The sequence below is a fragment of the Lactuca virosa genome, chromosome 1 (assembly GCF_052849685.1).
Source record: "Lactuca virosa cultivar CGN04683 chromosome 1, Lactuca_virosa_CGN04683_v6, whole genome shotgun sequence".
Classification (NCBI taxonomy): domain Eukaryota; kingdom Viridiplantae; phylum Streptophyta; class Magnoliopsida; order Asterales; family Asteraceae; genus Lactuca; species Lactuca virosa.
Window position 1 is genome coordinate 95111297 of NC_136426.1, and position 144179 is coordinate 95255475.

The 144179-nt window shown below is 39.2% G+C and overlaps 1 protein-coding gene across 1 annotated transcript; it reads right to left on the minus strand.

The window, feature by feature from the left end:
- Positions 1-71070: 71070 nt before the first annotated feature.
- On the minus strand, positions 71071-74669 carry LOC145151750 (putative glycosyltransferase At5g03795). Its single transcript, XM_079075365.1, has 4 exons — positions 73929-74669; positions 72495-72742; positions 71947-72298; positions 71071-71867 (listed from the first exon to the last, which is right to left on the minus strand). The coding sequence occupies exons 1-4, from the start codon at positions 74277-74279 to the stop codon at positions 71193-71195; spliced, it is 1626 nt and encodes a 541-aa protein (XP_078931491.1). The 5' UTR covers positions 74280-74669; the 3' UTR covers positions 71071-71192.
- Positions 74670-144179: the final 69510 nt, after the last annotated feature.

Genomic DNA, 144179 nt, shown 5'->3' on the forward strand with positions numbered 1-144179 from the left:
CCTCGAAGTCTGCCGTGGTGAACAACTCCGGATAGTGCTCCCGTATCTCTGCCTCCGGCTCCCACGTCCACTCGGACCCTCTTCGGTGCTCCCACTGTACCTTTACCAAAGGTATCTACTTGTTCCGTAGAACCTTCACCGTCCTCTCCAGAATGGCCACGGGCCTCTCTACATAATTCAGGCTCTCATCGACCTGAATGTCATCTAATGATACCACCGCCTCCTGATCCATAATGCACTTTCGCAGTTGCAAAACATAGAAAGTGTTTTGGATCGGTCTGAGCTCCTCTGGTAGCTCTAGCATGCAAGCCACCTTGCCAACCCTGGCAATAATCCTGAATGGCCCAATATACCGGGGACCCAATTTCCCCCTCTTCCTGAAGTGGATCACACCCTTCCAGGGCGAGACCTTCAGGAGTACCATGTCCCCAACCTTGAACTCTAACTCAAATCGGCGTTTGTCGGCGTAACTCTTCTGCCGATTCTGAGAAGTCTGCAGTCGCTGCCTAATCTGCTGAATCTTCTTGGTAGTATGCAAGACAACCTCCATCCGCCCCATCACCCTATGCCCAACCTCACCCCAATAAACCGGTGTACGACATCTCCGCCCATAAAACAGCTCGAAAGGCGGGGAGCCAATGCTGGAATGATAGCTGTTGTTGTAGGCGAACTCTGCAAGGGGTAGGTGGGAATCCCAGCTCCCACCGAAGTCAATAACACACGCTCTCAACATGTCCTCGAGGGTCTGTATGGTCCGCTCGCTCTAACCATCGGTCTACGGATGATACGCTGTGCTAAAATGCAACCGCGTGCCCAGTTCCTCGTGGAACTTCTCCCAGAAACGGGAGGTAAATCTAACATCTTGGTCGGAAACAATGGAGACTGGAACCCAGTGGCGAGCGACGATCTTGTGGACATACACATCGGCCAACTTCTCGGCCGATGAACTCTCCCGTATAGCCAAGAAATGGGCACTCTTAGTCAATCGATCCACGATGACCCATATAGCGTCAAACCCCTTTGCCGTCCTCGACAGCTTGGTAATGAAGTCCATTGTGATCTATTCCCATTTCTACATGGGAATCTCCAGGGGCTGCAGCATACCGTGCGGCCTCTGATGCTCGACCTTGACCATCCTACAGGTCAAACACCTCTCGACATACCAAGCGATTTATCTCTTCATGCACGGCCACCAATAACTCAAACTCAAATCCCGGTACATCTTGGTGGCCCCCGGGTGAATAGAAAAGTGAGACTTGTGGGCCTCCTCCATCACTGTCTGTCTGACCCCACCAGACATCGAAACCTATACCCGACCGCATCGGGTCAACAGTCGCCGTCTATCCTGGACAAACCGGGTGTTCTCACCCCTGATCCTCTCCAACTTCCAGTTCTCTGGTTGCTCTGCCTGAGCATCCCTGATCAAACTCACACGCGGAGAATCCACCGCTATCCTCATACATACCGCTGGGGTGGAAGACCCAGCTGACTTGCGGCTCAAAGCGTCCACTACCACATTCGCTTTACCGGGGTGGTAAAGGATCTATTAATCGTAGTCCTTGACTACATCCAGCCACCTGCGCTGCCTCATGTTCAGGTTTGGCTGATCCATCATGTATCTCAGGCTCTTGTGATCCGTATATATGGTACAACGGACCCCATAGAGGTAATGTCTCCAAATCTTGAGAGCGAATACCACCGCTCCCAGCTCCAAGTCATGTGTAGGGTATCTTGTCTCATGCAACTTCAGCTGTCGTGATGCGTAGGTTATCACCCGCCCTCTCTGCATGAGGACCGCCCCCAACCCTGTGATAGATGCATCATAAAACACCACAAAATCCTCAACTCCCTCCGGGAGAGTCAAAACTGGAGCCTCGCACAACCGCTGTTGGAGGGTCTCGAACGCCCTCTACTACTCAGGGCCCCACCGGAAATCCATGTCCTTCCTCGTCAGATGAGTGAGGGATACTGCAATCTTGGAGAAATCCCGTATGAATCTCCGGTAGTACCCTGCTAATCCCAGAAAACTCCTGATGTCTGAAGGAGACCTCGACACCTCCCACTGCATGACTGCCTCGATTCTGGCCGGGTCGACCAAAATCCCCTCTTGGTTAACGAGATGTCCGAGGAACTGGACCTCTCATAACCAAAACTCACACTTTGAGAACTTGGTGCATAGCCGTTCTCTTCTCAGAACTCCCAATAACTCCCTGAGGTGCTCCTCGTGCTGCTCTCGGGTCTTGGAATACACCAAGATATCATCAATAAACACTATGACCGAGCAATCAAGCATCGGTATGCATACCCAATTCAACAGGTCCATAAATACTGTTGGCGCGTTGGTGAGCCCAAACGACATCACCACGAACTCGTAATGTCCATAACGAGTCCGAAACGCGGTCTTCTCAACGTCCTCCTCTCTGACCCGGACCTGATGATATCCCGACCTCAAGTCTACCTTGGAAAACCAATATGCACCATGTAACTGATCAAAGAGATCATCTATCCTCGGGAGTGGATAACGGTTCTTCACCATCAATTTGTTCGACTCCGTATAATCTATGCACATCCGGTGCGACCCGTCCTTATTCCTGACGAAAAGGATCGGTGCTCCTCAAGGAGAACTGATCGGTCAAATGAACTGTTTGCCCAGTAGTTCCTGCATCTGTGATGACAGCTCCTGCATCTCGGGTGGCGCCAGTCGATACGGCGCCTTGGCGATAGATACCACACCCGGTACCAGGTCAATCCGGAACTCAAACTGCCTCTCCGAAGGTATCCCTGGTAACTCCTCCGAGAACATGTCAGCAAACTCTCTAACCACTAGAACCTATAAAACTGGAGTCTGATCCCTGACCCGCGTATCCACCACATATGCTAGATAACCCGCACACCCGTGCTGAATATACTGCCGAGCTCTGGCAGCTGAACAAAACCCTGATCCCACTCTGGTTCCTTCACCATATACGATCATTTCTCCCCCACTTAGGGTTCGAACTACCACCCTCTGGCCCTCACAATCAATCATGGCACCGAATCGACTAAGCCAGTCCATCCCAACAATCACGCACACCTCCCCCATGGGAATTGGAATCAAATCTATCGGAAAGGATACCCCGAAGATCTCCAAATCACATCCTCGGTATACCAAAGAAGCAGAAATCCTGTGTTCGTTGGCGATAGAGACTCACAACGGACACTCTAGCTCGCCTACTGGCACACTGAACTCCCTACTAAATATCTGAGATACGAAAGACCGACTCGCCCCCGAGTCAAATAAAACCAATGCAGGCAAGGAGTTCACTAAAAACGTACCTAATCACAGGTAAAACAGATAAGCATAAAACAGACATAATAAATGAGATAAAGGATAGAAACATACCAGCAACCACATCTGGTGCCTCCCTGGCCTCCTCGGCTGTAAGCTGGAAAGCACGACCCTGAGCCTTTGTAGGCTCCGCCCTAACTGGCCTCCCATCCGTGATCCTCAATGTAGCCGGCACAGGATCCGGCGTCGGCATGGCTGCGAGCTATGGACAGTTGGTCTTCACGTGACCAACCTGATGACAGTGGTAGCAGATCCTCATATCCTATACCGGGGCCGTCTGGCGGCAATCCCTCGCGAAGTGACCCTCCTGGCCGCATTTACGGCATCCACTAACTGACCTATAAACCCCTGAATGACCCTTCCCGCACTTGCCACAAGTGTGGCCCTGCTGTCCCCCTGCTCTAGGATCAACGGTCTTAGACCGCTTCGGCGTCGACTGTGACTGCACTGGGGCCCGCCGCTGCTCCCTCAACTACAGCTCGATATCCAACTCACGCTGCCTGGCGGCCTCCTGTAGCTCTAGCAGGGTATCACACCGCTGAGTAGCAACAAACTAACGGATGTCAGTCTTGAGCATGCTCATATATCGTTTCATCTGAGCCTGCTCATAGGCAAACTTCGGGCAAAACATCGCTCCCTCAATGAATAAGCGGGTGATCTCCATCACCGACTCACCTTCCTGTCTCAGATCCAAGAACTCATGTGCCAACCGTTCGCCCTCGACACGTGGAATGTAGCGAGCGCGGAACATATCCTTGAACTGCTCCCAAGTCACAGCAGCTCTCTGGTCATCCATATATGACCCGGTCACCAGCCTTCACCAGTCCTTTGCCCCAGTCCATAACAAGTTCAGGGCACATCTGACCTTCTGGTCAGCAAGACATGAACATGTGAAGAAACATCCCTCCACATCAGATAACCACCTCATAGCCTTGATAGGATCCTGAATCCCATCAAAAGTAGGGGGCTTCATGTTATTGAAGTCTCGGTACTAAAAAGCCCGTCCGGCTCCCAACCCTGCCGCTGATACAACTGTGGTGGCTGCTGCGACAGCCGCCTCAGTGAGGGCTGCATATCGCTCATCAAAGTACTCCACCATAGAGGTCTTGATAGACCCAAACATCTCCGATAACTGAGCCCGGAACATAGCAACAACCTCGTCCTACAGGATCTCCCATATCCTGTCGTCCATCTCGTCTGGTCTCATCTGGCCGATAGTCTTTGGCGCTGTCGGCGCCTCCTATCCGCCCTCTCCTGATCCTGACCCGGATCCCATCACGAATCGTCGTGTTCTGCAATCACACCAACAGATAGCAGATATTCCATATAACAATCCGGGAACCAACTCCCCAACTAAAATACCAGGGGTTGTGACTTTCTTGTTACACGTATGGGTCCTGTGCTTTCAGTAGTACGGGCCCATACTACCTTCCACACCTACCCATATTTGTCCCAAGTATCATCATAACGCCCTAAAACTATACATAAGCATGACATGCGCTCAGTCCTCACTCCCAGAGGAAGGCTAAATATCTCACAACCGGCGGACTCATCCCAACAACCCATACATCCATGAAACTTCCATCAACCCTGCAGCACTAGTGTATGCTAGCCATACATAACACTGGACCCCATAGACTTTCGAATATCTAATCCTACCCTAAGCTCTCAATCAAACAAGAACAGAACATAAGGCCAAATCAAACATTCTCAGGCTATAAGATCTTAATGATGTATAACTATGATGCATACACTAAGTAACTACAGTAATGATGTCAATCTCATATAAAGGAAACCCTAGGCTAGCAGGCATCATGTAATCAGGCAATTCTATCATGCAATTCCTAAAGATCCCTAGCCCAGTACTAGCATGCAGTTCTAACATATCACATAATCAAATAAGTGTATGGTATTTTGGGGTCTACTTACTGGCTCAGACTGATCGTACACCCTGCATCCTCCTTTACTTATTTTGAAAACCATTAAGAAATCATTTTAAAAATATTTCCTTGATTTGAGACTGGATTCACACGAATGTTCCTCCAATTCACTCAAACCAAGGCTCTGATACCAACTTATAACACCCATAAAATCTTGCCAAATTTAAACTTTTTTTTTCAAAACATTTTGAACCATTTAACATTACTGTGACATCCCCATTTTCATGGCCAGAAAAGACCGATTTTGTTTATGCTTTATAAAAATCAGAGTACTTCTTTTAATAAAAATGTTGCAGAATTTATTCCCAGAAAAACATGATAAATACGTTATCAAAGCATTTCCGAAGAAATGTATTTTTATTCATTTTAAAACCCTTGGGATGTCATCGTCAATATAGAAACATAAGCATAAACAGAACTTACATTCATTTACACTAGTGATCTACATCTTTTTAATCTCTCAGTGCTATGCAACTTCATATATAATTACTGGGTTTTCAACCCACAATAATATAATTACTATGTTTAAGCATCAAACAATCAACCCAATTACCCATCCCTATTATCTTCCTTACTCTCAAGGGTCTACCCTAAGAGTCATCTATTCGTTCATTCCGAAGTCCCTTGCTTCCAGGGTTATAAGACATGCACTAAGTCCATAGCTGCCAATGCCCGTTCGTAAAGCACTAATTTCATAGCTGCTAAAGTTCATTCATCGGGTACTAAATTCATAGCTACCAGTGTTTATCTAATAGGTACTAATTCCATAGCTACCAATGTTTATTCATCAGGTACTAAGTCCATAGCTACCAACGTTTATCTATCAGGTACTAAGTCCATAGCTACCAACGTTTATCTATCAGGTACTAAGTCCATAGCTACCAGCGTTTATTCAATTGGCACTAAGTCCATAGCTGCCAATGTTCACTCATATCATCTTCACTCATATCGTCTTTTATCTCTCATCATTCATCTACCCATGTTATACCCAACATATTTGTAGATAATAAATACGTATACAGTTTAAATCATTTAAAACATGTATAAGATCGTTCATCCAGCATAGATAGCAAGTATACAGACAGTATGCACACATAGCACGTAATTTATATAAAATACTTCATATCTATGTGTAAGATGAAAGTAACTATGCACTCACTTGAAAATGTGGTGACTCGGTACTCGGACAACACTTCGTTATCTCAAAACAATTTTCCCTTGACAAAACCTAGTATCAATACCACTAGGGTTTAGTCTAACGTTAACCGCGACTAATTAATAGTCTAGCTATTATTATTATTATATAAGCGTTAAACAACACTCTATATAACTCATAATAATAGCCCAAATAATTATTTTAAGGTCCTAATAATGTTATTATAATTATTTAAAAGCTATATTAAAAATTGCATAGGCGTAGCTCACTTACAACGGGTTTATAGAAAACTTGGCTTCGCTTAGAGTAGCGTTTCCGAACCGAAAGACCCTTTTTCTCGGGACTCTGGGAGCCTCGGGGCTTCCTTCGGGTGTTAGGGAGGTTCCCTAGGGTTTAGGGGGGGGGGGGTTAGGACCTTTAGAGAGAGAGAAATAAGTTAGAGAGAGAAGTGGGATTGGTGTGCAAAAGATGGCAGCCTCGGCCATCTATTTATAGCCTTCAGCCTTCGGACTACGCTGGGCATACCGAGGCCCTTACGCGGGGCGTAATTCGGATAGAGCTGCCAGGTGGCGAGATCTCGGTGGAGCGACGTGGCTTCTTCTCGGACCGCACAAGGCCGAAGAACGCTGGACGTACTCCATTTCAGACGCTGGGCGTAATACGAGGAGTGATGTTTCCGAATCCAAAGCGATGCCCTGATCAGCGATGGACGGTCTAGACCGCGTCACGTCATCGAGTTCGCATCAGTTTCACAATTTCCCCCTCCGACTTCTAAAAATCGTAACTTTCGTGTACGAGCTTCGTTTTCGACGTTCTTTATATCTACGCGTAGGCGGGAACATACTCTACAACTTTCATTTAGACTCCGTCGGCTAATTTCGAATCTATTTTAAAAGTTATATTTTTAACAGGCCGGGACAGGGTTGGTCTGTTAAAAATCCATATCTTCTTCATCCGACGTCCGTTTTCGTCTGTCTTTTTATCATTACGCTACTAATAACGAGATCTTCGATTCTCGTTTAGGTTGTGTCGGCTAAAAATCGCTCGATCTAATATTCGAACTTCGAGCTGTACACGGCTAAGCCGAAACTTCAAAAAATCATAACTTCCTCATACGAAGTCAGATTTGGGCGTTCTTTTTATGGACGCTCTCGGTTTAACGTATTCTACGACTTTCGTTTAGATCACTAAGGCTAAAAGATGGTCTATCGTAAACTCACTATTTATGCTTCCTGGTGTCGTGCCGGTTTTGCCGTAAAACTTCGACGGGTCATAACTTCTTCGTTATAACTCGGATTTCGACGTTCTTTATATGTACGGAACCCTTGTAACATATACTACCACTTGGTTAAGATTATTTATTCTAAATAATATTTTGTCGAAAAGTCGTTTTCGATCCCTATTATCTCTAAATTGACTAGCCCGGATCTACGGGCGTTACAATTATCTCCCCCTTAGGATGATTACGTCCCAGAATCATCAACGAAACAGGGCTCACACGATGACTCCATCCGTTATCTCTTCATCCTAAGTGATAACCGTATCTTTGATGTTTTCTTTGAACGAATATCTAACTCTTAGACTCCTTGACTACAGGCGGTGCTCGATCTTGCACCTGTTCCCTATCTCGCATTAGACTCCAAATTATGACCTTCAAGTCACAATCTCGATCCTTACTGGAGACTCCTTCTTCTTCTTGACAAACTTAAGAATAAATTCTCTGATTTCTATAATAGATTGATGTGCCTCGTTCTAACGACCTCTCGTCGTATGTTGCAACACTTAGACTCGGGTCTCTTAGAGTCAAATTCCAGAACAGACTATACCTTCCTTCATGTTCTAATGTGATTTAATCACATCCTAGCACGTAGCGCTTCTAACTACAAGTTTCTTACTTTAACAACGATCACAATCACTTTGACTATCTTTTACTTCAATCTTCTGGCTTAACTCGGATGCTACATCAAACTTAGTTCTCTGAACCACGTAACATACTCATCTTAGTCGGACTCGATATGATACGACCTCTCGGGTTGGAATAATAATCATCTTCTAAATCATTACCGAAACAATGGTAACGACATACTTGAATAAAACGAAGTCAATTACTAGCTCCTTGGTAACCTTGTGACTTTCCCTGATCCAAGTGTGAGTCCTGTGCTTCCGGTAGTATAGGCCTCTACTACCATTCACACCTACTCATACTCGTCCCAAGTATTGTCTCGTAGTTTTCCAAGTCACCATACAAGAAGATTCACATAACAATTTAACACACCAGATAACAAAACGAAGGTTTTATTATTATTTCTTGAAACTATTACATAGGTGTTCAAGTTCACCCTAGTCTATGCCTCTAATAGGCTACATCGTATGATTCTATCCCCTTGGCTACTTCATAACTCGATCTTCGGGTATGAATTCCTCATCCTTGATTCCTCGCGTTATTGTATGCTTCGTCGAGGATCATGTGGAATGCCCTTGGCTTTGGTGGTGTCTCTAGCCTTGCTGCTTCATTTTTCTTTGGGCAGTCTCTAGACATGTGCCCCTTGCCTCCACATCCGAAGCATACCTTATCATTTTGTGTACAATCCTTGGAATAGTGGCCGATCCTTCCACATTTGTAACAGGTTACCTCTTCGTTGCATCTTCCAAAGTGCTTCTTCTTGCACTTTTCACACCACTTGGCTCCATACCTTTGGTCATCCAGGTTAGACTTTGAGAAATTTCCCTTATTATCAGGTCTTGAGGATCCTTCAAGCTTCCTCTTCTCGCCAACTTCAGCTTTCTCCAGACCCTTTTCCCTTATTTTGGTCTCAACATTCTTGGCTGCCCAGATGGCGGCTTTCAAAGTGGTTGCTTGTTTGACCATTGGACCAAAGTCCGCTGGTAATCCATTGGCAAACTTGTTGACTTTGGAAAGTTCCGTTGGAACTAGGTAAGGGACAAGCTTCATCTTTTCCGTAAAACTTGCAGCATACTCGGTGACACTCATCCTTCCCTTCTTCAGATTCTGGAACTCATTGTTGATCTCCAGAAGATCCTGCTCAGAGCAGTACTCCATTTTCAGTTGTACCAGGAAATCTTCCCAAGACATCTTGCTTGCTTCTCCCTTGGGAATTGTGTTAGCTAGTAGCTTCCACCAGCTTAGTACTCCAGACTTTAATTGTCTGACTGCAAAGACGGTTTTCTGCTTGTCGCTACAATCTCAGCTCTCAAACACCATCTCCATTTCGGAGATCCAGTCCATAATCTCAATCGGCTTCGGGCTTCCGGAAAGACTCGGTGGTTTTGCACTCAAGAAGTTCTTATACATTCGCCCATCCTTGTTGTTTCCCCTCTCCGGGCCATTTCTTCGTTCTCCTTGAGTCTCAGCTTGACTCACAGGGCGGGTGTAGTTTTCTTCCTTCGATTATTCGGGGACCAGTTCAAGTTGTACGATCAGAATTGTAGCTTCCTCTCGGTTCTGTTGAAGTAAGCGTCTGGTTTCCTCCATTTGACGATCCAACATCATTTGGATCATCGCCTGTACTCCGGCCATCGTGACTGGCTCAGGAGCGGCTACCACAACAGGTATTTGCTCAATCACCGGTGGTTGATTCCTGTTTCCATTCGCGTTCCCAGCTCCACTGCGGGTTCTTGCCATTTCGATCTATTCATCAATTTAAACGTTCGGTGTGTAGCGGCGAGAATTTAGATAAGAAAAATTTTATTTACGATTGACGTGTAAATCTCCTTATCACTCCGAAAAGTTACATGCCAGTTCTAATATCGTAATTAAACGTTTAGAAACCTAAGCACATAAAATTTCCAGATCTGGTCGGCAATAGACCATAGATCCGATCAAACGATAGCATAAAACATCACAAATCATTTAGCACATAATAGCATGTTAGGCATTTTCCCTAAATAAGCTAGTGCTTGTGTCTATTCAGGTGTATTACCTAAATTTTATTAGACACACTCCTCACAATCATCGCTTAGCATTCTAAGTTTAAGTCTAGAAATAAATCCATATTCCTAGTTCGCTTAAACTAATGCTCTGATACCAACTGTGAGATCCCCATTTTCACGGCCAGAAAAGACCGATTTTGTTTATGCTTTATAAAAATCAGAGTACTTCTTTTAATAAAAATGTTGCAGAATTTATTCCCAGAAAAACATGATAAATACGTTATCAAAGCATTTCCGAAGAAATGTATTTTTATTCATTTTAAAACCTTTGGGATGTCATCGTCAATTCAGAAACATAAGCATAAACAGAACTTACATTCATTTACACTAGTGATCTACATCTTTTTAATCTCTCAGTTCTATGCAACTTCATATCGACACTTGAGATACAAATAAGCTTAAGTGGGTCAGGTTGGGAAACCTGGTGAGTACATAGGGTTTTCAACCCACAATAATATAATTACTATGTTTAAGCATCAAACAATCAACCCAATTACCCATCCCCATTATCTTCCTTACTCTCAAGGGTCTACCCTAAGAGTCATCTATTCGTTCATTCTGAAGTCCCTTGCTTCCAGGGTTATAAGACAGGCACTAAGTCCATAGCTGCCAATGCCCGTTCGTAAAGCACTAATTTCATAGCTGCTAAAGTTCATTCATCGGGTACTAAATCCATAGCTACCAGTGTTTATCTAATAGGTACTAAGTCCATAGCTACCAATGTTTATTCATCAGGTACTAAGTCCATAGCTACCAACGTTTATCTATCAGGTACTAAGTCCATAGCTACCAACGTTTATCTATCAGGTACTAAGTCCATAGATACCAATGTTTATCTATCAGGTACTAAGTCCATAGCTACCAGCGTTTATTCAATTAGCACTAAGTCCATAGCTGCCAATGTTCACTCATATCATCTTTTATCTCTCATCATTTGTAAGTCCCGATCTATAGATCCAAATCAGTGATCAATTAATGCAAACAATCAAACAGAGTGTAGAAGGAGTAGAAGAAGAATTAATCCAAGCATGCACACATCCATTACGTATAAATGTCAGGTACACCTTGGGAAACACACACACATACGTCACTATTCAACTGACACAAACTCAGACTATTTATACCACCTGAAGCAGTACACAAGTGTGCAGCCGCACACACGTGTACGGCCGCACACAGCGTGTGCGGCCGCACACACATGTACGGCAGCACACACCCACAAACACATTACAACCACCACAACACACTCTAACATCCTACCAAGACCTATACATTAGAATGCCTAGCCCAAACCACAAAAGTATAGCCTATCAATCTCCCCCTTGGTTTGCGGCTAGCAAAGATTTGGTCTTCATTCTCTAGGTTTGTCAAATAGCTTCAGATCTGATTTTCCCATGGATCCCATCCAAAGCTTTCCGTTTATGATAGTGGTGACCATCCCAGTGAATTCCTTGGCTGCAACCTCCATGACTTCTTTTCTGCAGATAATTTGGTGACGAGCTAATGTACAAATGTCTCTTTCTATGAATCTGAGAAGATCTTTTGCACTGATAAGCCTTATCACGTTTTCGCTTCTCTTGAGCTTGATGGCAGCAGTAGCAGTTTCATCATCATATGCCCAAAATTCCATATCGTCAAGATATCCGTCATGGAAGTGTTGAGGGATAGGAATTTCTTTATGTTGTTTTGTTGCTGGCCAAAGTATGATCTTCATTGGCTTACCAGATTCAGGATCAATAACATCTGCATCCTTTCTGTACTGGGCTTTTGCAGTTTTCATCTTTGAGAAGTTATCTTTGACCTGCCTGTCTAGAAATCGTTTGAAGTTGAAAGCACTGGGATCCTGTGAAGGATTGTGAAATGGGGCCCTTGAAAGTTCGGCAAGATCAAATTTCGTCCATGAGTTGAAGTCATGGATGCTCTGGTAGTATTCAGGAATTCCAGAGTTTCTCTTTACAACCCACATTTTTACTTCATGATCATAGGCCCACATTCTGATCCCTGAGCGATCACCATACTCGTCACCAAACTTTCTCTTTTTAAGATCTGTCACTGTCAATACAGGATCTTTTGCTTTGCGATTTTCGTTCGAATTTTTCATAAAAAGTAACCCTTCACTTCTATTGGCAGTGACGGTCCTCTTTCCATGTTTGATCGTGATCCGAGGTCTGGCACCTTCAGGTTCTTTTTCAAATCGATCAACGACGGTTGTTGTTCTTGGAGGAGGTGGATTAACAGGAAAGTCGCTTTCTGAAGGTTGAGAGGAAGCAGTGGGAGGATCTTCAATACCATGAGGCTGTTGAAACAAAGATTTAAGCTTATCCCCAAAAGCGTCAAAAAGCTTGTTCTTCAAGTCAAAGTAAAAGGCAGTTACTGACCCAAGATTGGTTTGCAGGTCAGTAATCTGTTTTGACTTTGAGGCATTCTCTGCCTGAAGCTCAGCGATAAGGTTGCCATGTTGTTCCAGCAAGATGTCCTTTTCAATGTTTTGCTGCTTCAGAATGCCAATTTCTTCTTGAAGTTTGGACACAACAGCATTCCAATCCCCTGAGCGACCTTCCTCGAAAGATATTCCCTTTCCACGGGAGGAGGATTCTGGGCATTGAGACAAGTGCATAGCGAGTCTGATAGAAGCCTCATCTAGCGACGGTCTTGTTGGGGAATATGCTGGAACATTAGATGGTCCTCCTGTCTCAAGCAAGGTACTTGGACCTTCATGGGATTGGAGGGGTGGTGTTGCAATAGTAGTGGTGATAACAGTGGCTGAAACAGGTGGTGACTGGCTTTGAGTGAATACTTCCTGCCTCAAATTTTGATGTCTTCCTTGTACGGGAGGCAGATAAGTCTGCGTCTGTGTCGAGATACTTGAAAAAGGAATTGATGTAGGAGTAGCAGAATCTAGGGGAGGAATCCTTGAATCTGTACCCTGTTGACTTAAATTTTCTTCCATTTGAGTGGACGAAGGAGGCATAGTTTTAAGAGTCTTCTCTGCAGCCCTAGTCTCAGTTGCAGTTTGAGCAACTTCATCGACCTTTTCGAAGAACCTGTCGGAGAGATCCAGACCTGTGTCAAGTTCAACTTCATGTTCAAAATCGAAGTTGAGGGGAATGGCAACATTATCAAGCCCTGAGAAGTCCATTTCATGTAGAAATTCGTCATTTCCTTCACGTTCTCCTCTATTTCCATCTACATCGAAATCACTCTCATCCTCCACATTCTGTATCATTTCATGTTCTGATGCAACTCTGGCCACAGGAGAGTTTAAGCCTTCTTCAGTTTCGTGTTCAGAAGTGGAGATGACCACATCGTCAGTCTCCGTAGGACAAGAAAATTCGTTGGGTTCTGACTGATCACTTTCCTCGGCAAAGATACCAAATCTGATTAAAGGATGTTTTCCTTCAAAGTTGAGCTTTCCTGATCTCTTTTGCTTCATTAAACCGAAAGCACTTGGGCCGACTGACTTGATATCCAGGGTCTCTCCTTTCCTTTCAATCTCAGGATGCTTGATGTTAAGGATCAGTTGGATAAACCTTGGATACATCAAAAATTTGTCCCTTTTGTTTCCCTCCATATTCAAAATCATCTCATGCAAGATGAATTTTGAAAAATTAAAGTTTACTCCAGAGGCCAAAGCAGTGATGGCACCAGTATTTTCCAGGGATATCTCGTTAGCACCAGATCTGCGTCCTGAAATACAACTCACAAAGACATGAGCTAGATATTTCCAACAAGGTGGCAATAACTTCTTGTGGGTAGGTGGAAAGGTTCCTTCATAGCCCATTTGTCCAAGGACATTTTGAATCTGGTTAACATCAATTTCCCTTGGATATTCATGCTTGTCACCAATTTGTAGGACTTCTTGAATGATGTGTTCAGAGACCAATACTTTCTTTCCTTGTACACATGCCTCAAGATATTTCTCATCGTCATTGTTCCTTTTCACAGAAGCACTTCTCCAAAATTCTTTAATCAGATTTTGATAAATTGCTGGACTGAAGGTGAAAGCAGAGACCAAGCAGCATTTTCTCAGACCATCGACAATGAATTTGAGATCATTGTGGGCCACTGGAGGATCTTCTAGAAAAATGGCCAGGTTGTGCACTTTTGCAAACTCAGAGTCTCCCATGATTTTTCCTGAAAAAGAAAGTAAAAATTTAGAGATTTTCCATTAATCAAATAAAGTCAATTTTAGGTATGCAACCATACACCTAAATTCAGTCACACACACAAGGTGTGCGGCCGTACACGGTGTATTGTTACACAATTACTCCAACCGTACACGAGTCCAACCGCACACGGATGGTGTGCCCATACACGGGTCCCACCGTATACGAGTCGGCCACACATGAGTCAACCGCACACAGGTCAACCGCACGTGCGGCCAGCCGCACACAGCCAGCCGCACACGGTGTGTGCGGCCGCACACGCACTGTTGATACCGATTCCTTTAAATGACCATCGATTCAATGTCGATTTTGCTCAAAACTGTATTATGGGAGTCGATTTCATGATACTTACGAATATTAAGCTTAAATTTCACGAAAAATGAGATGCGTTCTTGTAGTTTTTAGAGAGAGAGAAAAACAGAGAAGTGTGCGGTCGAGGTAAAAGTGAAGAAGTGGGTTTTGACCGCACATTCCCCTTTATATACTTCCCAACAAGGCTGCGCCCCCCTTCATCTTTTTATCTTTTGACAATAAAGACCCAAAACCCAAAATATTAAAAAAGACACATTTTGAGGATTAATTAAAATAAAATAAAAAATAAAAATGAAATAAAAATAACAAAAAAATAAAAATAAAATAGATTCTAAGATTTTACCAATCCTAAAAATTAAAATAAAGATAAAAATTAAAAATAAAAATAAAATAAAGCTTTATTCAACCTAAACTTAATCCGCTATATTGAAATATATTAACCTGATGTGATAGGGGATCAAAGTTGTTAGACAATTATTATCCGTTTATCAGTCCCTCTCCTTTCATAAATAGATCTGGTCGATCGCCAGTATTGTGGTCCACTTAAGCACGAAAAATTTGTGACAAGATTTAGGAATTCTATCAGTGACAGGACAGATTGATCCTAAGTTACTAGATAAAAATACCTAAGGGCCATTCATCTGACGACAACCAAGGATATTGTTGTCCACCTAAATTGAGCAGCGAGATCTACAGACAATCTAGAATTGTTCAGTTTTAAGTGTACTAGAACATGTTTCCCGCTTCCTGACATACCCCAATGATCAAGAACTTCCGAGATACTCCTTACTTTAGGTGAGTAGGCTATTATTCATAGAAAGGATTGATTTAGAATGCATATACTGTACACTCAGGTCAGATCTTTCAATCACGCAGAGAGTGAAACATATGACTGACTAGAATTTCAGAGGGATTGAGAATTAGAAAGTTGCATATGCTGTGTACCAGGTCGGATTGTTAGTCACACAAAGGAGACAGCATATGGCTAACAGATAGAAAGAATTGCATAGATAGAAGATGCAAAGAAATGGAGTTGCATATACTACAGTCCAGGTCGGATCTTTCGATCATACAAAGGAGGCAACATATGTCTAACAGTAGGAAAGAAAGAAAATAATTTCCTACAAACCTAATTTATCGAAATTCCCCAGTCACCCCATCAATACCGGAATTAAGGACAAAATCCGTACATCGAGGAAAAGTTAAACCACAGTTCTAGATACGGGTTATTTAGTGTGACTGGTGGATTCTCATGTATATCTCCCTGCTCAACCTACCCAAGCATCGTATTGTCAGGCTAAATGGAACTATCTAGGTCAGAATTTATCAAGTCTCTAGATTCCTTAAGTACATCTGCACCTAGTCAAGTCCATTAAATTTTTCGTGCCTACCAGCGCATCGAACACAGAGCCTAGACAATTCAGCTTTGGTACTTTACACAAACTCAGATTGTCTGTTATCACTTGTTGATATCACTTCCAAGCACATCACTTCACAAAAAGATATTTTTGATTTTTCTGATTTTCTATTGTTTTTGAATTTTTTGATTTTTCTATTGTTTTTGGATTTTCTGATTTTCTAATTTTTGTTTGGTTTTAGTTTATTTCTCCCCCTAAATTTGTGCATGGGTGAGAATGAAATTGAAATGCGCAAATTTAAGCTAACCTAAACAAAAATTAATCCTCAAAGCGAATCATTTTCAAAAAATTTACCAGCACATCGAATCGAGCTTTGTTAAACGGCTTGGTGAACAGATCCGCCACATTATTAGTAGTGGGAACCTGTTCTAGCCGAATGAGCGAGCGCTCTTAACAATCTCTAATAAAATGAACTTTGATGTCGATGTGCTTGGTTTTTGAGTGCTGGACCGGATTTTTAGCAATTTGAATCGCAGCCTCATTATCACAGAATATAGGGGTTTCTTGAAAGTTCAAACCGTAATCCAACAGCTGATGTTGGATCCATATGACTTGAGAACAACAGGCAGACGCAGCTACGTATTCTGCTTCTGCTGTTGAGGTCGAGACAGTATGCTGCTTCTTGCATTGCCAAGACACCAGCCTATCTCCGAGATATTGACATCCGCCTGAAGTCGATTTCCTGTCAAGCTCGCAGCCTCCGTAATTGCTGTCTGTAAAAGTATAAAGATCAAATTCGGAATTTTTCGGATACCAAAGACCCAGTTTTGGGCTGCCTTTGAGGTACCGAAAAATCCTTTTAACAGCAATAAGATGAGACAGTTTAGGATTGGCCTGGTAGCGTGCGCATTGACAGACCGCAAACATAATGTCTGGGCGACTTGCAGTCAGATACATCAGCGATCCGATCATTGATCTGTAGTACGTTTAATCTACGGATTCGCCTTCAAGATCAGGAGTCAGCAGTGGTCTCTCCGCCATGGGCGTCAAGGCAGGTTTAGCGTCTCTGATCCCGAACTTCTCGAGCATATCGTCCACATATTTGGCTTGATGAATCAGGATTCCGGCTGAAGATTGTTTGACCTGAAGCCCCAAAAACATGGTCATTTTCCCCAACGAACTCATCTCGAACGGCTTTTTCATGACGTCCTCGAACTCCGTGCATAGCTGATGACTCGTCGACCCGAAAATGATGTCGTCCACATAGATTTGAACAAGAATTTGATCTGGACCGACATGCTTGATGAATAGGATCTGATCAATAGTGTCGCGTGAGTAGCCATGATTGAGCAAGTGATGTGCTAGGGTAGCATACCAGGCCCTAGGAGCTTGATGCAGCCCATACAAAGCCTTGTCTAACTTGTAGACATGGTTGGGAAGTTTTGAGTTAACAAACCCAGGAGGTTGGTCAACATAAATCTCCTCCTTCACCTTGCCGTACAAGAAAGCCGTCTTGACGTCCATTTGGTATACGGTGAAGTTCATGAAGGAAGCATAGGCGAGGAAGATACGGATAGCCTCCAAGCGCGCCACCGGAGCATAGACTTCTATATAATCAAGACCCTCAATTTGCCTGAACCCACGGACTACCAATCTCGCCTTATTACGGACAATGACACCCGAATCGTCTTGCTTGTTACGAAACACCCATCTGGTGTCGAGATATTTCTTGCCTCTAGGCAGCTCCACCAACTTCCAAACCCCGAGCTTCTCGAATTGATTGAGCTCGTCATGCATGGCATCCACCCAGCTGGGCTCATTCAAAGCCATTTCGGCGTTTTTGGGCTCTATTTGAGAAATGAAGCAAGAATAAAGACATGTGTTGACGTCTCCACTCTGACTTCTCGTTTGAACTTCGTCACCCAGCTGGCCAATAACGTTCTCTATCGGGTGATCGTGTTGTATGCGAGAGGGGATTTCGTGACTGATGTCATTGAGTGAAACGGGAAGAGTATGAATATTAACAGCTCCTTCATGTGCTGAAGAATCCACGGTAGATGTACCAGCTTCATTTGGTGGATTTGCTACAAACTCATCAGCAATTTGATCGGGAAAGAAAGGGTCCATTAGATTCTGAGTGACAGCGGAAGTATCTTGGTTCATGAACTCTCTTTCGACCGGAGTTAGAGGAGTAGCATCAGCATCTGGAGCAGATTGTTGTGTTGAGGACTCAGGAGAAGCAATTGGAACAGTAGGCTCCACCGGAGGATCAGTAGCAGAAACCAATGGTGGTCTGTAGACAACCTCTTCATCTTCGTCTTCAATAATAGTCTTCGAGCAAGAGGTAGACCCAGCTTGGTTATTGGACGACACACAAAAAGATTTGAATAGCGATGTGTAGTCAAATAGCCAATCCGGACCCACCCTAGCGTCCGTCTCATTCTCTTCAAGCCAACGAACATCAAAAGACTCCACGATTTGTTTCGTCTTCTTGTTGTATACCCTGTAAGCAGTACGAGTAGCGTAACCGACAAAGTAACAATCATCGGCTTTTGCATTGAATTTTGGGTTGGATTCCAATTGGAGAAGGGTGCAAGGGCAGCCAAATACTCGGAAATGGCTGACAGATGGCTTGTGTCCATAGAGAATCTCATATGGGGTTTTCATCTGGGCTTTGTTGATCAGAACACGATTTTGAACGTAACAAGCTGTGTTGATCGCCTCCGCCTAAAAGAAAACTGGAAGTTTGGAATCACAGAGCATCGTCCTTGCTGCGTCTTGTAGCGTTCGATTCCTCCGCTCAGCAACACCATTTTGTTGTGGTGTCCGAACAGAACTATACTGATGCACAATACTCTTCTTAGCGCAAAAATGATCAAGAACAACGTTCTTGAACTCTGTTCCATTATCTGTGCATAGCGCTTTCACTCGGTGGTTGGTTTGGTTCTCGATCATTACAATGAACTTCTTGATGAGGTCAGCGATCCCAACTTTGTTGGACAGAAAGAAGACCCACGTGAAACGAGAGAAATCGTCTATCACAACGAGACAATACGAATTTCGGTTGATGCTGAGAACGTTGACCGGACCAAACAAATCCATGTGCAATAACTGGAGCACCTGATTGATGGAGTTGACCTGCTTTGGTAGATGTGGTTTCCGATGGTGTTTGCCTTGAGCACAGGAAACACATTTTTCAAAAGTAATAAAATCTCTGACAGGCAGACCGCTGACCATTTCGTTCTTAGCAAGCCGGTTTAGGTTCTTTGCATTTGCATGGCCAAGTCGACGATGCCACAACATTGCATTTTGTTCGGAGACCTTGGAAAAGAGACAAGTGACTTCATCGGGTATATTGTTGTTCATGTCGATAATGTAGGCATTCCCATCCCGCTTAGATTTGACGAGAATCCAATCCTCCGGAATGACAATGCTTGGCTTTAAGATTAGACATTCTTTATCGGTGAAGTGTGTTGAGAAACCCTTGTCACAGATTTGAGAAACGCTCAGCAGACTGTGCTTTAGCTCAGGAGCATAGTTGACATTCTCAAAACTAAGCATTCCGTTCGTCACCGTTCCTTTTTGCGTTATCTTTCCGCCTTCTCCGCCCGCGAAGGAGACATATCCCCCATTAAATGTCTGAATGTCGTGCAGTTGGGAGATATCTCTAGTCATGTGTCGGGAGCAGTCGCTGTCGACATACCAGGGTCTGACGACATTCCTCCGCAACTGTCCCTGCACGATGAGCGGAATCATTTAGATTTGGGGACCCAGGTAATTACAGTCCTGGGTTGACCCTTTACTTTCACAGATTTTTCCTTTGATTTCTCTTTTTCAACAGATACAGAGGATGATGATGACTGATCAGATTTTAATTTTGGCATCCATTGAAAATTAGGTTTTGAAACATTTTCCGTTTGAGTTTGCTTCAAGCCGGTGGATTTTCTACTCGAAGAGTTTGAAGATCCAGACCTACTCATTGACGAAATCGACTTTGGCTTAGCTTGGGTCGATTTAGGCAAACGGTTTGTGAATTTATTGAAAACATGTTTGTTCTTTTGAAAAACTGCCATTTTCTTGTTTTGATTTGTTTTCCAGTCATCATCTCGAGAGCGAGTTCTGGAGGATTTTCTAATTAACGATCGTCCTCTATACTCATTCTCTCCCCTTTTTGACATGTGATGCACAAACATCCGGTTTGGGCAATTTCTGGCAATATGACCAGCAGTACCATAGTTGAAACGGATTTGTTTATTATCATTTGAAGTGGTACTGCTCTTGTCACATTTTTGGTTTTTCTTATCTTTTCTAGCATTTTCACATTTGCAAGAACAAGCACTAGGTTGTGTTGCAAACGTGGAAGAAGTAGAAGCACTCGAATCAGATTTAGCAACATAATCAAAAACAACATCATTATTTTCAATCTTATCATTCTGAAATAACACGCCACCAGAAACAAACACATCAGTTTTAGAATTTAAGACAGACTCATCACAAAACTCAACACCAAATTTAGACACAGAGTTATTTGACTCAGACTTTTCAGCTTCATGCTCCCCCTGAACTACTGACACATCTGCACTTAAGGTAGAAATGTTAGTATCCAAAATTTTATCAGTAGAGCATGTTGCTTGTTCAACAGCAGGCTTTCCATAAATCATGAAAGGTTCTCTATTAATTTCTTCTTGAGATAGAGGAATAACATTGTAAGTATGATTGAATGGAGGAGGGACACTCTCAAGACCTAATCCTACTTTCTTTTGGTTTCCACAGGTAATGTCCTTCCACTGCATTTGTTTCTCAATCATTTTTGCAACTACTTCACTTGACCCATCGAACTTGTTAAAAATAAATTCAGTATTTTCAAGACGATTTTTCAATGAGTCAAGTTCAGCGGTCACAGTAGCAAATTTCCTTTTGATATGATCATAGTTTTCGCATTTGTTGCTGTAATCTTCTTGTAGTTTCTTAAAGTCCTTTATTTTATTCTCTAATTGTGTTTTTAAAGGCTTTTGATTTTTCCTAAGTGTGTAACCCTCATACTTAAGGTCCTCGTTCTCTCTCTTGATTAATTCAATTTGCTCACGTAAGAATTTAACAGTTTTTATACAAGATTGAGAGCAGCCGAATTCACTGACCTCGGGTTTAACTGGCTCAGAAGAAGTTTGCACCATGAACGCAAACTGAAGATTCATCATTTCCTCTTCCGGGTTTCTTTCTGCTTCTTCCTCCACACCATCCTTGATCTGAGCAAGATGCGCATTTTCAGGTCCTGAAATATTCAGAGCCTGAATTTGATCTTCCCAGTCAAAGGATTGAGCTACCATCGCCAAGTTGGCAGACGGATTGCTTGAAGAAGATCCCTTGTTGACATAGGTCACCGGTAACATGGTTCTTTCAGAGTTCTCTCTTCGGTCTGGCTTTGGACACTCCCTTGCAAAATGACCAGGCTCATGGCAATTGTAGCATCTCAGCTTCCCTTTGTTGAACCCCACTTTCTTGTCAGAGTTTACACTCCAGTTGTTTTTACCTGTCTTCTTGGAGAACTGTTTTGCTCTAAAGACAGCCATGGCCATTTTCCAAGTGATGTCCATCTCCTCCACATCCTCATGATGGATCTGGTCTAAGTCAGCGAAAGATAATTGTGGGGAAATCTCTCCAGCCACAAAAGCGTTGTAACAATTCACCAGACCAGTGGCGAGAGCCAGATTTTCTTCTTTTTCTTTCAAAGATGAATCTTGAGAACTGAACCATTGAGATTGACTAGGTGCAGCTGTGGATGAACCAACTTGTTGAGATAAAGTTTGAGGTTGAGAAACTTGAATATGTTGCATTTGAGGGATCACGTAGGAGGTAGGTTGATGAGTCACATATGGTTGAACTTGTGGAACATGAGAAACTGGAGGAACTTGAGAGGTAGTAAAGCTTGAAAAAGCAATGTTGTTGGTGGTTTGGATCCCAAGATTTGCTGTGGAATATGAATTAACATGATTAATTTCCCTTTGCTTATCATCGAGATCACAAGCCTTAATGATTGCCATTGTTTCAGCTAAACTTAAACGGTTCAGATCTTTGGTCTTTTTGATCACTGAGACATTCATATCCCAGGACTTTGGTAAAGAATTCAGCAATTTCTTGTTGATCTCAGATCTTGTAACCATAACACCAGCAGAGCTCATTTCTGTAGTAAGTGTGATAAACCTTTGCAACTGATTTTCAATTGTTTCTCCCAAGACATGGTTAAACATATTGAACTTCTGTCGCAACATGTCTTGGCGACTCTGTTTCATGTCTTCATTGCCTTCATAGACTTCACTCAGTGCTTCCCATAAAGCCTTTGCTGATGTATACTCACAGAAACCTTGAGCAATTTCCGGAGATAATGCCATGGTAAGTGTAGCAAGAGCCTTTTCCTGCTCTTCGACTCTCTCAAAATCATCGTCCGTGTAATTTTCAATCCGCTTGTCAGTTATGGTTCCATCTTCCAATGTAATTGTGATACAGATTGGACCTCTTAGAATATTGCGCCATATCTTGAAATCTTTCATTTTGATGTACTTCTCAATTCGATATTTCCATTCAGGAAATCCTTCTGCCGACAGCAACCGGGGAATGCGAGAAGTGGTACCCATAATAGCATCCAATTCATGATGAGCAGACATGCTTTGAGATTCCATTTTTGAACAACAAAAGTTTCTTTAGTTAATATAAGTGTAGCCGCACACTCTAACAATACACTCCAGCATCACACTCAACAGTACACTCCAACCGCACACTCAACAGCACACTCCAACCGCACACTCAACAGCACACTCCAACCGCACACTCCAACAGTACACTCAACCGCACACTCCAACCGCACACACCAACAGTACACTCAAAGACCTAACCGTACACCTTCAAAGACCTAACCGCACACCTTCAAAGTCTCAACCGCACACCTTCAAAGTTCCAACCGCACACCCAAAAATACTAGATTCTTGAATGAATTTTGGTTCCAAACTTAGTAAAAACAATGATTAGAAGCAGTTTCTCAATAAAAATTATAAATGCACCTCAAAAACCACAACTATCTTCAACCGCACACTCTTATGATTCTTCAAATTGACACTGAATAGGCTCTGATACCAATTGTAAGTCCCGATCTATAGATCCAAATCAGTGATCAATTAATGCAAACAATCAAACAGAGTGTAGAAGGAGTAGAAGAAGAATTAATCCAAGCATGCAGACATCTATTACGTATAAATGTCAGGTACACCTTGGGAAACACACACACATACGTCACTATTCAACTGACACAGACTCAGACTATTTATACCACCTGAAGCAGTACACAAGTGTGCAGCCGCACACACGTGTACGGCCGCACACAGCGTGTGCGGCCGCACACACATGTACGGCAACACACACCCACAAACACATTACAACCACCACAACACACTCTAACATCCTACCAAGACCTATACATTAGAATGCCTAGCCCAAACCACAAAAGTATAGCCTATCAATTCATCTACCCATGTTATACCCAACATATTTGTAGATAATAAATACGTATACAGTTTAAATCATTTAAAACATGAATAAGATCGTTCATCTAGCATAGATAGCAAGTATACAGACAATATGCACACATAGCACGTAATTTATATAAAATACTTCATATCTATGTGTAAGATGAAAGTAACTATGCACTCACTTGAAAAAGTGGTGACTCGGTACTCGGACAGCACTTTGTTATCTCAAAACAATTTTCCCTTGACAAAACCTAGTATCAATACCACTAGGGTTTAGTCTAACGTTAACCGCGACTAATTAATAGTCTAGCTATTATTATTATTATATAAGCATTAAACAACACTCTATATAACTCATAATAATAGCCCAAATAATTATTTTAAGGTCCTAATAATGTTACTATAATTATTTAAAAGCTATATTAAAAATTGCACAGACGTAGCTCACTTACATCGGGTTTTATAGAAAACCGGGCTTCGCTTGGAGCAGCGTTTCCGAACCGAAAGACCCTTTTTCTCGGGACTCCGGGAGCCTCGGGGCTTCCTTCGGGTGCTAGGGAGGTTCCCTAGGGTTTAGGGGGGTTTAGGACCTTTAGAGAGAGAAATAAGTTAGAGAGAGAAGTGGGATTGGTGTGCAAAAGATGGCAGCCTCGACCATCTATTTATAGCCTTCAGCCTTCGGACTAAGTTGGGCGTACCGAGGCCCTTACGCGGGGCGTAATTCGGATAGAGTTGCCAGGTGGCGAGACCTTGGTGGAGCGACGTGGCTTCTTCTCGGACCGCACAAGGCCGAAGAACGCTGGGCGTACTCCATTTCAGACACTGGGCGTAATGCGAGGAGTGACGTGTCCGAATCCGAAGCGATGCCCTGATCAGCGATGGACGGCCTAGATTGCGCCACGTCATTGAGTTCGCATCAGTTTCGCAATTTCCACTTCCGACTTCTAAAAATCGTAACTTTCGCGTACGAGCTCCGTTTTCGACGTTCTTTATATCCACGCGTAGGCGGGAACGTACTCTACAACTTTCGTTTAGACTCCATCGGCAAATTTCGACTCTATTTTAAAAGTTATATTTTTAACAGGCCGAGACAGGGTTGGTCCGTTAAAAATCCATAACTTCTTCATCCGACGTCCGTTTTCGTCTGTCTTTTTATCGTTACGCTACTAATAATGAGATCTTCGATTCTCGTTTAGGTTGTGTCGGCTAAAAATCGCTCGATCTAATATTGGAACTTCGGGCTGTACACTGCTAAGCCGAAACTTCGAAAAATCATAACTTTCTCATACGAAGTCAGATTTGGACGTTCTTTTTATGGACGCTCTCGGTTTAACGTATTCTACGAATTTCGTTTAGATCACTAAGTCTAAAAGCCGCTCTATCGTAAATTCACTATTTACGCTTCCCGGTGTCGTGCCGGTTTTGCCGTAAATCTTCGACGGGTCATAACTTCTTCGTTATAACTCGGATTTCGACGTTCTTTATATGTGCGGAACCCTTGTAACATATACTACCACTTGGTTAAGATTATTTATTCTAAATAATCTTTTGTCGAAAAGTCGTTTTCGACCCCTATTATCTCTAAATTGACTAGTCCGGATCTACGGGCGTTACAATTACAAATCTTGTTTTCAAAATAATAAATATCAGAGTATCCCAGTATCAAATTATAAAATCATAACAACAGTAGGAGCGGTACGATCATGTCTTTGCCTTCCTGCGATCACCAGAAGTACCTGAAACAATAATCAATAGATGTAAGCTCGAAGGCTTAGTAAGTTACCCCCAAAATACCAACCTCATAACCATAATCATATCATATCATATAAACAAATACAGAAACAACATGGATAATGAGCCAACAGTATGACCGGACCGAATCCCCGTTCTCAGTCTATCTGGACCGCTCTCCGAGCCATTGGCACCTCATGTCCATATTCTTACTCCAGCTCAAACCGACGGCGCTCAGGTCAGACTAGGAGGAGGAGGTGAACCAGCCATGAATCGTCCCACCAAAGATGATCTTGATAAAATGGAAAACGATGTTGCTTTTTATGAGATATTCTGCCGAGTTGCTCCTGACAACTGCGACATCATCATAAATTGCAAGTCAGCCAAAGAGATCTGGGATGTTCTCAAGAACTTGTACGAAGGTATAGAATAAGCTCAAGATAAGAAGCTCACAACTGCACTCAACGAATTAAACAACTTCAAAGCTCATGCTGGTGAAAGTTTGGAAGACTCCTTCAAAAGGTTCAACCTGATTGTCACAAAATTGTCGAATGCGGGCACTGTCCGAAGAAACCATGAGACAAATCTTTAGTTTATCAATGGTTTGGGTAGACACTGGACTACTGCTAAGATGATAGTCCAAGGAGACAGAAAAATTCACTCCTTATCTCTGTATAAGCTCTATGGTGAATTGCAAGCATAAGAATCAACCGTACTCAAAGACTGTGCTGGCTTCAGAGGACCACTCGCTCTCATAGCACAAGCTCCACATACTCATCTTACTCTCCCTCGTATGAAAACCATCCGTAGTCATACAAACCTGATTCAGAGTATGAGGATGAAGAAGAGTTCCAGAATGCTATTGCTTTAGTTAGCCAACAATTCAATCGGCTACCACCTTCATCTTTCTGCAAAAATCAGCAACTCACTAAATATCCCTTCAACCGCAACTTCAATCCTCAGAATAATCACTCTCGCTATCCCAAAAACTCACACCCTTCACCGCAACCTCAAAATACTCAATCCAAAGAGGCACCGCAGCCTGTCAAAACAAATGACTCCGGTATCTTCACTGAAGACAAAACTGATGTCATAATTTGCCACAAATGCAACAAGGAAAATCACTTCGCTAAAGATTGCAAAGCAAATGTGGTGAAAGACAGAGCATTCTACCTTAGAATGGCTCAAGAGATGGAGGAAAAGGAGAAAGCAAGGGCATACGTAGCCCAAGTCAAGAGAGACCATCAAGTATGGTCATCCGGAGATGAGGATGAAGATGTCAACAACATCAAGGAAAAAGGCAAGATCTGCATGATGGCAACTGCGGATGAGGATGGTTCAACTAAGCTTAAAAAGAACTACTGCTACATGGCTAAGGATGGAAATCTGAGCATCGTTGAGCAGGTAAAACTCATGATCCAAACTCTTAATTATAGCATGCATGATTGTCAACCGTTCCTAGACAACCTTAATGACACGTGTGCTGCCGTCCTTACAGACTATAACAAAGCCTTAGATGAGAAGAACATTGCGTCCTAAGAGATGTTTCATGTTAGAGGACGACCGGATGACAAGAGACTCAAAGTAGCTATGTTAGAAAAGGATATAGTGTTAGAAAAGGATGCTAGAATTCTATGTGAAACACAGTTAGAAATTGCTTTGAATCAAAGATATTTAGCTCAAACTGAGATTGTACGTTTAAATCTTTTAATAGAAAAGTTTTTTAATGAAAGCGAAGCTATTGAGAACCTTGTGAACAATGGAACCATAGATAACACATATAATTGGGGTTGGTCCAATGGGTACAATACCGCAAAGGATTCATCACCCCGATTTAACAAAGACCGTCCCTATGTCCCTCCTGACCAAGAGTTCCATTTCCCAGTCAATAACAAAACCTTTCCCGAGGACATCAGAGCTCACTTTGGTCGCCTTCATGATCTGAGAAATAATTGTGTTATTGAGAAAATTCTTCCTGAATTTTCGGGTCACTAAAGTGATCAAATTCCTATCTTTAGCACAATTAATGCCGAATCTCAGGCTTCATATGTTGTTCATGAAGAAATTCTTATGGAAGGTCCCGAAGACCTCATGAACTTTCCATCACTGTCTTCGGACCGCAGTTTCGCTCACTGCAGTCCTGAACCGCAATCTGACCAACTACCTCTCATCAAATGTCCCACAACTTAGTCTTACTCTGCGGTAGTCCAATCATCTTTACCGTAGACCACAGTTAAGAGTTCAGTGACCATTCAGCCAATTCATCATGAGTTGCCTATAGAACACTTCGAGTATGGTCAATGTTCTCAGAATCCGGAACCATCTAGTTCAGATGAATCAAGTCCTCGTTTTAGAAAACAATCTAAGGATTTTAAGAAACCGTAGTTGAATCTCACTGACTGCGGTACTCCAAAAACTCAGGCAAAAATAGCTTTCAAAGAGGAATTACAATCTCATTATAAAAAGAGGAAAACCTTTTCTAAAAAAAAAAGACAAGTTAAAATTTCAAATTCCAAGAGTCCAGAAAAACCTGTTTTCTCAAACCATCTTTCTAAAATCACGACAGTCGAGCAATCGAGCAAAAAGGAATGTACAGCTCCTAAAACCTTTTCAAAACCTTCTGATAAAACCCGAAAGCAAGTAAAGTCTTTTCGAAGTAATGGTTTTATAATCTATTCCTTAGACGACCCAAAATGGAAGGGGATTTGCCAACACCAACACATTTCAAATCACATCAACCTTTTGCAAAATCACATCCTAGGAGATCTACACGTACACACACACCTTCAAAGCACACTGTTTCAAAAGCAAAAAGCACAAATGTCAGGTCTCATCCTTGGACTAGTCACAAGACTAATCCCATACCCTTCGAACCGCTGAACAAAAATAATGTCAGCGCAAATGTTAAAAAACCAACATCTGGATTTCATCAAAAGGGGTCATTTCGAGCCCCACCTCATTCTTTTCAAAAGACTCCTACTTTCCAAAAACCTTGTACTTGTCAAAAATCCCATACTTTTCAAAAACCTCGTACTTTTCAAAAACCTCTCACTTTTCAAAAGTCTCGTACTTTTTCAAAATCTCACAACACTCCAAAAGCTCACAAGTACCCAGGTCTAGAATTCAAAGTTGACACGAAATCTGTCCCTGCAACCTCGGTTCATGCATCTACGAACAATCCACTTGTAGCCCCGGGCTCCAAACTTTTTTGGGTGCCCAAACAAACCGTGTATTTTTCAGGCAATGTGCAAGGAGGAACAAGAATAGGAGTGGTTAATTGACAGTGCCTGCTCCTTATACATGACCAGAAGGTTAGAGTACCTTTGGGATTTCAGGCCAATTTGCAATGGTGGAAATTTCACATTCGGCAACAACACTAATGGGATAATCCGAGGTTATGGTGTTCTTACTACAGGGAATTTCTCCATTCAAAAGGTGGCTTATGTAGAAGGCCTTAAACACAATCTCATCAGTGTAGGCCAACTATGTAAAGCAGGCCACAGGGTTGAATTTGACAACGATTACTGCTACATAATGACAAATGATAGAAGCACCTGCTTGATCAAATCCAAATATGAAGGGACCATGTATCCTTTGGATGTCTCTCTGATCATTGGAAAACTGCAACTGTGCTTTCTGTCAAAAGCAGTATCCGAGGTCGGCTGGCTATAGCACCGCAAGATAGCTCATCTTAACTTCCGATATATCAACAATCTGGTCACCGGAGAACTCGTCCAAGGTCTCCCCATTCTAAAGTTCAACAATGATACTCTATGCTCCGCATGTGAGTGTGGAAAACAATCCAAAGCTAGCCATCCTATGGTGATTGATTCTTCAATTTCTGAACCTCTAGAGCTCTTACATATTGATCTCTGCAGTCTATCCACCGTAGCCAGTCTCCACCACAAGAAATACATATTGGTTATAGTTGATGACTTCACTCGTTTCACATGGGTCTTTTTCTTGAGACTCAAGTCTGAAACACCACAGGTCCTGATCAATTTCATCAAGGAGATTGAAGTGCATATCAAGTTACCAGTACGTCGTATCTGTAGTGATAATGGAACCGAGTTCTTCAATCATCTCCTGAACAGTTACTTGGTTTCAAAGGGTATTAGCCACAATTTCTCAGCTCCTTACACACCGCAGCAGAATGGAGTAGTAGAGCGAAGGAACCGCACTCTGGTAGAAGCAGCCAGAGCTATGCTCAACTTCGCAAACCGTCCTCTCTACTTCTGGGCCAAAGCAGTGGCAACATCATGCTTTGTCCAAAACCGAAGCATTGTATGTAAGCGTCTCAACAAGACTCCGTATGAGGGCCTTAACAACCGCAAACCAAATGTCCGATTCTTTCACATCTTTGGGTGTAGATGTTTTGTGATCAACAACAAGGATCATCTTAACAAGTTTTCACCAAAGTCAGATGAAGGCATTTTCCTTGGTTACTCAACAAACAAAGTAGCCTATAGGGTTCTCATTAGACGCACAAGACTAATAGTCGAAAGCTTCGACGTCAAATTCGATGACTATTACGTCCGCAACACTGCTCCATCAAATGAAACAAAAGCAATCCTGGAAAGTGATATCCCATCCTCTACGGGTCCCCTTAACATAGTTGAAATAAACTATGATGATCTCTTCGACCCCGTAGAGACTGCTCAACTGTCCGAAGTTCTTGTGTCTCCGGAAGCTCAACAGCAACATGCCGAAGTTTCTGGTCCTACTCTATCCGATGATGTGTCACTCAATACTTCCACCTTGCCGGTTGAAGGGGAAAACTCCACTCCAGATCAAGTGACAACCATCGAGGTTCCAGTACTTGAGGAAGTAGCTCCGGTCCCTCCCCGCAAAGGATCTCTCCTATCGAATGTTTCATCGGACTCAGACGATGACAATATAGAGACCATTGACACAAGAACCGATCCAAGGATTATCACTCTTTCAACAATCCAAGGGGAACCTTCTCAGGTTCAAGGGGATCACCCATCTGCAATCCAAGGGAACCTCTCTCAATTGCTCAAGAAAATACTGCTCTAACCCCTTCAGTCCAAGACAATTCTACGGGCTGCTCTCAAGTCCAGGGGGAACTGCCGTCTCCAACCGCAGAGTCTTCTGATATGGAAGACATTCCCTCCACCGCAATCGCTGATCATCTGCAACCTCGTCTTCATGTATGGACGAAAGACCACCCACCAGGTCAAATCATCGGAAACCCGTCCGCAGGTATCCAAACTCGATCCTCAAAAGATTTATCTGATCACTGTCATTATGCAGCGTTCATGTCCTCGATCGAGCCCCGAACCATCAAAGAAGCCTTACTGGAACCTGACTGGATATCCGCAATGCAAGAAGAACTAGAAGAATTTAAAAGAAACAAAGTGTGGCAACTCGTTCTGAAGCCAAAAGGTCACACTATTGTTGGTACAAGATGGGTATACAAGAATAAATTGGATGAATCTGGTGCAGTCGTCAGAATAAAAGTGAGACTAGTCGCTAAGGGGTATAGTCAACTTGAAGGTGTTGATTATGATGAAACATACGCCCCTGTAGCCAGGATGGAGGCCATACATATCTTCTTAGAGTACGCAGCTCACAAGAATATCAAAGTACATCAAATGGATGTAAAGAGTGCCTTCTTAGATGGTGAATTGAAAGAGGAGGTCTATCTTCAACAACCTTCAGGCTTCAAATGTCTTGATTTTCCAGATCACTGTTACAAGCTTGAGAAAGCGGTTTATGGTCTAAAGCAAGCTCCAAGAGCATGGTACGAGACTCTCTCAGAATTTCTTGTCTCGTCCGGATACAAAAGAGGAGTGATTAATCCCACCATATTTAGAAAAGCAAACGGTAATCACCTTATGCTCGTACATATATATGTGGATGATATCATCTTCGGATCAACAGATCAAAGAATGGTGGATGAATTTGCAAAGCTCATGACCAGCAAATTCCAAATGAGCATGAATAGAGAGATCAATTTCTTTATAGGACTTCAAGTAAAACAAGTTCTGCAAGGAATATTCATTCATCAGGAGAAATACACCTCTGAACTTCTAAAGAAATACTCGATGGACAACTGTTCCTCTGCCAAGGTCCCTATGGCCTTCGGATATAAGATTTCTGCTGATCCGTCCGGAGAATCAGTAGACCACAAAACTTATCGAGGAATGTTTGGATCATTGATGTACCTCACCGCAAGCCGACCAGACATCGTCTTCGCAACAGGCGTATGCACAAGATACCAAGCCGATCCGAAAGTATCCCATATGACCGCAGTTAAACAGATTCTCAGATACTTAAAAGGCAGCAAGGCTCTAGGCCTCTGGTATCCCGCAGGAAACGACTTCAGCCTTCAAGTATTCACAGATGCGGATCATGCAGGATGCATATTAGATAGAAAAAGCACTTCCGGTGGCTGTCAATTTCTCGGTGGAAGACTCGTCAGCTGGTGATCAAGGAAACAAAGTTGTGTCTCATTGTCTACCACAGAAGCAGAATATGTGGCCGCAACCAGCTGTTGTTCACAAGTCATGTGGATGAAAACCCAACTTATGGACTACGAAAACAGGATGATGTGGATACCGATTTACTGTGACTTAGAGAGTGCTATAACGATTTCCCACAATCCTATTCATCACTCGAAGACGAAGCATATTGAACTACAGTATCAGTTTATCAAAGACCACATCCTCAAAGGTAACATTGAACTAATCTTTGTTAACACTCATGAAGAGATTGCTGATGTATTTACCAAAGCACTTGACTCAACAAAACTCAATAGTTTTCTACAAATGTTAGGGATGATGAATCCGGATCCAAAATTCTTTTCGAATTAATAGGTACGACAGACCATCTCTGGTCTCCGTTGCGGTCCTAGTCAAATATATATATAATAAATGGTTTTAGTATACCTTGTGTACCGCAACCATATATCATACATATATCTCTTGGATCCTTATTGTTTGTTATTTCTGATGCTTTGTCTAGTGTTCTTCAGGTTGTCCTACCGCAGTTACTTCACCATCAATCCGCAATGAATGATCAATCCGCAATAAATGATCAATCCGCAATGAATGATCAAACCACAGTCACTTGATGATTTCTCAACTACTTCATAAATTCAAGGAACTTTTTGTGCTATTAAATGATTCTCTTTAAATAACAAAAAACATTCTCAAAAAGCATTCGTTGTAGCATACAATGTTTCAGTTACTTTTCAAATAGTCTTTTGGTGTCAGACCTATTTTGGGTATCATGACAAATAGAACAGTTTTCCATAAAAGAAATCTTTTTAGAAATCTTTTCCTTAAACTGTCACATCCCCTCATCCAACATGTCAAATACGTTCCAAATTCTCCCTTTATTCAACGGACGGTTTCCCCCCACCACACGATCTCCAAACGTGCATTTATGGGCCTGACATATCATTAAATGATCCATTTTAAAAAAAAAATTAAAACTAATAAATTTTTTATTTACTTTATTTGTGGCTGTAAATGGTTAAAACCCAAGGGTTTTTACGATTCACAGCTGTGAATAGGGTAAATCCAATAAACCTTTCAGATCCGGAGGTATATAAATCTTTTTCCCCCCAAGAAAAGTTTACGCTTTCTGAACTCTCATCGACGATCTTCATCTTCTTGCACCCAAACCTTTTCTGCAAGTTCTTTAAATCTTTTAGCAATGGTGAAGTCTGACATTTCAAAGAAGCAATCCAAGACTTCTGGTTCCGTTCAACTTACTGGCTCAGAATCTGCAACAAGAAACCAATCGCCTTCAATTGCGTCTAGCAAGGGCAATCTTCGAAGTTCATCATGCATACAATGAAGAAATCCTTCTGGTGATCAAGCACATCTCTACTCATCCCCTGTTTGGAGCCTTTAACTCCTTCACAGACGTCGTTCCACAATCCACTCTCTTCAAATGTGCATTCTCTGCATATCGACCCCTCAACAATCTTAATGAAGTTCATATGAATCTGATTAATGATTCCTTGGTCATCTTGACTAAAGAGAAGTTCGTGAACGCGATCAACTTGCGTGTTTTTCCTACCATGAAGTTCTTCACTCCAAGTGTAAATGAAATCATCACAACTCTCTACGAGATGGAATACCAAAAGAAACTCCGGGGAATCGGCGAATTCAAGAAGAATCAGTTGCCTGCTGTTTGGCAGTTTGTGTGCCATTTCATCATCCGTAGTCTATCTGGAAGAACCGGAGGCACTGATAATATGGGCCTTAAACTGTTAGAATTGGTTTGGAGTATCTTCACGGGCCACGACGTCAACTATGGGAAAATCTTGTGGCATGAGTTCCTTCAGTACACTCCCAAAGAGCATCCGAAGATAGCCCCTACCGAGCTAACATTTGCATGCTTCTGGTCCCTTTGCATCTCTGATCTTCACCGTGATGCACATCTAAGCATGGGAAATGACATCAACCTCTTCATCACCAGAGATCTGAAAAGGTACCCAATTTCTAAAGATCAATATTTATTTGAACCACTTAGACGTCTTCATGTCCATATTTTGATCTCCGTTGGACTTGAAACACAAGAAGTCACGGACCATATTGAGGCTACGGAAGGTATTGACCCATACCTTCCTACCCCGCCTCCTCCAAGTCAGTCTATATTGGCCTCAATAGACCCCCACGGTGCGGTGAGTACCGCAGCCCCAAATTCTACTCAATCTCATCTTCCACTAGCACGACATTTGAAGAAGCTAGTATCATCAAAGAAAGCCCCCCGTGGCAAAGCAAATAAAGGAGAAACCTGTAAAAAACGCAAGTCAAGGATTGTTACATCCTCGTATGACGACTCTGCTCACGGCCCTCCTGAAAATATTGAAGAGTCTGATGGTGACTCACGTCCTGCTCTCGTCCGCAAGAAACGAAGGACCAACCCCATTTCTAGCCAAATGCAGATCCGAACAGATACCGTAGCCTCTCAAAAGGCTTAGGTAGTCCTTGAGGTTCCTGCAAACCTATTCTGCTCAACCCTCTCTAGCTACTCGGACACAGAAAGTGTGTTCGTTTCATCTACAAGTGGAGACTTGACCCCAATGGGATCCCAAAGGGATTCACTTGGTTCTAAACGCCCTAAGGTCTCAAGGGCTTCGCGCCTTCATTTCTTTCAAGAACAGGAGTTGTGCTCCATAGTTGATTCTGTAATCCAAACACTCGACACACCATCCCAACCGCATGGCGCTTCTTCAGCCTAGCCAGAACTGAGCCGAGGCCAAACTTGACTACGGGTCAAGGAGACCGAGGAAGCTCAGGAAATACTACTCTTCTTACCTTACCAACAGATGGTTTAGGCACGGTGAGCACCAATGTACAAGGATCCGTGAACCCAGGGGACACCCTGGTGCGCAATAAAGGATTTGACGGTTACAATTCAGATGACACTTTCTCTCGGGATCGTCCCACTACTGAGTTTGGTATTCGAAAATATGAGGCTTTCTGCAGGGAATTCCAAGCCCGCAAGGATCAACAGACTAAGCAGCAACAACAGAAGGAGCAGGATATCCAGACTGTAGCAAAATACTAGGCCGATGCAATTAACAACGCTAATACCGTGGCCACCATCACCAGAGTTCAAGATTGGATGACCTCTATGGTCGAAGTGATTCAAAAGGCTCAAGCTCTTCAACATGGTGAAGGTCCATCCAAGCCCCCTCCAACACAAGTTCAAGATTCTCAAGATGATGGAACCACAATCGAAGTCAGTTCCGCTCCTACTTTTGGCTTTAATGACTTAGACGTGTAACGACCCAAAAATCAGGGATAAAAATTTAATTTTTAATATAACCTAAAAATAGATATCATTTGTTCCAAACATTTCAAATCATCATTAAGTAAAACATTTATCAGAGTTCATCCCAAAATCATTCATTGCGGAAATCATAGGTGTGTGCACTGCGATCAATCTGAGCCCTTCCTTTCCAAAACGATGATACCTGAAACAATAAACAAAACCTGTAAGCACGAAGCTTAGTGAGTTTCCTAGAGCATACCATATACACAATCCACATAACACATATCATGTTAGCTATAAAAGCTACCTGTGTCACATAAGCCATGCATACATAAAACCTAGAAAAGCCATGGGCTACCCCACATGATCTTACTTCCAATGCCATGGGCTACCCCACATGGTCTTTTCCTAGGACTGCCATGGGCTACCCCACATGGTCTTACATCCAATGCCATGGGCTACCCCCACATGGTCCTTACCTAGGACTGCCATGGGCTACCCCACATGGTCTTACATCCAATGCCACGGGCTCCCCCCGGGGTCTTCCATGCAAGTATCACAAAGACAACTAGCATAAAACATATCATATAATCACTAGCATACCACTTAGCATAAAGCTAACTACCATACCACATATCTCTACTACAGCTAGTGTACCACATAACATAAAATGGGTCGGCTTTGGTGCCTTAGACCCATTGGTATGGTGAGAAGACTCACCTCGAATGCAGAAGCTTCCTGAAGAAATCCTTAGCTGCTGCCCCGCCAGCTTCCCGAGCTGCCACTACCAATCAATATACCCAAGTTAGCAATTGGGCCCCATACCATAATCCTTAATCCACGCATGGGGTAGAATGACCATTTAACCCCTGGCCCAATATGATCCACAACTAAGGTCTGAACCCAAAACAAAAGTCCAACATTATAATGTCCATAAAACCGTCAATGGCCCAATTTTCCAAATTGGGCCCAAACCTTTCTAATGGACCTTATACTAAAGCTCAATATTCTCCTTAGTCAATAATACTGACCAAATTGGCCCACGAAGGCCCACAACAACCTATTGGCCCAAACCGAGGCCCACAAATGAGAAGTCCATTTCTATATTGGGCCACAAGGCCCAATAGGCCCAACTATCAACAAATCCAGCCCCAAAACCATTAGGGCCCAAAGGTCCGAAGTCCTCAAAGGCCCAAGTCCTCCTGAGAGCGTACGCCCAGCGTACCTCTTCTATACGCTTAGCGTACTGAGCAAATGGACTGTACGCGCAGCGTACTACGTAGTACGCCCAGCGTACAAGTAGCTCATGCACAACATCCATTAAGTGCTTAATACTTGATCCAACAAGTCCAAATTACAGATCTGAGCTATACTTAACATCTAAACCCATAAAGTCACTGACTTGGTGACTTTGCATGCCCTAAACAAACCTAAACTCCAAAAATGGCATTCTACTTCCATAAAAGTGACCCTAACTCAAGCATGAACCCATTAAGACCATCAAGATGGCAACTTTCTGCCTTAGGGACTCAAATAGCATCAAGGGTGGCAACCCCAAGCCTAAAAACGGATTTGGAACCATAAAGCCCCATTCTTGGGACCAAAAAGATCCAAAAACTCAACATAATAGATCTAAGCATTCAATGGTCAAGTTCAGAGCTTTATACCTTCATTAAGCTGAGAATGAGTCCTAAAAGCCAGATCTATAAGCTCCTCCTTGATTCCCATCCTTGCATCAAACTCCAACTTCTTGGAAATGGGTTAAACACCCCAAAAATGGACTCTATAAGCTCAAAATGCCACCATGGATGATATATGTCTAATGTTTAGAGGGGTGGACGCTGAAGATGTTAGGGCTTGGTTATGAGATAAGGGGTTTAAATAGGGTCCAAGACCCTAAAATAGGGTTCTGATCTGACGGGATTACGCCCAGCGTAATTCTGGTACGCCCAGCGTACTCCAGAGAACCTTCGCGACCACTCCTGGTCATTACGCCCAGCGTAACCCAAGGTACACCCACCGTACTCCCTTTTTCCCTAGTACGCCCAACGTACTCCTTGTGTACGCCCAGCGTACTCGGCTAAGCCTGAAACTACTAAACTTCTGAAAGCCATAACTTCTTCGTTATAAATCCGTTTTCAACGATCCTTATATCCACGGAAAGGTAACGAGAAGCTCTACACATCTATCAAATCATATATTACTTTAGACCTTCCGAACAAAAATCCATTATCCACAAAAGCCCGAACTGACACATCACCGAAATACCCCTAAGCTTCAAAACACAACCCGAACACCCGAAACACTTATAATACATCACCCGCACCCAAATGGACCTAGATCTTACCTTATCTAGAGCCATACTCCTTATGAAGACCACCCTTCGGCCCACAGCCTCAGACTAGAAGTTAATTCGGAACAGAGCGTTACAACTCTCCCCCACTTAAATTAGATTTCGTCCTCGAAATCATGCATCACCGTCCCCGACACACTAGACAACCTGAGCAACACCGCCACAAACCCGTTAATACCACAACCTACTCAAGGCAACTAAAACCAATCCTCATAAAGTTCTAGAACACGGAGATGAACAAATTCCTTGCAACCCGATCACACCTGCCCCACCTGAAATCTGAAGTTTTGAGATGATCCGTCTCCCTGACATACTTCCCACACCGAATCATCATAGAACTAATTCTATAAGAAAACCAATCAAAATAGAATACTTTCCACCCGTAATATCTTGAGGCTTCCAATAAGGACAAAAATGACCGGTCAACTACGGCTACCGAATGACAAGCAATTCCACACACGGATCTCGAATCACTGAAGCCGCTCCTACTCCTGTTGCTGCCACATGGCTACTTTCCTGAAGACGGTCGGGACCTTCCCGATCCCAACTTGCCTGCCAACTATCCGGAACACCGGACACCTTCCCGATTGTTGAGCCAGAGACACACGCTCCACAGTCCCGCATGACCTCCGAAGGACACCAAGACTGACAATAATCGCCCTGGCGATACCGCTTCTCTCGACTCCTTCAAACCTTTGATCCATCCGATCATGACAGGCTGACAACCCGTCACCACTGAACCCGATGCAAAATGAATGCCACAAGAACAACTGTGGTCTTACATTGTAAGCGACCTCCCTTGACCTGACTTTTCTTGGTTCAACACGTCATGGTCCCATTACTGATAGAACCAACTCGATTCACATCGTGATGGCTTGAGCTACCATCGAACCAAGCCCATACATTACCCTGGCATCCTGCATTTGATGCCCTTGGCATCTTACGCTCCCAAATCTCATCTTACTGAAACAAAATCCTGTACTGAACATGCACGAACCCCGATTCGGAATCCTTTCCGAAACGAGTCGATACCTCGCTACTATCCTGAGATTCATAATACACCATAACTTCCGACTTCCCCTTCCTGACCGGTAAATAGATACCCTTATTCAATCCCTGAGACTACCAGTCTCGCACCTGGTCCAACCACCTAGTTCCCGAGAAGTCACTATCAAGACTACCCAACCGTAGCCCGACTATGCTACGTACCACTTATCCACAAGATCCTGCAACGCAACATCCAAACCTTGACTCAACAGTCTCTACCAGTTCCATTCTGCATTCCCATAACCATCCAGGCTCGCCCACGGATAGTCGATCGAATAATCCATCCGATCCCGACTCTACCTAAAATGTGGCTTTCCCACAACCTTGCGAACTGGTCTACCCTAGCCTCAATCACTCGAAGAAATCATGAATGCTACGGCTACCCCATAGTCTTACAACACTTCCCACGCCATCCGATCATTAGTGAGTGCTACGGCTCCCCCGTAGTCTGACAACACTTCCACCCTGACTGTCTATTAGTGAACTCTACGGCTCCCCCGTAGTCTTATAACACCTTTACCTTAACAGTCCATTAGTGAATGCTACAGCTCCCCCGTAGCCTTACAACACTTACATACTACATGATCGATACCCATGGCCCTACTGCTCACCTATCAATCCGAACACATCTCAATATTGAGCACCCACACAGCCTATCCTCCCAAACTGAACTCAATTACTGACTGGAACTCTACATGGTTCCTTTCCCCGAAGCCTGTAATATGACGTCAGAAGGTCGCGATCCAAATGCCGGGGAGTTTCCCGAACTCCCATCCCACGATATCTGATACTCAGTCGGCCCCTAAGGCCGTCTTTCCTCCCACAAAGGGGAATATGAGACGCATCCTCGTTTCACACTCGCTTTTATCCTGGATATCTAAATGATTCTCCCCCACTTAGATTCGACTAAGTCCGTTTGGCACATGAAAATTGAAGGACTCCCAAATCCTCTCTCGTTCTAATGATCAATATGCTGACGGGCGGTGCCTAACAAAGCTAGAACACCATGAATAACCCTTCCCAAAACAACACAACTTCCGAAAACCCGCTAGCATATCTGAACCCTAACCATATCAATGGATTCAGATGCTTAAAAATAAATTCATACTTGGTTCTTGCTGACCAAAGAACAGATGGTCTAACCAAATCTTCAGCAACAATTCTCTCTTCCCTTGACAACCTCGGAAGCCTTTCCAAACATGATAGCTAAGGTTACTGGAACCTAGTCATAATTCCCTTGTACAAGCCCTTGAACCAATCCCGACCATACCCCAAAATGACACGCGCGCACTGAAAACTCCGAGATAACTGGAGTCGGTGCCCTCACTGCTCTTCCCTGATCATCAAGAAGTTGACTTCCTTGTCCCCCATCTGTCCTCAACGACAATATGACGGACTTGCCCCCTATGGGCATTCCCTGCTGACGTGGCCGAACCCACTACACCCGTAGCATCCTAGGTCACTGAACAGATTTCGATAACGACTCAGAGCAATCACGGTACATGCGGAATCCGCTCCGCAAGACACCTCCGTCTGAAGATCTCTCAAAGATTCCTCGGCATGCTGACCGGCACCTGATACTCTTGCTAATTCAAACAATAGCTGGAAAATCGACCCGAGATCTAACTTATCACACTTCCCAAGCGATGCAAATTTCCGATACCCACCGGAACTGGCCGAAGATAGCATATTTGTAACATCTGGAGGAACCCTGACCACCTCCTCCTGGGTTACCTCGAACACCCTGAGAACATGATGCAACACTTCATCCCGATCTCAAAGACAATCCAATCCCTTGTAACAAAACTCCATCATGCAGTCTCCGCAAGTGTTGCACCGAATTCGGCCCTGCTGGCCTCTCAAAAGCCGATCCAAACTCCCGGATCCCCTCTCGAGATCCGCCACTATAGGCACCCGATCTGGTCCCCTCTTCCCAAGGTGACCCTAATCAATCCCTGCTCTCGAACTCTAGAAGTCATATCATTCAGGGTCTCGTACCCTGACACACTCACCAGCTCAATCGTCCACGACCGATCTGCAATAGATGGAGCAACTTATGCTCTCAAACAGCTATAAACTACCCCCAAGACAAGTCTCTAACTCCGAAAGTGCAATAGATCGCACCATCGATCCTTGCCGCCTGATGCAAGAGATCCAATGCGATCTCCAAACCCTGACAGTGCTTCTGCTAACTGGCTCACCACCAGAGCCAGGACCAAACCCTGGTCCTTCCCCTTGCGTTCTCATCCCCATTCAGCACAACAGTTATTCCCACGATCGAGGCATAACCAAGAATTCTCCTTCCCATAAGCTTCTCAGATTCTCCAAGACTCTCACCGATTCGAGTATGGATCCTATGCTTTCAGTAGTACGGGCCCAATACTACCTTCCACACCTATCCATACTTTCCTCAGCAATCCTCCTGAATCCTCTAAGTCGCTTACTCCACCGGTACACTAAATATCTGCTAAACAGCAAGACAATCCCTACCGTAGCACCTCCTAGGCTCCTCCTAGGTTCCCAACTTCACCGAACTGGCCCACTAAGCTCACTAGAGCATATCCTAGGCTTTCCTAGGTTCCCAACCTCACCCGGCCCTCAGCTGCTGAAAGATTCCCATTAATGTCAACTAGCTACCTCAGGAATATAGCCACATGTAGCAGAGATCAGATAATCCTTCAAGTAAAAGACCCATCCCTATAACGGTTGGACTCATACAAGAGCTGCGCAATAGGGTCAAGTCCATCAGTCTGAGATTATCCATTATGTGCTACATGTGACTTGGCATATTCACCTAATAGCTAACTCACATTAATAAGAGTCCTACAAAGCACAAAGCAAGCAGCATTCAGGTAATCGGTAAATCTAACCAGCATACACTAGACAAGTCAGTCTATCCTCACATCCAATTCGCAAGCAGGTAACACCTGCCACTAATCTCATCCTAGGCTCTCCCTAGGGTAGTCTCCAACCATGTGAAGCTATCATCAAGCATTCAGTCCACGTACCACAACCCATGCTGTCCACACCTATCCATCCTCGTTGTCGGCTGCCTTTATGCATGCAAATTGTACACAGAACAGGAAACGAGTCCTAACCGTATACAATTTTTTTAAAACATACACTTAACAGTTACCAATACCAATTATCATTCTAATTCCAGCATGACATCCAATATCCTCATGGCTACAAGCACCACATATCAGGCCAACCTATTGCTGACTACTCAACACTAGTATGCAAGTCTACCAGCTCATACAACATATAAAGGCATCTCTCCTAGCCCTAGCTAGCATGCAATTCTCATATTCATAAATGAAATCATAAAAAATAACAATTGTGGGTATTCTGGGAAACTTACTTGAGCTCGGCCGATTGCATGCACCACACCCTTTCTTGTCTTAGAAATTCTTTACTCGAGAACATTTTTCCTTTGAAAACCTTACAGATCCTCAGTTTGAGTCCAGACTCACCCGGAAGTATGTCCGAATCCCTCAAACCAAGGCTCTGATACCAACTTGTAACGACCCAAAAATCAGGGGTAAAAATTTCATTTTTAATATAACCTAAAAATAGATATCATTTATTCCAAACATTTCAAATCATCATTAAGTAAAACATTTATCAGAGTTCATCCCAAAATCATTCATTGCGGAAATCATAGGTGTGTGCACTGCGATCAATCCGAGCCCTTCCTTTCCAAAACGATGATACCTGAAACAATAAACAAAACCTGTAAGCACGAAGCTTAGTGAGTTTCCCAGAGCATACCATATACACAATCCACATAACACATATCCTGTTAGCTATAAAAGCTACCTGTGTCACATAAGCCATGCATACATAAAACCTAGGAAAGCCATGGGGTACCCCACATGGTCTTACTTCCAATGCCATGGGCTACCCCACATGGTCTTTTCCTAGGACTGCCATGGGCTACCCCACATGGTCTTACATCCAATGCCATGGGCTACCCCCACATGGTCCTTACCTAGGACTGCCATGGGCTACCCCACATGGTCTTACATCCAATGCCACGAGCTCCCCCCGGGGTCTTCCATGCAAGTATCACAAAGACAAATAGCATAAAACATATCATATAATCACTAGCATACCACTTAGCATAAAGCTAACTACCATACCACATATATCTACTACAGCTAGTGTACCACATAACATAAAATGGGTCGGCCTTGGTGCCTTAGACCCATTGGTATGGTGAGAAGACTCACCTCGAATGCAGAAGCTTCCTAAAGAAATCCTTAGCTGCTGCCCCGCCAGCTTCCCGAGCTGCCACTACCAATCAATATACCCAAGTTAGCAATTGGGCCCCATACCATAATCCTTAATCCACGCATGGGGTAGAATGACCATTTAACCCCTGGTCCAATATGATCCACAACTAAGGTCCGAACCCAAAACAAAAGCCCAACATTATAATGTCCATAAAACCGTCAATGGCCCAATTTTCCAAATTGGGCCCAAACCTTTCTAATGGACCTTATACTAAAGCTCAATATTCTCCTTAGTCAATAATACTGACCAAATTGGCCCACGAAGGCCCACAACAACCTATTGGCCCAAACCGAGGCCCACAAATGTGAAGTCCATTTCTATATTGGGCCACAAGGCCCAATAGGCCCAACTATCAACAAATCCAGCCCCAAAACCATTAGGGCCCAAAGGTCCGAAGTCCTCAAAGGCCCAAGTCCTCCTGAGAGCGTACGCCCAGCGTACCTCTTCTGTACGCTTAGCGTACTGAGCAAATGGACTGTACGCGCAGCGTACTACGTCGTACGCCCAGCGTACAAGTAGCTCATGCACAACATCCATTAAGTGCTTAATACTTGATCCAACAAGTCCAAATTACAGATCTGGGCTATACTTAACATCTAAACCCATAAAGTCACTGACTTGGTGACTTTGCATGCCCTAAACAAACCCAAACTCCAAAAATGGCATTCTACTTCCATAAAAGTGACCCTAACTCAAGCATGAACCCATTAAGACCATCAAGATGGCAACTTTCTGCCTTAGGGACTCAAATAGCATCAAGGGTGGCAACCCCAAGCCTAAAAACGGATTTGGAACCATAAAGCCCCATTCTTGGGACCAAAAAGATCCAAAAACTCAACATAATAGATCTAAGCATTCAATGGTCAAGTTCAGAGCTTTATACCTTCATTAAGCTGAGAATGAGTCCTAAAAGCCAGATCCATAAGCTCCTCCTTGATTCCCATCCTTGCATCAAACTCCAACTTCTTGGAAATGGGTTAAACACCCCAAAAATGGACTCTATAAGCTCAAAATGCCACCATGGATGATATATGTCTAATGTTTAGAGGGGTGGATGCTGAAGATGTTAGGGCTTGGTTATGAGATAAGGGGTTTAAATAGGGTCCAAGACCCTAAAATAGGGTTCTGATCTGACGGGATTACGCCCAGCGTAATTCTGGTACGCCCAACGTACTCCAGAGAACCTTCGCGACCACTCCTGGTCATTACGCCCAGCGTAACCCAAGGTACACCCAGCGTACTCCCTTTTTCCCTATTACGCCCAACGTACTCCTTGTGTACGCCCAGCGTACTCGGCTAAGCCTGAAACTACTAAACTTCTGAAAGCCATAACTTCTTCGTTATAAATCCGTTTTCAACGATCCTTATATCCACGGAAAGGTAACGAGAAGCTCTACACATCTATCAAATCATATATTACTTTAGACCTTCCGAACAAAAATCCATTATCCACAAAAGCCCGAACTGACACATCACCGAAATACCCCTAAGCTTCAAAACACAACCCGAACACCCGAAACACTTATAATACATCACCCGCACCCAAATGGACCTAGATCTTACCTTATCTAGAGCCATACTCCTTATGAAGACCACCCTTCGGCCCACAGCCTCAGACTAGAAGTTAATTCGGAACAGAGCGTTACAACTCTCCCCCACTTAAATTAGATTTCGTCCTCGAAATCATGCATCACCGTCCACGACACACTAGACAACCTGAGCAACACCGCCACAAACCCGTTAATACCACAACCTACTCAAGGCAACTAAAACCAATCCTCATAAGATTCTAGAACACGGAGATGAACAAATTCCTTGCAACCCGATCACACCTGCCCCACCTGAAATCTGAAGTTTTGAGATGATCCGTCTCCCTGACATACTTCCCACACCGAATCATCATAGAACTAATTCTATAAGAAAACCAATCAAAATAGAATACTTTCCACCCGTAATATCTTGAGGCTTCCAATAAGGACAAAAATGACCGGTCAACTACGGCTACCGAATGACAAGCAATTCCACACACGGATCTCGAATCACTGAAGCCGCTCCTACTCCTGTTGCTGCCACATGGCTACTTTCCTGAAGACGGTCGGGACCTTCCCGATCCCAACTTGCCTGCCAACTATCCGGAACACCGGACACCTTCCCGATTGTTGAGCCAGAGACACACGCTCCACAGTCCCGCATGACCTCCGAAGGACACCAAGACTGACAATAATCGCCCTGGCGATACCGCTTCTCTCGACTCCTTCAAACCTTTGATCCATCCGATCATGACAGGCTGACAACCCGTCACCACTGAACCCGACGCAAAATGAATGCCACAAGAACAACTGTGGTCTTACATTGTACCCGACCTCCCTTGACCTGACTTTTCTTGGTTCAACACGTCATGGTCCCATTACTGATAGAACCAACTCGATTCACATCGTGATGGCTTGAGCTACCATCGAACCAAGCCCATACATTACCCTGGCATCCTGCATTTGATGCCCTTGGCATCTTACGCTCCCAAATCTCATCTTACTGAAACAAAATCCTGTACTGAACATGCACAAACCCCGATTCGGAATCCTTTCCGAAACGAGTCGATACCTCGCTACTATCCTGAGATTCATAATACACCATAACTTCCGACTTCCCCTTCCTGACCGGTAAATAGATACCCTTATTCAATCCCTGAGACTACCAGTCTCGCACCTGGTCCAACCACCTAGTTCCCGAGAAGTCACTATCAAGACTACCCAACCGTAGCCCGACTATGCTACGTACCACTTATCCACAAGATCCTGCAACGCAACATCCAAACCTTGACTCAACAGTCTCTACCAGTTCCATTCCGCATTCCCATAACCATCCGGGCTCACCCACGGATAGTCGATCGAATAATCCATCCGATCCCGACTCTACCTAAAATGTGGCTTTCCCACAACCTTACGAACTGGTCTACCCTAGCCTCAATCACTCGAAGAAATCGTGAATGCTACGGCTACCCCGTAGTCTTACAACACTTCCCACGCCATCCGATCAATAGTGAGTGCTACGGCTCCCCCGTAGTCTGACAACACTTCCACCCTGACTGTCTATTAGTGAACTCTACGGCTCCCCCGTAGTCTTACAACACCTTTACCTTAACAGACCATTAGTGAATGCTACAGCTCCCCCGTAGCCTTACAACACTTACATACTACATGATCGATACCCATAGCCCTACTGCTCACCTATCAATCCGAACACATCTCAATATTGGGCACCCACACAGCCTATCCTCCCAAACTGAACTCAATTACTGACTGGAACTCTACATGGTTCCTTTCCCCGAAGCCTGTAATATGACGTCAGAAGGTCGCGATCCAAATGCCGGGGAGTTTCCCGAACTCTCATCCCACGATATCTGATACTCAGTCGGCCCCTAAGGCCGCCTTTCCTCCCACAAAGGGGAATATGAGACGCATCCTCGTTTCACACTCGCATTAAGCGTCTTGAAGCCAAAAAAAGGCTAGCTGCGGAGAGAATCTCTCTCAAGGTCGAGATGGGTATTCGAGCCCTAGATACAAATAGAAAAGCTGATCATGAACAATTCATCAAAACTGCGGAGAAACTCATCACTGAGGTATCCACCATCAAGGATGAACTTCTGTCAGCCATAGCGGGCCAAAATACTCACTCTAAGAAGCTTGTCGAGGAGACTCACAATGCTTATGAGTCCGCTATTTCTTTCCTTCAATCAACAATCAACAGCCTCCGCAGATCTCTATCTTCTAGTTCTCATGGCCAAGAGATCCTGAAGTTAACCAAGGAGATTCACACTCTGCTCTTCAACACCGCAATCCCCAACAATCATCAACTTGGCGATACGCTCCGAGCTCATTTCAACGATGTCATTGCCAAGATTGACGGTCTTAAGCAATGGCTTGAGGAGGAACCAGGTGTTCCTTCCTCAAGAGGGGGAAGTGAAGACCGCAACTCGGATCAAGTCTCTCATCAACACTCTCATCAACATCAGCATCTACACTCTCCCATCCGAGTCGGTCCAAGCCATCAACAAAGAGTGCCTACTCCGCAACCTTCTCCGCAACCATCTCTCAAACAGAAGTCTCCTGTTCCTTCTCCTCATTAGTCCCCATCTCAACAAGAAATTCAAATTGTTCAACCTTCAACCGCTTCGCATCAAGAAACTCCTCCCCAGTTCAAAAACTTAGCTCCAACCATGTCATCAGAACATGAAGAAGACTCCCCCGCAATGAAGCAAAGGAAGCGTGATTGGAAAGCTGCCAAGTTCGCAGAGCAGATATGGAGAGACCATGGGTTCGACACTACCATGGACGAAACTCTCATAAACTCATGGGTCAATCCAACCCTCAGGCTCCAGGATGATGACTACAGGCTAATACTGACGTATGCTGAGCCTCCGGAGGATGGCTACTAGGACATTCCTATCTCCCCTAATGCCATGTTTTTCACTGTGTTTGAGCCATTTAATCTTCGCCTCCCTGATGACCAAAGGTTGCCTCTAGAGTTTGAAAGACTGAACAAATTCCATGGAAAGCATGGATCCAAGTTTGAAAGCATATGTTCAAGTGACAAGCCTTCTGGAGTCAAAAACTACAAGATCCGCAAATTCATGAATGCTGAGTTCATCCAATACATGCTGACTAGAAGAGGATGTGATTACATCCGGACTCAGGCCGACTTCCCTTGTATGAATCCGGAAGAGGTATTTCTCATCGCAAGGGTGTTTCAACTCAAATCTGAAAAACACTCCAAAATGAAGATTGCCTTTGAAAGGGCATGCGAATACCTCAGGAGAACCGTCTGCGACTTTGCGAAAATAGATGCGGATATTCACCCTGACTTAGCTCAAAAGTTTGATCTTCCTGCACTCGAGCCCGCGCCCATCTTTACTGAAGGATTTGAAGAACGATCCTTAGGTGCAACCAACTTTCGGGAGGTGGGAGTTATATACAAAAGGGTGAACATCAATGTCAAATATTTCGTCCCTATCTCTGCCATGCACCGCTTGACTCGTAGGCAACTGGAAGTCACTTTGACTTCGGTGCAAAAATCAAAACACACAACAGACGAAGTGAAATTTGAGATCACCAGAAGAATCAACTGGCTGATTGAAGTGAGGAAGTTTTGGTGGCTGCTGATCAAATTTCTAAAGCTCAACAAATGAGAAGTTGAAGAGGTCACTAAGGGGGAAATTGTTAAAACATAAGTGACCCTCTTAAACTTGACAAGATCCGAAGCCATCTCCCAATCCGCAACCACAACCAAGAACCGCAACCGCAGTCATCTTTATCATACTTAGTTTTTAGTTTTATCTATTATTTTGTTTTTACATCGCTTTATCCAGTGTGCCTTGCATGGCCACAGTAGAACAGATAGAACTTGTAATCTTCGAGACACTATAAATAGAGTTCTCTTTCTGAATGAAAAACATATCTCTTGAATCTCATATTTTATCTTACTCTTTTCTTACTCTCTCATCTTCAAGTATCTTCGAAACTTAAACTTATAGTAATCTCTCTTCGGAGCAAGTCATTCTTGACTTCATCACTAAGTTTGATCACACTTACTAACTTGGATTGATTGCAATTCTTGTTAAGAGTCAACTTATGTGTATACTTGATATAATATTTGTTGTCATTTATATTTCCTTATATTTACGAACCTAACAATATAAATATCTAACTCTTACTTATTATTGTTGAGCTTTATGATCCTTTGAGTTAAACTTTATTCTGCAATATTACTTGTACTAACGTTTGTTCAGGTGTGTTTCTCAAGTTTTTCTCTCAACAGCATCTGACTCGTCGAGTAGACCTTGAAATCATGAAAATTTTATAACCATAAATCAATACCTGAGAATCGGGGCGTTACAATATATATTGTTTACAAACTTGTTTTCTGCAATAAAATATACAAGTATAGTTTACGAAACTTTACCCCCTTTGTAACCCGTTGAGCAAATAGTATAATTATATAAAATACTTGTATAATTATTTCACGTCGTTTTTCTCCATTATCCTAGACTCAGGGGATAATTAAATATACAAACATGTTCAGTACAAAAACATGTAAACTCGTTGAATAACTTCGTGAGACATTGTCTTCATGGTACATTCCTATTATTATAACCAGAGTCTCCTGTTGGAGAGCGTGATAATTGTGTATAGATCTATATGGGATTGATAATCCCGCACCCTAATTGTTAGCTACAGTTAGACCGGCAGGTCTTGGGTGACAAATGTCATAACACATCGACGCCTGAAGAACGTCGCGACAGGCTGTCTGGGTCACCGAGCACGGTTATAAAAACTCACATAAAGCAACAACGACACTTTTAGTTTACGTAAAAACAGTCTTCAAATGGTTTTATACATAAACAAAACTGCATATCATTATTTTAAGTATGAAAAATACTTATACAATTCGGTCTTGATACATTTAGGACTACAACTCATTTTTATAGAAAATATAGGATTTTCTAGAAACAAATACTATTACATTACAACGAGAGGTTTTACAATTACTCATACAAACACTTATGAACTCACCAACTTAATTGTTGACACTCTTTTCAAACAAATTGTATTCTTAGGGAATCAGTAAAACAGGTAACTACTGGCTTTTGAGGATGGGACGCTTAGGCGTCTAAACAAATCTTTTGACAACATATTGTAATTGAAATTTTGAAACATGTAACGTATACAGATGATGTAACTATTTCAATTATATATATATATATATATATATATATATATATATATATATATATATATGTTGGTTGTGTTTGCTTTGAACATTTATACTCAACTGTTATGATACTGTACATGATAGTCACCCACCTCCGGACGTTTCCGCCATCCTGGTCCGAGGGTGTGACAGATTGGTATAAGAGCATTGTTTATAGCGAGCTAAGTATATCAAACCACATAAGATATACAAACTATAAACACAATGGGACTAAAACTCTCTGACGTAACATTTTCATACAAATACATCAAGGACCCTTACTGGTAATTCTATGTTTGCTAAGTGTATACGTTACGGTGGTATATAATAAAGATTTCATAGAATTAGAATTTGTGGTTTCACTTTACTTCCTTTTCTTTGTTTGGATGTGGATATAAGGTAAAATCACTTATTCGACTGACTATTCGATCTTGATTATATATGACTGGTATACATAAGGAAAATATAGAAGGACCAGGAATGGATCAAGGATTTCGAAAATACAAGTACATTAAGGACCCGTACTAGTAATATATGCTTGCCAAGTGTATATGTTAGGGTGGTATATAATAAAGATTTTATAGACTTAGAATTTGTAATTTCGCTTTACTTCCTTTTCCTTGTTTGGATGTGGATATAAGGTAAAATCACTTACTCGACTGACTATTCAATCTTGATTATATATGACTGGTATACACAAGGCAAATATAGAAGGACCAGGAATGGATCATGGATTTCGAAAATACAAGTACATTAAGGACCCATACTGGTAATATACGCTTGCTAAGTGTATATGTTAGAGTGGTATATAATAAAGATTTTATTGACTTAGAATTTGTGGTTCCGATTTACTTCCTTTTCCTTGTTTGGATGTGGATATAAGGTAAAATCACTTATTCGGCTGACTATTCGATCTTGATTATATATGACTTGTATACACATGACATATATTGAAGGACCAGGAATGGATGAAGAATCACGAAAACGTAAGTGCATACAAACATACTAGTATAGAGTCATAACGGTAGCAAAAAAAATATTAAGATAAGTTGAACACTACGAGTAGGCCTCGGGGTATGTAATCAGGTCTGGGATGAATATAGCCTGATCAACTATATTTATCCGGGATGTGACTAACGTATGCCGAGGAATGGTCGTAGTAATTGACGAGTCTAAAACTTACCAACGAAACATACAAAGAACCTTTAACGTACAAAATTTAAAATACTATAGGAGTATTTTATGATGTTATAGAACTACACACTTAGATTATTTATGTGCTTCTTACCCCTATTCTCGCTTAGACTTTATGGCTAGATTTCAGCTCCACAAAGACCCGTACTACCCTGCCACCGCAGCCAGCGGATGGATCGAGAAGGATCCAGAAGAGGATCCTGAAGAGTACTAAGAGATGAATTACGAGGAGGAAGATTCCGAGAAGGAATCATATGGAGAGAAAGGTTTTGGGGAGATCGTTAATGAACCTTACCCTATCAAGAGAAGGATGAGACCCTTCACCTCCTTCATTTCAGGAAGCACCCCGCAATAGACGACTTAGCTGAATGCATAGACTGGGGGGACAGCCGGCGATCCATAGCCGAAATAAACCCACTACACCATACTTCGGGCCCTAGAACCCACAAATCGGCAAGCAGATAAGGAGAACAATACGGACCCCCTACACTCCTTAGAGGAAGATATAATCGTTATAAAACAATGAACCCTTACAACTGGAACTAGGATAGTCATAGCAGAACAGAGAACCGAGGAGGCGACTCACGAAATATGCGAAATGGCGGGGCACCTTGGGTATCATTTCGATATATGACAGACTAGTAGAGCCAGGTGAGTAAGTGACTGCACTACTCACACTACGTGTTAGGCTTATTACAGTTTTCATCACAACCAGTACTAGTAAATCAAGAGAGGTACGCCCTCCAAAAACCCATGAGACACAAACCAACTTAAAATTTTTATATCTAGGTTCTGTTTTAATAACTTAACATTTGTACAATACCTACTACTAATCACTATGTAACGCCTCGTTCTAAAATTATTTATTTATGAATTTCCGAGATCAAGAGTAAGGGCGTTTCGGTCTTTTATGGGCAATGGGTTTCATTCGAGAAGGTTTCGAACCGGGGTGTGTTGCTAGAAGCGTGGGGCTTCTCGCCACCTTTACGTGGATATAAAGTTCGTCGGGAACGGACTTAGGATAGAGGAGATATTGTAAATTAAAGATATTGGCATCAATGGTCCCTAAGGGGGGGAAGTTTGGCAAAGGGGTCCCATGCATGCTAAGCATGCATGCACGTGTTTGGCTGGGTACGCCCAACGTAAGTTGGATGTACGCCCAGCGTAATGGAGTAAATGAACGCGGGAGTCTCTCGACGTACGCCCAGCGTACGTCTATCATCCAGAAACCCTAATATTTCGGGCGTGGAGGCAATTTAAACAACTTTAAGAGATCATAACCCTCCCTTACCCTAGCCTCCACTGTTTAGAGCCGTTTTCCCCAAACCCTAGCCAACTTCTTGAGTGTGTGAACTTTTGAAGTGAATTTAGAGTGTTTTGAGAAGAAAGTGTTGCATCTAGTGAGTAGAGGAAGAAGGCCAGCGTGTAGATCTGAAGTTTTCTGGTGGTTCAAGAGCTCCTAAAGGTATAAAGCTTCTTGCTTGACATCTATTTTGTGTAGATCTAAGTGTGGTGAAGTTTTGACACCATTCTTGTCCCAAAAACCCCCCATTATGATGCATGATGTGTTTTGGTTAAGATGAGCTGTCCTTTCAGACCATTGGAGAGGTCTTGAGTAAGAAAAATGAGGTCCCAATGGCTTTGGTTGTCCCATGTAAGAAGTAGGAAGGTCTTAATGGGTTAATACCTTGAGTTAAGAGCTTTATGGACGTCCAAAAGGATAAAGATTGAGACTTTATGAGTCCTAGGCCCTTTTTGTCACTAGATCTGGCATATGGGCTTAAGTGCTTAAGCCACTAAGCACATGGAAGGATTTTTGGTGCAGACGTGCATACGCCCCGCGTACCAGAGGAGTACGCCCAACGTACGCCCTCTGTTGGGTTTTCAATGTTGGGCCTTGAGTAATTGGGCTGTTTATGGGCTAGCTGGGCTTGAGCCGTGACTGAATAGTATGGATGGAGTAAATTGGACCCAATAATTATTATGGACCTTGGATCTAGGCCCGTTTGGAAAGGTGGGCCCAATTTAGTAAATTGGGCCAATATTGGGCTTTGCATGAGGATTTGGTTTTGGGTCTTGGCCCAATAAGAGGAGAATGGACTTAATGAGTGTTGTGGGCCCTTGGCCTAGAAAGTCATGTTGGATTCTAACTTGGTGATTATCATGTGATAGTTGGGAGTCCCGGTGAGTCAGCGGTCAGAGATTTACAGGATTTCGGCAGTTGCAAGGTGAGTTATCCTCACTATATCGACAGGGTCTACGGCACCAAGGCCGGCCCTTTATCGGATGGAAATCTGGGTATTGTTTGTTATGTTATTGTTTTGCTAGATCTGCATCCTGGTATTTAGGATGGTGTTATGTTAGTGACCTGGTTAAGGTCGGTACCCGGGATATAGGGTAATGTTATGCTAGTGACCGGTTAAGTCGGAATCCTGGTTAGGATGTTGATATGCTATGTGATCTGTTAGACTGTTTGTCTGGTTGAGGATTGTTATGTGATTAATTGTTGTATGTGCACATGGTTGTTTGATGGGGGTTGGGTTGAGGCGGGTCCTGCTTTGTGCTGTAGGCCAACATACCCAGGGCGTACCGGATGTTCCGAAGGCCCAACGAGCGGTCCGGATAGGCTGAAGGCCCCAAGAGGGCGGACCAGACGTGCCGAGGCTCGGAGAGTGGACCAGGCCGACTGAAGGCCCGATGCGGGAGGACCAGTCATACTATAGACTCAGAGAGTGGACCAGGTGGATTGAAGGTCCGGTGCGGGCGGACCAATCACACTGTAGACTCGACGTACATGGCTAGACTCGGAGGGTGGACCAGGTGGACTGAAGGCCCGGTGCGGGCGGACCAGTCACACAGTAGACACGATGTGCATGGTTGTTCTATTTATGATATGTTATGAGTATAATATGTGTGGTTGGTATTTTGGGGGTAACTCACTAAGCTTTCGGGCTTACAGTTTCAGTGTATTGTTTCAGGTACTTCAGGAGATCGTGGCAAGGCGAAGGCGTGATCGTACCGCTTCTCATGTTTTATGATTTATATGATATGGTTCTGGGGTATACTCTGATGTTTAAACTATTTTGAAAACGAGTTGTGTAAACGTAATGGTTTTTGAATGATTAAAATGTTTTAATTTGGCTCAAATTTTATGGGTGTTACACACTACCATAAGTACATCACGAGAATGTTGGCCGAAAAACATTGGGAATCGCACAAGAAAACATGAATAAATATAGATGGGATACAAATAGCATTGACCATAGTTACTTACGAACTCATTTCACACCATGCAACAGAATCACACCACCACATAGAAGTAACCAGCATACTGGCGCAACACCAGTTCCATAAATGGACCCTGCTACATTTCAAATCGCTGTAACAGCCGCCGTGACAGCCGTCATGGCACAACTCAACGCTAACAACACAAACAGAAACGGGAACGGTGCCGACAATTCCATTCGTAATGACAACCAAGGACACCAACGAGTATGTTCCTGCAAGGACACCCCAAATTACAAACCTAAGAACACCCACGACAATGGAGGAGTACTACCCAAGAAGCGAAAGTTCTGGACCAAGAGAAAGGGCCGTCTGACGCAAGGACCTACCAAAAGACAACAAATTGTGGCAGTCCATACCATCGTTGCCCCTACTGCCTCAGTACCGACGAGACCATATGTTGGAAACCTACCAAAATGAAACAAGTGTAACTTCCATCACAAAGGGTTGTGCAGAGAAATGCATTGCAACAACTGTAAAAGAAAGGGGCATACCACCAATTTCCGTAGGGTGCGGACTCAACAGACCACCCATGTCACAAAAGCTAGGATGGGTCGGACTTGCTACGAATGTAGGGAGGCAGGGCATTTCATGAGGGAGTACCCAAAGACTAAAAACAAATATGGAAGAGGCTTCGGAAGGGTTTCGACAACGGAGCGTGGGAAAGCAATAAAAGACCCCGCTAGGATTTCTGGTACGTTTCTCCTCAAATAACTCATATGCATGCATACCTTACGATTGATGGGTTTTAGGTACAACAAATAAACTAGAAAACAATTCCTAAGTTCACATGCAACCTACTTTGGATCTATGTTTTAACTATTGAACATACAACTTTGAATTGCAAAACAAGAACCCTAGAGGAGAGAGGCTAATTTCGAAATTAACAAACTAGGGTTTAGGGTTTACATACCTTTCAATTGTTATAGCAAACAATTGATATTCCCTTGATCTTGATCTTGATCTTCTTGGAAGCTTTAGCACCACAAGTGTAATGCCTCTAATGGAATCACACCCAAACTAGCAAGAAGGAAAGTAGAAGAAGAGAGAGGGGAGAGGGAGTATGCAAAATCTCGGCCTTAGGGTTTCTTCAAAAGAAATCAGTACCTCAAATGTGAGCCAGGAGGCTCCTTATATAGCTGAGGGATTTAGGGTTTAAGGGAAACCCTAGTTATCCTTTGCTTAGGGCCTAAGCAAACCCAAGGGCCTTATCCAAGCCCCTATGGACGAAATTATTAGGGTTTCCCCTAAAGATTTCGTCCACCCTCTTCCAAGGGGGTTCTTGAGCCTTCCACTCAACTATTAGATAATTGCAAACTAGTCCCTGCACCTTATAATTAATTCTTTTAACCCCAAAATCAATTCTGATTAATTTCTGGCTAACAATTAATTAAACATAATGATTTCCAATTAATATATTAATCCATTAACATATTAATAAATCATTTATATATATATATTAATTTATTAATCTTATAAATTAATATCTCTCCTTTCATAATTTCCTTGTCCAGTTGCTAGGTTGAGGGCAACCCAAAAGGACTGTGCTGCTATCAATTCAAGTACATACCAATTATAGTTATGGGCTTAGACACCTAATCCAACAGTCTCCCACTTGGATAAGTTTGTAACTATAATTGCTAGTATGCCTTCTAAATTTGACCAGCAAATTGTAGCTTCCAAAAGCTGCTGCCGAACTCTGACCCAGTCAGTTACGTGTCCTAAGATAAGTGATCATATAACCCTTCGTTCTGCTTGATATCCCCAGACAAAAGACATGGAATGTAATCAATCTCTTTGTCCAGAATCTATGTTTCCCGATTCCTGATTTGTGATGATGAAGGACTTCTAATCGAACACATCAATTTAGTCCTGGCTGGGCCCAGCACATAAGTCAACACCAAATCATCGAGGGGCCCACAGATATCGCTTTTCCTGTTAGGGCAAAAGGAACGAATAAACGTTGACTCATATGCTTGTATCTTTTACTCATCAAATTATACATGACAATACGTTTTATTACACCAAGTTACTGATGCGTTTTCGTATCACCAATGCATGACCGACTTGTAAATTGCAACTCATATATCTTTGTTTCAAGATTATAAGATATTATCGTCTCAGTATTACTCGTGATGAATTCCATGAAGTAATACTCTGAGCGAGGGTTTATCCAATACTCAAATCTCAATTTCTGAGTACTCATGAACGTTGCAGCAATTCTATTGCCATGTCTATCCTTAGACAATCTGCAATCCAATTCATGACAGTCTTAATTCACTACTTACTTCCAAGAGTACGAGCGACTGTGGAGTTTGAATAATCTCATTATTCAGGAAGTAAAACATGCAAAAATGAAACACAATAATAAACAATTGACAAAAGGTAGTAGCCAAACTTATAAATAATACTTTATTATTTAATCACCAAAAGTCAATTACATTTACTTTGTTACAAGTTTCAAAAACTAATCTAACTACTAAAACTAATATCATCTTTCAGTCCTATGCTCCGAGCATGCTGAATATGCTTAGCCCTACTCAGACCCTTTGTGAGAGGATCTGCTGGGTTATCTTCAGATGACACCCTCTTTACTATAAGATGGCCTTCTTCTACTCTATGTCTGATGAAATGGTACTTTCTGTCAATATGTCTGGTCTTACCATGATCTCTTGGTTCCTTTGTCAAGGCAACCGCTCCTTCATTATCGCAGAACAGTTCCATAGGCTCCTGGATGGTTGGAACAACTCCGAGATCCCCGATGAAGTTCCTCAACCAAGCTGCTTCTTTCGATGCTTCACTTGCTGCTATGTACTCTGATTCACAAGTAGAATCAGCCACCGTATTTTGCTTGGAACTCTTCCAAGTAACTGCTCCTCCATTCAGTAAAAACACCCAGCCTGACTGAGAACGGAAGTTATCTCTATCCGTCTGAAAGCTGGCATCACTGTAACCATCTACTCTCAAAGTATCACTGCCACCAAGCACAAGGACCCAGTCCTTTGTCCTTCGCAAATACTTGAGTATATTCTTAACTGCTATCCAATGAGCTCTACCTGGGTTTCCCTGATAGCGACTGGCCATGCTCAAAGCAAATGCCACATCAGGGCGAGTACATGTCATAGCGTACATGATCGATCCGACAGCGGAAGCATAAGGTACACAACTCATGTCATCTATTTCAACATCTGTACTCGGACATTGAGTCTTACTCAATTTGGTATTGCTCTGGATAGGTAGCTCTCCCTTCTTGGAATTTTCCATACTAAACCTCTTTAGTACCTTATCCAAGTATGTGCTCTGACTAAGTCCAATTAGTCTCTTCTTTCTATCTCTCAATATTCTAATCCCAAGAATATAGGCAGCTTCTCCAAGGTCTTTCATGGCAAAACACTTTCCAAGCCAAGACTTAACTTCTTTCAAGGTTGGAACGTCGTTACCAATGAGTAATATGTCATCGACATATAACACCAGAAAAGTTACTATACTCCCACTAGCCTTGATATACACACAAAACTCATCTTCACTTCTAGAGAAACCAAACTCTTTGACTTTCTCATGGAAGCAAAGATTCCAACTGCGAGATGCTTGTTTCAATCCATAAATGGATTTCTCAAGCTTGCACACTCTATTGGGGAACTTTGCATCAACAAAACCCTCTGGCTGACTCATGTAAACATCTTCAGCCAACTTCCCATTAAGGAAAGCAGTTTTGACATCCATCTGCCAGATTTCATAATCATGGAAGGCAGCTATGGCGAGCAATATCCTAATAGATTTAATCTTAGCTACTGGTGAGAAGGTCTCATCATAGTCAACCCCTGGGGTTTGAGTGAAACCTTTTGCAACCAGTCGAGCCTTGAATGTGTGCACATTTCCATCCATGTCTGTCTTCTTCTTGAAGATCCATTTGCACCCAACTGTCTTACGACCTGGTGCACTATCAACCAAATTCCAAACTTGGTTGTCATACATGGACTTAATCTCGCTGTCCATTGCCTCTTTCCACTTGGAAGCCTCTGGGCCTGCCATTGCCTCCTTATAAGTGACTGTTTCATCTAAGTTTACCAGTGTTCTGTCACTTATGAATGTGTCACCATCTGAAGTAATATGAAAACCATACAACTCAGGTGGCACACTCACCCTAGTGGATCTTCTAAGAGGTATTGAGTTATCGATTGGTTCAACAGGAACTGTTTCCTCTGGTTGAGTGCTAGTGTCATCTAAGGTTCCTTCATTGGCTGACTCTTGAATTTCTTCAAGGTCAATAGTGCTCCCACTGTCCTCTTTGAATATGAGCTCTCTTTCAAGAAAGACTCCTCTTCGTGTTACAAAGACCACGTTCTCACTAGGCCTGTAGAACAAATATCCAAAAGACTGCTTTGGGTAACCAATGAAAACACATTTCTCACTTCTAGCTGCTAGCTTGTCGTGAGTCTCTCGTCTTACGAAAGCTTCACAACCCCAGACTTTAATATGTGCTAACGAGGGAACTTTCCCTGTCCACATTTCGTGAGGTGTTTTGGCAACCTTCTTTGTAGGGACAAGATTGAGGATGTGGGCGGCTGTCTCTAAGGCATACCCCCAGAAGTGAATGGGAAGCGAAGCCCGACTCATCATAGAACGAACCATGTCTAACAAGGTTCGATTACGCCTCTCAGCTACACCATTTAACTGTGGTGTCCTAGGAGGAGTCAATTGTGAGACTATCCCACATTCTTTCAGATAGTCGTTAAACTCGATACTAAGATACTCCCCGCCTCTATCGGATCTAAGTATCTTTATCTTTCTGCCCAATTGATTTTCAACTTCATTCTTAAACTCTTTGAACTTTTCAAAAGTTTCTGACTTATGCTTGATCAAGTAGATATATCCATATCTGCTATAATCGTCAGTGAAAGTCACATAGAATCGATTAGCATCTCTTGTAGTTGATCTGAAGGGCCCACACACATCTGTGTGTATGAGATCCAACAGACCTTCACCTCTTTCACAAGACCCTGTGAATGGTGATTTTGTCATCTTTCCCAAAAGACAAGATTCACACATATCATCTGACTTTAGGTCAAATGATTCCAACACTCCATCCTTTTGGAGTTGGGCTATGCGTTTCTTGTTAATGTGTCCAAGACGACAATGCCACAAGCATGCCTTGTCTACACTATTAGACAAGTCAATATTAAGTACACTATTTCCTAGGCTATCAACACAAGTCACTGTTTCATACACACCATTACAAGGCAAAGCTTCAAACATAAAAACACCATTCTTATAAACAGAAATTGAACCATTCAAATCATTAAAAGAATATGTAAAACCTTGTCTGAACAATGCATGAAATGAAATAATGTTTCTCGTCATCTCAGACGAATAGCAACAATTTATTAAATCTAATCTAACATCATTACTAAGCAGAAGCTGATAAACTCCGATCTTGGTTACTGGTGAAGACTTTCTGTTTCCCATGATCAGGTTTATCCTTCCTCGCTCTATCTCCTCACTTTCCTTTAGACCCTGCAAATCAGAACAGATATGAAAACCACATCCTGTATCAAGGACCCATGAACGAGAAGATAATGAGTTATTAGCAGAAATAGTGTAAATACCTGCCGAAGATGGCTTCACTTTGCCATCCTTGATATCTTGCAGATATTATGGGCAAGATCTCTTCCAATGCCCCTTTTGGTTGCAGTAAAAGCAAACTGCCTCTTTTGGATCAGAAACATGGGGAGTGGAACCATTGGGCTTAGCCTTTGGGCCATTACTAGATGACCCAGCTTGAGCCTTGCTCTTCCAGTTTTGTTTGGGAGGACCTTTCCTCTTTTTCCCCTTTCCCTGTCCAATAGCCAAAACAGGGGCACTCGTAGGTGTGGAGGGTATACTTTTACCCTTCATCCCTGCCTCAGCTGTCTGCAACAAGTTGTGCAATTGGGCCAAGGTCTGCTCAGTATTGTTCAAATGGTAAGTTAGAATAAACTGACCATAACATTCAGGAAGTGAGTTCAAGACCATGTCAATGGCCAATTCCTCATCAAAGTGAATATTGAGCTTGACCAAACGCTCTATGTAGCGTTGCATTCTTTGCACATGTGACACAACCGACTCCCCATCTTTCATCTTGCAAGCCATGAGTGACTTGACTACTTCGAACTTTTCTTGACGAGCTCGCTTATGGTACTTTTCCATAAGGTCCTTGTTCATCTCGAAAGGCCAGTAGTCCTCATAGTACCTCTGCAATTCTGGGGACATAGTTGCCACCATGATGCATGCCACTTTGGTAGCATCATCGTAATGTTTCTTGTAGGCAGCAAGATCTTCAGGAGTAGCTTCATTCTCATCAAGCTCTTTGAGCTCCTTTTCAAGAACATATTCTTTGTTCTCAAAACGAAGAGCCATCTTGATGTTGCGCATCCAATCGTTATAGTTTGAGCCATCCATAACGACTTTGGAGCAGATATTGAGCAAAGAGAAGTTTTGGTTGGAGGAGGACGAAGCAGAAGTGTTTCCAGGAGTAGACATCTGAAAAGAAAGAAAGTTTTAGTTAGATTTCAAGATACCTTAATAGAATAACCCAAAGATATAATATCAAGGTTAGGATCCAACTATGAAGATTCACAACTTAGAAATGGGATGCCGAGATCCAAGTGCAAATTTCATAAAGGTAGGTGAATGACGATTCACCAATTCCACCATTAGACGAAACAAACGAAGTGAAATTCCTAACTCTTTTGAGATACATTGAAACTATTCAATGGCATGTTTTGATCTCAGATTATGCTCTTCTATTTGTGACTGGGATGCCGAGGATCACAAACAAGATGTGAATAACCATGCAAATGTGCTTGGTAACCTCATTGTCTTTATCATTAACTATTGATGTGCGGGCGGACCAATCACACTGTAGACTCGACGTACATGGCTAGACTCGGAGGGTGGACCAGGTGGACTGAAGGCCCGGTGCGGGCGGACCAGTCACACAGTAGACACGATGTGCATGGTTGTTCTATTTATGATATGTTATGAGTATAATATGTGTGGTTGGTATTTTGGGGGTAACTCACTAAGCTTTCGGGCTTACAGTTTCAGTGTATTGTTTCAGGTACTTCAGGAGATCGTGGCAAGGCGAAGGCGTGATCGTACCGCTTCTCATGTTTTATGATTTATATGATATGGTTCTGGGGTATACTCTGATGTTTAAACTATTTTGAAAACGAGTTGTGTAAACGTAATGGTTTTTGAATGATTAAAATGTTTTAATTTGGCTCAAATTTTATGGGTGTTACACACTACCATAAGTACATCACGAGAATGTTGGCCGAAAAACATTGGGAATCGCACAAGAAAACATGAATAAATATAGATGGGATACAAATAGCATTGACCATAGTTACTTACGAACTCATTTCACACCATGCAACAGAATCACACCACCACATAGAAGTAACCAGCATACTGGCGCAACACCAGTTCCATAAATGGACCCTGCTACATTTCAAATCGCTGTAACAGCCGCCGTGACAGCCGTCATGGCACAACTCAACGCTAACAACACAAACAGAAACGGGAACGGTGCCGACAATTCCATTCGTAATGACAACCAAGGACACCAACGAGTATGTTCCTGCAAGGACACCCCAAATTACAAACCTAAGAACACCCACGACAATGGAGGAGTACTACCCAAGAAGCGAAAGTTCTGGACCAAGAGAAAGGGCCGTCTGACGCAAGGACCTACCAAAAGACAACAAATTATGGCAGTCCATACCATCGTTGCCCCTACTGCCTCAGTACCGACGAGACCATATGTTGGAAACCTACCAAAATGAAACAAGTGTAACTTCCATCACAAAGGGTTGTGCAGAGAAATGCATTGCAACAACTGTAAAAGAAAGGGGCATACCACCAATTTCCGTAGGGTGCGGACTCAACAGACCACCCAGGTCACAAAAGCTAGGATGGGTCGGACTTGCTACGAATGTAGGGAGGCAGGGCATTTCATGAGGGAGTACCCAAAGACTAAAAACAAATATGGAAGAGGCTTCGGAAGGGTTTCGACAACGGAGCGTGGGAAAGCAATAAAAGACCCCGCTAGGATTTCTGGTACGTTTCTCCTCAAATAACTCATATGCATGCATACCTTACGATTGATGGGTTTTAGGTACAACAAATAAACTAGAAAACAATTCCTAAGTTCACATGCAACCTACTTTGGATCTATGTTTTAACTATTGAACATACAACTTTGAATTGCAAAACAAGAACCCTAGAGGAGAGAGGCTAATTTCGAAATTAACAAACTAGGGTTTAGGGTTTACATACCTTTCAATTGTTATAGCAAACAATTGATATTCCCTTGATCTTGATCTTGATCTTCTTGGAAGCTTTAGCACCACAAGTGTAATGCCTCTAATGGAATCACACCCAAACTAGCAAGAAGGAAAGTAGAAGAAGAGAGAGGGGAGAGGGAGTATGCAAAATCTCGGCCTTAGGGTTTCTTCAAAAGAAATCAGTACCTCAAATGTGAGCCAGGAGGCTCCTTATATAGCTGAGGGATTTAGGGTTTAAGGGAAACCCTAGTTATCCTTTGCTTAGGGCCTAAGCAAACCCAAGGGCCTTATCCAAGCCCCTATGGACGAAATTATTAGGGTTTCCCCTAAAGATTTCGTCCACCCTCTTCCAAGGGGGTTCTTGAGCCTTCCACTCAACTATTAGATAATTGCAAACTAGTCCCTGCATCTTATAATTAATTCTTTTAACCCCAAAATCAATTCTGATTAATTTCTGGCTAACAATTAATTAAACATAATGATTTCCAATTAATATATTAATCCATTAACATATTAATAAATCATTTATATATATATATTAATTTATTAATCTTATAAATTAATATCTCTCCTTTCATAATTTCCTTGTCCAGTTGCTAGGTTGAGGGCAACCCAAAAGGACTGTGCTGCTATCAATTCAAGTACATACCAATTATAGTTATGGGCTTAGACACCTAATCCAACAACGATAGCAGTACGAAGAGGAGTTTCGCGAATCACCAATTTAAAAACATATTCAGACAAAAGCTACAATCACTCAACGAAACATTTTCAGTAGAAATAACAAATGATAAAACGAAAAAAAACACTAAAGATATATACGTAGTATGCACTCTAACACTAAAAACAACCAATTCTTTTAAATTGGCCTAATGCCGGCTACAATAGGAAATTTCGACGTAATCACCGGTATATTTTAGTCCTCATCATGTCGATATCCTGTGTTATGTAAAGGCCGTTCGCCTTAGCCTACCAAGTAGCGAAACCCTCGTCGTTTATGGTGACAAACCCGGTACGAAAATTCAAAATCATCTCTATTATCAAGACCCACGAAGCCAACTACACCACACATGACCTCGAGTTAGGAGCAATAGTATTTGCGCTGAAGATCCGGAGACACTACCTCCACGGTACAAAGAGCATGATTTTCACTGACCATAAGAGTCTCCAACACATTTTCGATAAAAAGGAGCTTAACGTGAGGCAAGGGTGATGGGTAGAACTACTAAGCGACTACGAATGTGAAATTCGTTATCATACAGGCAAAGCCAACATAGTAGCATATGCCCTTAGTCGAAAAGAATACTCGGGCCGCCGAGTAAGATAATTAACCATGACCATCCATTCACACCTGTCCACGCATATCAAGGAGGCGCAACTTGAAGCTTTGAAACCGGAGAACATCACAGAAGAAGCCTTACGAGGAATGGATAAAAACCAGGAAGTCAAGGATGACAGAGCACATTATCTCATGAATCGAGTCTGGACACTGAAGTTTGGTGGATTCAGGGATGTTGTTAGGAACGAGGCTCACAAGACCAGATACTCCGTTCATCCCGGTTCAGACAAGATGTACCTGGACCTCAAGAAACTTTATTGGTGGTCAAACATGAAGGCAGAGATCGCTAACTACGTGGGCAAATGCCTGACTTGCGCCAAGGTCACGGTAGAATAACAGAAGCCCTCAGATTTGTTACAACAACCAGAGATACCCGAGTGGAAGTGGGAACGGATAACCATGGATTTCATAACCAAATTACTCAAGACGTCTGGTGGACTGGACACCATATGGGTGATTGTTGATAGGTTAACCAAGTCCGCACACTTCCTATCAATAAAAGAGACAGACAATATGGAAAAGCTAACGAGGTCGCACATCAAAGAAATTGAGCTATTGCATGGCGTGCCAATATCCATTATCTTGGATAGAGATAGCAGGTTCACCTCGTGGAAGACGCTACAAAAATCCTTGGAAACCAGGCTTGACATGAGTATTTGGAAAACGCTACAAAAATCCTTGGAAACCAGGCTTGACATGAGTACAGCCTACCACCCTCAAACCGACGGACAGAGCGAGAGAACTATCCAAACATTGGAAGATATGCTGAGAGCTTGTGTGATAGACTTTGGTAAAGCTTGTGATGCCTATTTACCACTCATCAAATTTTCATACAACAATAGTTATCACACTAGCATTAAAGTTGCTCCGTTTGAAGCCCTCTATGGCCGCAAGTGCATATCACTTATGTGCTAGGCTGAAGTAGGTGACACACAACTAGCAAGGGGGCAAGTACCTGGCAGCACTATCATCGACCCCGAGATTATACGAGAAACAACAGAGAAGATCATCCAAATTCGTGAACGACTAAAAGCTTCTCGAGACCGACAAAATAGCTATGCAGATAAGAGACGCAAACCCTTAGAGTTCTAGGTTGGTGACCGCGTACTGTTAAAGGTCTCACCCTGGAAGGGAATGATACGTTTTGGAAAGCGTGGGAAACTGAATCCAAGATATGTCGGGCCATTCAAGATCCTTGCTAGGATCGGCCTAGTAGCTTACAAACTTTGACTACCTCAGGAACTCAGCAACGTACACCCCACCTTCCATGTATCCAATCTAAAGAAGTGTCTATCCGATGAGACTCTTGTAATCCTGATCGATGAAATCGACGTAAACGAGAGTCTACACTTTGTAGAAGAACCTACGGAAATCATGGATAGCGAAATCAAGAGAACGAAATAGAGTCGTATACCAATAGTGAAGGTCCGCTATGAAACATCCCAAAAATAAAGTTCAAAATTTTCGTTTTTAAACCATTAAATAAACCATAATGACTGTTTGATGTATAAAATCATAAGTCGTGATAATCTCAAATATCATATCAAAACCAGTATCAATGTATCCAAAATCACATATAAAATATCAGAGTGAAAATCCCAGACTAAAAGCTGAGGTGTGTGCCATTCGATCATCCCGAGCCCTTCCCTTTGCTAGTGGAAGTACCTGAAACCAAAACTGAAAACCATAAGCACGAAGCTTAGTGAGCTCCCCAAACTACCACATACTATACATATAATCAGATAATAACATACAATGGGCTTAGCCCACTACATCAGGCCCCGCCCGACATCAGACGAATCCTGCATCGGGCCCCGCCCGGCATCAGACTGAAGTCCAGCATCGGGCCCCGCCCGGCATCGGACCGAAGTCCAGTATGCATAACATGTCAACAATATATAATATACAGACATAACATGGCATATAACATACATTGGGCTTGCCCCGACATCAGACTGAAGTCCGGAACACTTAACACATATCATCACATATAAGCATTTATCGGGCTTGCCCCGACATCAGAACGAAGTCCGGAACACTTAACACATATCATAACATATAAGCATACATCGGGCTTGCCCCAACATCGTACCAAAGTCCAGAACACATAAACAAACACATGCAAGAATCACGAAGACATCCAGCATACTAACTTTCCTCGAGCCTGCCCCAACATCGAACTTTAGTCTGAAACTACTAACATCTAAACAGGCCGGCATTGTGGCCGTAGACCCGTTCCTACAGGAGAAAACTCACCTCGAATGCTAGCTGTGAAATATCGTGTGAGGAATCTCTGACGGCTGCTCCAATCACTCCTCGGCTATTAATTTCACAATAACACTTAGTCAAAATCTTATAATCCTTCTTAGGGTAAAATGACCATTTTACCCTTGGGGCTATCTTAAAGGATTAAACCCTTATACTTTAGATCCATGCCCCATACCTTCCCTAAACCCTGGAAATGCCTTTTCAAGATCTAAACTTGTTTTTCAGATCTAAACTGTATATGAAAAACTTGTGTGTATATTATCTGTTTATTTAAGATCTAAACTTCTTTATTTTCAGATCTGAACTTGTTTTTCAGATCTAAACTGTATATGTATTTTATATTTGAAATCTATACTGGATGAAAGGTTTAAACTTTGTTCTTTAGATCTAGACTTTTCTTCAGATCTGAACCGTTTATGTATTTTCTTTTCAGATCTAAAATTTTCTTCAGATCTGAACTGTATATGTATTTTATATCTACAAATATGTCGGGTAAAACATGGGTAGATGATATAGTTGGTATGTGATGAAAGATGAGTTGGATAAATGAGATGAAAGGTGATATAGATCATGAGATGAGGCTGAGAGGTACAAAATGAGTGAAAAATTTACCCAAACGATGGCCCCGTCATCTAGCAGAGTATGGATGACAACCACACACTATTCTAGACGGTTTGATGGAACACTAGCAGACTCGCAACTTGTAGGTGTTGTGAACGATATGTTCACCTAGTGTACTCTAAAAACCCATTGACATGTATTGCGGGTGGACTCCCGAAAATAATACTGTCGATAAATGAGGGAAACCGTGGCAGCGATGGACTTAGTGCCTTATAAATGAACGTTGGTAGCTATGGATTTAGTACCCAATAGTTGAACATTGGTAGCTATGGATTTAGTACCCTATGGAAGAATCCCGACAACTATGGACTTAGTGCCTGTTAAATAAACCCTGGCAATGATGGACTTTGTGCCTATTCCTTAGAAGAATCCTTAAGAATGAAAGAGTGAATGGTAGATGATTCTTAGGGTAGATCCTTAAGAAATAAAGAAGATAATGGGGATGGGTAATTGGGTTGATTGTTTGATGATTGTGTTGGATTAGGTGTCTAAGCTCATAACTATTATTGGTATGTACTTGACCCGAGAGTAGCATGGTCCATTTGGGTTGCATGGCACCGGAACAATCTGAAGGATGGATAATTGAGAAGAGGTTATTTATGGTTTATTAATATATTATAAGTTCTAATATATTAATATGAAATCATATTATTTAATTAGTATTGATCAAGAATTAATTTTGTGATCAAGAGAGACTAATTAAATATAAGGGGTTGATTTGGTAAATCATTCATTCTTATAAAGTGGGCTTATGATCCATAGTTCTTCATGTTGGGCTAAACCCATGTGGTAACCCATGGATACTCCATGGAGGTTTTAACCCATGGAGCATGAGGGATATGGAAAGTCATTAGGGTTTACATGGTGTAACCCTAGTTTGCCACACTATATAAGAACCCCTCTAGCTCATGAAATTGGCACAAAAGTGGCACTAAGGAGTGGCTAGTGGAAACACAAGAGGGCAAGCCGATTTCATGAGTACAAGTGACCTCCTCTCAAGCTTCTTCATTTTGTTGGTGGTGTTGTGTGATTCCATTTGAGGTGCAACACTTGGGGCACTAAGTTCTTGAAAGTCCAAGCAACAAGCTACAAAGAAAAAGGTATGTTATCTAACTTGTTTTATTACCCAAGTATCAAAATTATGTATGCTAGTTAGGGTAATACCTTGGATAGTTCAAGTTTGCATGTATATTAGAGAAAACATAGATCCAAAGTATTTAGGGTTGCATGTACACCTTAGGAGTGTTAGAATGCTTAAAACCCTTCAGACTGAACATTAATAATTTTATTATTGTGGGTTGAAAAACCTATGTACTCACCAGGTTTCCCAACCTGACCCACTTAGTTTATTTGTATCACAGGTGTCGATACGAAGCTACATTACACTGAGAGATTAAAGGAGATGTAAATCACTAGTGTAAATGAATGTAAGTTTTGTTTATGCTTATGTTTCTATATTGACGATGACATCCCAAAGTTTTAAAATGAATAAAATACATTTCCTCGGAAATGATTTGATAACATATTTATCATGTTTTTGTGGGAACAAATTCCTCAACCATTTTCTTTAAAAAGGATAATCTGATTTTCAAATAAAGCATAAACAAATCGGTCTTTTCTGGCCGTGAAAATGGGGATGTCACAAAACTAAAGTAGAAAAACATCACCAAAAGATTGCTAGACACGATCATCAAGCAAACTCGAAGTGAAATCTCCATATAATAGCACTTGAATCTTCAAATCTTTGCTGCAATTGACTTTCTAGCTTCAAAATCGACCCTTGGAGTGTTTTTGGACTTCAGAAATGAAGTAAAAGTCGCACATATGGCTGTCAAAGCATGTACACCTATTAGGGTTGGAAATCTCGTGTTTTTATAGATTTTTCGTGTAACACCCGTTTTCCAGGATGGATCGATTCAGGGCTTTAAGGAGTCAAAAGCATGGTTTTTGGAAAAAACCATAAGGTGGTCATAACATGACAAGTCAAGAAGAGAAATGTGTATCTGGGTCTGAGCTCACGAAGTGACATATATGTGGTCACGATGTGAGGTGGGTTGTAGCCCAAGAGGGTTTACTTCGTATTTAAACCCCATAACCGAAATTTTAAGGTTCATTAACAGCCTCCTTCATCCTCCAACACAAAAAACCCTAACCCTAGCCGCCCTTTGTGATTCTTGGCCTTTTTGGAGCATTTGTTAGCTTGAAGAAGAAGAGATGAAGGAGAAGAAGGTGTCCTATTGGTGGAGCTTGCAAGGAAACATCATCATCATCATCTTATATTATTTCTGGACCTTTATAAGTGTCAAAGGCTCAAACTTTATTGCGCTATGTTGCTAAATCTAGGCTTTTGCCCCATTTTCTTCATGATTGAGAAAGTTTGAATGAAAGGGATCCATAAACTTAGCTACTTTATGGATTTTAAGGGTCCCTTGAGTACCATAAGGTTCAGATCTAGAAATTGGTTGAGTGTTGGATCCATGCATGTAAGTTTTGGTGTTGTTTTTTCACTTATGACCGCTATTTATTACATATCGTAAATTAATTTTGAAGTTTGGGAAAAATTAAAGTATTTTAGTTATTTAACCCAACAAGCCAACACACATAAGTTGATAAAAATATAAGAATACAAATATAATATATTAGTGTATTAGGTTTAGATATATTACTTTTATATTGGGATTGAACATTAAGTTGACCCAAAAATAATACAACAACCAATATATAATCCTTGATAAATATAAGTATAAACTCTTGACGTTTATAAATTTATTTACGTTTTCAAAAAATTATTTGGTGAGTTTTACGGATTTATTTATCTTATTAAGGGTATTTAAAGTTGTTTATTTTAAATGTTTATCAACATGGATTGATAGTTAATCCTTCTTAATAAATGAAGGTTTTTTTGCCACATGTCAATCTCTCATGAGTTTTGACACTTGTCATTTTGTGGTATTTTTGAAATAAATATTATCCACTTGTCAATTTTTGGTTTGTTTCAATTTTAAAATTAAAGTCATATACTTATATATGTAAAGTATTAAATATCATATATATGATATTAAATTGCAATAAATACGTTTATTATTTTCTTATTTTAAGGTTGTACATTAAAAAATATTTTCTTTTTACACTTTAATGTTTAATTTTTTTTAAATCAACCTGTGTAATACACGGGTCTGACACCTAGTAATTATTATTCTAAACCTTTAAATATAAATAGAAAAAATATTTATTAATTAAAATAATTAGTTTTTGATAAATTGTTTTTTCAAATTGTTTGAAAATGTGTAATCACCGAAATTATGCTTCAAACATTTTTTGTAAGGTTAAATATTAGTTGTATTATTATTTTTGGGTCATGTTAATGTCTAAAGCCCAGATAAAAGTTAATGTCTAAGCCCAATATACTAATAACTTATGTGTTGAAATTTTGACAACTTGGACATGATATTTTCGTTTTCTAATGACATTGCCATCACCGAAGTCATGTTTCAATCATTTTCTTTCGAAAGTGTTATTTCAAACATTTTATATAAACGAGCCAACAAAAATTAATGGTGAAAAAGGATTGAAAACTTGAAATACGTTTATTTTTCTTTCTCAAAATCGAACTTAATTTACATATCCTATAAATGGCTGTCATAGAAGTTAATTTTTACAGATTGTATTAACAGCGTCATTAATCTAAAGTTCGACTTTGTAAATAAACAGTTAAACAGTAAAATACATTGCACATATTGGCAAAAAAATAGTAAAATACGCTTGTTATTTCCTACAATTTGCTCATAATTACATCGTCCACTATTTTGTGTTTTCGGTATCAAGATATTCTAAAAAAATTCAATATCTATCTATAAACATCATTATGAAAAAAGTAAATCGTACCCCTGACAGTAATTTCCTACATATCCCAAAGTTATTAGGAGATTGTGCATCAGTGTATGTATTTGATCCTAAAATTCATTCTAGAATTATACACCCCTAAATTTTCATTTGATCCTAAGTTTAGAGTATGCATGATCATAAAAGTCATATAAGTTTATATAATATTGATATTAATACCAAAAAATAAGAAGTCTTGAATGGGAATAAAACTGAAATGAGTGGTCAAGTTTCTTAGCCACCAATCGCATTACGAAGCCTCGTAGTGGAATAATGGAAATACTCCATGTCGAAAAAGTTGAAACGTCTTCATCAACCACAAAAAGAATGTATTAATCTTTTTTCTTTTAATAAAATCCGATCTGTCATTTATGATTTATATTCATCTAAAGAGAAGGTATCCGTGTAAATATATCTTGAAATATCCAACTCTTCATCGATTTTGTGGGTGATCAACTGATCATGGATGATTGAAATCCATTAATCAACCGAGTTAAAATAAAATAAATATTGAAATTATTTCTCAAGAATCATGAAAAAAGTACATACAAAACCCCTCTATTTTCCTAATATGCACCCTTTAGCCCTATTAAAATATAAAACAACCAAAACAATTCAGGAATCAGCCACACCTTGAATTCGAATGTTAAGCCTACGAAGCCAAACCGAATGTAGTATCATATGAAATACATCGTACCTCTTTGGAGGAAAATTTACCTCAAAATGTCGTCTAACTTGTTTCCCCCTCCTCTGCATTCTCAAATACTGTCTCGTAGATATACCAGTTAAGATCTGTTTAAGGTTTGGGATATCTTCAACCGTGAGTATAACCGCAAATGATTTCCAATTTAGGACATCGCTAAACGGGGCCACGTAACCATCCTTGATGAGAACCGGCACACAACCGGTGTAAAGTGCTTCCACCATTCTTGGGCTTGCCACCTCATAACCACTTGGAGAAATGCAATATTTACTTTGTCGCAACATAGCCATGTACGAAACACCCTTTGGAAGGTACTTGTGGACTTGCAGGTCAGGGTCTTTGTCCTGCCAATACTCTAAAAGTATTGGTCTAATAGGACCATGGACCCCACCTGCAAAAAATGCCAAAACGGGCCGGTACCTTGGTGATGGCCCATTTAGTATCCCGCGTGTCGTTCCATCTGGGAGTAAAATCTCTGGGATGGACACGTCTTTCGTAGGATTAAACCCTTCTGATGTATTCGCATTGCATAGAGCTCGAATAGAATTCTTGAAAAGGTAAGGAACTGCTTTCGACAACTCCGGACCCTAAAAAACTTTACTAAATCAGAATCACATGAGGAAAATGAAAACGACATAAAAACTACGTACACAAAATATTACTTACCCAATCGTGGCAAGCAACTGTAAAATGATCGGCTCCTAGACTGCGATTCCAAAAAGGGTACTTGGATCCCACAAGATCGACATAATCTTTAATCGTTTGCTTCATGGGAAGCCAATGGTCAACATTTGGATTACGCTCAAATATATAGTGTACCATCATCGTTGCACTCATCGGGAGGAAAAACACATGTGCTTTTTCGGGGTTTTTTGTTCGATATTTAGTGGTTTCCATTTGGTATATAAAGTTACCTTCCATTGCATATATGTTTTTGCAAGGTCCATCATGAAATATCGGGGGTTCTCCTTCTTCATACACAAACACCTTGAATTGCTTCTCCATCTCCAAATAACTCCTATATATATGACAAAGTACGAGTCAACTTTGAAGTAAAAAAATATGAAATATAATAGGAAGGTAAATAACACCCATGTGGTCCCACAAAATAATTATATAGATAAACCAGAATATCCCTATAATATTGCACATACTAAGATATTGTAGATAAAGTACAATGCATCAATGCATAAGAAAAAAACATATATAATTACCGTTGAAAAGCAGCTGCATTCCAATACATAGGACCATCCGGGACATAATCCGGATCATGAGTTTTATTCCTAGATTCAGCTTCTTTGATTGCTGTTCGAGCCCGTCCGAGACGAGCTTCGAGTTTATCCAAACTCGTGGATTTCCTGTTGATTCGTGCATCAACAGGAAATTCATGAGTTTGATTAACAGACACGAAAATGTCTGGTCCACTCAACGTCACATTCATGTCATCTTCCTTGGCAATAGCCTGTCAAGATTCTGTAAGTTAGTACAATTTCTTTATAAGAACTTGTAGTTATGCTCTAAATGTTGGACGTTTCTATATTCTTAGAAACTGACTATCCTCGTTTTCTGAAAAGAAAAAGTTTACCCAATTTAGGTAAATAGCGGTTTACGTAAACAGGAAAGATTAGAAGGACACAAGCTCTCAGTAACATCCTAAAAGAAAGCATGAAAAGAGACAAATGATGGCGTAGAAAGAATATTTTCATATGAATGGTCCTTATCCACATATACTTCAGCAAGTACTAAAAAATATTAAAAGGAATTTCACTTTGACTTTTCATGCCAAAAAAAGCATAAAAAATTGAATTATTTTAAAAAGAATCTGATCAACGTAAAAAACTATTTTAAAATGAATATGATTCAATTTCATACTATTTTACTCATATATATTTCTCTATACAAAAATTTTCTTTGCAAACGAAATAAATGGCAAAAATATAGGTGTTGCTTTTTAATGGGTCGACCCGACCCGAAACATTTTTATCTCATTTACAGCTAATTTTGTTCTATTTTTGAGAAAACCCCCATTCAACCGGCTAGTTTTAACACGTTGCTTGTTTGGCCTAAATCACCCCAAATAAATCCAATGGTCAATTAGCCAACTCAATATACAAACAATACGTACAAAACAACTGATCACATTTTTTTTGAAGTTCACAAAAAAACAATATAATGCGATTGAGAACAAAAGTTTATTAATCATCAATTTTAAATTTTGGTTAACCTTAAGAATTAAAAAAGTTAATAACCTTGATCAATTTATAAGCATATATTAATGGATTTTGGCTACATGAAATGAGTTAAAATGGTTTGAATTAAGTCTATTCACAAAATTAAACAATTATTGTAATATTTAGGTATTTATAATCTTAAATATGAAAAAAAGAAATGGTGAAATTAGTGTTTATAGGATACTTCAAACCAGTATCACACCAATTAATATGCATTTACATTTCCAATGTCCGAATTAAACTCTTTTGACCAAATTTTAGATTTAATTTATTTATTATTCATTTAAATTGAAATTAATTTCATTGAATTAGAATTAGGATATATAAGATTCTTATGTTATAAGTATTTAAGATATCAAAAAACCTGATTAATTATTTAAAATTATGTGTAAAATAAAGTGGGAATAGGGAACTTACAGGCAACTCAACGTCCATTTCATCTTCCATAGCCAACGGTGGATAAGAAGAATTAGAAGTCTGATGAAACACATAATCTTCCGATGGCCCTTCAGCCACCTCACCACCACCTTCGACCACCGTTGGCCGTCGCCCCAATGACACAGACCCCACCGCTGCCACCGCTTCGTTATCTTTAATTGCAGAAGAAGAATAAGAAGTAATCACAGAACTCCAAACCCAAGGGTAATACTTTGACCCATCAGCCAAGTTTGACTTTTTAACCCCAATAAACACAGCAACCACCATGAACGGCAGAATCAGCCATAGAAGCTTCATGGATGAGGTGGCTGAATTCCGCCATGAACCCATCTCTTCTTCTCTCTCTCTCTCTCTCTCTCTCTCTCTCTCTCTCTCTCTCTCTCTCTCTCTCTCTCTCTCTCTCTCTCTCTCTCTCTCTCTCTCTCTCTCTCTCTCTCTCTCTCTCTCTCTCTACAAGACCCTGTTCTTAAGATCACCGAAAATTCATCTCCCAGTTTTCAATTCTGGAATAAGATACCTTACCAAAAAGCAAACCACTACTTCCTTCTGTTCTTTTCTCTCTCTAAACTTTCATGTTCTCTCTTTGTCTCTCTATATATGTACATATATATATACGCTGTATCTATAGGTTTCTCTCTCTAGAAACAGAAGAAGTTTTACAATTGGTGAAAGATGGTTGCGCCATCACGCCAAGCGTCTCGTCTCGTCTTGTTTTGCTCTCTGTTTTCGAGTTGTTCATGCAAAAAAAGTATTTAATTCTGATTAAATATTTGTTTTTTTGCATTAATTTTACGGTTATGTCCCTCAATGCTTTAACCGATGATCTCATAAATTTCTTGTATTGTGGGTATTACTTGTTTAGTGTAGGCGCAGTGGTGGTGTTTGAAATTCACTCGCGCTATACATCGTTGGATTTTGAAGATGATGGTATGAACGCATGCGTATGAAAACAGGGCGGTGAGATTTGGGTCCATTTAAGACATTGCCGCTTCAAAACACAAGTGATCTGATTTACTTGCCTATTTTTAGTGTTACGAGTTAATTGACATAAATGCCCTTAGCTTCATTTTTTTCCGCTATATATTTAACTTTAGAAGTATTTGATCAAATATATAACAAAAATCAATTTTCATCCGGTATGGAGAGCTTGCTTACGCGTCAAAACCGACGTGGCCGAGATTTTCACGCGTGAACACCGGCCAAGGGGGCGTAATTGTGTTGTGGTTTGGCTAGCTTCACGGACGATTACGGAGAATGTGATTGGCTAGCTCGAAAACGGTCACAAAACCGACCGATGCTATATAACCGTTGGTATATTAAAAACATATATATTTAAATCATACCACCTTACCTATAAATACCAACCATTTTATACATATTTCATACTACAAACACATCAATTTATTTCTATATCCTCATATTTTCTTCAAATTATGGATCCAAATCAAAATACTCTAATCACTCCAAACACTTCAAATGATCCATACTCACATGTTGGTACTTACATGTAAATGTTAACATCCCCAATTCAACAACTTATATACCACAACAATTCAACCATTCTCAATTTCAAGCTTTTCAACAACGGATTTTTTTTTAAACGACAAACTAATCTACTCTTAAATTACCACATGTGTCTCCAACAAAACTTGAACCCATTACTCTCAATTGAGAGAGTCACTTATTACCACTAAGCTAAAGGTCCTTTGGTAACAACTTTCTCAATCTCAACAATTTCAAACACAACCATCTCAACCTCAATAATTTCAAGCACATCCATCTCAACCCCAAACTCAAGTCACATTTTCTCTATCCCAACTTACAAACCTCGACGATGATGATCGATTTACCCCTCTCATCCCCATTTCTTCAAAAGCTTAATGCTTATTATTGAAGAACATATCATTAGCTTCTTATGGATATAAAACACATGTTTTAATTATTTTAGATTTCACAATTGATCATAAAAATCAATCATTATTGTAGACCAATCATTGAAAATGGGACCAACACCCAAGAATGAGTGAAGATTATGTTGGGTTTTATTAGAGTCAATACACTATCTAAAGGTAGCAGAAACAATCAAAAGATTCACTTAAGTATACATGCATCCTAGATATAGGTTTTACATGTTATGGCAACGAACTTTAAAAATCAACCAAAAAAGAAACATACTAACCTCTTGATTGCTCGATTGGGATTTCGTACGCGTCAATGCTTGCAGGGGATGAAAGATCCAAAGTAGAACCCCTCTAATGAAGTCAGACCCACAACCACCATAAAGCAAGAAGGCAAAACCCTAGGCTAGGGTTTATTCGACATTCTCTAACCCTAGTAGGGAGTTTAGAAATTTCATATATAGAGAGAGAGGGATAGAGGTTAGACGAAATTATGAGAGGATTCAGCTCTTAGGGTTTGACCCCTAGCAGTCTATTTATAGGCAGCTGAGGAAACCATAAATGATAAAAACTCTTAAGGTTTATCTTTACCTTATCATAAAACTGCCTTATCTATATAAGGGAGCAGCCAAAACAGTCCACCCTATGGTCTCCAAGAGCTTCTGGTATATTCCAATTAATCTCTTGTATTAATTAAAATTCAAGCTCTTTAATTAAATAAAATAGTTTAATTAATTACCAAAATAATTTTCAATTAGTTTATTAATTCCTTAATAATATAATAACTTATTTATCTCCACTTCGTTAATGTTATTTGGGTCATGAGGCCAACCCAAAAAGACCCTGCTATTATTAGAAATACTATCAAAACAGTTAATGGCCTTGGACACTATTTCCAATAGTCTCCCACTTGGACAAGTCGTTAACTTTTAGGATCAAAATATTTCAATAACAATCAACAAAGAGTATTCATCCAATGCAACTTTCAAACTCTGATCAAAATCAAATTTTAGTCCTTAAGACAAGTGATCAACTTATCCATTTGTTCTAGATATCTCTATGAACACGAGACATGGATAATGGTCGATCTCGACGTTCGACATTCTGTTTCCCAATCAACGATTTTTGATGATCACATCTGACTTCTAAATCAAACACATCAATAAAGTTAGGGCTCAACCAAGCATTTCAGATGTCAACACTAAATCATCGAGGGGCTCATAGATATTGCTTCCTGATTATGAGAAGGCACAAATAAACTTTGACTACATAGTTTTTGACTACTCGTCTAATCATACATGGACATACCCTTTATGACTACCAGTTATGGATAACAATGGAGCATAATAATGCACAACATACTTTGCAAACAAAACCCTATATGTATCTCAGTTTGAAGAATAAAAGATATTGTCATCTTAGAATTACTTATGACTAGATCCCTGAAGTAATCTATGAGTGTGGGTTTTTTCAATACTTAAATATCTATTTCAAGTACTCATAAGTATTACCTCAATCTCTATTGCAATGTCCAAATCAACTTGGCCAATTAACAAATACTCATTACATTCTTAAATCAATCACTCACTTCCTAGAGTGTAATCGATTGTGGAGGTTCGAATATAACTAAACATTATGGAAGTGGGTTTAATACATGCAAAAGTGAAACACAATATTAAATTAACACAACTTTGATAAAAAAAATCTTAATTAAGTCACTACAAAATAAACATCATAACAGTTACAATTCGTATTGTTATACGTTTTAAAACATGTAAAACCCCAAACCGTTATGTATCAATCGAATCCACTAAGATGGTGCGGAATCCCAATCTAGTGAATGATGCAGTATGTAATATGGAATAAGAACAAGATGATTAATCTTCAATGCACACTATTATAGATGAATAGTCGGGTACATAAGATTCTTGATTACACTTGGTTTTCTCTCTGTTTCTCACTTAAACGTGTTCTTGGCAAATGTAACGATCTAAGTCCAGATGAGTCAACACTGTCAAGTCCTTTCATTGTCAGCTGTGTCTAGTCCTTTTATTTTGAATCCTTTGTGCCTACCAGCACATTAAACACAGAGTCTAAACAATTCAGCTTCAGTGCATTACACGAATTTCAGATTGCCCTTAAACACTAAACTTCATATGACTTCCCAAGAATACTTACGAAAGAAAACATATTTTTGTATTTTTTGATTTTATAATTTTTTGTATTTTGATTTCCCCCCCTTAATTTGTTCATGGGGAAGAAAAGAAATAAAATAAATACGCAAATTTAAACAAACACACAAAACTAAAAATTAGTCTTCAAAACGAATCATTATAAGAAAAACTTAGAAGTATCGAGAAGAAAAATCAAACCGTAATTCAACAATTGAAGTTGCATCCAGATGACGTGAGAATAGCACGCATATGCAACAACATGTTCAGCCTCAGCTGTGTTTCAATTCCGGAACGAAGTTAAGATATTCAATATTCATCACACCGTTATATGAGATCCCCATTTGTGATCCTTTCTTTCTTCCTTCCCGCAAAGGACACATACCCTCACTTAATGTTCCGAATGTTGTGCAGTTGAGAGATGTCTCCTATAATGTGCCTGGAACAGCCACTATCAACCTACCGAAGTATGATGATATTCCTCCATAGATGCTCCAGCACATAGTGCGGGATTAGTTGCTTTTTGGAACCCAGTCCATTTTGAAACTAGGTTGACCTTTATCATCTACACAAGGTACTCTCTCTCATGACATATCCTGTTTGTCACACACAAAAGATGAAGAAAATTTAGAATCATTAGATGATTTGGGAGTGTGAACCTTTGGTACCCATCTGTACTCTGGTTTAACCCATTTCTTGTTTGATCGGATGGATGCCTCAACACTCGTTTTAGAACTTGAAACCGACCGCCGAGATGACTCCGACCTAACCGATCTTGGTCTAACAGAACCATCTCTTGAATTTGGCTTCTTGTCAGACATTCCCTTCTTGTCCTTGGGAGTTTGATTCTTGGCCTTTTTCGCGTTCCAGTCACCATTACGTGAATGTGACCTCGAAGGATTTCTTTTGGAGGATCACCCTCTTGGCACGTTCTGCCAACCTTGTTTGTAGTAAGGAACATATAAACGATGTGGGCAATTTCTGGCAATGTGACCGGGAGTCCCACCGTTAAAGCAAGTCTATCTTTTCATATAAATCAGATTGTGACTTGGTCCTTGTCCAACAGAAGTTCGTTTCGAAGAACTTCCACAAGCACAAGCACAAGAATATTTGTTTGACTGCTTGACAGGTTTTTGTGGCTGGGATTTCTCAACAGTGGGGGAATCATTATTACAGGCTTTTGAAACCTTTTCGGCAGAACTAGAATTCATTTTGTTCTGCTCACTCCCATCTTGCATTGCTACATTCTCTGCACATGAAGTAGAAGCAGTAGAATCGTTCACCTTATCACGAGTTTTTGAATCATTATCAGCAGAAAAAGAATTATTTGTGTTCTGCTCATGCCCATCTTGCATTGTGACCTGCTCTACACTTGAGGTAGAAGTATCAGAATCGTTCACCTCAACACTTCTAATGGGACCAGATTGTTCACCCTCAACTGAAATTGATACAGAGGGCTGGCCATATTGAGCAGTTGTCTCTATCTCATTGATTTCAAGGGGCGGGGTATAATTATCATTGAAGGGAGGTGGAACACTGTGATACCCTAGACCCTTATTCTGATTATCTTTAAATTTTAACTATTTTTATATCATTGTCTCAACCTTTTTACTTGACACATCAAATTTTTTAAAATTAAAGTCTGCATTTTCAAACTTATTTTTCAATGTGTTAAGCTCGACAGTTAGATTGGCAATCTTTACTTGAGCATAATCATAATGTTCATATTTAATGCTGTATTCTTCCCTAATTATTTTTAAATCTTTGGTTTGGGCTTCTAGTTTTTCTTTCAAGGGTTTTTGGGCCTTTCTGATAGTATATCGTTCATATTTAAGGTCCTCTATTTCCCTAATTAATAATTCATGTTGATCACGATAATGTTTAATTTTAGCTTCACAGGACTGAGAGCATGAGTTTTCACTTACTTTGGTGATTGAAGAACTCATTATTCACAAAAAAGAATAATTTACCAAAAATAGAATTGATTGTGAAACCAAGAAAAAATGCCATTTGACTTGAAACCTTGAAAGTCAAACTTAAAAGTCAAAGTTGAAAGTCAAACTTGAAAGTCAAACGTGAGAACTTGAAAGTCAAAAGTCAAATTTGAAAGTCAAAAGTCAAATGTCAAATTTGAAAGTCAAAGATGAAAGTCAAACTTTTTGTCCAAAAAAAAAACCTTGACCGAAAACAAAGGTTTCTAGGCTGAAAACGAGGGTTTTGTACAAAAAACGAGACTTTTGGATCGAAAAATGAGTTTTTGGACCGAAGATGCGAGGCTTCTTATTCTGACCGAGAAGTCTCGCACCGTAAACTCTGAACCGAATACCGAAATCTCGCACCGAAATCGTAGACCAAAAGCGCTGATCGAAATCTGAGGCCGAGAAGTCCGAACCGAGAACCTTCACACCGAGAACACAAGACCGAGAACCTGCAGACCAAGAATGTGAGAACCCAACCGAAATCGCAGTGGTGCCTCCGAGATCTTCTAGGGTTTGACCGAAATCTGAAGCAGCCGTCGAGTTCTCGCAAATTTCGACCAAAAAAACACCCAAAACTTGCCAAAAACACAAAATCTTCACCTTTTTAATACCAAAATCGATCAGACTCCTTAAAATAGTCAAGAACACGAAGAACAATGATAAAAACTTCGTAAAAAATAAAACAAAAACACCAAGAAAAACCGTTTGCAATGACCCGATTAATACCAATCCTTAGTTCTGATACCAATTGTAAAACCCCAAATCGCTATGCATCAATCGAATTCACTAAGATGGTGTGGAATCCCAATATAGTGAATGATGCAATATGTAATATGGAATAAGAACAAGATGATTAATCTTCAATGCACACTATTATAGATGAATAGTCGGGTATATAAGATTCTTGATTACACTTGGTTTTCTCTCTGTTTCTCACTTAAACGTGTTCTTGGCTTATGGAGCACCCCAAAAACGTCCCTCACTCTTTACAAGGCTCAAATAACACTATTTATACCTAGACCTAATAACCAAAGCCCAGCCCTAAACCCAAACAAAACAATATTAAGCCTAACCGAAATCACATGTGATTTCGGTCCAAACAACACCAAACCATGGTGTTTTCGGTCCTAGACCGAGAGCTCTAATAGCTTATCAAAAGCAAAGTATAAACCACAATTTATGACCTAACAAAACAATTCAAACTAACAACTAAACTATTACATCAGATCACTATCAAGTCTCATGCCAATGGTCCTTACATAACCATCATGTTTCTCTCTTGATAATGACTTCATGAACAAATCGGTATGATTCTCCTTAGAATGCTACCCTATTCACGATGATGTATCTATCTTCCACTCTATGTCAAAAGTGGTGGTATTTATTGAGTGTGTGTTCGTAGTTACCATGGTCCTTGGGTTCCTAAGTCAAAGAGACCACACCCACGTTATCACAAAAGATTTCTAAAGGCTCTTTGATGCTTGGTACAACTCCAAGATCACCGATGAAGTTCTTTAACCATGTAGCTTCCTTTATTGCTTCACTAGCTGCAAAATACTCTGACTCATATGTAGAGTCTACTACCATCTTCTGTTTGGAACTTTTCCATGTAACCGCTCCTCCATTCAGAAAGAACACCCAACCTGACTGCGAACACGAGTTGTTCCTATCAGTCTGGAAACTCGCATCTGTGTAACCTGCAACTCATAACTCTTCTCTTCTACCATATACTAAGAACATATCCTTAGTTGTTTTTAGATACTTGAGGATATTCTTTACGACCATCCAATGACTATCACCAGGATTGTCTTGATATCGACTCACAATGCACAATCACCATCCCTCGTTGCGTCACATCACGCCCCAAACCAGAATAGGATGTAGATGCCGACTCACTTTCATATTGTTCTTGTTTAACCTTCGATAGTCGATACCCAACCACGTGTATCATCTTTCTTTTTAACGAAATGGACCGACGCTCCCCAAGATGAATGTGGTCAAATAAACCCGCACTAAATCAACCTTGAAATTGTGAAAACATCTCCTTTAATTCCAAATGAGCCAGCCTAAAAGGTGCTTTGGCATTAGGAGCCACACCATGAATAAGGTGAAACTGAAACTTAACTTGACGCGGTGTTTATATACCTGATGTGGCAATAGTCAGATTAAGCCCACGATTGTCACCGTTGAACGTGACAAACATATGATGTAATAGGATTAATTTGTAATATTTGACGATTTTAAAAATACATTATTTCTTACAAATAAAAGAATAATCCAAAGTACACGTCAATCCGATTCCGTAAATATAAAGAGTGTATAAATCTGACTTCATATGAAGAAGTTATGATTTCCCGAAGTTTCATGGCAACACAGTATAGCAGTGTGCGACACAGAGAATTGAAATAGAGATCGATTACTTGATTGCCAAAACAATATAAACGATAGTTGAAGATCTGTAAATACGAATCCGTTGATAAAAAGACAGTCCAAAACGAAGTTCGTATAAAGGAGTTATGACTATTACATAGATTTTAACAGTGTAGACTCTATAGAAATATAAATTTAAAATAGAGTAAGAACTATCTGTTGATATCTAAAGGAAAGTTGTAGCACTCGAAAATACCTTCACATGGATATAGAGAACGTAAAAAACGGAGCTCGTATGCAAAAGTTATGAATTATCAAATATTTGGAAAATTACCTATTAAATTGATGATGTGGCGGCCTGAGAACGCGTCACGTGGCAAGTCACGAAGATTCTTGGATCCAGCTCACCACGATGTGGCAACTTTATGGCTACAACGTGGCGAGTCACGAGGACAACACTTACGCCGACTCAACACGTGGTATGCAGAGAAGGTGACATGTGGCAAGTTCGGGCTGATCCAATTTACCAAGACGTGGCGCACATAAGGCCACAACGTGGCCAACCGCCAAACTTACCCTATAAATAGTTCTCAAAATCAGATTATTTTCAGACAAAACGACTGCGATCATCCTGAGTTTCTGACCTCTCTCCGACGAAATTTTACATCGAATAGAACACGCTTTGAAAGTGAGTTCACGACCCCACTTCTAACCGTTTTAACGTTTTCGGGGGAATATATATATATATATATATATTTGATGCTTTTATAAAAACAACAAATATAGTTTTTATAAGGAATAAGAACGATTATTGATAATGTTATAACTTTAACCGCTAAATAGTCAGGTCATCGTTATTTGGAGTTATTCGGTATTATTGGTTTTACGTTGGTTAAAACCTGGAATTTCTCTATATACAGTAGTTGTATTGTCCGTCTAGTAACTTATGGTTTTAGACGCACACATTGTTAGCACCGAAAAGTCTATATGAGCTACTTCATCGACTAAGAATGATCTCTTATCAAAATCCTCTGAGTCATAACCGCTAATCCCGTATGAGCGAGGAAGTTGTGTATAGCTCTATACAGGTTGACACCCCCACCCGTGGTTGGTAGCTACAACCATGGTTTAACGAAAGAAACCACTAGGTGGCGAACTGTCCTTTTGTTTTATTATGGATCCGACGTTGATGAAGCGTACGGAGTGCTTGAACCAGGTGTGCCACCTTTGTAGCACCAATCAAAGGTATAAAACGTGATATTGTAGTGGGTATAGACTCGTGTAGCGCCTGTTACACTCTGTTACACTCTAGAACACTATACTTATTTGATATATAAGTATTAATGTTAAGTATAAGTACCACGAAAACTTATAGTCAGAGTGCTTGAACGATTGTAGGTATAATAAATGAACAATTATACCTAGCACATGAATGATACAGTAGAACTAGTTATAAGTCGGTCGATACTTATAAACTACATACTTTTGATCATGAAAAGTATCTTTGAAACTGATGGAGCATCTATGTACTTTTAAAAAAACATTTTTTTATAAAAGTACATAGAGTCAAAACCTGTGAGCTCACCAACTTTATGTTGACATATCTTCAAACTCATATATTTTCAGCAACGTAAATGTTGGAACGTTACAAGAGTATGAAAGTTTTTTTGGTTATTATACTTTTGTTCTTATGAAACATAGCTCATATTTCGGAATTTAACAATGTACCAAGGGAAAAGAATGATGTATCTCCTTTTTAATATAAATAAAGGCATGAATTCAGTACTGTTCAACATATGTTTGATAACTGTGATACAAATATGAAGTTACACCGCCAACATTTACGCAGCCGGCCGGGGGTGTGAAACCTGACAACTCATCAAGGAAAAACATCGCTATATTCCCTAACAAGCTCCATATCAGAGAGAATCAAGACTCAAGTACTCTCCACCCCCTATCAGATCGGATCATCTTGATCTTCTTGCCCACATCGTTTTCAACTTACTTTGTAATTCTTTGAACACTTCAAAAAATTATGAATTATGCTTCATTAAGTAGATATAGCCATATCTACTAAAATCATTTGTAAAAGTCACAAAGTAACGTTCACTATGCCTTGTGGCGGATCTGACCGTTCCACATACATCAGTGTGGATTAGGTCCAACAAATCCTTGCCTCGTTCACATTTTCCTTTGAAAGGTGCTTTTGTCATCTTGCCAAGTAAACAAGACTCACATACATCATTCGACCCCAAGTCAAATGATTCCAAGATCCCATCCTTTTGGATCTTGGCCATGTGTTTCTTGTTTATATACCCAAAACAACAATGCCACAAGCAATATTTATCCAAAACGTTATTATAAGAACCAACATTTACCATTAGATTATTAGAGTTTCCTACACAAACAACACTTTGACACACACCATTACAAGGACTAGCTTTAAAAATAAAAGAACCATTGTTTATAAACTAAAATGTCACCATTATTATTATCAAAAGCAAAATGAAAACCATCCTTATACAATGCCTGGAATGAAATAATGTTTTGAGCCATATTTAGCGAGTAGCAACATTTAAATAAACTAAAACAAACACCATTATGAAGCACAAGCTTGTGTTCCCCGATCCTTGTAACAGGTGCAGTTCTTTTTTTCCCATGATCAGTTTCAACTCCCCATGCTTAACCTTCTACTTTCCCTTAGTTCCAACAAATCCGAGCAAATGTGAGTATGACATCCAGTATTAAGAACCCAAGAATTAAAAGTTGACATACTATGGATTTCAATCATAAAATACCTGAAGTGACAACACCCTTGGCTTTGTTTTTCTTCACATTATTGGGTTTTTATTCAAAAACTAGTTTCACAAACATAATATTTAGCAACGGAAGACTAGATGATTTGAATAACCTAAAACAAGTTTATAACCCACAAAGGATCTTTTGTAAAGTTTGGAAAGAAGACAAACACAAACAAAGAAGAAGAAGAACAAATGACAACCTTTGTAGTTCTTTGGATCCTCTTGGGAGGCTTGGAAGTTGATGAAGAATGTTGAACTTTAGAGACACCAACAAGAAGCCAACTTGATTTAGATGCTAGTCTAAAACTCTTAACTCTTAAGCTTGAAGTTCATAACCAAAGTATGAACTTCAAGAGAGTATAAAAGCAAGTAATATCTTAAAGAGATAATCAAAAGTTAAAGAACATGTGTCATAAGATGCATGTTACAGTTTTTGTATATGAGGAACAAAACAAATGAAAGCCTTTCTTTTATTTATATAGCATGCACAATATACATGGGTCTTTAACCATTAAGTACACATGCTTCTACTAGAAAAAATGTCTCCCATGCTTCTTATTACTTTTGATTAAATAAGTCAAAAACTCATTCCCTTGTCTTCTTGTCAATTTTTGGCCATGCCTAAAAAAGGAAGAGGAATTGTTTAAATTTTATAAACACTAAGTTTAGAAAATATAAATTTTGTCTTTAGGTAAAAGACAAAAGGATTCAACTAGTCTAAAAGGTTGTACATAACTTATTAATTCATACCATATGAATTATGTAATGTTACTTGCTAATGAAAATTATTATTTCCAAGAAATAAATAATTTCCAATTAATTATAAGAGTTTATTGAATATTTATTAAAACCATTTTCTAATAAATAATCAATTATATCAAGTTGTTGTTAGTGTGACCCTTTAGTATCATACGTTAATTATCAACATCACTTTAATATGATTCTTGAGCATACTACATCTTTCAATCTCCCACTTGTGTAAGATTCATATTAGTCTGATATAGACAGTGATGAACGTCTAACAACATTTCTCTGCCGCCATTCTATCAACACCCGATTCCCAAAAAGCTCCAAGCTACAATTGGTGTATAAGGTAACTTTATCAGTTATCCCTTTGTCACGGACATAATGTTAAACATGAGATACAGATCACAATAAATCTCATATGGTGTTCAACATTTGGTAAGGCGCCTTATATGTCTAACTTTCAACACATAAGAGGAACAAATCCCATCTTGACTAAATAAGCATCTTGCATAGTTCATACCATACCTGAAAATGGCTTTTATAACTGCCCAGTTAAGGACCAACATTTGACCATATCTAAGCACAATACTCCTTACACTTAAGTCCCACTATGTATATCAGGTGTTAAGGATACAAAGATAATACCTTTTTAATCAAGTATCATTCATGATAACGATCCATGAGATGATCTTGATGCGGGTCAGTTCAATACCAATTCTCTAACAAGTACCTATGAAACTAGATTTAAACCATTGCCTACCTTCATCCGGTGAAAGTCAACCAATTCAATTTATATTAGTCTTACTTCATAATTTCTCCCACAATTATAACCGACTATGAACTTTTAGAATAATAAGATTATTCATGGATTAAAAATGTTAATATATAACACAACAAGTACTGATGTTATGATCATATCCAAGTATATCAAAACATTATATAATATTTGTTGTAACAATGTTCCAATATCCAAATCAAAATCTCATTTCTAGAATAATAAAGTCTTATAGCTTAAGTGTGACCATTCATACTTAACTCAGAAGAAGGAATTTATTAATGGGTTCGACTAAACTTAATTTGTGTGAATTTTGCGAATACTCTCATCTCCATATTTGAATTTACTCTAGGTATAGTTAAATATCTTGGAGTATATTATTGGCGTTCTTTTGTGATATAGAGTTTTTTAGCTCGATTAAGTATACTCTCGAAGTCACAAAGATTTCTATGTGATCCTTGAATGGTAGAGATCAACATAGTTTTTCAATGGACTCGTTCATCCAATCATATTAGATTTCAACTTCTAAAGTAGTGTATTCTTATTTTGTAGTATATTGTGTCATTTTGTTTTGCTTGGACCTCATTCCAACTAAACTTACTCGTCATCCCTCAATGAAGTCATAATCCAATTATAATTCATAATTATATACATTTGTTTAGAATCAAAATCTTATGTACCTCTTTACATGAAGATTTTATTCTAAACTATGTGTCTCATAAACATTCTTTTAGTTCTTCCAAAGTACTCTTAGAATGTTTCTATAGTCATCCGGTGACTTAACCATGTATTTAATTGGTATATTATGATATGCTCATAACATGATCATATACCAAGTCGTATGCATAATATGGCATAAAAGATGGATTCATTTGCCAAACAAATTGAATATGAATCATTTCAGCTAGTTCAAACCTATGAGCTAGGTCCTTTTGAGGTTGGCTCAAAATCAGTGCCATGTAACAATGTAAAGGCTCCTCCAAAGGAATATTCTATCTTGATCTCTTTCAAGATATTTTCAATATATGCATAAGTATATAAAACTATTAACATTAATTTTATCTATCTCTATAGATTTTAACATTCCAAGAATGTATCTTGTCCTTCCTAAGTCTTTCATTTTAGAAACACATTCTAAGTCAAGTTGAAAACCCTTGGCATGGTCAGAATGTAATTTATCATGATTAAGTATGTCTCATTCATACAAGATTAAGAATATCACTATGATCCCACTAGGTCTTAGTAAACACACATGTTCTATTCATTTTGATATAAAATCACACCATGTGGTTTCTCATTAAAATGATGATTACAACATTGAGATGCTTGCTTTATATCCACAAGTGGATCTCAAGCTTTACACATTTTATTAGTATAACATGGATTAAGAAAACCTCCAGGCTAATCTATATAAATATCTTCTAGTAGATGTCTATTAAGAAAATCGGTCTTTCTTGAAATCTATTTGCTATATTTTATATTGAGAATATGAATTTATAGTAAACAATATCCTTGTTGATCTAATCATAGCTACTTGTGAAAAAAGTTTGATCATATCCAGTGTCATGAGTATGATAAGGACCATAGTCAATGACATGAGTATGAGAAAATCCTTTTATAACAAGTCTTGCTTTAAATGTGTATCGTTATCCATGCAATGCATTCTTTCTAGAAGAATCACTTTCTCCTTCTAGACTTACTATAAAGAGAAATCTCAATCAATACCATACTTGATTATCATACACAGATTACATCTCATGTTCATGACTCTAAGTCATTTATCAGATTCGAGATCTGACATAGCATCTTGGAATATGATTTTCTAGAAACCATCAATAAAAGCTCATCAATGAGATATTCCACATTTCTCAAGTCATAGATAATTCATACTACTAATGCGAACAATTTGTGTTTGTGAATAGCTATTATTCAGGTTTAACAATCCTTGTTAAATCTAGTGCCAACTGTAACTAAATCAGGCTATGGCACTTGAGCTGATTCATGTTCCATGTGCCTCCCACTTTGTTTGTCATTAGAAATTTGCTTTATACTAACTCAACTATCAAGGGAATAAGAGAACTTATTTTTGGTGGGTTTGTATATAATAATCTAAGCCACATTTAGATTATTATACAAATATGTATCTAGTTGATTTTGGGTTCAAAAGCTTTAGTCCAACGGAGCCATTAAATCTATAAAACATTTAATAAGATAGGGATGAAGCCTTTCCATACAAAATCTTATGAAGAAAATGTTATATCTACTTGTTAGTTGGTGATTGTACTCAAGGTACAATCGATAGTGTTCTAGGTGTTATCCAAATGAAATAAAGGAGGACATTTCTACCGATTAGAAAGTAAATCATATCAAGTAAGATTTAATTCATCATTTGTTATCATTAAGGCTTTAGATAGTCTTCACATGTTTATATTTCAATTTTATATTTGAAACCTTAAATAAAGATTTCACAATTATGTTTTAACATGTAAAATATAATTTATAACTACTATAGTTGTTAATAAAGTTGATTTGGTATCTTGTGCTAAATCTTAGACATTCATTAGGGAGGATGTCATACACCTATAATCCCTTAATAATTATTTTCTCTACTACTTAGTGAAAATATCTTTAGGAATCTTTTATATATAAATAAGATTTACATATGTCAAATAAACTACATTATTTGCCTTCAAGGATCCCTTTCTTGAAGTTGGAATATGTGAATGTCAATTATATAATCAAGATAACAATGTCAAAGATGAGTTTGATTTAAAACAAGTTTAATTCAAAAGTATTTTGCATATAGACTTGTTATATATAAAACATTGATATTAACTTTATAATTCTAATTAAGAGATCTAGTCTCATAAAAGAATTTTAATCATTTCCGAATATGATGGTGATCGTTATAAAAAAACGATTTAAGTAAATAGCCAATCATTCATAAATTAAACTGATACATATATTTAGGCAAGCTAAATTAAAACATATATTGTTCCAAAACAAACATTGTTTCATAATGCAAGTGAATTATGTTCCTAGCATAATTAATAAACTAAACTCCGAGAGTGTAGTTCCAACTTGATTGTGCTCAGCTAGTTACGCTTCAATAAATATCTACAAGCCATTTACAAATATTAGATTAACATTTAAGTACCAAGTACCTAAGTGTTATATGAAAAGTATGAGTTCTATCTAGTAGATACCTGAAGTACTAGTCTCTTCCAGACTTTCTTTCCAGATAAGAGGAGCAGTTCCTCTGCCAGTGTCCAGTTTCTCCATAAAAGAAATAAGATCCATCCATGTGGGCCTTATTAGATTTCTTGGGCTTAAAGGTGTCCAGTCCATAAAACATGGGCCTCTCAGATCACTCAAGGTGATTCTTTTGGGCTTGAACTATTCCTAGTTTGATGTTTGAAACATCTTTAGCATCACAGTGATGTCTTTACTAGGTATCATGTTTAGGCTAATTGTTCAAAGCAAATCGTTTAGGACTAGGACCTTTAAGAGTATACAATTTCATATCTCTCACGAGATTGTCTCTTAAGACATGAACCCATTCATTGAAGTTGTATCTATTGAATTTTATTGTTTCATTAAGTCATTAAAGAAAACGACAACTTCATGGTAATGAGAATGAATTATTTAACTACAACATTTTATCAAAATTCATCTAGTATTTTCAATATTTAAATTCTTTAATAATTATGTAACATACACGTTCAGTTATCATGTTATGTAATTTTAAAAGTGAATAATACAATGAAATATTATATGAATTTGAGCGTTGAATTCTAACAGATAGTTTTTACTAGAAATGAAGTAAAACTATGTTTAGAATCATTCACAATGTTTGGGAAGTCATATGAGATTCTGAACAAAAGTCAAATATTGAAATTTAACGAAAATATAAAATTTGAAATAAGTATAATTTTATTATTGAAAGTTGTAAAGAATCTCGTTAGAAACATTTAGGCGAAAACCTCATCGAAATCCGAGTTATAACGAAGAAGTTATGACTATTTGAAGTTTCGCGACAGAACCGGCACGACACCGTATGACGTAAAAAGTGAGTTTTCGATAAACTACTTTTTATCCTTTATGATCAAACGAAGGTCGTAGTATTCGTTAAACCGAGAATTTTCATAAAAAGAACGTCCAAATCTGACTTCGTATGAGGAAGTTATGATTTTTCTAAGTTTCGGAATAGCAGTAGACAGCTAAAAACTCGAAATAAAGATCGAGTGATTTTTAGCCGACGCAACCTAAACGAGAATCGAAGATCGAGTGAGGAAGTTATGAATTTTTAACGGATATTCCTGTCCCAGTCTGTTAAAAATAATAATATTAAAAATAAAGTCAAAATTAGCCGACGCAGTCTAAACGGAAGTTGTAGAGCATAATTTCACCCACGCGTGCATATAAAGAACGTAAAAAACGGAGCTCGTATGCGAAGGTTATGGATTTTTGAAGTTTGGGACACAAAAATCGAGAAAATCCCAAAATCCGAGGAATTTTGCATGGCCAGACTTCGGCCACGTCACCCTCGCTCGCAGCATGCCGCGTGTCCGAATCTATGAGTCATCCGAGGCCAGCTGTCGACCCGTGTCGCACCCTCCTCGCATCGAAGGCTCGGCCAATCAGAATCTGACGCGTGCCTCCCACCTGTCTTGCCCTCGCACCCGCCACCTGCCCCCTTCGCATGCTCGCCACCTGCCTCCCTCCCATGCGAGCCACGTCCCTCCTTCTCCTCCCTTAGGATCCGAAGCATCCCCTATATAAAGGGAGGTGCGAGACCTCCCGGGTAAGTTTGGAAAATTCTCACATTTTCACTCCTAAACCCATTTTTAAGCCATTTCAACTTCCCCCGAAGCCCCGGGATCACACCCAACACCCGAAATACGTTCCGAAGTGCCCGAAGACCCCGAGAAATTTATCTTTTCGGTTTGAAGCTCAACCCTCGCAAGGCCCGGTTTTCAAGAAAGCTCCCGGTTTTCATCAAAGAAAGCTAATTATAGTAACGAAGTGCTGCCCAAATTACTATTTTTAACCTCCAGTTAATTCACGGTGAGTTCAATAGATAGGAACAATTGTATGTTATGTGTTATATGTGCTATGTGCTTTTCCGTGTTATCATCTCATGTTATTATTTCTGTTTTTTTTATGGCAAAGCTGTATCTTTGGCCATGTGATCAGTGAAAGGACTTAGATTCACAGTGGTATTGGTATGTAGCCTCTGGCCGGGTAGAGCATGTCTCGCAAGCGAATGACTTCTACCCCTATGGCATTGGCAGAAGGTTACATAGGGCTGAAAGCCTGAAATCTACTAAAATGTTTAATCAGAAATTGTATGTCTTCTGTGCCATTTGGGCCGAAGCGTTATTAATGTATATCAAGTATTGAAATTGTTATGTCTCGTTGATTTGATATGGAAAGCTTGTCGCATGATTCAAATATGTCTTTGTTGTTCCTTGTTCCTCTTTGCTTCTGCCATATTAAAGTATATATATGGCATAACGTTATATTGTATCTATTATTGAACTCACTAAGCGTCACCGCTTACCCCTCTCAGTGTTTAACAATTGGATGTAATGAGAATCCAGTATAGTCATATACTGTTGGAAGATTTAGAATAGTTTAAACTATTATTTTTGTACTTGGGTTTATGTTTGTATAAAAGCTTAAATATCCTGGGTAGTTATGTAATATACTAAAACTTAGTCGATATGTATCCAGTCTTTTGTAATCAAATTATCAATGTAAAATATTGTTTATAAATATGCATGTAGCATGTTTTGGAGTAACAATATTGTGAAGTATGAATGTTTGGGTCTTTCATAAATACAAAAGTAAAGAAGGAGGGTTCTTTCAATCATGGTATCAGAGCGGTGGTTTAAGTGAACTAAATTCCACGGATTGGTATTTAGACTTAAACCGTCAGAAGTTCAATATATGAACGGATTCATTAGGAGTATATGGATACAAACCATAGGAAAGACTTAAGTAAAGTATTAGGTAATAATAAATCCTAATATTCTAAAATATTGTATTACTTCAAATTGCAGAAGAATGGCTGAACAGGAAGGTAGCCATACACCAGAAGTGGGTGGAGATCCTAAACCTGGTGAAGTAAATACTCCAGTATCCCCTCGTGAGGAGCGACTCTTGGGTAAACTTACTGGTATTATTCGACAGACTCTTGAAGAACACAAGAAGAATAATGATAAAGGCAAAGAGAAAGCCACTGGAGAATTTTCAAAAGGAGAGGTGAAGCGTCCATCGTTCAAAGATTTCAAGAGTAGTGGTGCTATGGAATTTTCTGGTGTCCTTAAGACCATAGTTGTTCTAACTTGGATTCAGAACACAGAGAAAGTATTTCGCATCTCTCATGTGGATAATGAAGACAAGGCAAATTATGCTTCTACAATGCTCATCGGAGAAGCCTTGGTCTGGTGGGAGGCAACATATGAAGCTCTTAACGGGTATGACCAGGAGAATTTATCCTGGGAAATGTTCAAAACTCGTTTGCTAGGAAAGTATTGTCCTCTAGACATGAGGAGAAGATTGGAGAAAGAGTTTCTTGAGCTTAAACAGGGAGGAATGACTGTGAATGAGTATGAAACTCAGTTCAATCAAAAAGCACGGTTTGCTGTAAAGTATGTTTCAACTGAAGACGGGAAAATTCAGTTATTCATGGAGGGACTACGACATGAAATCCACGATTTTGTAGCCAATAGGGATGTTCTGTCCTTTGACAAATCTGTTGAGTATGCTCGAAAGCACGAGTATGACTTAGAGATACGTGGTGCCACTCTTTCTGTTCCAAAGCATCCACGTATCGATCAAACTGTTCTTGTTTCCTCTATTCCACCAGCTCTATCTGTTCAATCTGAACCTAGCCAGCAATTGCAATCTCAGAGCGTCGTTTGTGGTCGCGATAGATCACAATCTTTTTCTATTCAATCGCCATCATGTCGCATTTGTGGAAAGAATCATCGGGGCCAATGCAGAATAGAAAAGGAATCTGTGGTCTGTTATGGATGTGGAGAAACGGGTCACATAAAGCCAGCTTGCCCAAGGAAGGATGTTACTTGCTATGCATGTGGTATTACTGGCCACAAGAAGCGTTTTTGCCCTACTCTTACTAGTCAAATGGCAGGAAGTCAAGCTTCCGTCCAACAACCAAAGAATACTTCTGATGGTTTTTGAGCATTCTAACACTTCCTAAGTGTACATGCAACCCTAATAACCTTGAATCTATGTTTTCTCTATATACATGCAAAATTTCTTTTTCAATGTTATTTCCTAACTAGCATGGCATGGGGATTACATAAAACATAAAACTAGTAGAAATACATACCTTGTTGTTGCTTGGATTCCTTCAAGACTTTGTGAGCCTAGCACCCCAAATGTTGTGCCTCAAATGCTTCACACAACACCACAAGACTTGGAATAACTTGAGAGAATACTTCTAGCACTCAAAATCGGTTATGCCCTCTCTAGTAACACTATGTCCACTAGGTCTTGATTTTGCTAGCCATAGGGTTTCTTTTATAGTGTTGTCACAATTAGGGTTTACACATGAATGCCCTTAATTGTCATGACTCTTGATTTCCCATGACCCATGGGTTTGTAACTCCCATGGACTATCCATGGAGCTCCATATGGTTATAACCAAACCCATAAACCATGGATCATTAATCCACCATAAAAGAATTGATGATTGTCATAATCAACCCTATATATTTAATTAGTCTCACTTTGATCACCAAATTAATACTAGATTAATACTTGATCAATACTAATTAAATAATACTATTATTAATATATTAGAACTTATAATATATTAATAATCATAAGTGCCTTATTCTCTCATTTAGTCTATCCAAGTATTGCAATGTCATGCAACCCAAATGGACCATGCCGGGTCGGGTCAAGTACATACCAAATAAAGTTATGGACTTAGACACTATATCCAACAGTCTCCCACTTGGATAAGTCTAATAACTATATTTGCAAATATGACTTCAAAATCCGACTAGCAATCGTAGCTCTTTCAAAGTCTCTCGGAACTGAGATGATGATGATACGCCATTTAAGATAAGTGATCATATAATCCTCTGTTCTCATGATATCAGCCGGACAAAAACATGGAACATGGTCTTACTTATTGTCCAGCATTTGTTTCTCGATCTCTGATTTGTTTCGACATAGAACTAAATTGAACACATCAATTAGGTTCTGACCGGGCCCGGTACATGAGTCAAAACCAAATCATCGAGGGGCCCAGATATCGCTTCTATTTCTAGAAGGAACAGATAAACTTCGACTGATATGCTTGTACTAACTACTTGTTGAATTATTCACAAAGGCACGTTTTATAACATCGAGTTACCAATGCGTTTTCGTACAATCAATGAATAACCAACTCATAGTCAACAACTCATATCTCTAGGTTTGAAGATTTATATGATATTACCGTCTCACAATCACTCGAGATAAATTCCATGAAGTGATGCAAGTGAGCGTGGGTTGAATCCAATACTCAGCCCTTATGAGTACTCATGAATGTTGTAGCAACCATTGCTTTGTCTAAAGCACTTTAGACAAATCATACAAGCCAAATTCATGACAGTCTTGATTCATATCTACTTCCAACATATGACTGACTGTGGATGGTTTGAATAATATGATATATACCATAACATAATTATTCTGGAAGTCAAAACATGCAAAGTGAAACACAAGAATAATACTAATCTTATATGGCCCCAACACTTTAAGTGTAAATAAAACACCTTTTATTTAAGCACCATATTGATTACTCATTATTTATGTTTCGATTAATCAACTTTATGCTTGAATTAAAACATTAGTTGTCCCATGCTCCAAGCATGTACACTATGTTTTTCCAAACAACAATTATGCCATACTCTAAGTATGCATACTATGTTTACATATGGTCCTCTCTTTGTGAAATAGATCAATTGAAAATATTCCAATGATGCTCATTTCACAATTCCAATCCTCGTTGTAAATGAAAGAATACCAAACTCTTGCCATCTACTGTAATCTGTTAGATTCTAAACTTATATGCAATGATCCCCTTGTAATGAGTATGCACAGAAGTCGCAAAGACTTGGCAACAGAAATTACAAAGTATTCCAATAGAAAACAATTCCTATGGAAATGAAGTCTCAAATTCAAAGTACATTCCTTTGAACATCCTTCTTAGCATTAAGTTCTTTAATCTTACACAGATTCAAAGAATAACTTCCACCTATGGAGACAATTCCATATTACCATTTTGACCATCACTTATGAACAAGAGTTGCCTCTTTTCAAAATATGTCAATATGGTCCTTACTCTATACTTCTAATTGTCCATGAGCAACCAATCTTTGGTAAACCTCAGATTGTCCTCGAAAACTTTGCTTAATCATTTTAGTCATTTCCAGTTCTATTCCTTTTTCCATCTTAATGCCCTAGGCATTTGGAAAATTTAGAATGGATGAATATTATAGCACATGTAATCAAACCTATACCCAAAGCATATGGGACATGATTTATGCTATAAAATTTTTTATTTGCCATGTTTTCATAATTCGAACTATGAAGAGGGATGCCGTAATCATAATCGAATTTTGAGAACGCAACATATATAGAATTTCCTTATGTTAAACCATTCCAACATAACATTCATATATATTCTTGACTAAAGTAGATTAAATTCTCAATCTAAGCTTGTAGAATTGGAGTGAAGTATAAAATCCTCTCCCTTAATTATAGCAAAACAACTTTTTCAAGGCGAATTGAAACTTTTGTTTTCTATAATTAACATTGCTAACCTGCAATATTTAACATAATCGTCATGCTCCCACTAGCATAATGATTACCAGCATAACACTTTATGCTCCCACTAGCTTTGACATGTACTCAGAAATCAACTGGACTTCTAGAAATCAATACTTTATTGACTTTCTTACCAAAGTTCATATTTCTGATAGTAGATTGCTTTGATAAGACTTTATCAAAAACATACACCTTTCCTTAGATAGCTCACATGTTTGTCTAGACCTTTTGCAATTCTCACTAGTTAGTGTGCCGGTTAACCACACACGCTCCACTAACTATATGAGAATGCAAATATCACAACCGCTATCTACTTAAAATCTTCTTAGTGGAAGCGTTTCCTCACCATCATTTTCATGAATCGAAGAGAAACCTTATGACACTTAGATTTTATGGTGTATGTGTTCCTATCCATGTGAATTTGTCATAACCATAATCACAGGACTAGGTTAGTGACACTTCCAAATTCATAGGGACTGAACTTGTGCAATCTTAATTTCTTGCCACCTGGTTGCACAATGCCCACCATTGCTTCCGGGTTGTTATGCAAACAATTGAGAACTCATAGAACTCACAAGCATAATCAACTTTCAACTGGAACAGACACAGAAACAAGAATATGTCAACACGATAGGTTACAAACCTCAAGTCGTGGGCTAGTGATTAACTAAACTCTTGATTTAGTTCTTGAAACTATTTTAGAATCATTTAGACTCCCACTATCCTCTTGACATATAAGACTTCTCTTTGTCAAGAACCATTCCTTGACAAAACAAATATTCAAGATCTAGTGCGGATTCTTATCAAGTTAAACACTTCTCACTATTGGTCTTAGCTGGTCTTTGTTTTATCCAAAACATCACAACTTACCAATCTCAAATGTACAAGAATAGGAAACATCTTACTCTACATTTGACAAGTGTTATGAACTTTCTAAAGACTATGTCACTCAAGTTACAATCTTGGAGTATAACTCCAGGATTTGTTTTTGGCACGAAGTATGAATTATCTTTTGATTTAACCATTTCAACAATTCACGATTCCTCTCCTCAGGCAACAAACACACTAAGGTGTCCTTAGAGGATCAATTGTGATATGGTTCCATAATCACTAAGATAATCATAAAACAAAATACACAAGTACTCTCCCATCTCTTTAGATTGGAGAAAATTTTATCTTTCTGCCTTATTTGATTCTTCTTATTCATTCTGCCATACATTGAAACTTTTCCAATGTTTCAGAATTACACTTAAACTCGTAAGCATAACCATATTTACTAAACTTTAGTAAATCATAACGAATAATCTTATCTATCTTTGTGGTGGACCTGACCAGCACACAACCAAGTGTACCCAATCTTTTAGTCCTTCACTTGACACACATGTACATGTGAACAAGGAATTAGTCTTAATTTCACAAAGATGAAAACTTCTCATTCATCATACAATACAAGTTGCATGATTCCAAGTTTCTATCTAACTGAAACTTGGGCGATGAGAATCTTTCCTTATTTGGTAAATTATGATACTACCACAAATGAAAGAATCAAATCCATTTTCAAATATTGCTATTAATGGAAACATATAATCAACAATTTTTCACAAATGCCATTGTAAGGATACTTAAAATAAAATCAAATCAAAACTTTTCTTTATTTTAAAACTTTGCGGAAAACTTATCCTTACAACCCATATGAAAACCTTGTTGTTATCTATTCCTAAGCAATATGTCTCAACTCTTAAGTAATAGCTCAAAATTCTGATCACCGAACCATGCGATCAAAATCCCTCTTCGCGATCAGAATCAGCATATACTTCCTTTAAGTTTCTTCACTTTTCTTTGATTCTTAAAACATCAACATGTGACCCAGTCACATCATGCAATAAGAATCTCAGAATAGAAACTTAATAGAGTTAGACAATGGACTTTACCTGAAGTAGAGTCAAACATTTGACTTTACTATCCTTATGGACTTTTAGGTAAATTTGGCAGCTTCGCAACCAATGCCCTTCCTTTGGCAACAGAAACATATGGACTCTTTGGAAACGGTACACAGGACTATCACAGACTTAGCCTTTCTCTTTACCATTTGGTCAACCGAGTTGACTATGGCCAATCCCTTTCAATTGGGAAGAGAAAGTTTTTCTGGACTTCTAATGTTACCATTGTCAATGTCCATGGAAGTTTGGGAAGTTGATCTTCCAATCAATTTTGCTTTACCAATGCTCCAAATCATTGCTGATTCAGCATCATCAAGCAAATAGGTAAGACCATTAAGGGTCATGTCGTGATCTGTCATCAAGGAGTGTCCAAGTCAACAGCCAACTACCTTGAGACTTCGACACCCGACTCTCCCGGCTTGTCAATATGTGACTTAATCTCCAAGACCTGAGCACATATAGACTTTGTTTGCCAATAGGGATTGAGTGACTTAGAAATTATCAGGTCTTGAGACTTGTGGGATAGGGAGATTTATTAGAGGAGGTGGAGGAAGTGAAGTATGATTTCCAGTCCCACTAATGCATAACAAAGGGATTGATCTTTCACCTTGGTTGCCATTTGGGATATCATCTTCATTAGGAAGCTTGTTCCTAAAGATTTGGGAAGACCATAGCTGTCTAAACTAGACATCTATAATGGGAGAAATTCAAGTTAGTTGATTTAAAGTCCTTAATATTACACCCAATATGAAATATTAAGGCTAGGACCCAATAACCTATTTATAACTGGAAGAGGGATGCCGTAATCCAAATTATAAAATAGTTAAAGGTAGGTAAATGACGATTTACCAATTTCCACCATGAAAAACGAAATATAATTAAGTTTTAATTGGATTTGAAACTCCTAGATCTTTTGAGATACATTGAACTTTCAATGGCATGTTTGAATCTCGATTGTGCCCTCTCAAGTTTGTGACTGGGATGCCGAGGATCACAAACAAGGTGTGAATAACCATACAAATTGACTTGGTACCCTCAACAATATTACCTAATCGATGTGCCGGTTAACCACACACGCTCCACCGATCTATAATAAAGTCAAGTTACCCTTTTCCACTCTTACTAGTCCATGTTAGTGTGCCGGTTAACCACACACGCTCCACTAACGACTTGGTAAGGTACAAAGTGTAATTTTATGGGCTAGCACCAATTTCACATTTTCCTAAAGTAACTAAGATTGGGAATTTCTAATGTATAGTTACTTTATAATTCATTATACTTTTAATGAAAATTTAAAGTCGTATCCTACCCGTTCGGCTAACGACCCTCCACCGATCAAGGAAGCGGTGGGTGAGAGTGGACACCCATTAAGTCACCATTTTATAGGCAACAACCTTATACCCCCCTTATAGACCGACTTCGTGAATGAGGCCTACTAACGGTAAGAATGACATATTCTTATACATATCTATATAATAAAATTATAATAATAGTATAAGGGTGTATTTTAAACATTTAAAATACTTGGTGGTTTAATCTATTAATTAAACTATACTTAATTTAATTAAACTTAAACCATGTCTTTATGGAATTATTAACTCTTTTAATTAAACACTTTAATTAATTTAATGAAGTCCATAAAGCTTGAATTTTACCTTTAAAAAATTCTAAGAGTTCAATTTGGAATTAAAGTGTAAGGCTTTTCAAATTCCAAAACTTGAGGGCAAGAATTGAAACTATTCCAAGTCTCTTCAATTTGTAACTTATGAGTTTTAATGGTTCATAGAAATGAAGACTCTTCATTTTATGAAACCTCTTTAGTTCTTTAATTACAATTTAAAGAAGTGACTTTTGGTTATCCATAACTTGAGGACAAGTTATGGACACCATCATTAGCATTAAGATCATGAATTAAACAAGCATGTAAGTTACACAAAATTCCTATGATCTTCTAAAAACTCATAAGAACAAATATTCATATCAAACAATTTCAAGAAATCATATAAACATATACAATACTTGAAAATTGATAAAAGCCATGTAAAACGGGTTAACATAATCATTATCATTTTGAAAAACAGATTTTACAAGTCCAAAACAGATTGGGATAATGATTTTAATCCATTTCCAGCAACAAAACACGAAAAGCTGCCCAGCACGATCCTACTCGGCGAGTGCATTATTTTACTCGTCGAGTAGGATGAATTTGTTCATGGACTCGGCGAGTCCTCCCCATGGACTCGGCGAGTTCAGTCGTCAGAATGCAGAATTTTCGATTTTTAAGCAGTTTTGCATCAAGTATACAGAAAACAATCCTAGGCTCTGATACCACTGATGGTTTTTGAGCATTCTAACACTTCCTAAGTGTACATGCAACCCTAATAACCTTGAATCTATGTTTTCTCTATATACATGCAAAATTTCTTTTTCAAGGTTATTTCCTAACTAGCATGGCATGGGGATTACATAAAACATAAAACTAGTAGAAATACATACCTTGTTGTTGCTTGGATTCTTTCAAGACTTTGTGAGCCTAGCACCCCAAATGTTGTGCCTCAAATGCTTCACACAACACCACAAGACTTGGAATAACTTGAGAGAATACTTCTAGCACTCAAAATCGGTTATGCCCTCTCTAGTAACACTATGTCCACTAGGTCTTGATTTTGCTAGCCATAGGGTTTCTTTTATAGTGTTGTCACAATTAGGGTTTACACATGAATGCCCTTAATTGTCATGACTCTTGATTTCCCATGACCCATGGGTTTGTAACTCCCATGGACTATCCATGGAGCTCCATATGGTTATAACCAAACCCATAAACCATGGATCATTAATCCACCATAAAAGAATTGATGATTGTCATAATCAACCCTATATATTTAATTAGTCTCACTTTGATCACCAAATTAATACTAGATTAATACTTGATCAATACTAATTAAATAATACTATTATTAATATATTAGAACTTATAATATATTAATAATCATAAGTGCCTTATTCTCTCATTTAGTCTATCCAAGTATTGCAATGCCATGCAACCCAAATGGACCATGCCGGGTCGGGTCAAGTACATACCAAATAAAGTTATGGACTTAGACACTATATCTAACAACTTCAACCCCAAAGGAGGAGGTGCCAAAAGCTAAGGCTCGTGCATTCCAGATTACCACAGAGGAGGCACGCGAGGACCCGAATGCTGTGACGGGTACATTTCTTGTAAACTCTAGACCTACTCACATCTTATTTGATTCTGATGCCTCAGATTCTTTTGTGTCTCATGAATTTGCGCATTCTTTCCAAATTGCTTGTTATTCATTCGCCCAATCATTTTACGTAGATACTGCGGGAAGTATATCATTATTAACTGATAAAATTTATAGAGATTGTGTCATAGAAAGTTGAAGGTTATAAATTTCTTGCCAATCTGATTCCTATCTCCTTACCCAACTTTGATATTATTCTCGGCATGGATTGGTTGTTAAAGAACACACTCAGGCGTGAAAAGTTTCTTTGTGAAAACTTTTGAATGGTGACTTGGGAACTGTGAGACAATACTTGGGACGAGTATGAGTAGGTGTGAATTGTAGTAGAGGCCTATACTACTGGAAGCACAGGACTCACTTTTGGATCAGGGAAAGTCACAAGGTTACCAAGAAGCTAGAAATTGGTTCCGTGTTTGTTCAAGTATGTCATTACCTTCGTTTCGGTGATGACTAAGAAGATGATTTTCGTTCAGACCTTAGTGGTCGCAAAGAATCGAGTCCGACTAATATAGATCTGTGAAGTGAATTGATTGGTTCAGAGAACCATATCTCGTTTAATGACGAAATTTCAGTCAGAGAATTGAAGAATGAGATGGTCAGACGAAGAGAACAATCCACACAGTAGAAAATATGCTTTGTGCATATGTATTGGAGTTGGTGCACGTCATGTGGAAACACCATCGAGGCCCAAATTAAATTGGGAAAAATATAAGAATGAGATAAGAGCAAAATATCCCTAGTTATTTATATCGATGTGATTTCGGGGACGAAATACTCAAAAGGAGGAGGTATTTGTAACATACACGTTCAGTTATCGTGTTATGTAATTTTAAAAGTGAATAATATAATGAAATATTATATGAATTTGAGTGTTGAGTTCTAACAGATAGTTTTTACTAGAAATGAAGTAAAACTATGTTTAGAATCATTCATAATGTTTTGGAAGTCTTATGAGATTCCGAACAAAAGTCAAATATTGACATTTAACGAAAATATAAAATTTGAAATAAGTATAATGTTATTATTGAAAGTTGTAAAGAATCTCGTTAGAAACATTTAGGCTAAAACATCATCGAAATCCGAGTTATAATGAAGAAGTTATGACTATTTGAAGTTTCGCGACAGAACCGGCACGACACCGTATGACGTAAAAAGTGAGTTTTTGATAAACTACTTTTTATCCTTTATGATCTAAACGAAAGTCGTAGTATTCGTTAAACCGAGAATTTTCATAAAAAGAACGTCCAAATCTGACTTCGTATGACGAAGTTATGATTTTTTTCTATGTTTCGGAAAAGCAGTAGACAGCTAAAAACTCGAAATAAAGATCGAGTGATTTTTATCCGATGCAACCTAAACGAGAATCGAAGTTCTCTTCAATAGTAGTACAACGGTAAAAAGAAAGACAAAAACGGACATCGGATGAAGAAGTTATGAATTTTTAACGGATTTTCCTGTCCCGGTCTGTTAAAAATAATAATATTGAAAATAAATTCAAAATTAGTCGACTCAGTTTAAACGAAAGTTTTAGAGCATAATTTCACCTACGCGTGCATATAAAGAACGTCAAAAAGAGAGCTCGTATGCGAAAGTTATGGATTTTTGAAGTTTGGGACACAAAAATCGAGAAAAATCCCAAAATCCGAGGAATTTCGCATGGCCAGACTTCGGCCAAGTCACCCACGCTCGCAGCATGCCGCATGCCCTAATTGAAGAGTCTTCCGAGGCCAGCTGTCGACCTGTGTCGCACCCTCCTCGCACCGAAGGCTCGGCCAATCAGAATCTGACGCGTGCCTTCCACCTGTCCCGCTGTCGCACCCGCCACCTGCCCCCTTCGTATGCTCGCCACCTGCCTCCCTCGCATGCGAGCCACGTCCCTCCTTCTCCTCCCTTCGGATCCGAAGCCTCCCCTATATAAAGGGAGGTGCGAGACCTCCCGGGTAAGTTTGGAAAATTCTCACATTTTCACTCCTAAACCCATTTTTAAGCCATTCCAACTTCCCCCGAAGCCCCGGGATCATACCCAACACCCGAAATACGTTACGAAGTGCCCGAAGACCCGAAGAAATTTATCTTTTCGGTTTGAAGCTCAACCCTCGCAAGGCCCGGTTTTCAAGAAAGCTCCCGGTTTTCATCAAAGAAAGCTAATTATAGTAACGAAGTGCTGCCCAAATTACTATTTTTAACCTCCAGTTAATTCACGGTGAGTTCAATAGATAGGAACAATTGTATGTTATGTGTTATATGTGCTATGTGCTTTTCCGTGTTATCATCTCATGTTATTATTTCTGTTTTTTTTATGGCAAAGCTGTATCTTTGGCCATGTGATCAGTGAAAGGACTTAGATTCACAGTGGTATTGGTATGTAGCCTCTGGCCGGGTAGAGCATGTCTCGCAAGCGAATGACTTCTACCCCTATGGCATTGGCAGAAGGTTATATAGGGCTGAAAGCCTGAAATCTACTAAAATGTTTAATCAGAAATTGTATGTCTTATGTGCCATTTGGGCCGAAGCGTTATTGATGTATATCAAGTATTGAAATTGTTATGTCTCGTTGATTTGATATGGAAAGCTTGTCGCATGATTCAAATATGCCTTTGTTGTTCCTTGTTCCTCTTTGCTTCTGCCATATTAAAGTATATATATGTCATAACGTTATATTGTATCTATTATTGAACTCACTAAGCGTCACCGCTTACCCCTCTCAGTGTTTAACAATTGGATGTAATGAGAATCCAGTATAGTCATATACTGTTGGAAGATTTAGAATAGTTTATACTATTATTTTTGTACTTGGGTTTACGTTTGTATAAAAGCTTAAATATCCTGGGTACTTATGTAATATACTAAAACTTAGTCGGTGTGTATCCAGTCTTTTGTAATCAAATTATCAATGTAAAATATTGTTTATAAATATGCATGGAGCATGTTTTGGAGTAACAATATTGTGAAGTATGAAAGTTTGGGTCTTTCAGAAAAACAAAAGTAAAGAAGGGGGGTTCTTTCAAATTAATACCCTTTTAGTTTCCAAAAAACATTAATTATCAAAAAATAGGATCCAAGTTGCAAAACAAATAAATGGTTATGTATCCTTTATCCCATCCATTTGAATTTATCCCGGTAGATATCGATTATCAATTATATCTTACTATATAATTCTTAGATTTATAGGATCGCTAATAACAAATTTAATTAGACATGTTTGATCACATCTATGCCTCGAAACTCTTTTGCTTATGTATCTTTTATCACAAAAGATTTCTAATTAAATCGTACAATTTGAAAAACTTGTGTAATCGGCCTATAACTTGGTTATAGAAATCATGAAGACACCATGGCCATCAAAAGATAACACTAAGTGGTTACGTATCATTAATCTCACTAGTGTATACAAGAGATGTGCGAGTGCTCTTTAAAAGGATTGCATAGATTTTAGGTTTGAAAGGGTCTTTTATATGTTTTATAATTCTATTTTTAAAAACATATGATATCATGGTTATTACACGCATATAATAAACCATGGTACCAATTTTCAAAGGAAAATCACTTTTAAAAATTCTATATAAAAAGCTAGTGTTTATATAATTTGACGCGATTTAATTTTAATATCCGGTATTAAGTTTTAGTGCATTTATATCTTTTATATTTTTAATAAAACTTCCTTTTATTACTTATATATTTGGAATTTGTATAAGTTATAAAAATCACCATTTCAAAACTGATATTTGAGTATTTCAAAATTTGACGTTATTAACGTTTTTATAAAACCGGATTTTATTTTAAAACAATAACTTGTTACATCTTATATCCACATTATAAATTTTGAAAACCAAACTCCATGTGATGTTCATTTTGTCTAAAATTATTTTAGCATGTGAAAAATTAATTTATCAATCACACATGATAATTACATAAAATAAACAACACAAACATGCATAAAATTATATGTGCATAAATATAATCAGCAAATGACATTTTAAGTGAGCCAAAACAAAAAAATGTGAAGTCCATTCCTAAAGGGACATTTTAAGGGATCAAAAATCTTCTTGTAATGTTGTTGTAGAAGCTCCCACTTGAAAAAACACATTTTGCTTGCAAAAGATTGGAAAAACTTTTTTAAAGCAATATTTCAGCAATATGCAACATCTTTAGAAAGTGCTGCAGAAAGTGTCGCAAATGCTCAACAACCCTTTGAGAAATCTGCCAACAGCAACAGCAACAACATTTGATGACAGTTTGCAAACTGTCACTGAAAATCTTGCACACCTTATACTTGCAAAAATTGCACTTTGGTCTTCAAAAAATGGCTCCAACTTCATTTCTTGTTACGTTTTTGTACAAATAAATTATTTCTAACAACTAATCTATTACTTGCAAAAATAAACCAAGAAAACTAATATATTTAATTTATTACATACCATATGAATAAATAAATTATTACAACCATTTTTATAAAACAATCAATACAACAACACAACAAACACAATGGTCATTGGCTAGTTTATACACATCATACATATCAACATACACATTAAACAACTTTTGTTTTTCTAAGACAACTTTAAAATGACAAAAGATGCATGAAAACTTTTGTCACATTAAATAACAATTATAAAGTTGTCATAGAAAATATGTATGAACTTGTTTTTTTATACAAAACCAAGTTATCCATGTTCTCCAAAAACTAAGATTTCCAAAAGTCATAAAATCTAACCAAACTTGCAAAATGGCTTTTGATACCAATTTTTGGGTTTTTATTCAAAAACTAATTTCAAAAACATAATATTTAGCGACGAAAGACTTGATGATTTGAATAACCTAAAACAAGTTTATAACCCACCAATGATATTCTTGAAAAGTTTGGAAAGAAGACAAACACAACCAAAGAAGAAAAAGAAAAAATGACAACCTTTGTAGTTCTTTGGATCCTCTTGGGAGGCTTGGAAGTTGATGAAGAATGATGAACTTTAGAGACACCAACAAGAGGCTAACTTGATGTAGATGCTAGTCTAAAACTCTTAACTCTTAAGCTTGAAGTTCATAACCAAAGTATGAACTTCAAGAAAGTATAAAAGCAAGTAATATCTTCAAGAGATAATCAAATGTGAGAGAACATGCATCATACGATGCATGTTACGGTTTTTGTATATGAGGAGCAAAACAAATGAAAGCCTTTCTTTTATTTATATAGCATACACAATATACAGGGGTCTTTAACCATTAACCACACATGCTTATACTAGCTAGAATGTCTCCCATGCTTCTTATTACTTTTAATTAAATAAGTTAAAAGCCCATTCCTTTGTCTTCTTGTCAATTTTCGGTCATGCTTCAAAAAGGAAGAGAAATTATTTAAATTTTATAAACTCTAAGTTTATAAAATATAAATTTTGTCTTTAGGTAAAAGACAAAAGGATTCAACTAGTCTAAAAGGTTGTACATAACTTATTAATTCATACCATATGAATTATGTAATGTTACTTGCTAATGAAAATTATTATTTCCAATTAATTATAAGACCTTATTGAATATTTATTAAAACCATTTTCTAATAAATAATCAATTATATCAAGTTTTTGTTAGTGTGACGCTTTAGTATCATATGTTAATTAGTAATATCACTTTAATATGATTCTTGAGCATACTAAATATTTCACACATCTTCCAGGTACTTTGGGCAAATACGTTTCCAATGACCCTTTTCTTGGTAGTAAAAGCAAACGACCTCTTTTGGGTCAGTATTTAGCATTATCTCAGAGATGGATTTTCTGTTAGGACCTTGATTGGAAGATCCAACCTTGGCCTTACCTGTATGGTGAGAAAACTTCTTATTATTGTTAGCACCACCATGCCTAATGGCCAAGACGGGAACAGTAAGGTTGTAGCTTTTGGTTTTAACCAAGCTGCTTTGGTAGTTTTCAACATGCCATGAAGCTCCATGAGGGTATTGTCGAGATTTTTTATATTATAGTTCATGATGAACTGATGATACGAACTAGAAAGCAAGTTCAAGACCATATCAATGGCCAACTCCATTGTAAAATCGACACCCAAGTTCCCCAATATGTCATTGTACGACGTCATTTTCTGAACGTGCGCACATACATAATTCCCATCTTGATGTTTACAAGCCATCAAGGATTTAACGATCTTGAACCTTTCTTTCTGAGCCTGCTCTTGGAACATTTCCTTGAGATGCTCGTTAATTTCGAACTCCCCAAGGGTATCAAAATTCTTTTAAAGTTGAGAGAAATGGTTCACAACATTATGTAAGCAACTTTGGTGCATTCATCGTCATGTTTGTTATAAGCAACTATTTCTTCTTCAGAGGATTCATCATCCATATAAGGGAGTTTTGATCAAGGACATACTTGTCACACCCCCAAACCGGAACGGCGGAAACGTCCGGGGGTGGATGACTTCATGTTAAGTATCACAACACATGCATCATAGTAATCAAAGTAACCACAACCATCATATTGATAATATAAACATATCATTCATATTAAAACTAAGAACCCTTTCAGGTAAGCTATGATGGCTTAGTGTTTACATTAGGGTCATTTATAATTAAGATTTGTAGGCTTAGAGTGAGTGATTCCACCTTATTTCCTGTTCCTTGTCTGGTTGTGGATTTAGAGCAGAGTCACTCAGTCGACTGTCTTTCCAATCTTAATTATACATGACTTGTATACACCAAGCGATTATAGAGGGACATAGTAGGGATTATATTAAGAACGTTAGTTATTTTCAATTATCAGAACACTTGTACTGCTAGTACTAACAAGGATAAAACAATGATAAAACAAGGATAAAACAAGGATAAAACAAACACTTTTTCCTAATCGACTTAACAACCGTTACGATAAGAAGTTCTGATTGGTTTGGTCCTCACCATACCAATTTCCTATGCCACGTAATGACCCTTCTCCTTAAACGACCGACTAACGAAACTTCCATCACTCATAACAATAAACTAGATACGAACCTCAGAATCGTCTTTCGCTTCAAAACTTCAGAAGTTCCAATGCGAGGGGTACCACGTCTTCCTAGCTTATTCCGTAGACAAGAAACTTAAAGTGAAAAACACCAAGGGTATTCTGAAAGTCTGCGGCTTCCCGAAGTATTCCCTGCAGACCTTTTTGAAAATACCACATATGCAACAAGTCAAGTTCAAGCACAGAGTCTAGGGACAAATACGGTTAACCTATCACGATTAAGTGTATACGTGATAGTGGTATATAATTAAAAATCTATAGACCTAGGATGTGTGCTTCCGCCCTATCTCCTGTTCCTTGTCTGGTTATGGACCTGGGGCAGAGTCGCACATCCGACCGTCTTATTAATTTTAATTATATACCACTTGTATACACGAGGTAATGATAGATGGACCATGTATAAATCCTACTATGAACTTCAGGACAAAAGCTGCCCAGAACTACGAGTGGATATCTTACCAGTTGGATAAACGTAGTCAAGTAAGTAAAACCCACACACTCTCTACCGATCAAAACATCAGACCCAACAGTGAAAATCCGTTGGATTGTCAAGCGAGGATCCGAATTCACTAAAGAAAGAGAAGTTCATAGGGAATCGAAGTACTCACTTATTTCTCAATTCCTAGTAGCCACTTAGAATTCGAATTTCGGGACGAAATTCTCTTTAACGGGGGGATGATGTGACAAACCGAAAATTTTACTCTTGTAAAAGTCAAACTTCTCATTTTGATCTATCGTATTTCAGTAGGTTTGAAACCTAAATTTGGTTTAAAACCTTTAATTTGAAGAGTTGCTTGAATTAGAAGTGAAATATTAGGGAGCCTTGTCCGAACCGCAAACCTTGCATAAGCCGCAAACGAGACTTCGGGCCGTGAACGGACTTCGGACCGTGAACACTCGGTTGGCGGCCGTGATCTCGCCTCGGCCGTGAACTCCCTTCAGAACGTGAACCCTACCCTATATATATGTGTGTGTGTGTTGGACTGATTTCTTTCTCATTTCTTCACCTCTGGCCGAAAACACACCCTTTTTCTCTCTAGATCCTCAACCGAAAACTCTCAATTCCCTCTCAAATATCATCCATCTTCCTTTGATATTCTTAGAAGCTTGCTTAGGATCTTTAAGTGTTCCTCTTTCATCAAGATCTTTGGGCCGTAAACTCAAGAACACCAAGTGTTCTTGGGTCGTGAACACCCAGCTGGCCGTAAACAGCTTGCAGCCTTCAAACTTTGCATCTAACACCCTTATTTGTAAGTTAAACTTGCAAATTTGTTTGATTCCCTATCATTCTTATGATTATATTCATTAATAATTATACATATATATTATATGAATCGTGTTTAGGACTCGTTTTGTTAGCGAGACTTCACTTGTGGAGCTAACGTCCTATAACGAATCTTCTATCGAATCCCTCAAATAAGCTGAGTTCATACCCCCATATTTTTCCAAGTTTTTTAAATGTTTTTAGGGGGGGGGGGGAATACAAGTAAAACACAATAAATTTTGTGTTTTAAAATATAATTTACTTATTATGTATTTCTTATCATTATTATGTATGAAAACATGAAACTTGTTAAAATCATGGAAATGAACTTATAAACTATAATAGGTATAGTTTATAGATCATATGAGCTATTTTACAAAGTCCAGGTTAAAACATGGAAATAAACTTATAAACTATAATAGGTATAGTTTATGGAACAAAGGATTCTTTTTACAAAATTACTTGTTATTTACAAAGAGGTTTTTCACTTTATGTAAACTAATTAATACAGGATTGTGAACCGCTTGATGTACCACTCATGGTACCCATTCGAATTTTAATTATAACCAGAGTCTCCTTAAGGGAGAGCGTGAGTTGGTGTATAGATCTATACGGGATTGACTATGTATTAGTATGGTTATAATGAATATTCACAATAAGTATTAACTAATTATTTACATAAAGATATACTTTTCCTAAACATTCCCAAGGGATATTAACTATATGATTACTCAGTATATACAATAAGGTTAGATAAAATTGAAATCCGATAGACAGTGGAATGTGTGAATTCCGCCTCATTTCCTGTTCCTTGTTTGGTTGTGGGCTTAGGGCAGATTCTGTCACACCCCAAAACCGGAACGGCGTAAACGTTCAGGGGCGGAGGACGTCATGTACAGTATCACAAAAAAGTATAGTAGTAAATAAGCAACAACATCATCCATTGCATTAATAATATAATTTCATACAAGTGTGTTCTGTAAAGTTTATAAGACACCAAAAATGTAAATCAAAATATGAGATGAGTCTTGAACGAGCTCCATCTTCTCAAAAGCCTGGCATCAGTACCTGTCTACTGATGACCTGAGAATACAAGTTATTTTGAAAGAGTTTATCAACTTTAAAGCTGGTGAGTTCATAAGCATTTTAGTGTCATTGATTGTGTGAAAATGTTAGTAAGTTCTTGATGTATAAGTTTGTAAATGTTTGTGAATGTTTATAAATGTTTGTAATTGTTTGTATCTCCTAGAAAATCCTATACTTTCTACTAAACGTAGCCTTCTACCAAGGCATCAAATGAAATGTATGTTTGTTTCTTGTAAGAGTGTATATTTTCCCAAATGTGACTATCATTAACCAAAAATATAGTTTTACATTATCTTTTATGTGAAAAGATCACAATATGAATGCAAAGGGGAAATAATAAAGTACTATAGTGTTGTATTATAGTAACTACTGATGTACTTTCTACCTTAAACCAATTGATATTTAAGGTATGATGTGACCTGATTGTACCATACTATCGACAAATAACACGAGGATGAAAGACGTCGGAAGGTATGACATTTGGCACCTGTAGACTTGCAAGTCCCACTGTAGCGAACAACAAGGTGTAGGATAGTCAATCCAGTATAGATCTATACACAAATTCACGCTCCCCCTCTAGGAGATTCTGGCTACAAATCGAGCCATGACAGGTGATGTCATGCCCCGAACGATGGTTCACATTTATGTTATTGTATACTTGTATATGTAATGTATGTACTAGCTGTATTGTATGTTCTCTCTGTCTAGTATGTATGTACGTTCTCTTAGTTTCTCATAATAGTATGTATGTATGTTCTCTTAGTTTCTCATAATACTATGTATGTATGTATTGACTCATGTATGAACTGACTCTTTGTATGTTTCATTGTTCTAGTAATAGTATTAGTAACTTCCTAAACTATACCTATTATAGTTTACTAGTAATGTTGTTTGTATGAATGAACATGTTTGAATACCCTTGCTACACAAAGGTATTGAACTGAATGAAAGAACTTTTATATCTATATAGATATACTTAATATATAACTAAGATTCAAACGACCTTCGGACAAATAACCGATACCCTAAGTCCACAACCAAACAAGGAACATGAAGTAAGGTGAGCTATCAGTCCTAAGTCCTTTCAATCCTACTTATATAACTATATCTATACAGATACACTCTTGACAAAATATAAGTTTAAGAGAGTTTAATAACAGTATTTAGCATGTAAAAGAGTTTGTAAAACGATTTGAAGTAGTTTGTTTGATAACACAGTTTGAAAAGTAAGAAGTCCACTTGTGTGGTAGTTATTAATCACATGGGATTGCTATAATAACTATATGAGTTCAACTTGTATTCCCCCCCCCCCATAAAAGCATTTAAAATCATTTAAAAGGTTGATTAAGGGGTATGAACTCACCTGTAGTGAGTGGTTTTGATGAACGGATGGTATAGGATGCTAAGTGTCAAGTGAAGACTTGAGCACACACACGGATCCTATTTAACATATAATGACACATATATGTATCTAATTAGTCATTTACCAACTAATTAATCAAGTAAAGACACTCTAAAACATGGATAACACTTTGATTCAAGTGCTAGGAGTACCATAGGGTTGCATCTAAGGGTTGTAGGGTCTTGTTTTGGAGTTTACAGTCCAAGAGTAAACTCCCCATGAGTTTACGGCCTAGGGTTTGCGGCCCTAATGGGTTTACGGCCGTAAACCCATGGTGACTTCTACCATTTGATGTTTTAAGGCCATATAAATGTATTGGGAGTGTTTCTATGATTAAGTCTAAGCCTTAAGAAGGATTAGTGGCACATATGCACCATTAACTAGTGTTTACGGCCAAGAAGAGTATAGGACCTTAAACATCATAAGAAACAAGAACAAATGGTGTTTACGGCCCAAGGTGATTGCCTTGGCCGTAAACACCATTTGTTCTTGTTTCTTATGATGTTTAAGGTCCTATACTCTTCTTGGAAGTATTCTAGACTTGGTTCCAAGGCTTTGGAAGGGACTAGGGCTCATATTGCCCCATTTATTAGGGTTTACGGCCCAAGGAGATTGCCTTGGCCGTAAACACCTTATGATCTTGTTTACTTGATGTTTCTAGGTGTAAACTAAGTGATTCAAGCACACAACAAGTTAAGGTAAGAGTACTTACAATATAGAAGCTTGTAAGGGTGTTTAAAGTCCAAGAACACTAGTGTGTGTTCTTGGTGAAATGAAGAACACTTAAAGATCTATCAAAATGAAGAGATTTCATGGATGAAATCATGTACAATCACTAGATGTTGTAGTTTATCAACTAATCAAGGAAAGAAACACTTACAAAGTTGAAGATCAAGAAGGAAAATCGGATGCTACTTGAGAGAGAATCACTTCTAGGCTTGAAAATGGTAAAAATGACTAAAATGACTAAGTGTCATATTTCTACCTTTAGAGTTTACGGCCGTAAACTCCATTTTATGGCCGTAAACTCCAAACTCTTGGAGTTTTGAGACTTAAATGTTGCACATTTAACCCTAGAGTATACTTCCTATAATTACCTCTTGAAGGTACTAGGCTTAGAACACTCAAACGGCTCTAAACGGTGCTAAAAGTTAACAGAAATGAGTCTGACTTAGATTGAAGTGAATGGTTGTACAAGATAGAAATTTCGAGTTGTCACATCATCCCCACCTTAGATGGAATTCCGTCCCGAAATTAGAGTTTAAGCAAATAAGTAGTTACAAATAACTAAGTAAAAAGATGAGAATATTTCAGTTTCATTTGATCCTCGCGTTCCCAAGTGAATTCAGGTCCTCGCGTGGCGTTCCAGCGAACCTTCACTATCGGGATACGGCTTTGCTTCATTTTCTTGACCTCTCGGTCCATGATCTCTACAGGTTCTTCCACGAAGTTGAGGCTCTCGTTGATCTCGATCTCGTCGAGTGGGATTACAAGAGTCTCGTCGGACAGACACTTTTTCAAGTTCGAGACGTGGAAGGTAGAGTGTACGTTACTGAGTTCATGAGGTAAGTCGAGTTTGTAAGCTACAGGGCCGATTCTAGCGAGAATCTCGAAAGGCCCTATGTATCTTAGATTTAGCTTTCCACGCTTTCCGAAGCGTATCAAGCCTTTCCAGGGTGAGACCTTCAATAGAACTCGGTCGTCCACCTGGAATTCCAAAGGTTTCCTTCGTTTATCTGCGTAGCTTTTCTGTCGGTCTCTAGAAGCTTTCAATCGTTCACGAATCTGAACGATCTTCTCTGTCGTTTCCCGAATGATCTCCGGACCGGTGAGAGTGCTGTCAGGAACTCGTCCTTTAGCTAACTGGGTGTCACCCACCTCAGCCCAGCACAGAGGGGATCTGCACTTTCGGCCATAGAGGGCTTCGAATGGAGCAACCTTTATGCTCGTGTGGTAACTATTGTTGTAGGAAAACTCGACAAGGGGTAAATGAGTATCCCATGCCTTCCCAAAGTCGATCACACAGGCTCGCAACATATCCTCCAAGGTTTGGATAGTCCTCTCACTTTGTCCGTCGGTCTGTGGAAGGTAGGCTGTACTCATGTCCAGCCTAGTTCCTAGGGAACTTTATAGCGACTGCCAGAACCTTGAAGTGAATCTACTATCTCTATCAGAGATAATGGATATTGGAACACCATGCAGTCGTACTATCTCCCTTATGTAGGTTCTTGTTAGCTTCTCTATTTTGTCCGTCTCTTTGATAGGCAGGAAGTGTGCGGACTTTGTTAGCCTATCTACGATCACCCAAATGGTATCGAGACCACCCGTTGTCTTGGGTAGCTTGGTTATGAAGTCCATCGTGATCCGCTCCCACTTCCATTCCGGTATCTCCGGCTGTTGTAGCAAACCTGAGGGTTTCTGGTATTCGACCTTAACCTTGGCGCAAGTAAGGCATTTACTTACGAAGGTAGCAATCTCTGCTTTCATGTTAGGCCACCAGTATAGCTTTTTAAGATCCGGATACATCTTAACTGAACCTGGGTGGACGGAATATCGAGTGTTGTGAGCTTCGGTCATGATCAAGTCTCTAAAACCACCATGTTTCGGTGTCCAGATCCGATCCACGAGATATAAGGCTCCGCCACCTTTGACTTCCAAATTCTTATTCATCCCTCTCAGGGATTCACCCGCCACATTTTCAGGCTTCAAGGATTCGAGCTGAGCTTCCTTGATTTGTGTGGACAAGTGTGAATGGATAGTCATAGTCAAAGATTTGACTCTACGACCAGAGTATTCTTTCTGACTTAGGGCGTCAGCTACTACATTGGCCTTGCCGGGATGATAACGAATTTCGCATTCGTAATCACTGAGTAGCTCGACCCACCGCCGTTGTCTCATGTTGAGCTCCTTCTGGTCGAATATATGTTGTAGGCTTTTGTGGTCTGTAAAGATAGTGCTCTTCGTACCGTATAGGTAGTGTCTCCAGATCTTCAGAGCAAACACAACTGCTCCCAGCTCAAGATCGTGAGTGGTGTAGTTGACCTCGTGTGTCTTCAGCTGTCTCGAGGCATAGGCGATGACCTTACCTCGTTGCATCAGAACACAACCGAGCCCTTGGTTGGATGCATCGCAATCCGCGAGAACTTCTGTATGAACCTGCGATAGTAGCCAGCGAGGCCTAGAAATTGACGAATTTTTGTAGGCGTCTTCGGTGCTGACCAGCTCTCAATGGTTTTGATTTTGGAAGGGTCCACGTGTATTCCTTCTTCGCTAATCACGTGTCCTAAGAATTCGACTCTTCGGATCCAAAATTCGCATTTTGAGAACTTCGCATAGAGCTTCTCCGATCGTAGTGTTTCTAAAACTTGTTGAAGATGTTGACTATGCTCCTCCTTACTACGAGAGTAGATAAGTATGTCATCGATGAAGACGATGACGAACTGATCCAAGTAAGGACGACACACCCTATTCATTAAGTCCATGAATACTGCGGGCGCGTTGGTTAATCCGAACGGCATCACTACGAATTCGTAGTGTCCATAACGAGTTCGGAAGGCTGTCTTCGGAATATCCTCCCCTAACACCCATAATTGGTGATACCCGGATCTTAGGTCGATTTTTGAAAAGAAGTTCGCCCCTTGAAGTTGGTCAAACAAATCGTCTATACGAGGCAGAGGGTAACGATTCTTGACGGTCAGCTTGTTGAGCTCCCTGTAGTCGATGCACATACGAAACGATCCATCTTTCTTCTTGACGAACAAGACTGGAGCTCCCCAGGGTGAGAAGCTTGGTCTTATAAAGCCCATGTTGAGCAGTTCGTTAAGTTGACCGGACAGTTCTTGCATCTCTGCAGGTGCTATACGATAGGGCGATTTGGCTACTGGGGTAGCCCCTGGAACTAAGTCAATTCTGAACTCGACTTGACGCTGTGGAGGTAATCCTGGGAGTTCTTCTGGAAAGATGTCGGGAAAATCGCGTACTACTGGAATGTTCTTAATGGATTTCGTTTCTTGGCTCACATCGACAACATGAGCAAGGAATGCGCGACATTCCTTTCGCAAGAGTTTCTGGGCTTGAATGCTCGAGATGAGGCGAAGGTTAGTGTCGGGTTTGTCGCCGTAGATTACTAGAGTTTTGCTAGACGGCAGATTAAGGCGAACCGCCTTTTCATAACACATGATGTCGGCACGATGCAGACTCAACCAATCCATGCCGATAATGACATCGAAACTTTTAATTGAGACCGTCATGAGGTCGATTGAAAATGAATGGATATCTAGAGTTAGAGTACAACCTATGTATATGCAGTTAGTACTCTCTGTCTTTCCATTAGCCATTTCTACTGTAAACGGTTCTTTTAGTGCATGCGATTTATTCTTAAGCAAGTGAGCAAATTTCTGGTTCACGAAACTCCTCTCCGCTCCACTATCAAACAGAATGCATGCATAAGAGTTATCGAGGAGAAACATACCAGTGACCACTATGGGGTCGGCAACCGCTTCCTCGTGGCCTATAGCCAGAACTCTTCCCACTCCGCCGGCGTTTCCTGCCTTTGGGAAGTTCCTTTTGTAGTGTCCCACTTCACCACAACCGTAGCAAGCTTGGCCCACTCCAGCGCCGGGGACTTGGTTGATTGGCCTCGCCAGAGCTTTGCAGAAACGGGCAGTGTGCCCCTTCCTGTTGCAGTTTGAACACTGCATTTCCCGGCAGGCTCCAGTGTGGTGGAAGTCGCTTGCACTTGGGCAAACTTCCAGCGTACTGCTTTACTGGAGCAGCAGCGGCAGGTGCTATCGCAGCATGAACTGCCACGACCTGCGGCTTTTTGGCAGCCTTGTTCTTCTTCTTGTCATCCCAGAATTTCCGCTTTTTATCAGCGGCTTTGGAGGGTTCTAAGATGGCTAGGGTTGTTGTTGCTGATGGGGTACGGACCCCATGGTCAATAAGCCGATGTGCCAATCGCTTGGCACTATCGAATGTAATGGGGTTTGAAGCTAAAACATTCCCCTGAAATGGAGGCACCAGCCCCCACATGTACCTCTCTATTTTCTTTCCCTCCGTGTGAACCATGTTGGGACACAGGGCCACCAGCTCTCTGAATCTGGCGGTATAGGAAACTATGTCGGAGCCCTTCATGGTTAGGCTCCATAGTTCCTGTTCCAATTTCTGGATTTCGCCCCTCGGGCAGTATTCTTCAATTATGAGCTCTCTGAGAGCTTCCCAGCCTATAGCATTTGCCACTACTAGAGATAGTGCTTTGACATGGCTATTCCACCATGTCAGGGCTTTTTCCTCGAAGGTGTAACCAGCGAACTTGACCTTGCTCCCTTCTGGACAGGAGCAGATTTCGAAGACCGATTCGGTCTTCTTGAACCATTGCGAGAGGGCAATGACTCCGACAGTCCCTTTAAAGGACTTTGGCTTGCAGTTGGTGAAGTCCTTGTAGGAGCACTCTCTCGAGCGCACGGGAGCTTCACCGTGAGTAGAATGAACAGGTGTTCCACCTCCGGTGGTACTGGAAGAATGATATTGAGCCATGGCTGTTGCCACAGCCGCAGCTACTGCAGCATTTAGAGCTGCCATATCAATTTGAGGAGTAGGTGGTGGTGTTGGAGTTACCGGGGGATTGCGTCTCGTTGATCGGCGCGGAGGCATCTTTCAACTAAAAGTTTACAAAGATGACGATATTGGTAAGAATAGAGAAATTGATGAGAGTGACTCATGGACTAACTCTCCGTAGTCCAATAACACAATTGAATAGTATGATTGAATGTAGGTCTAGTACTAATAGATGATAACATTTGGATATTAATTTCCATGAGATTAGATATCTGTCAATTATACTGGTATTACAGATGTAACAAGTTCGGAAAAAATATGACCTAGAAGTAGGTCTTACATCAAACCAAGATGGGAAAATTTTTGACAGAACTAAGACCAAATCATGATTTAACAGATCTAAGGTCTTCACAAGATAGGAAATTAAACTAGAGTTTTTACATAACTAAGTTATATCCAAAAGAGAAAGTTGAGTAGGCTCTATCTACGACGAGATCCACTAGAGTGAGTCCTTGATTCTGACATACGGCGCTCCATGTCTCTCATGCGCCTTTCTGTCATTGCCTGTCGAGCTCGAAGTTCTCTGACTTCAGCTTGGGTTTCAGTAAGTTCTCTTTGCAGGGCTGCATTTTGGTTATGAGTTCTTTCATGAGCAGACTCCAGCTGACGTATGCGGACTGTGTTAACGCCAGAGTTGGCGTCAATTTCCACGACTCGGTCGATGGCTGCTCGACCTTGCTCGGTGTTTCGAGCAATCCTTCGGACCATGATGGGTAGGACTCGGTCAGCTGAACCTCCCTCGCTTAGATAGTAAAAGCTTCGGTCCCCATTATAGGGTAAGGGCTGACCCTGCTCATCACTCCAACAGTTCAAGTGTTGGATAAGGTGTCTAAGTCCATAACTATTTCTGGTATGTACTTGACCCGACCCGGCATGGTCCATTTGGGTTGCATGGCACCATGCAATTGGATAAACTAAAATGAGAGAAATAACACTTATGGTTTATTAATATATTATAAGTTCTAATATATTAATAATATTATTTAATTAGTTTGATCAAGAATTAATTTAGAATTAATTAAGTGATCAAAAGATAACTAATTAAATATATGGGTAGATTATGTAAATCTTCCATATCTTATATAGTGGGCTAAGAGGCTCCATGGATTATCAAGTTGGGTTCCACCCATAGGATGCTCCATGGATGCTCCATGGGAGTTACAAACCCATGGGTCATGGAAATGAAGAGTCATGACACATTAGGGTTTACATGGTGTAACCCTAGATGTGTCAACACTATATAATAAACCCATTCTCCACCAAAATAGGCTACACATAAGAAACAAGAGGGCTAGAGCCGATTTTGCAAGTGTAAGATTCTCTCAAAGTTTACTCCTTTGCATTTGGTGTTGTGTGAAGCATTTGAGGCATCACACTTGGGATGCTAGGCTCACAAGGTTTCAAGGATCATAATCAACAACAAGGTAAGTTATTCTATCTTTCATTCAAGTTAAAAATGTTCCCCATGTATACTAGATATGAATATAACCTTGGAATTCAACTTTGCATGATTATTAGACAAACATAGATCCAAGGTTATTAGGGTTGCATGTACACTTAGGAAGTGTTAGAATGCTCAAAACCCATCAGTGGTATCAGAGCCTAGGTTTGTTTGTTGTTTTTTTTTGTGTGCAAACAGCTTGAAAAAAAAAATCGTTTTTCTGTTTTCTGCTCGTATGAAAGTTAGCACATTTGTTGCTGGAAATGGACTAGAAACATTACCCTAAACTGTTTTGATGTTTTAAAGCTTGTTTTAGATAGTGTAATGTTTATGCTAATCCATTTACAATGGCAATTATTAAAATTACAAGTTTTTTTTAAGTGTAATTTTTGATTCTTGAAAGTGTTCATATTCATGTTCTTGAACTTATGAAGATTAGATGATCATAGGAATTGTTTGTAACCTTCATGGTAGTTTAATTCATGATCATAATGTGTTTTAATGGAGTCCATAACTTGTCCTCAAGTTATGGAAAACCAAAAGTCTCACTTTTATTAAAGCCATTAAAAGAACACAAGAGTTATAAAAATGAAGAGTCTTCATTTTTATTACTCAATTAATTCATAAGTTATAAGAAATGAAAAGTTTTGGAAGTTTACAAAACTTGCCCTCAAGTTTTGGAACATGTAAAGTCTTGATTAAAACTTTAGTTCCAACCCTTAGAATTTTAAAAGTTAAAATTCAACCCTTATACTTTATAATATTATAAGTTACTAATATATATATGTATAACGTCAAGTCGTCTTACCGCTAGTACGCCTCATTCACGAAGCCGGTCTATAAGGGGGGTATAAGGTTGTTGCCTATAAAATGGCAACTTAATGGGTGTCCAATCTCACCCACCGCTTCCTTGATCGGTGGAGGGTCGTTAGCCGAACGGGTAAGACAAGGACTTATAAATTCTCATTAAAAGTATGATGAATATTATAAAGTAACTAAATGCTTTTATTAAATTCTCAATCTTAGTTACTTTAGGAAAATGTGAATAAGGTGCTAATCCATGAAATTACACTTTACACTTTGTTTAAGTCGTTGGTGGAGCGTGTGTGGTTAACCGGCACACTAACTTGGACTTAACAAGGTAGGTAAAGGGTGACTTAAGGTTTACCATAACATCGGTGGAGCGTGTGTGGTTTACCGGCACATCGATTGAGTGATAAACCTTGAGGGTACCAAGTGATTTGCATGGTTACTTCACACCTCGTTTTGTGATCCTCGGTATCCCAGTCACAAAACTTGGAGGGCACACTCGAGATTGAAACATGCCTTTGAAAAGTTCATTGAATCTCAAAAGAATCTAGGAATTTCTAAGAACCAATTAAAAACCTAATATTTATATTTCGTTTTTCATGGTGGAAATTGGTGAATCGTCATTCACCTACCTTTCAAATATGTTATAGCTTGGATTACGGCATACCTCTTCTAAGTTATAATATATTGTGATTGGATCCTAGCCTTAATATTACATTTGGGTGTTTTATTAAGGACTCTCTTAATATCTAAACTAATCTTGTTCTCTTCTTTCAGATGTCTTCAAACAATGCTGCTTCTGGCTCTAATCCTAATGGCTCCTTTACCCTTATGAACTTGTGTGGGAAAGTCACTTTTGATGGATCCAACTTCAATGAATGAATCAGAAACATCAGGATGATTACCCACTACGAGGACAAAGAATATGTCCTTGACAAGGAGCTTAAGGAGATTGATGAGACCACTGCAACTCCCCAGGAGATCGCTGACTTCCGGGCACATGAAAGGGATGCTACAAAAGTGGCATGCATCATGTTGGCCACCATGACAGCGGAACTCTAAAAGTCCTATGAGGACTTCTACCCTTTTGAAATGCACCAAGATCTGATGGAAAGATACCATCAAAGTGCACGACAAGAGAGGTATGAAATCATATGCTCTATCATAACAACCATGATGAAGGACGGGGAATCCGTCACGAGCCACATGCAGAAAATGCAAAGGTATGCGGATCGGTTGCTGAAGCTTAATGTGAACTTCCCTGAGGAGCTTGCAATAGATATCATTTTGCACTCCTTACCATCGTGCTATGATCAATTCCGCATGACATATCACATGAATAAGGAAGAGGTCACACTCAGCAAACTTCAGGGACTCCTCAAGACCGCAGAAACAGGTCTTAAGGGTAAGTCGGTTGTTAACACTCCTACTCCAAACTCCGCCCTGGTTTTGGCAATCGGGAAAGGTAGAGGGAAGAAGAGGAAGAACTCTTCGAAGGGTACCAAGGCTAGGACCCTTGATGGCTCTTCTTCAAGTGGAACCAAGAAAGGTTTTGTCACTCCTTCTTCTGACCCTAAAGAGGCTGAATGCTTCTATTGCCATGAAAAGTCACATTGGAAGCGGAACTGCCCAAAGTACCAGCAAGATGTGAAGGATGGGAAAGTTAAACCCAACCATGCAGGTATTTACACTATCTTATCTAATAACTCACCCCATTCTAACTCTTGGGTCCTTGATACCGGTTGTGGTATTCATATCTGTTCTGATTTGCAGGGACTAAGAAGAAGTGAGAATGTGGAGCATGGAAGAATAAACTTAATCATGGGGAATAGGAAAGCTTTACCTGTCACCAAGATTGGAGTTTATACTTTATCGCTAAGTAGTGGGTTTAGTTTAGATTTGAATAAATGTTGTTATTCGCCAGAAATGGCAAGAAATATTATTTCCTTTCATGCATTATATAAACAAGGTTTCACCTTTTCATTTGATAATGAAGTTGGTTCGATCAATGCTTTGTTTAATAATGTTCTTTATTTTAAAGCATTACCTTGTGATGGTGTGTATGAAACTGTATCTGTGGTTGATAACTTAGGAAATAATGTATTGTGTATTGATTCTGTTAATGATAATAACTTGGATAAAGCATCATTATGGCATTGTCGTCTTGGACATATAAGCAAGAAACGCATAGGCCAACTCCAAAAGGCTGGAGTATTGGAGTCATTTGACCTAAAGTCAGATGATAGTTGCGAATCATGCTTACTTGGAAAAATGACAAAGTCACCCTTCACAGGTTCTTGTGAGAGGGGTGAAGGTTTGTTGGATCTTATACACACGGATGTGTGTGGGCCCTTCAAACATGCCACAAGGGATGCTAATCGTTATTATTTGACTTTTACTGATGATTACAGTAGATATGGATATATCTACTTAATCAAGCATAAGTCAGAGACTTTTGAGAGGTTTAAAGAGTTTAAACAGGAAGTCGAGAATCAATTGGGCAGGAACATTAAGATGCTTCGATCCGATCGAGGTGGTGAGTATCTTAGTTCAGAGTTCCTCGACTATCCTAGGGAATGTGGGATTGTCTCACAATTGACACCTCCCAGGACACCGCTGTTGAATGGTGTAGCTGAGAGGCGTAATCAAACCTTGTTGGATATGGTTCGTTCCATGATGAGTCGAGCTTCGCTACCAATCTCATTTTGGGGGTATGCCTTAGAGACTGCCGCCCATATCCTTAATCTAGTTCCCACAAAGAAAGTTGCCAAAACTCCTCATGAGATGTGGACTGGTAAAGTACCCAAACTAGACCACATTAAGATTTGGGGTTGCGAGGCTTTCGTGAGACGCGAGACTCATGATAAGCTCGAACCTCGAAGTAAGAGGTGTATTTTCATCAGCTACCCACAGAAATCCTTTGGTTACCTCTTCTACAGACCTAGTGAGAATATGGTCTTTGTAGCTAGGAGGGCTTTCTTTCGAGAGAGAGTTCATAAGCCAAGGAGACAGTGGGAGGCAAGTTGACCTTGAAGAAATTCAAGAGTCAAGTGGTGAAGGAACTTCAAACCCTAGCACTCAACTTGAGGAGGAAACTTCTGTTGAGCCAATTGACAAGTCTGTACCTCTGAGGCGTTCCACAAGGGTTAGGAATGCACCTGAGCATTACTATGGATTCCATATTACTGCGGAAGGTGATACACATATCAGTGATGAGACACTGATAGGTCTGGATGAACCTAACAGTTACGCGGAAGCCATGGCAGGCCCTGAGTCAGCCAAGTGGAAAGAGGCAATGGACAGCGAGATACAGTCCATGTATGACAATCAAGTTTGGAACTTGGTTGAGAATGTACCAGGTCGTAAGACTGTAGGGTGCAAATGGATCTTCAAGAAGAAGACCGACATGGATGGTATGTACACACTTATAAGGCACGACTGGTTGCAAAGGGTTTCTCACAAACTCCGGGAGTTGATTATGATGAGACTTTTTCTCCAGTGGCCAAGATTAAGTCTATTAGGGTTCTGTTAGCCATAGCTGCATTTCATAACTATGAAATATGGCAAATGGATGTCAAAACCGCTTTCCTTAATGGAAAGTTGGCTGAGGATGTTTACATGAGTCAGCCAGAGGGTTTTGTCAATACAGAGTACCCTAATAGAGTGTGTAAGCTTGAGAAATCCATTTATGGGTTAAAGCAAGCACCTCGCAGATGGAATCTTTGCTTTAATGAGAAAGTCAAAGAATTTGGCTTTTCTAGGAGTGAAGATGAATCTTGTGTATATGTCAAGGCTAGTGGGAGTATAGTTAGCTTTTTGGTATTGTATGTGGATGACATACTATTCATAGGAAATGACATCCCAACTCTACAGGAAGTTAAGTCCTGTCTTGGTAAGTATTTCTCTATGAAGGACCTAGGAGAAGCTGCCTATATTCTAGGGATAAGGATCTTGAGAGACCGGAGTAAAAGACTAATTGGACTTAGTCAGAGTACTTACTTGGATAAGGTGTTGAAGAGATTCGTCATGCAGGACTCCAAGAAAGGAGAGTTACCCATCCAGAGTAATGCCAGATTGAGTAAGACACAAAGCCCTAGTACTGAGGCTGAGATAGCAGAAATGAGTCGAATACCTTATGCTTCGGCTGTAGGATCGATCATGTATGCTATGACGTGTACTCGACCTGATGTAGCCTTTGCTTTGAGCATGGTTAGCAGGTATCAGGGGAACCCTGGCAAGGCACACTGGACTGCGGTAAAGAATATCCTCAAGTACCTACGGAGGACTAAGGACTGGGTCCTTACCCTCGGTGGGAGTGAAGACTTGAGAGTTGTAGGGTATAGTGATGCTAGCTTTCAGACTGATAGGGATAATTTCCGCTCTCAGTCAGGCTGGGTCTTTACCTTAAATGGAGGAGCAATTTCTTGGAAGAGTTCCAAGCAAGAGACAGTGGCTGATTCAACTTGCGAATCAGAGTATATAGCAGCTAGCGAGGCAGCAAAGGAGGCGATATGGCTGAAGAACTTCATTGGAGACCTTGGAGTTGTACCAGCTATTAAAGAGCCAATGGAAATTTTTCTGTGATAGTGAAAGTGCAGTTGCCTTAGCCAAGGAACCAAGGGATCACGGGAGATCCAGACACATCGACAGAAAATACCATTTCATCAGACATCGAATAGAAGAAGGACTCCTCGTGGCAAAGAGGGTATCATCGGATGAGAATCCAGCAGATCCCCTCACGAAGGGACTGACTCGGGTTAAGCATCTCCAGCATGCTCTGAGCATAGGGCTGAAGGATGATATTAGATTTAGTAGTTAGATAACCTTGAAATTTGTAAAGTGTAATTGACATTAGATGATGAATAAAAGGTGTTTTATTTATGAGTAAAGTGTTGCTATCTCTTGTCGATCGTTTACTATATTTCTTTTGCATGTTTTGACTTCCAGAATAATTATGTTTGGTATATCATATTATTCGAACCTCCACAGTCGGTCATATGTCGGAAGTAGGTATGAATCAAGACTTTCATGATTGGTTGCAGAGGTCTAAGTTGTTGGACATAGCTACAACACTCATGAGTGCTCATAAGTTCTGAGCATTGGACTCAACCCACGCTCACTGGAATCACTTCATGGAATTTATCTCGAGTGATCGTGAGACGGTAATATCATATAAGTCTTCAAACCTAGAGATATGATTTGTTACTTATGAGTTGGTTATGCATTGATTGTACGTTAACGCATTGGTAACTCGATGTTATGAAACGTGCTTTTGTGTATAATTCAATGAGTGGTAGAACAAACATATGAGTCAAAGTTTATCTGTTCCTTCTTGGATTAGAAGCTGATATCTGGGCCCCTCGATGATATTGTTTTGACCTATGTACCGGGCCCGGTCAGAACTAAGTTGACGTGTTCAATTAAGTTCTTTGTCAAACAAATCGGAAATCGGGAAACAAACTGCTGGACAATAAGTAAGACATTGTTCCATGTATTTGTCCGGCTGATATCTAGAACAGAGGATTATATGATCACTTATCTTAAATGGCGTATCATCATCTTCTCAGTTCCGAGAGACCTTGAAAGAGCTACGATTGCCGATCGGTTCCTGAAGTATTGCAGTTATAGTTATTAGACTTATCCAAGTGGGAGACTGTTGGATAAGGTGTCTAAGTCCATAACTATTTCTGGTATGTACTTGACCCGACCCGGCATGGTCAATTTGGGTTGCATGGCACCATGCAATTGGATAAACTAAAATGAGAGAAATAACACGTATGGTTTATTAATATATTATAAGTTCTAATATATTAATAATATTATTTAATTAGTTTGATCAAGAATTAATTTAGAATTAATTAAGTGATCAAAAGATAACTAATTAAATATATGGGTAGATTATGTAAATCTTCCATATCTTATATAGTGGGCTAAGAGGCTCCATGGATTATCAAGTTGGGTTCCACCCATAGGATGCTCCATGGGAGTTACAAACCCATGGGTCATGGAAATGAAGAGTCATGACACATTAGGGTTTACATGGTGTAACCCTAGATGTGTCAACACTATATAAGAAACCCATTCTCCACCAAAATAGGCTACACATAAGAAACAAGAGGGCTAGAGCCGATTTTGCAAGTGTAAGATTCTCTCAAAGTTTACTCTTTTGCATTTGGTGTTGTGTGAAGCATTTGAGGCATCACACTTGGGATGCTAGGCTCACAAGGTTTCAAGGATCATAATCAACAACAAGGTAAGTTATTCTATCTTTCATTCAAGTTAAAAATGTTCCCCATGTATGCTAGATAGGAATATAACCTTGGAATTCAACTTTGCATGATTATTAGACAAACATAGATCCAAGGTTATTAGGGTTGCATGTACACTTAGGAAGTGTTAGAATGCTCAAAACCCATCATCAAGTTTGTCGCCCACAGAGGTGTGAGTCCTTGAAATGTTGGACGAGGGTTCGGGTTTGGAGCTACTGGGGATAGGTTGTTGACTTCTGGCTCGGAGTCAGAACTATCCGAAAAGCCTTCGGCGTGGTGATCGTCCAAAGGGATTGGATGATCATCTTCTGGCTTTTCTCCAAGCCATCCAGCATTCCCTCCGTTTGGGAAGTATGGATCTCCGGGGAGATGGAATCCAACCATGATATCTACGCGAGAAAAGGGGTATAAGAAATAACTAAACAGACGGACTAATTAGATAATTATAATATGATCTTTATCAATTACTTCAATACTTGTATAGTGCATACAAGTTACATGAAATCAAAATAGGATAGACCTTTGAATAAGTGACCCTAACTCCAAATCCACAACCAAACAAGGAACAGGAAGAAAAGCAAAGATCACTGATTTTAAGTCTATGTCATCCTAGTCACAGATAACCTTGGCGTATCCACTGAGCAATTATTGACTTACTAATAAAGACCTTTAGTTTTCAGATAAGTAATTATAGTAACACAAAATACTCCTATAGTATTTTAAGTTTATGTTCTGTTCTAATGTTTTCATTGTAGTAGTGTTGGTAAGTTTTTAGACTTGTTGCAACCTCACAACCACTCTTAGGCACATGCTAGTCACTCCTCAGAAAATATAGTTGATCAGGCTATATCATCCCCAGGGTCGACTATATGTCTCTAAGTCTAATTGTGTTGCCCAACAATCATAATACTTTTGTTCTGTCCTAGTGACACTGATTTTAGTATGAATGCAGGTATGTATACTTAGTTAAATATTTTATTATTTAAAAATATAAACTCTTGGTCAGAGTATTTTAATCCCGTTGTGTTTATAGTTTGTATATCTTTTATGGGTTGATATACTCGATTCACTATAAACGATGCTTTGATACCAATCTGTCACACCCCAAAACCGGAACGGCGGAAACGTTCAGGGGTGGAGGACGTCATGTACAGTATCACAACAAAGTATAGTAGTAAATAAGCAACAACATCATCCATTGCATTAATAATATAATTTCATACAAATGTGTTCTGTAAAGTTTATAAGACACCAAAAATGTAAATCAAAATATGAGATGAGTCTTGAACGAGCTCTATCTTCTCAAAAGCCTGGTATCAGTACCTGTCTACTGATGACCTGAGAATACAAGTTATTTTGAAAGAGTTTATCAGCTTTAAAGCTGGTGAGTTCATAAGCATTTTAGTGTCATTGATTGTATGAAAATGTTAGTAAGTTCTTGATGTATAAGTTTGTAAATGTTTGTAAATGTTTGTGAATGTTTGTAAATGTTTGTAATTGTTTGTATCTCCTAGAAAATCCTATATTTTCTACTAAACGTAGCCTTCTACCAAGGCATCAAATGAAATGTATGTTTGTTTCTTGTAAGAGTGTATATTTTCCCGAATGTGACTATCATTATCCAAAAATATAGTTTTACATTATCTTTTATGTGAAAAGATCACAATATGAATGCAAAGGGGAAATAATAAAGTACTGTAGTGTTGTATTATAGTAACTACTAATGTACTTTCTACCTTAAACCAATTGATATTTAAGGTATGATGTGACCTGATTGTACCATACTATCGAATAATAACACGACGATGAAAGACGTCGGAAGGTATGACATTTGGCACCCGTAGACTTGTAAGTCCCACTGTAGCGAACAACAAGGTGTAGGATAGTCAATCCAGTATAGATCTATACACAAATTCACGCTCTCCCTCTAGGAGATTCTGGCTACAAATCGAGCCATGACAGGTGATGCCATGCCCCGAACGATGGTTCACATTTATGTTATGGTATACTTGTATATGTAATGTATGTTCTCTCTGTCTAGTATGTATGTACGTTCTCATAATAGTATGTATGTATGTTCTCTTAGTTTCTTGTATATGTAATGTATGTTCTCTCTGTCTAGTATGTATGTATGTTCTCATAATAGTATGTATGTATGTTCTCTTAGTTTCTCATAATAGTATGTATGTATGTATTGACTCATGTATGAACTGACTCTGTGTATGTTTCATTGTTCTAGTAATAGTATTAGTAACTTCCTAAACTATACCTATTATAGTTTACTAGTAATGTTGTTTGTATGAATGAACATGTTTGAATACCCTTTCTACACAAAGGTATTGAACTGAATGAAGGAACTTTTATATCTATATACATATACTTAATATATAACTAAGATTCAAACGACCTTCGGACAAACAACCGATACCCTAAGTCCACAACCAAACAAGGAACAGGAAGTAAGGTGAGCTATCAGTCCTAAGTCCTTTCAATCCTACTTATATAACTATATCTATACAAATACACTCTTGACAAAATATAAGTTTAAGAGAGTTTAATAAAAGTATTTAGCATGTAAAAGAGTTTGTAAAACGATTTGAAGTAGTTTGTTTGATAACACAGTTTGAAAAGTAAGAAGTCCACTTGTGTGGTAGTTATTAATCACATGGGATTGCAATAATAACTATAATAGTTCAACTTGTATTCCCCCCCACCCATAAAAGCATTTAAAATCACTTAAAAGGTTGATTAAGGGGTATGAACTCACCTGTAGTGAGTGGTTTGGATGAACGGATGGTATAGGATGCTAAGTATCAAGTGAAGACTTGAGCACACACACAGATCCTATTTAACATATCATGACACATATATGTATCTAATTAGTCATTTAACAACTAATTAATCAACTAAAGACACTATAAAACATGGATAACACTTTGATTCAAGTGCTAAGAGTACCATAGGGTTGCATCTAAGGGTTGTAGGGTCTTGTTTTGGAGTTTACGGTCCAAGAGTAAACTCCCCATGAGTTTACGACCTAGGGTTTGCGGCCCTAATGGGTTTACGGCCGTAAACCCATGGTGACTTCTACCATTTGATGTTTTAAGGCCATATAATTGTATTGGGAGTGTTTCTATGATCAAGTTTAAGCCTTAGGAAAGATTAGTGGCACATATGCACCATTAACTAGTGTTTACGGCCCAAGGTGATTGCCTTGGCCGTAAACACCATTTGTTCTTGTTTCTTATGATGTTTAAGGTTCTATACTCTTCTTGGAAGTATTCTAGACTTGGTTCCAAGGCTTTGGAAGGGAATAGGGCTCATATTGCCCCATTTATTAGGGTTTACGGACCAAGGAGATTTCCTTGGCCGTAAACACCTTATGATCTTGTTTACTTGATGTTTTCTAGGTGTAAACTAAGTGATTCAAGCACACAAAAAGCTAAGGTAAGAGTACTTACAATATAGAAGCTTGTAAAGGTGTTTAAAGTCCAAGAACACTAGTGTGTGTTCTTGGTGTTCTTGGTGAAATGAAAAATACTTGAAGATCTATCAAAATGAAGAGATTTCATGGATGAAATCATGTACAATCACTAGATGTTGTAGTATATCAACTAATCAAGGAAAGAAACACTTACAAAGTTGAAGATCAAGAAGGAAAATCGGATGCTACTTGAGAGAGAATCACTTCTAGGCTTGAAAATGGTAAAAATGACTAAAATGACTAAGTGTCATATTTCTACCTTTAGAGTTTACGGCCGTAAACCCCATTTTATGGCCGTAAACTCTAAACTCTTGGAGTTTTGAGACTTAAATGTTGCACATTTAACCCTAGAGTATACTTCCTATAATTACCTCTTGAAGGTACTAGGCTTAGAACACTCAAACGGCTCTAAACAGTGCTAAAAGTTAACAGAAATGAGTCTGACTTAGATTGAAGTGAATGGTTGTACAAGATAGAAATTTCGAGTTGTCACAGATTCACCCATCCAATTGTCTACTCGATCTCGGTTATATACAACTCGTATGTATTAAGTGATCATAGGAGGGTAATATCGTCGCATCAGTTTTTCAGGGCAAACAAGTCTTTATGCAGTTTAACTTATCAACAAAACTAGATATCATCAAAGTAAGTATAATAATTATACTTGTGCTTTTCGATCTTGGAACGATTAAGACTACAAATCGGTTTTATAGAAAATATAGGATTTTCTATGGTAAACATCGTTATTTTTAAAGGTAAACAGTTATCGATAGAACTTTCTGAAAACAATAACAATTATTACTGAAAACAATGTTTTACAATTGAGTAAATGGAACTAGGAACATATTTACAAAAGGTTTAACACTTATTATCAAAATAGTATAACATAAAGGACCTTTAATGGTTAATTCTATAATTTCTTAGTTTATACATCAGAATTATACATAAATAATATCTGATAGGCAGTGGAATGTGTGACTTCCGCCTCATTTCCTGTTCCTTGTTTGGTTGTGGGCTTAGGGCAGATTCACACATTCAATTGTCCATTCGATTTTAGGTTATATATAGTTAGTATAAACTAAGTGATTATAGAATGAACTATTGTGGTTACTATTCTACTAGAGAATCATTAATGTTAATTCTGTGATTACTTGATGAATACATTAGGATATATATAATAAAGATCCGGTAGACAATTGAATGTGTGACTTCTGCCTCATTTCCTGTTCCTTGTTTGGTTGTGGGCTTAGGGCAGATTCACACATTCAACTGTCTAATTGATCTGTATTATATATAATTTGTATTCACTAAATGATCACAGAAGGGATAACTACAATCATATTACTTATTAAGAAAATATAGGATTTTCTGGAGGAACAGACAAACTTTTCCAAAGAACAAAGAATATACTTTTTATAACAAAAATACTTATGAACTCACCAACTTTAATGTTGATACTTTTTCAAACCACTTGTATTCTCAGGATCGTTAGTAGACCGGTACCCTCTCAGGCGCTGCGAAGACGGAGTTTTACGTCTTAACTTTTGTTGTACTTTTAATGTTATTCAAGTAATGTTTTGAACACAATGTAAATATTATATTATCAATACAATGGTTGTTGTTACTTTGATTACTATGATGCATTTGTTGTGATACTTAACATGAAGGCATCCGCCTCCGGACGTTTCCGCCGTTCCGGTTTGGGGGTGTGACAATACTCTTTGCCTTTTTACCTTAGGACAATCCTAGAGGAACGTATCCAATCCAGATACTTCTGACCAGTCAGTTTCTCCTTAGATAGGATCGAGATGAGTGAGAAGTTCGAGTTTGAGGGAGGTGGAGGAAAAGGAAGAGGGTTGTTGTTTTCGTTCAACATCTATAAGACGAAAGAGGTTTTGTTACTTTGAACTCATCCTTCAAATAATTATTAACCCTAAATGAATTATTAATAAGGCTAGGACCCATATTTGGCTTTGTGATGTGTAAAAGGATGTCATAAACACACAACAAAGTTATTTAGGTATGCAATGCATCTTGCAAGTTTGAAACTTTTGAAACTCCTAGATCATTTTAGATTTATTTACATTAAAAGGCATGCTAATTTCGATTGTGCTTATCTTAATTTAATGATGGGGATGTCGCGGATCATTGAATGGATGGTGAATCAACCATTCAAAATCGTGTGACACTTGATATAAAATTTGTTGGTGATTTTAGTGTTATCAACATAATTTAGTGTAGTTATTATTATTATTGAGATACGATGAGTGTTATTTACTCACCGATACTGGAGGTGCGGGGTGCACACTCAGAGTAATAAATGTGAGCTTGGGCATACGAGGGGTCCGGGTGTAGCGCCCCTAGGTAGGGGGTTCCAAGGGGTAGCGCCCCTAGCGGTGGTTCCGTATCAGGAAGGACTCCAACCATGCATTTTCCTTCCAAAACCTGCTGATGGCATCATGATGATGTAGGCATCGATTATGTCCGATAACTACCCTCTTTTGGCGCCAATTTAGGGTGTAACCGATTTTAACCACTTTCTTCCTTGTATAAATGGAATGTGAATGTTCCAAGAAAAGAGTTGAACTCTCATGTGCACGAAATTAATCATAATCAATTCTCTATCTCATCAAACACAAAACAACAAGGTACTTTCGATGTTTCAGATTTAGAAGTGGCCTAACTTCTAAATTTTCATTCTTGGATTATCCCAAATTGATTTCGTAATACCCCAGGCTATAGGGTCGAAATCACAAATTTTTTAAATTCGTTTCAATCACGACCCTAGAAATTATCCAAGTATATTAATATTCTTAAGACCCTACATTCAAAATATGTGATTTTGTGAAAAATATCAATGGCAGAATCTGTCATGGACATGATTTCCAAATTTGGGGAACTGGAGAAGTTTAAGGGAAGTAATTATCGGCGTTGGCAAAAGAAGATGCATTTCCTTTCCACCTATATGAAGGTTGTTCATGTTTTAAGCACTCATTTACCAAAATCAATGGATAATGAAACCCTTGAACATACTAGAAGAAGATGCAAGTGGGAAAATGATGATTATATATTTTGTGGGCACATTCTGAATGATATGTATGACTCTCTCTTTGATCTATATCAAAATCATGAATCTGCAAAGGATTCGTGAAATGCACTTGGATCCAAATACATGACAGAGGATGTTTCAAGTAAGAAGTTCCTTGTAAGTAATTTCAATAATTACAAAATGGTGGATTCAAGGCCTGTCATGGAGCAATAGAATGAACTCATGAGGATTTTGGGACAATTTGAACAACACAAGATGCAAATGGATGAATCCATTTCTGTCTCAAGCGTGATTGACAAATTTCCCCCATCCTTGAAAGACTTTAAGCACACTTTAAAACACCAAAAGGAAGAGTTGTTTCTGGTACAACATGGTAGTCACTTGATGAAGAGTGTCTTCAGGCATAAGAATGTGGCAAAGGAAAGGAAAAAGTAATTTATGGATCTTCTGTGAACACGGTGGAAGATGATACACATCAGAAAAATAACAAAGGAAAAAGGATGAAGAAATATGACCATAACAAAGTTTCAAACAAGAAAGCAAAACTTATGTGTTGGAATTGCAACAAACTTGGTCATATGAAAAGGGATTGTCATTTGAGGAAGAATAAGAATGGTGTAAGTACTTATGGAAAAGGATCTAATGATCAAGGTCCAAAACAACAAGGTCATAATTTTACTTCTGAAAATTCAACTGTTGTTATATATCATGTAACACTTATTCCTAAATCTTTTTATGTTCAGGATGATGATCATGCATGGTGGATAGACTCGGGGGCGATGAGTCATGTATGTAAAGATTGATCTTGGTTCAAGGAGTATGAAGCAGTAGATGATGGAGCGGTGTTGTACATGGGAGACCATAATAAAGCACACGTTGTTGGTCATGGTTGTGTGTATTTATGTTTTAGTTATAGAAAAAGTCTTATTCTTAAGAATGTTATACATGTTCCTAGGATTAGGAAGAACTTGGTTTTTGGTAGTGTGATTAATAAATGTCATTATAAACAAGTCTATGAATCTGATAAGTATATCTTATGAAAATATGGTACATTATTTGGGTTTGGATATGATTGTAATGGCATGTTTAGGTTAAATGTAAATAAAAAAAGTTGCAGATTCTATATATATGGCTTGTTCTTGTATTGATGATTCTTCTTTATGGCATGCTCGTTTAGGACATGTTCATTACAAAAGAATGCTTAAAATGTTTTAAAATGAATTAATACCATCTTTTGACGTTAACATAGAGAAAATGTAAAAGTTGCATGCTAACTAATATTACTAGACAACCTTTTCCTATTGTTAAAAGGAATTATGTTATGCTTGAATTAAATCATAGTGATCTATGTGATTTGAATTCAACTCCATCATTAGGAAATAAGAAATACAAAGTTAATTTTATAGAATATTATTCTCGTTTTTGCTATGTGTACTTATTGCATTCTAAGGATGAAGTCGTTGATAATTTTTTTTAAATGAAGTTGAATTGCAACAAAATGATTTAATCAAAAGACTTCGCACTAATCAAGGTGGTGATTATTATGATCCTAGTTATTTCCAATATGTTGGAATCATACATGAAATAACAGCTCCATATACTCCTCAACAAAATGAGATTTTTGAAAGGAAAAATAGAGCTCCAAAGGAAATGGTGAAGTTTGTGTTGTCATATTCAGGTTTGAGTTATGGATTTTGGGGAGAATCTATGCTAACTGCTTCTTATCTTCTAAATAGAGTTACAAACAAAAGGAACAAGATAACTCCCTATGAAATTTGGTACAAAAGGAAACCAAACTTATGATATCTTAAAGTTTGGGGTTGTCGGGCAGTTGTAAGATTGGCTGAACCAAAGATGAAGACTTTGGGTGAAAGAGATATTGATTATATCTTCATTGGATATGTTGAGCGTTCCAAGGCTTATAGGTTTTATGTAATAGAACCTAATGCTCCTATTTCAATTAACACTGTTATAGAATCAAGAGATGCAATATTTGATGAAAATCGATTTTCATCCATACCAAGACCAAAGGATATGGTTCCTAGTTCCAGTGGAACTACCAAGGAAGTTGTACCTGATTTAAATGAATCACCTGAGCTTAGAAGAAGCAAAAGACAAAGGAAAGCTAAATCATTTGGTAATGATTTTCAACTTTATCTAGTAGAGGGTTCTAGAGATGAGATAACATGTCAATATTCATATTGTTTTAGCATTGAAGAAGATCCTAAAACATATGATGATGCAATGAAATCAAAAGATGTGGCTTTCTGGAAAGAAGTAATAAATGATGAGATGGATTCTATTATAGGAAATAATATTTGGGTATTGTTTGATCTTCCCCCTGTATGCAAACCTTTGGGTTGCAAGTGGACATTCAAACGGAAGATGAAAGTTGATGGATCAATTGACAAGTTTAAAGATTGATTGGTTATTTAAGGTTTTAGACAAAGACTGGGAATTGACTACTTTGATACATATGGTCCTGTTGCTTGTATATATAACATATTGTTATTGATTGCCTTAGTAGCAATTCATTATCAAGTTATTCACCAAATGGATATTAAAACAACATTCTTGAATGGTGACATGGAGGAAGAGGTATATATGAAACAACCCGAGGGTTTTGTTATGGCTGGCAATGAGCATAAAGTGTGTAAGTTGGTTAAATCGTTGAATGGGCTAAAACAAGCACTTAAATAGTGGCATCAAAAGTTTGATGATGCTGTCTTGTCACATGGTTTCAAGTTGAATCAATCAGACCTGTGTATATAGTAAATTTGATGAGTCTAGAAAATGAGTGATTATATTCTTATACATATATGATACGTTAATCTTTGGTACTGATCAAAGGCAGGTTAACATAACCAAAGAGTTTTTATCATCTCAGTTCTCCATGAAGGATATGGAGGAGGAAAAGTAGTTATTGGAATAAGAATCAAACATGAACATCAAGGAATCTCAATTTCACAGTCTTAATACATTGAGAAAGTACTTAAGAAGTTCAATTGTTCAAATTGTTCTCCTATGAGTACTCATTTTGATCCAAGTATGAAACTTATGTTAAATACTGGTGAAGCAGTTTCACAACTTGAGTATTCAAAGGTCATTGGGTGTTTGATGTATGTTATGACCAATACAAGGCATGATATTGTATTTGATGTAGGAAAGATAAGTAGGTTTATTATCAATCCTAGTACTCATCACTGGAAATCAGTAAGGAGGGTGTTGAACTATCTTAAGAATGAAGGGTTTTGAGCACTATAACAATCCTATGGTGCACATACAACCCTAGATGCTTTGGATCTAAGTTTTCTCAAGTTATACATGCAATATCATTTCATCCAAAGCATACACCCTAGCTAGCATGCAGTTTGAGATATACAATATAAAAACTACTTAGATAATTACCTCTTGTTGTAGCTTGTAGAACCTTGCCTTTCAAGAACTTAGCACCTCAAATGTGATGCCTCAAATGAGTCACAAACACCAAATGCAAAAGGAGGTTTACGAGAAAGATGTTAGGAAGCACAATTCGGCTAGGGCTTCACCTTGGAATTTATATGGCCGATTTTAGCGTGTTTAGGGGTTACTTTTATAGTGTGGAATTCCTAGGGTTTCATACATGTAAACCCTAATTCACCATGACACTTCATATATGATGGACCTTTGTACTAAACCCTAATGGACTCTCATATAGGTTTAGTCCATGCCTAATCAACATGGATCATTAGCCCAAACTATAAGTGTAACTGATTTACCAAATCAGTCCCTGAAAATTTAATTAGTCTCTTTTGATCACTAAATTAATTCTTGATCGATACCAATTAAATAATATGATTTCTCAGTTAATATAATATACTTATAATATATTAATAAATCACAAATAACCTCTTTCTCAAATATCCATCCTATCAAATTGCTCCGGTGAAGGCAACCCAAAAGGACCATGCTACTATCGGGTCAAGTACATATCAATTATAGTTATGGGCTTAGACACCTAATCCAATAGTCTCCCACTTGGATAAGTCTAATAACTATAACTGCCAATGCAACTTCAAAATCCGATTAGCAATCGTAGCACTCAAAAACCGCTTTCCAACTCTGATCTAGTCAATGACTCGTCCTTTAGATAAGGGATAATATAATCCTCTGTTCTTTAAGATATCGTGTGGACAAAGACATGGAATAAGGTCATACTCATTGTCTATCAGTTTGGTTCCCGATTTCTGATTTGTTTGACATAGAACTTAAGTGAACACATCAATTTGAGTCCTGACCGGGCCCGACACATAAGTCAAAACAAAATCATCGAGGGCCCCAAGATATCGCTTTTAATCCTCTTTGGATAAAAGGAACATATAAACTTCGACTTATATGCTTGTACCAACTACTTGTTAAATTATACACAACAATACGTTTTATAACATCAAGTTACTGATGCGTTTTCGTACTATCAATGCACAACCAACTCACAATCAACAACTCATATATCTTAGTTTGAAGACTATACGATATTATCGTCTCACAATCACTCGTGATAGATTCCATGAAGTGATTCATGTGAGCGTGGGTTTAATCCAATACTCAAATTCTTATTTCAAGAGTACGCATAAACGTTGCAGCAAACCATTGCTATGTCTAAACACCTTAGACAATCTACAAGCCGATTCATGACATTCTAACCTCATAGCTTACTTCCAAAGTATGATCGATTGTGAATGGTTTGAATAATCATATTATTCTGGAAGTCAAAACATGCAAAAGTGAAACACAAAATAACCAATTGACAGAAGAGAGTAAACTTTACTTATAAATAAAACTCTTATTACTTAATCATCAAATGTAAATTACATTTATTTATTACAAGTTTCTAAGTGTCTATCTAATCACTAAAACTAATATCGTCCCTCAGGCCAATGCTCCTAGCATGCTGAAAATGCTTGACCCTACTCAGTCCCTTCATAAGGGGATCTGCTGGGTTATCCTATGACGATACCCTCTTTACTACGAGGAGTCCCTCTTCTACTCGATGTCTTATGAAGTGATATTTTCTGTCGATGTGCCTGGATCTGCCATGATCCCTCGGTTCCTTGGTTAAGGCGACCGCACCCTCGTTGTCACAGAAAATCTCCATAGGCTCCTTTACAGCTGGTACAACTCCAAGGTCTCCGATGAAGTTCTTTAGCCATATTGCCTCCTTTGACGCTTCGCTTGCTGCTATGTACTCTGATTCGCACATTGAATCAGGTACAGTCTCCTGTTTGGAACTTTTCCATGTTGCTGCTCCTCCATTAAGGGTAAATACTCAGCCCGACTGAGAGCGAAAATTATCTCTGTCGGTCTGAAAGCTGGCGTCACTATACCCTGTCACTCTCAAGTCATCACTCCCATCGAGGGTAAGGACCCAGTCCTTAGTCCTCCGCAGGTACTTAAGAATGTTCTTTACTGCTATCTAGTGAGTTCTACCAAGATTCCCTTGATATCGACTAACCATGCTCAAAGCAAAAGCCACATCAGGGCGAGTACATGTCATTGATGGATTTTATGCATAAGAACAATCCTATGTGCTCATACAAACCCTAATGCTTGGATCTAGGTTTCTCTATTATACATGCAATGAATCCAAGACTTACAAACCCTAATCTAATAAACTATAACTGAAATAAGGGTTTAAGTCTTACCTTTGATTGTTATATAGCAATAACAATCAATCCTTGGCTTCAGAAAGCTTAGTGCCTCAAGTGCTGCACCTCTAATGGAGTCACAAACACCACTAAGCAACTTGGATGAAGAGGGAGGGGAGAGGAGGCACCAAAAACGGCTGGAAACCCTAGAGGATTACTTATCCCCGTTTTTGGGGCTTAAGGGTCCTTTATATACATGTAGGCTATTAGGGTTTACAACTAGGAAACCCTAATCTGGCTGCTTAAGCCCTAAGCAGCCCATGGACCCCTTCTGGAACATGCCGTGGACGATTTCTAATGGGCTTCCCCTTAGAATTCGTCCAACCTATTATTCCAAGGTGATCCATAGCCCAATTATATAATTATCTTATAATTACACAACAAGCCCCTTAAGTTTAATTAATCTCTTTTAGCCACAAAATTAATTCTTAATTAATTCTTGACTAATATTAATTAAACTATATGATTTCTCCTTTAATATATTATTCTTATAATATATTAATAAATCATAATTAAACCTTTCTCTCCTTAATTCATCCTACATATTGCTATGGTGAAGGCAACCCAAAAGGACCATGCTCATAATGGGGTCAAGTACATACCAAAATAGTTATGGACTTAGACACTAATCCAACAGTCTCCCACTTGGATAAGTCTAATAACTATTCTGCGTATGACTTCAGAACCTGATCAGCAATCGTAGCTTCCAAAAGCCGCTGTCAACTCTGATCTTATCAGATACGCGTGTCCTTTATATAAGGGATTATATATTCCTCCATTCTACAAGATATCGTATAGACATGAGACATGGATTGAAATCATTCTCTCAGTCTATGTGTCGTTTCCCGATTTCCGATTTATGACGACTGACTAATTAAACAAATCAAATCAGTCCTGGCCCGGCCGAGCACTTTCCTTTGTCGTCACTAAATCATCGAGGGGCCCACAGATATCGCTTTTATCCCACCTTGGGTAAAAGGAATGGATAAACTTCGACTGAAATGCTTGCTTGCACCTACTAATCGAATCACACACAACAATAAGTTTTATAACACCGAGTTACTGGTGCGTTTACTTATCATCAATGTTCAACCAACCAGCAAATAACAACTCACACGTCTCGGTTTCAAGAATATACAATGTTATCGTCTCACCAATCACTCGTGATAAAACCATGAAGTGATTCAAGTGAGCGTGGGTTTAATCCAATACTTTAATCTTATCAAAGCACTCATGAACTCTGCAGCAAACTTATGCTATGTCTAAACACTTTAGACAATCTACAGACAGATTCATGACAGTCTTCCTTCATACCTACTTCCAACGTATGACCGACTGTGGAGGTTCGAATAACCTAGTTATTCTGGAAGTCAAAACATGCAAAATGAAACGCAATAATAATATTAATCTTATATGGTCCTAAAACTTTTGAGCGTAAATAAAAAACACTTTTATTTAAACACCATATTGATTACTCATTATTCATTGCTTACTGTTTCAGAAAATCAACTTATTACTCGAATTATAACCACAATTGTCTCATGCTCCAAGCATGCACACTTTGGTTTCCTATGGTCCATACTTTGTAAAATTAGATCAATTGAAAAACCTTTTTCAATGAAACTCATTTCACAATCCCCAATCCTTATCATTAGCGTAAGAATACCAAATTCTTGCCACTTTTAGAATGTATCAGATTCTAACATTTTATGTAACGATCCTTTCGTAAAGTCATAGCACAGAAGTCATCAAGACTTGGCCAATGAAATCACAAAGTACTCTATCAGAAATTGTTACAAGACAATTCCATAGACGTGAAGTCTCACATTCAAAGTACATTCCTTTGAACATCCTTCTTGCATAAAAGTTTCTAATCTAGACATATTTCTTAATATCCAACTCCCATTAATGGAAACATTTCTATGTTTGCCATATGCCAACTCATTCTTAATAGAATCTTATATATTCATAATAATGTCGATATGGTACATCCAATACTATACTTCCAACTACTCACAAGCGACAAATCCTTAGTGAACCTCAGATCGTCCTTTGATAGTTGTTTAATTATTTTAGTCAAAACCAGTTCTAGTCCCTTTTCCCTCTTAATGCCCTAGGCATTTGGAAAATTTTATAATGGTCAAATATTATAGCATATGCAATCGATCCTATACCCGAAGCGTATTGGACACGATGCATAATGTCTCACATAAAGACATGATACTTCATCATCCTTCTTCCATAATATTTTATGTGCCATGTTCCCACAATTCGAACTATGAAGAGGGATGCCGTAATCATAATCAAATTTTGAGAATGCACTATGTATCCTTGACTAAATTTATTAACATTTCTCGATCTAAGCTTTAGAATTTTGAAACGAAATATAATATTCTCTCCCTTAATTATAGCAAAACAACTTTTCAACCCTTGCAACTTTGCAAAATGAATCTTTGTTTTCTATAATTAATATTGCTAACTTGCAATACTTACCATAATAATCATGCTCCCACTAACATGATGATTATTTTCTTACCAGCATAACACTTATGCTCCCACTAGCTTTGACATGTATTCAGAAAACAATTGAACTTCTAGAAAACAATGCTTATTGAATTCCTTAAGTTTATATTTCTAATACCTAATGCTTTGATAAGCCTTTATCTAAGCTTTTTAAGCTCATACACCTTTGCCTTAGATAGCTCACATGTGTGTCTGAACAATTCAGAATTTATGTTACTAAGTCCCAAATGTTCAGATCAATTGCCAAATCTCACAATTCGACCTATGAAAAGGGATGCCGTAATCATAATCGAATTTGAGAATACAATTTTCACAATTGCTATCTTCTTAAAATCTCTCTTAGTGAAAGCATTTCCTCACAATCATTTTCATGAAGGAGGAAAACCTTATGACACTTAGATTTTATGATGTATGTGTTCCTATCCATGTGAATTTGTCAAAACAAAAGTTTGCGACAAATCCAAAACCATATGGACTGAACTTGTTCAATCTTGATTTCTTGCCTCATGGTAACATGAATGCCCACCGTGTCTTCCTAGCAACTCACCCTTTCATATCAATGTACTTTCCATTGATCAAGGTGCTTTGTCTTTATGCATTCAAATGAGAACTCATAGAACTCACACACATAATTAACTCAATTGGAATGGCACAGAAAAAGAGTATGTCATCCACGATAGGCTTTAAACCTCAAGTCGTGTGCTAGTGATGATCAACTAGGTTTACTCTTGATTTGTTCTTGAAACTTTTCAAGACCATTAAGACTCCCACTGACTCCTTAACATATAAGATTCTCTTGTCAAGAAACATTTCTTGACAAACAAATATTCAAGAGTTAGTGTAGCCTTTTGTCAAGTTTAACACTTCACACAATTGGTCCTGGTTGGTCTTTGTCTTATCCAAGGCATCACAACTTACCAATTTCAAATGTGCAAGAATAAGAAAACTTTTCCAAATTCCACATTTGTCGAGTGTTATAAACCTACTTAAGACTTGTCACTCATGTCAGAATCTTGACTCTAAGACTTGATATTGGAACGAAGTATGATTGACTTCTTGATTTAACCATTTCTACAATTCTCGATTCCTCTTCTTAGACATGCAATTGCACTAAGACTCACTTAGAGGAACAATTGAGATATGGTTCTTAATCATTAAGACTTATCATAAAACACAATAAAAGGTACTCTCCCTTCTTCTAAGAATAGAGAAACTTTTATCTTTCTGCCTACTTGATTCTTCTTACTCGTTCTGCTATTGATTGAAACTCTTTCAATCAACTCAGAATTATACTTAATCTTATAAGTATAATCATATTTACTAAACTTTAGTAAATCATGACGAATATCTTTATCACTCTTGTGGTGGACTTGATCAACGCACAACCTAGTGTACTCGATATCCTGGTCCTTCTCTTGACACTTTGCCAAAGAATTAGTCTAATTTCCAAAATATGAAGTTTCTCATTCATCACGCAACCAAGTTGTATGATTCCAAGTTTCTGTCCAATTTGAAACTTGGGTGATGAGAATCTTCCTTTATTTGGCAAATCCTCGACATTTCACAAATTACATAATCAAGAATCACATCCAATTCAACATTGCTAAAATTAGAAATACATAAACATCCATTTTCACATATGCCATTGCAAGGATAAATAAATAGGACGAAATCAAAATTCATTTTATTGCGGAAAAACTTGTCCTTACAATGCAATTCAAATGAAAACTATGCTATTTCAATTTCTAAGCAATCTATTCTAACTCTAAAGTAGTAGCTCCAAAATCCGATCTTCAAGCAATGCGATCGAAAGCCATTTCTTCACGATCAGATTCAACTTACTTCTTCCCTTAAGCTTCCTCTCTTTTCTTCGATCCATCAAAATGTAATCTTATCACATCATGTATTGAAAATCAAAGAATAGGAAATTATAGAGTTAGTTATTGGATTTTACCTGAAGTAGAGCCATACGTCTTGACTCTCCCATCTCTTAGATCTCTCAGGTAAACAGGGCAGCTTCGTCTCCAATGCCCCTTCTCTTGGCAGTAGAAGCAGATGGACTCTTTTGGAATGGCACAAGGAACTATCTCAGAATTTACCTTTTCTGGATTTCCAATGTCACCATTTTCAATGTCCATTGAAGTTTGGGAGTTTGATTTGCCAGACAAATTTGCTTGATCAGCACGCCAAATCATTTATGATTCAGCAGCTATAAGCAAATAGGTCAAATCAATGAGGGTCACGTCATGGTCCATCATATAGTACTCTCTAACGAACTCACTATATGATTCAGGAAGTGACTGAAGAACCCAGTCAACAGCCAACATTTCTGAGATATCGACACCCATCATCCTTCACCTATCAATGTGTGACTTCATCTCTAAGATGTGTGCACACACATGTTTCCCATCTTCATGTTTACTTGCAAAAAGGGCTTGAGTGAGCTTGAACTTTTCAAGCCTTTGAACTTGTGGGTTAGGGAGAATAATTGGAGGAGGTGAAGGAAGTGAAGCATGACTCTCATTTCCTTGATCGTATCGTGGAACGTCATTTTGGAAAGCTTGTTCCAAGGGACTTCGGAAGACCATTGTAAGATTTAGACATCTACAAAACGGGAGAAAATTCAGGTTAGTTGATAAGAATCCTTGATGTATCACCCAAATGAAACATCAAGGCTAGGATCCAACATAATACTCTACAACCTAGAAGAGGGATGCCGTAATCTAGTTGTAGAATATTTGAAGGTAGGTAAATGACGATTTACCAATTTCCACCATGAAAACGAAAAAGAAATTTAAGTTT

Excerpts from the sequence above, each read along its gene's own strand:
- LOC145151750 (XM_079075365.1), bottom strand. The coding sequence starts at position 74,279 with ATGGGTTCATGGCGGAATTCAGCCACCTCATCCATGAAGCTTCTATGG. Across the intron at positions 72,743-73,928 it reads AAATGGACGTTGAGTTGCCT|GCTATTGCCAAGGAAGATGA; the intron begins GTAAGTTCCCTA and ends GAATCTTGACAG. Across the intron at positions 71,868-71,946 it reads CAGTTGCTTGCCACGATTGG|GGTCCGGAGTTGTCGAAAGC; the intron begins GTAAGTAATATT and ends AAAGTTTTTTAG.